The following is a 113,926-nucleotide window of genomic DNA, read 5'->3' as shown; positions in this document are numbered from 1 at the left end:
ACCCCTTCCTCCGTCCTGCCTCAGTTTCTCGTCCTGCTGACAGCACGGCCTGTGCTGGGGAACCGTCCCTCCAGTGTTTTCCAGGGCAGGGCTCTGCTGCTTGGTTCACTCCGTACCTGAGGTGACGATGGAGGGAGGGGCTGAAGGCCAACGAGCTGGTGGAGCTGAGGCGAGGGGTGGGGCTCCAGGCACCGGGAACAGCCCCGCCAGGGACGCAGGTCCAGGATGAGGCCTCTGGGCGTCTCCCCTTCGCACACAGGTTACACAGCAGCAGCCCTGAAACACGTGAACACAGCTGAAGGGACCAGATCCCTGGGCATCTCTGACGCCATCAGTCGGGACCAGCACTTCTGGTCAGCATCACAGCACACGCCGAGTGGTTCAGACCCAAGTCCCAGCCAAGACCCTGCCTGGACGCACGTGACCGTCACCGTGGAGCCACACTGGGGCACAGGCCGTGCTGGCCTGGGGCCCTGAGGGGCAGAGGGAACACCTCACGGAAACAACTCATCCTTTTATAAAATATTTATTCTAAAAAAATCACACTGTACAAATTCAGATAGAACATTCTCAAGGCTCATATTTATAAAAATGTGAACATAACAGACTGGAGTTAATGAACAAACCTTCGTTGCTTCTTTCTAAATTAAGAAGGAAAAAGTGTTCCTTTTTTCCAAGTACAGTGACAGCAAATGTCTAGAAGACATCCAAAGAGCCAGCCTGTAAAGTAAGGTTCACCGCCAGCTCTCCAGTTCTGTTTCCCCAGAGGAATCCGACTCCGAACGCAGGGGAAGTGGGCGGCCCTTGGGGCCCCGGGCCTCATCCATCCAGTCGGCTGCTCAGTGAGGCTCCCGAGGCTGGTTACGTACAGCGTAAAAGTTTGTGCTCAGAGAAAATCCAACACAGTTCGTTCGTAATTTCCTGTTCTCCAACTAAGTGGGTTTTCTGTACACTTGCTACGAAGTTCTGTACAAAAGCACGAAGCTCCTGGGAGGTGTAACTTCTGAAAGTTAAAAATGACGACACAGAAGCGTTTTCTACAGTTCAATCTGTACATTCACACGGAGGGAGGAACTCAGTAAAAAAGAATTCATAAATTCTGCACGAGGGAACCCTGGCATCTTTACTTGAAAAGCTGGGGGTAAGTCTCAGCTCCCCCCCTCGAACGGCCTCACCTTCCTGATGCTCGCCCCCCTCCAACTGTCAGGCGAGCAACCGCCCTCCCGGCCAGCCGCGGCCGTGCTCACAGCCAGGGGTGCCAGGCGGGGTCCATGCGGCACAGGTTGTCCAGGCTGTTGGCGGCGGCCACCAGGGTGTTCACTTTGCTCTCCCCGCCCTCGAACTGGGCAAGGTTGTGCAGGCGGGTCATGATGGCCGTGACGGCCTTCTGGACGAGGGAAACCAGCTGCTGGCTGTCCATGTTCTCGGGCTGCCCGGCGGCTGACAGAGGAGACGAGGTGTCCTCCTGTGTCTTTTTGTGCCAAGCGATGATCTCGTCCCGAAGCACGGTTTTCAGGATGCCGTCCACCTGGGTGGGGAGAGAACAGAACGGTCCGCGCTTAACCAACAACAGCCCCGAGGGTGGCTCCCCAAGTGAGGGGCTCAGCCATGGCGGCCGACGGGCCATCAGCCTCAGCACCCGGGGCCAGGTGCCACAGGCACGCTGGTGGGGCCACTGCAGCCAGACACGCGTGATGACACCCCGTGGATTCTAAGCTGAAGAAAGAGGGAGGGGGAGGGAGGGAGGGGCCAGCGGCTGCCGCTCCCCCTGGGGTCAGGGAACTGTGGGAACTGGGTCCACAGGGTGGGGAGGTGGTGGCTGCAGCAGGAAGGTGAGAAGCACCCGGGGGAGGGGACTGGAGGAGAAGGGCCGGGGACCCAGACCAGCGGTGGCACTGACATCACCGACAAGATGGCGTTCCCACGACGGACACACCGTGCACAGGTCCTCCTGAACCACAACATGGGACCTCAGCCCATCGTCACCATCAAAGGACGCGGGAGCTTCGTGAGGCACCGGGGCTGCTTTAAAGTAACTTCGACTGACATGCTGAGGGTTTTATTCTGTGTTACTTGGCCCCAACAGAATGTGTTTTTAAAGGAGATTCCCACATAGCACAGTCTCTATATTAGCCTAACGTAAAGGCAGTCACTACATTTGGGCCCAGAGTTTGGAGAAGGCCCAGTTCCCTCCCATCTATACCAGCTCAGACTGTGCAGAGTAACTCCCAGTGTTTTTCCAAGTCGTAACAGGTCTTTAATATATGGAGGGCCTTCTTCACTCTTTCTAAAGTTTTCAATTAAATGCCACTCTAAGAATTACCCTGATTGCATAGAAACAGTTGTTCTGGAAACAAACGAGAAGTTCATATTTCAAGCCTTAAGCCAAAGTGGATAAAAGTGCACTGCTATTCCCTGCATTAGAGCAGACTCCTTTCTCAAGAAGGAACCGTGGGCTCTTTGTTCTCACTCATGTTCATAACAGCTCATCACTGTATCCCCACAGCAGCACCCCGCACTGATGGGCATGTGCAACCGAAGATTAAAAAGAGCACGAAGTTCTGGTTCACAGTTAAGAGATTATCCCATAACGTAAAACCTGTTCTATGTAAGTGTTTTGTGAAAGCAGCTGGTGTCTGCAGCCTTCTCTAGACACAAACTGCTTATCTGGGAAAACAACAAACAAACCAATAGTAATACAGCTGGTCTCAGAAATTAAAAGAAAAAATAAATTGTGTTCCGTCCCCAACTGTGGAGAGACAGGATCAGGGTGAGAATGAACTGGATTTGAATCCCTGTCTGTCCTCCCTGAGCACAGTGCCAGGCGCAGAGTGTCACAGCCCTGGCGTGGCCAAGGGCATCTGCCACGTGGCATCTCATGGGGGTTCACTATTTGCCTCACGTGTCATGTCTGTTTAGGGCCCGTCACCGTAGCCCCAGTAAGACAGGAGCCATCCAACACGGACACACCTGCCCTCTTAAGCAGAAAGGTTTGCAAAATGAGAAACTGAAGGTAGCTATAAAATGGAGTAAACAAAACTGACACACAGAGGTAGTAGCTGGGGAAACTATCCGATAGAGGCTTCTAGATTGCTCTTTGTAAACTGGTCCAGCATCCTAAACACTCATGCACAGAGAACATTTTAACCCCTTTTCCCCAGTGAACGTGCTGTGAATGCTCTTCCCTCCTCCTGCCTTGTCTGCAGATCCGGGGCTCCTGTGAGCCCACCACGTGCAGAGTTACCCAGTCTGTGCTCCTCACAAGACGACCCCTTACCTACCTTGAAGTTGGGCTGGGCAAAGCACCGGGCGACGGCGATCATGGATGCGGTCAACGGGCCAGAGACACCGATGGTGGTCAGAAACTCAGATATGTTGGGTGTGAGGCGAAAAGGGACAGGACGGTTGGCATCTAAGTCTCCAGTTGCATCATTTATATCAAATCGAAAGTAGGCCACGTTCAGTTTGCCGGTGTCCTAAAGTTCAGAAGGAGACGCTTCAGAAACTTAAAACAGTAGGACGCAGATTCTACAGGAGGGCTGGCCGCTCACATCAGGTTACCTGAGCGATCTGCAGCATCTCGGGGTTGAGTCTATTGAGATGCAAGACGAACTCCGCAAAGCCGATGAGGGCAAGCTGGATGGTGAACATCTTCCGGAAGGTCCAGTAGTCGGTGGCGTTGGGGAAGGTGTGCAGAGCCCACTCCTTAAGCATGCTGCGTGGCACCATGTTGCTCTGAACTTCCTTGAGGATGTCTCGAAGGACCTGAAATGACACATCACTCCATGACTCTTCCATCTAATTCACTTATTTTTTTCCTTCAAAAAGAAAACTCTCATATTGTAATTTCTTTCTTGCTTAGCACCACTTGAGTGAACTTTGCTGACAAATACATATGCAGTGTCATTTGACTAATCATGGGGATGCACAAAATTGGTCAATTTCCCTCCAAGGTTCCATCCATGTCTTATGCCCGAAGCAACAATGGAGCTCTGTGAATAAAAGCCTCAGCTGCATGATGTGTAATGATCTGTTTCACCAAGAATTTAGGTAATTAGCTGAATACTATAACTCACCAACTACAGAATATACCAGGCCGATGAACAGAAGATCAAAAGAATAGTTGGATACTTCGTAACCAAGAATATTAAAGACAAAAGTTTTATAAACTGAAGGAGCTAGTCTTAAAATGAGATTAGATGTTACACAACACTTTAAACTGAATTCTACACTGGAAGACTCACAATATGTTGAGTTAAGCTGGCTCCTGTTAGACCAACTGGTAAAGGTATACAGGTCTCTTCTGGGCTAAGCCACACCCATGTGCTCTGGATAACCACTAGTATGCAGGCCGTGAGCAACCAAGAACCACGCAGACTTCCAATCACACGTTGTCTCTGTTCACTTCATCAGCAAAATGGAAAGAAGCCCTTCTGAGATAGCAGAGTGAGGACTTCCAAAATCTGCTGCTCCGTAAACGCAATGAGAACACTGGCAAAAACCATCAAAACAGACTTTTCCACAACTCTGGAAATTAAAGGCTTGCGACAATCTGAGCAACTTTTATTCAAGAAAAAGAAGGCTGAATCTTGGTGAGAACAGTGAGCTTCGTGGCAGTTTAATTGTCCTATTCCCATCCCTCCCTCCCCAGCTCCACAGTGGCCCTGAAAACCAACAGCCTTGTATCCTCGGCAGCTGTAAAAACAAGCAGGCTAACAGCCACTGGAGTGGGCAGAATCGGTGTGGTGACCCCAGAAAGGCCTGATCCCCAGAGGACGGTCACTGGTGACCTGTCGGCAGCCTCTGGAAAAAAAAACCCATTTACTGGGCTTGTCTGTTTGAACTCAGAGCACACAAGAGGGCGGCCAGACCAGGGACAAGCTGGGGAGTGAGACGACATGGGGGCTTTGAAAAGCTCCACCACATTCCTGGGAACCCTGAAGGCCAGCCTCATGCTCATGAGAAACCTCAGAAGGCCCACACTCTCACTTCTGGTTGACGGCGAGATTCTGCACAAGCAGGCGGTGAAGGCTACGGCAGGGCTGTGAGCTACCCCCATACACACACACACAGGGGCCCTCAAAAAAGGCCGAAAACTTATTGATTCAAGGCATTTAAGAAAATCTCTATATGTGATTGGTTCAAGATGGCGGAGTAGAAGGATGTGCTCTCACACCCTCTTGCGAGAGCAACGGAATCACAACTAGCTGCTGGACAGTCATCGACAGGAAGACACTGGAACTCACCAGAAAGATGCCCACATCCAGAGACAAAGGAGAAGCCACAGTGAGACGGTAGGAGGGGCGCAATCACAGTAAAATCAAATCCCATAACTGCCGGGTGGCTGACTCACAGACTGGAGAACACTTAGACCACAGAAGTGCACCCACTGGAGTGAAGGTTCTGAGCCCCACGGCAGGCTTCCCAACCTGGGGGTCTGACAACGGGAGGAAGAATTCCTAGAGAATCAGACTTTGAAGGCTAGCAGGATTTGATTGCAGGACTTCGACACGTCTGGGGGAAACAGAGACTCCATTCTTGGAGGGCACACACAAAGCAATGTGTGCACTGGGACCCAGGGGAAGGAGCAGTGACCCCATAGGAGACTGAACCAGACCTACCTGCTAGTGTTGGAGGGTCTCCTGCAGAGGTGGGGGGTGACTGTGTCTCACCTTGAGGACAAGAACACTGGCAGCAGGAGTTTTGGGAAGTACTCCTTGGCGTGAGTCCTCCCAGAGTCCGCCATTAGCCCCACTAAAGAGCCCAGGTAGGCTCCAGTACTGGGTCGCCTCAGGCCAAACAACCAACAGGGAGGGAACACAGCCCCACCCATCAGCAGACAAGGCAATTAAAGTTTTATTGAGCTCAGACCACCAGAGCAACAGCCAGCTCTACCCACCACCAGTCCCTCCCATCAGGAAACTTGCACAAGCCTCTTAGATAGCCTCATCCACCAGAGGTCAGACAGCAGAAGCAAGAAGAACTACAGTCCTGCAGCCTGTGGAACAAAAACCACATTCACAGAAAGATAAACAAGATGAAAAGGCAGAGGGCTATGTACCAGATGAAGGAACAAGATAAAACCCTAGAAAAACAACTAAATGAAGTGGAGATAGGCAATCTTCCAGAAAAAGAATTCAGAATAACGATAGTGAAGATGATCCAGGACCTCGGAAAAAGAATGGAGGCAAAGATCAAGAAGATGCAAGAAATGTATAAAAAAGACCTAGAAGAATTTAGAAGAAACAAACAGAGATGAACAATACAATAACTGAAATGAAAACTACACTAGAAGGAATCAATAATAGAATAACTGAGGCAGAAGAACGGATAAGTGACCTGGAAGACAGAATGGTGGAATTCACTGCTGTGGAACAGAATAAAGAAAAAAGAATGAAAAGAAATGAAGACAGCCTAAGAGACCTCTGGGACAACATTAAACCCAACAATATTCGCATTACAGGGGTCCCAGAAGAAGAAGAGAGAGATAAAGGACCTGAGAAAATATCTGAAGAGATTATAGTCGAAAACTTCCCTAACATTGGAAAGGAAATAGCTGCCCAAGTCCAGGAAGCACAGAGAGTTCCATACAGGATAAGCTCAAGGAGAAACGCACTGAGACACATAGTAATCAAACTGGCAAAAATTAAAGACAAAGAAAAATTATTGAAAGCAGCAAGGGAAAAACGACAAATAACATACAGGGGAACTCCCATAAGGTTAACAGCTGATTTCTCAGCAGAAACTCTACAAGCCAGAAGGGAGTGGTATGACATATTTAAAGTGATGAAAGGGAAGAACCTACAACCAAGATTACTCTACCCAGCAAGGATCTCATTCAGATTCGATGGAGACATCAAAAGCTTTACAGACAAGCAAAAGCTAAGAGAATTCAGCACCACCAAACCAGCTCTACAACAAATGCTAAAGGAACTTCTCTAAGTGGGAAACACAAGAGAAGAAAAGGACCTACAAAAGTAACCCAAAACAATTAAGAAAATGGTAACAGGAACATACATATCAATAATTACCTTAAATGTGAATGGATTAAATGCTCCAACCAAAAGACACAGGCTTGCTGAAAGGATACAAAAACAAGACCCATATATGCTGTCTACAAGAGACCCACTTCAGACCTAGGGACACATTCAGACTGAAAGTGAGAGGATGGAAAAAGATATTCCATGCAAATGGAAATCAAAAGAAAGCTGGAGTAGCAATAGTCATATCAGATAAAACAGACTTTAAAATAAAGAATGTTACAAGAGACAAGGAAGGACACTACATAATGATCAAGGGATCAATCCAAGAAGAAGATATAACAATTATAAATATATATGCACCCAACATAGGAGCACCTCAATACATAAGGCAACTGCTAACAGCTATAAAAGAGGAAATCGACAGTAACACAATAATAGTGGGGGACTTTAATACCTCACTTACACCAATGGACAGATCATCCAGACAGAAAATAAATAAGGAAACACAAGCTTCAAATGACACAATAGACCAGACAGATTTAATTGATATTTATAGGACATTCCATCCAAAAACAGATTACACTTTCTTCTCAAGTGCACATGGAACATTCTCCAGGATAGATCACATCTGGGGTCACAAATCAAGCCGCAGTAAATTTAAGAAAACTGAAATCATATCAAGCATCTTTTCTGACCACAACACTATGAGATTAGAAATGAATTACAAGGGAAAAAATGTAAAAAACACAAACACATGGAGGCTAAACAATACGTTACTAAATAACCAAGTGATCACTGAAGAAATCAAAAAATACCTACAGACAAATGACAATGAAAACACGATGATCCAACACCTATGGGATGCAGCAAAAGCAGCTCTAAGAGCGAAGTTTATAGCTATACAAGTCTACCTCAAGTAACAAGAAAAATCGCAAATAAACGATCTAACCTTACACCTGAAGAACTAGAGAAAGAACAAACAAAACCCAAAGTTAGCAGAAGGAAAGAAATCATAAAGATCAGAGCAGAAATAAATGAAATAGAAACAAAGAAAACATTAGCAAAGATCAATAAAACTAAAAGTTGGTTCTTTGAGAAGATAAACAAAATTGATAAACCATTAACCAGACTCATCAAGAAAAAGAGGGAGAGGACTCAAATCAATAAAATTGGAAATGAAAAGGAGAAGTTACAACAGACACCACAGAAATACAAAGCATCCTAAGAGACTACTACAAGCAACTCTATGCCAATAAAATGGACAACCTGGAAGAAATGGACAAATTCTTAGAAAGGTATAACCTTCCAAGACTGAACCAGGAAGAAACAGAAAATAGGAACAGACCAATCACAAGTAATGAAATTGAAACTGTGATTAAAAATCTTCCAACAAACAAAAGTCCAGGACCAGATGGCTTCACAGGTGAATTCTATCAAACATTTAGAGAAGAGCTAACACCCATCCTTCTCAAACTCTTCCAAAAAATTGCAGAGGAAGGAACACTCCCAAACTCAGTCTACGAGGCCACCATCCCCCTGATACCAAAACCAGACAAAGATACTACAAAAAAAGAAAATTGCAGACCAATATCACTGATGAATATAGATGCAAAAATCCTCAATAAAATACTAGCAAACAGAATCCAACAACACATTAAAAGGATCACACACCATGATCAAGTGGGATTTATCCCAGGGATGCAAGGATTCTTCAATTTACACAAATCAATCAATGTGATACAAGCCATATGATCATCTCAATAGATGCAGAAAAAGCTTTTGACAAAATTCAATACCCATTTATGAAAAAAACTCTCTAGAAAGTGGGCATAGAGGGAACCTACCTCAACATAATAAAGGCCATATACAACAAACCCACAGCAAACATCATTCTCAAAGGTGAAAAACTGAAAGCATTTCTGCTAAGATCAGGAACAAGACAAAGATGTCCACTCTCACCACTATTATTCAACATAGTTTTGGAGGTCCTAGCCACAGCAATCAGAGAAGAAAAAGAAATAAAAGGAAGACAAATTGGAAAAGAAGTAAAACTGTCACCGTTTGCAGATGACATGATACTATATACGTAGAGAATCCTAAAGATGCCACCAGAAAACTACCAGAGCTAATCAATGAATTTGGTAAAGTTGCAAGATACAAAATTAATGAACAGAAATCTCTTGCATTCCTATACACTAATGATGAAAAATGTGAAAGAGAAATTAAGGAAACACTCCCATTTACCATTGCAACAAAAAGAATAAAATACCCAGGAATAAACCTACCTAGGGAGACAAAAGGCCTATATGCAGAAAACTATAAGACACTGATGAAAGAAATTAAAGATGATACCAACAGATGGAGAGATATACCATGTTCTTGGGTTGGAAGAATCAATATTACAAAAATGACTATACTACCCAAAGCAATCTACAGGTTCAAAGCACTCCCTATCAAATTACCAATGGCAGTTTTTACAGAACTAGGACAAAAAAATCTTAAAATTTGTATGGAGACACAAAAGACCCCGAATAGCCAAAGCAGTCTTGAGGGAAAAAAGCGGAGCTGGAGGAATTAAGACTCCCTGACTTCAGACTATACTACAAAGCTACAGTAATCAAGACAATATGGAACTGGCACAAAAACAGAAATATAGATCAATGGAACAAGACAGAAAGCCCAGAGATAAACCCACGCACCTATGGTCAACTAATCTATGAGAAAGGAGGCAATGATATACAATGGAGAAAAGACAGCCTCTTCAATAAGTTGTGCTGGGAAAATTGGACAGCTACATGTAAAAGAATGAAATTAGAACACTCCCTAACGTCATACACAAAAATAAACTCAGAATGGATTACAGACCTAAATGTAATACCGGACACTATAAAACTCTTAGAGGAAAACATAGGACGAACACTCTTTGACATAAATCACAGCAAGATCTTTTTTGATCCACCTCCTAGAGTAATGGAAATAAAACCAAAAATAAACAAATGGGACCTAATGAAACTTAAAAGCTTTTGCACAGCAAAGGAAACCACAAACAAGACGAAAAGACAACCCTCAGAATGAGAGAGAATAGTTGCAAACAAATCAACGGACAAAGGATTAATCTCCAAAATATATAAACAGCTCACGCAGCTCAATATTAGAAAAAACAAACAACCCAATCCAAAAATGGGCAGAAGACCTAAATAGACATTTCTCCAAAGAAGACATACAGATGGCCAAGAAGCACATGAAAAGCTGCTCCACATCACTAATTATTAGAGAAATGCAAATCAAAACTACAATGAGGTATCGCCTCACACCAGTTAGAATGGGCATCATCAGAAAATCTACAAACAACAAATGCTGGAGAGGGTGTAGAGGAAAGGGAACCCTCTTGCACTTCTGGTGGGAATGTAAATTGATACAACCACTATGGAGAACAGTATGGACGTTCCTTAAAAAACTAAACATAGAATTACCATATGACCCAGCAATCCCACTACTGGGCATATACCCAAAGAAAACCATAATTCAAAAAGACACATGCACCCCAATGTTCACTGCAGCACTATTTACAATAGCCAGGTCATGGAAGCAACCTAAATGCCCATCGACAGATGAATGGATAAAGAAGATGTGGTACATACATACAATGGAATATTACTCAGCCATAAAAAGGAACGAAGTTAGGTCATTTGTAGAGATGTGGATGAATCTAGAGACTGTCATCCAGAGTGAAGTCAGAAAGAGAAAAACAAATATCGTATATTAATGCATATATGTGGAAAATAGAAAAATGGTACAGATGAACCGGTTTGCAGGGCAGAAACAGAGACACAGATGTAGAGAACAAACGTATGGACACCGAGGGTGGAGGTGTGATGAATTGGGAGATTGGGATTGACATATATACACTAATATATATATATATAATGGATAACTAATAAGAACCTGCTGTATAAAAAAATAAATAAAATTCAAAAATTCAAAAACAAAAACAATATCTCTGTAAATCACTGGCTGGCCGCTGGGCTAACTGAGGAGACACCTCAGTGGCTGCACTTGTGTGAGGAGTGGTCACGTCCTCTAAGGAGAGTTGATGAGTTTGGTTTTGGATATTCCTCAATGGCATCCTGGAGAGAATCAGCCCAGGAAAGTCACTAAAACAAACAAACAGCAACAACAACAAACCTTGGGGGGAAGGATGTGATTTCTAGAGTTGCCACATTATATTATCCAAAACATCAGTTTTCAATAGAAAGTTATGAGGCATGAAAAGAAGCAGGACAACATGGCCAATACACAGCCAAGAAGGTGATGTCACCTGTATCAAGTCACTTACACCCAGAACATATGAAGAATTCTTAGAATCAACAATAAAAAGACAAATCACCCAATTTAAAAACAAGCAAAGGACCTGAACAGACTTTTCTCCAAAGAAAATATGCAAACAGCCAATTAGCAAATGAAAAAATACTCAGCATCACTGGTTATCAACCAAAATGAGCTAGCACTTCACACCCACTAGGACGGCTATAATCAAAAAGACAAAAAGACAGACAATACTAAGCACTGTTAAGACTGTGGAGAAATTAGAACCCTCATATATTGTAGTCACTTTGGAAAACAGTTTGGCAGTTCATCAGAATGTTAAACGTAAGAGTTACCATATAACCCAGCAATTCTGCTCCTAGGTACATACCCAAGAGAAATGAAAACACAGGCCCGCACAAAAACACGCACACAAATGTTCACAGCAGCATTAATCATAACGGTATAAACAAGCTAAAGTCCATCAACTCATGAACAGATAAATTAAATGTGTTATATTTATACAAGGGAATAATCAGCAATAAAAAGAAACAAACTACTGACACATGCTACAACACAGATAACCTTGAGAACACGCTCAATGAAAGAAGCCAGACATTGAAGACCACATGTTGTATGATTCCGATCACATGATGCACCCAGAATAAGCAAATTCACAGAGACAGAAAGATCTGTGGTCACCAGGGGTGGGGACAGAGAAGAATAGGGAGTGACTAGGAACAGGTATGAAGTTTTTTTCGGGTGATGAAATGTTTTAAAGATAGACAGTGGTGATGACTAACTATGAATACTGAAAACATTAAATTGTACTTTTTTTTTTTTTTTTTTTTTTTGCGGTACGCGGGCGTCTCACTGCTGTGGCCTCTCCCGTTGCGGAGCACAGGCTCCGGACGCGCAGGCCCAGCGGCCACGGCTCACGGGCCCAGCCGCTCCGCGGCATGTGGGATCTTCCCGGACCGGGGCACGAACCCGTGTCCCCTGCATCGGCAGGCAGACTCTCAACCACTGCGCCACCAGGGAAGCCCCTAAATTGTACATCTTAAAGGGGAAATTTTATGGCATGTGAATAATATCCCAATTATAATACCCAAAGGTGTTATAAAAAACTGCAAAGGATGAAGCAGCAGAGTTAATAACAAAACAAACTAGGGGACAAAGACTAAGAAGAGGGAACCAAGCTGGGATTATTTGTATTGTCAGCATCTCCAGCTGGCCCAGCAGGACCCTAGCACTGTTTCTACACTGGACCAGTCATCAGCTCCATCTTTACAAAGCGATAGGGCATTCTGAGGTAGCCATGTATTTGCAGACAGGAGTTGATGGCTTCCACACTGTGAAAGGTACATGCAGCCTGAAGAATCCAATCCATTCATCTCCCACAAACACCCCAAAACTGCCCATGCTCCACAGAGGCCAAGCAGAACACAGGAATCCCACCTGCTTTACCGGCAAGAAGGTGGAGGCTTACACAAGACCCTGTGCCCTGAGCACTGCCGCAGTGGGTGAAACGAGCACCTGTGGGCTCCATCCTCCTAAACCAAGTCCTCTGGGACCCAGATTAATGTAGACCAGTCCCCGGGAGAACAGAGGCAAGTCACAGCTTCCAGCTCTGGGGTGTCTCTCCTAGAAACTGTGAGGCCCTCTCGGGAAACACAGGAAGGACGCCAGAGGCATCCAGAGAACGGCCCAAAGAGATGCCTTTTGGTGACGCAGACAATTCTGGATAAAACTTTCTCATCCAGGGGCCACCCCTGCCTTGCTATCCATCAAGGGCAGGAACCTGCAGATGGAGAGGGACCTTCGTCCACCTGACCGGTGCAGCCGAGAGTCGTCCAGGACTTGGCGGGGGGCACTGTGCTGCCACCCTAGGCGACAAAAGCAGCCGGCCCGACATGTTGCAGGGTTCCCCACTTTGTGTATTTTAGAACGTACATGTGGTACAGAGACTGTGTGGTACCTTAAGGCCCGGCAGCAAACCAGACAAACGTGAACACTACGTGGGGAGACAGCCTCCCATCACCTAGACCTGGTTTGTTGGCCAAATGAACCTGCCATGAAGTTACTCTTAAAATTCTGATATCTGGGCCTCTCTGCAAGTGCAGGTAAAGGACTATGAGGCTCTGCAAGGTTGAAACGTACCTCTCTGTCCTGTTACAACAAATGGTCTGCGGCAAATGCCCCTTCACCAAGGCCCACGGCCACTTCACCAGTCCAACTGGACCCCCTGCCCGGCCCCGGTGCCCCCGCACCTGGTGGCTGGCCTGCGTCCCGCGCGCCTGCACGGTGGCCAGGCGGTCATAGTAGCGGGAGATGGGGTTGTCGTGCTCGATGCCCTTCTTGGCACAGCGCTGCTTGTAGATCTCCACCAGGGAGAGTGAGGATGGGTTGTCCTCCACCAGGCGCATCTGCGGGGACACGGCCACCACGCGCGGGACTGAGGAGAGAGGGGAGAGACGGGCAGATGAGAGCAGGGCTCACAGGCCAGCACTGGGGCAGAGGCGCGGGCGAAGCCGGGAGAGCGCGGTCACACGGCGCGGTGGCCTCAGCCCACAGCCTGAGGCTCCGTCTAGCAGGGCCGGAGCCCAAGCCGCCCGTGACCTGCGTTTAAGGCACAGGTGACCAGGAAGGCCTCACTAGGCAACCTCACGAGAAGAACAAGGAGGCTGTGCCGCCAAGTGCTCTGGAGCTGAGCGGCGCAGCTCTGAGCCGAGTCTGCCAGCCTGCGGGGGGGCGGCGGGCACACGACGCCTCTGACTTCTAATCGAGAGTTGATTCAGTCTAACGCCAGTTAAAGCTTGGCTACTGGCCCGTTGCCATGGCTTCAACCCATGAAGAAATTCCTACAGGACTCCAGGGGACATACACGGACCACCACCTGGAGCTAACCAGGAGCTTGTTTCTTTGGAAGCAGCAAAGAACAACCAACTAGCACAGCTGGGACCAACACGGTAGATCACGTTACATTCATGTGAAAATGCACACAGCTTTCTATAGACCTGTTTTTTTTTTTTTTTTTTAAATGTACTTCTTATTTTGGGGATGTTGAACTTAAGGGCAAGAGATTTTAGGTCAGAATAGGCTGGATCACAACTTAGCTAGCAGAAGAAAGTTCCATACAGGACCAGATAATATGCGTTGCAATGGGCTCCTAAACTGGGGATTAATGCTGAAGTGTAACAATAGCTCCCTCCTCTGGGTGGGATTACAGGCAGCTCATCTACACCCCTTACTACAGACTCACAATTCAACCACGACAACTCGGTTCTGGGAAGACCTCACTCAACGTTGCTGGTTGCTGCCTGCCTGAGATTTCTGTGGCCTGCCCGGGGCTCCTTGACTCCCAGGCAGCACCTCAGGCGGTGCCCACACACTGCAGGCTGTGTCCCGGAGCAGATCCGAGACTGCACTTAAAAACTGCCACGTGCCGTGAGCACACGCCCAACAAGCCCTCTGCTCGGCCGGGCATCGCCAGAGCCTGGGAAGATTCCTGGGGAAGTGAGGAGGGCTGTGTGCACGGGCCCAGGGCCTCCTTCTCCAGACAAGTCCTCGTTGGGCGCCCGTCCTGCGGGGAGGAGCCTCAGGCCCCAGGGGTGGAGGTGTCCCCTCCCTCCAGGTGCAGGGCCCCTGCAGGCACCAGCCCTCAGCCTACCGCCTGCCCCCACCTGGCGGGGCTCAGAGACTCGCAGTTGCTGACACAGGCAGCACAGGCTGCCGGGTGTCGCTGTGCAGCCCCTGGGCCGTGCTGGTACCTGTGAAGAATAAGTGCCTCTTGGTGGTTTCCTTCCTCTTTTCCAAGCAGGGGTTGAGCAGGCGGAGCAGCTGCAGCACGCGCTCCTCCCTCCGCGACTCCGTCAGGCAGGCGTCGTTCATGACCAGGTATGGGTAGATCTTTCCGTTGTGCCCGCGGATGTACAGCCTCCTGGCTGCCGTGTTGTGCTTCTGCACAATCTCCACCCGGGGCATAAACCTGCCGGGAGGAGTGGACAATCAGACACCAACGCCCCGAGCCGCAACTTCCAAGCCTTTCCTTTGAGAAGAAAATGGAGCTCTGCAGAAGCGGCTGTCAGAACCGTCCTGGAAAACAGACTGTACGACAGTGGCGGTTTGTCATTTACACCCCACCTCACTGCGACAAGGTAGTCGTGCCACAGTATCGGAGGGAAAACGAGAGGAGGAAGAGAAGGCGAAGCTGGAAGTTTCAAACAGGCACGCCGAGGGTCCAGCCTCAGCAGCCAGAGACGGGCGCTAACCGGCCCAGAGGAGTCCAGCAGCCACGACGGCACGGGCCCCACTGGCTGGCGCTGGGGCAGAGGACCAGGTGCCCGAGAAGCGAACGTGGGCCGTGGGCCTAAGCACGCTGACGGCAGGAGGGGGAGGGGGCGGCCAGGACAGGTCAGGTTTGGAGGAAACACCTGACCGTTAAGGGTCGCCCCTTCACAGCTCACTTTACATTTTAAATGAGATGCAACTTGCTTCGCTCTGGTAAATTTGACCATCGTCTGATTCTTTTGAATCCTGTGCTTTGAGTTTACAGAAGACTGCGAAACTATACTTTGTCAAGTTCCATGGGGATTCAGAAAGGGTTCTTTTGAGAGCAAACACAAGCTTGACTCAAACAAGACACTGAACCCAGTGGTTAGACCAGACCCTTTAAAGGTACTCATATCCTAGAGCAACACTGTGTCCTCTCCCGTTTCGGGGGAAGGAGTGCAGAGAGGAGGGAACTACAGTGTGACCCGCTGGCTAGGTCTGCCTGGGGGGTCTGCTGGGGAAGGTTTTGGTGATCCCGGGCCAGGTCAGGCTCACTCACCGAGCGATCTTGATGTAGTAATGTGTCGGCTTTGGCATCAGAAATTCCCCAGGAATTTCTACCTCAGCTGTCTGTGCTGAGAAATTGCTCAAAAACCGGCACTTTTCTTCTATGAGGAAGAATTTTGGAAGTTGCTTGGTTTTAGCCTCCAGAATTTTGATCCATTTTTTCAGTTTAGAAATAAGATTATGAAGCTTCATGGAACCTGGAACACTGAAGTCAAAATCTGCAAAATAAAATATGATTAGAAACATTTTTAGTCATTTGGGCTATTTCTAATTCACTACAAAAACCACAGCTCAAGCACCTCCCAGGTAGGAAACAGACACATCTCACGTCGAGTCTGCAGCAAAGCACTGTAAGTCACGGGACGGATATAAATAGCATGGACCCTCAAGGATTAAGTTAAACAAGGTAGCACGCGTTAAGGCCCTCAGCACAGCACGCGGCTACTCCAGCAGTTCTAATCATCACGCCCACGCGTGACCTCAATTGTGTACAGGGTCATCAGTCTTATGAAAGTCAATGTACTTTTTTAAAAAAATTACATTATTTATTTATTTTTGGCTGCGTTGGGTCTTCGTTGCTGCACACAGGCTTTCTCTAGTTGCGGCAAGCGGGGGCTACTCTTCGTCGCAGTGCACGGGTTTCTCATTGCGGTGGCTTCTCTTGTGGTGGAGCATGGGCTCCAGACGCATGGGCTTCAGTAGTTGTGGCGCACGGGCTTAGTTGCTCCGCAGCATGTGGGATCTTCCTGGGCCAGGGCTCGAACCCGTGTCCCCTGCATTGGCAGGTGGATTCTTAACCACTGTGCCACCAGGGAAGCCCCTGAAAGTCAATGCACTTTTATTGTGTGGGGTTTTTTTCACAGCATTTCTCTGGTTTCCCTTTAACTCTAGCATGACTTCACACAAGTGGGTGGCTGGAGAGGTCCCCATGCACCAACACGAGGAGGCAGGTTTCCACCCAGGCTCCCCGGCAGGGGCCACCCAGCCAGGACGCAGGCAGCTGCACACAGGGGCTGCTCCTTCTCAGCTCTGGATCAGGAAGGTGTTACCAAGCTCAGGCCTGACATTCATGTAATGGATTTTTGTTTGTTACTTTTCGTTAACTTTTATTTTGAAATGAATATAGATTCACAGGAGTGCAAAGAAATGTACAGGGAGGGCCACACACCCCTTTCCGAAACCAAGGCATTGGCATAACCCCCAGGGCTGATTCAGATGTGTGTCCTGTGTGTGCGCGCGTGCACGTGTGTCTCCGCGAGATGCCGTGTAGGGAGCGCCAAACCAGCACCGTGACCAAGATGCTCACCGTCCATCACCAAGGACGCCCGAAGCCTCTCAGAGCCACAGCCACCTCCCCCCCGCATCCCTGATGCCTGGCTACCACTACTCTGGCCTCCATCTTGATTATTACGCTATCTCACGAGTGTCTCATAATTAAGCAGCGTGCAGCAGGAATCCTTTTGAGGCTGGCTTTCTGCATCCAGCGTAATGTCTTTGAGGTCCACCTAAGCTGCTGTTAACTCCTCTTTATGTGCTTTACATGAGTATGGAAATACCACACGTTGTGTATCCATTCTCCTTAGAGGGGCATTTGGGTGGACTTCAGTTTGGAGCTATTACAAATAAAGCGGCTATCAACACTTGGGTATAAGTTTTTGCTTGTAAATAAGTCTTCTCTGGGATAAATTTAATGTACTGTTTTGAACTCCCTTCTACCTCCTTAAAGACCTGGAGCTAGTAGCCAATGCATGCAGTGTTGCTGGAGATGGAGGAACAACTCTCCTCCACTTTCTAGCTCAGGACACAGTGCTAAAACCCAGAGACGGTCCTCCCTGGGGGCACATGACGAGAGGCATTGGACAGCTCTTGATTTAAGTATCTGAAACTCGCTACACGTTGTGGTTGGTCAGAGCCTCATAGCTGTCCTTCTTTCAAGTTTCAGTGTTTGTCATTTTTTTTCACGTCAGAATCCGGATGATTTGTTCCACTTCTAATTCTCTATTTCAGACCACATTTGATTTAATGATCTGGACATTTTAAAATAAAGATACACTAAATATCACTTCTTTTAAGTAATATATGATGGTTTCCATGAAACTTTCATCTCAGGCTCTTCCTTTTTCAGAGGATGACAGGCCACACAAGCACGAGCTCCAGGGGACGCAGCTGTGCCTGTGTGTACACTGGGGGGACGAGGGCCCCTACGACAGACGAGGATTTGGGCTGAGGGAGACTGGACCGTTCACCTCAGATCATGCAGAAAGAGGTGGGGCTCCTGTGGGTCTAGGGAAATGCATGAACCTGAACTGGGGACAGGATTAGAAACACAACCTCCTTATCATCTTGCCACCAGAATCCACTACAGGTCTGAACCTTACCTGTCACCTTGGGCCCTGCACCGTTGGGTCTTACTGCCTCACCTTACCCTGTTGCGTTTTCCCATGAAAACCAAGCAGAAGAAGGGACGGGGGAGCAGAAGCAGGTCTGTCCTAAAACCCTGTGTCTAACCTGACAGGGAGCCCGGTGCTCTGGCCCTGAAACCTTGACCTTTCACAGGAGGGAAGGACGTGCAGTCCCAGGCGGGGAATGTCAGTTTCCTTGTGATCCAGCCTGTATTTTAAACACAGTCTAACCAGCTCGCCTGGTACTGTGCTCATGAAAACGAACGGATGTGGTTAACTTAGATGCTAAGACAGAGGAAAAACGTTGAGTGGGAGCTCCCTTGGATCAGGACTCACCGGTTGTGAACTGGCCCTTCAGCTTCTGGAAGACAGGGTCCTGCGCGGTGGCCTGTGCACGCCGGGCCAGGGACTCGGAGGCCGCGCTGGAGAACATGGTCGAGACGTTGGACACGTTCTCCAGACCCACCCCGAACGTGCTCACCAGCTTCTTGACGAAGTTGAGAGTATGGGGCGTAATCTTGGCATCTGACACTGCTCCGCTTTTCTCAAATGCGACAGAATAGCACTTCGCCAGGCCCTGCTGGAGCTGCCTGAGAACCTGGGGGAAAGAGACCCGAGGCAGTTCGCACAACAGAGCTCTCCATTCAAGCAACCCACCCACCAACCAAAAAGCACCTGCCCCGCCCACCCGGCCCCACCACTGACAAAGCTCTTCTCGGCACCTGGCGCACAGCAGGCGTCAGCACCAGACTGTGCGGAACCAGGGGCCCGCCCAGACACTCATGCCATGAGCTGTGTTCTTAACAATGAGAAGCAACTGTCCTGAACATTTAAAGAAAAAAAAAAAAAAAAAAAAAGACCCAAGACCCCACTTTTTGCATCATACACATACCTTTCTGTTGAGCAACCAAGGAAAAAACCTATTTTCAGATCACTTCAGTGCACTCTGCACACACACAAAGCAACACGGTACTAACGAGGGGGCTTGTGGCCAGCCAGACAAGTACCTGGGCAACAAGGCCTGATTATTCTATCACCGCCCCTAAGGTTGTGGCCTGAGAACTAGCTCCCAGCTCCTGGAGACGAGCGGCTGGTGAGTGAGCCCTGCCCACACCACTGCTGCTCCTTGGTCAGTGGTGGCATTTCAGTGATTAAGCTCATACACGCGAACAAAATAAGCATTTTAAGGCCAGAAATGGCTTTCTCAATCTCATCTTCTTTTGAAGTCTTCTGCTTCCAATATTAAGGCAGCGCTAGCGTGCAGACGTGAAATATTTGCTGTTCCACCATTCAATCCAACAACAAACATACACACAACCAGGCAGGTAGTCTCAAGAGAACACGGCCATGAAAGCATTCCAAACGATCCATCCCCTCCGCAGGATGCCAGCACCCCCGAGACCACATCACATACCTCCTCGTGCCAGTTTTCCCGGAACCAGACCATCTGATCGACGATGCCTTCCAGGGAAGACAGCAGGGTCGGGTGCAGCTCCCGCTGCATGTGCATGATTCGGCTGCAGCGCCACATGGGGGCCGTGGCTCTTATGGGCCCTGGATCTGATGCAGAATGGGACTGGTTACCCACTGAACTTGGCTGCTGCTGTCCAGAATCTGAGAGCAACACACACAACGCCAATGTCAGCGCCAAACTGACCGATGGGAGAGTCGGTGCTCTAAGGACCCACCGGCCAAAGGAACGCTGGTTCCTGCCGGCGTGGGACACATTCCGGGGCGCTTCCCAGGGGCTGTGTGGGAGGCGCCCTGGCTCTAAGTAGAGGGCGCTGCGGAGAGCGCAGCCCCTACAACTGGGCTTCCAGTGGTTCCAGAAGGCGTATGTGTTGAGAGAGAAAGCAGGTATGGCAGCACATAACTGGTGGGTCTGGGTGAGGGTGTGCAGGCTTCACTGGACTCTCTAACTTCAGTGGAAGTTTGAACATTTTTTTAAATGTCTGGCAGAACATTTCAAAATTCATTCCTTGTATTACAGCTCAGAGAATCTAGAAGTAGTTAACAAGTCAGCCTACATGTTTTCATCTAGGTAAGCCAAACCACATGTATAAAATGCCATCTTTGAAAAATACAGTCACTCGGGCTTCCCTGGTGGCGCAGTGGTTGAAAGTCCGCCTGCTGATGCAGGGGACAGGGGTTCGTGCCCCGGTCCGGGAAGATCCCAAATGCTGCGGAGCGGCTGGGCCCGTGAGCCATGGCCGCTGAGCCTGTGCGTCCGGAGCCTGTGCTCCGCAGCGGGAGAGGCCACAACAGTGAGAGGCCCGTGTACCGCCAAAAAAAAAAAAAAAATACAGTCACTCACTATATAAGAAATATGTTGTAGGGACTTCCCTGGTGGTGCAGTGGTTAAGAATCCACCTGCCAATGCAGAGGACACGCGTTTGAGCCCTGGTCCGGGAAGATCCCACATGCTGCGGGAAGATCCCACATGCCACGGAGCCCGTGCGCCACAACTACTGAGCCTGTGCTCTAGAGACCGCGAGCCACAACTACTGAGCCTGTGTGCCACAACTACTGAAGCCCAAATGCCTAGAGCCCGTGTTCCTCAACAAGAGAAGCACTGCAATGAGAAGACTGCAAACTGCAAAGAAGAGTAGCCCCCACTCGCCGCAACTAGAGAAGGCCCACGCGTAGCAATGAAGACCCAAGGCAGCCAAAAATAAATAAATAAATAAATTTTTAAAAAAAGGAAAAAAGAAATACGTTGTCGAACCCCCTTTGCTCATTCTTTTAGCTTCAGCTCTCTTAGAATAAAAAAATCTTAACTTTCAAATGACCAAAACACGAATCTACCCAGGTACCCAGGAGGTTGGAGCTAGCACGCTGTGCAGTCCTCACCCACCCCGCGCAGGACCAGGAGATGCTGCCACTGTCCAGTGGACGGAGTCACCTTCCTAGCCAGACTCTGGCCTCGCAGCATAAATGTCTACATATTAAAAACGTGGTAAAGCAAGTAAACGTGGTGTTTACAAAGCACCATGCTTAGTGGGTAACTGAAACCATTAAATTATTTCTTTACGCACCAGAGCTATTCAATATAGATTAAAAACCTCTATTTCGAGTACGTTTTTACATTTGGTGAGATTGATTTCTATGCTGATTCCCTGACAGCTGAAGATATTCCTTATAACATCGTAACTGACATTTATAATGTTTACCAGGATGCATTTATAACTAATGAGGCAAGGTCAACTTTATAATTATCTATACCTGAAAATTTCATATATTTTTTTCTACTTAGGGATCGAATCATTCAGGTAGATGAACACCCTGTTACGCTGCGGCGAAGGAGAACCAGAAACTTCACTGGGAGATCAGGTTTTATCTTCCAGACCCACTGTCCTCTCAGGGACTAAACACAAGACCAGCCCACATGCTGGAAAGGAGCTGCAAGCAAGCATGTGTCCGCGGCAGTGGGGACCTGGCCACTGCACCCCCCGGAGACGTACCGCTCTTGTAGCGCTCCCGCTGCTCTATCTTCAGGGTCAGGTACAGGGTCCGGATGGGGAAGTAGACGGCTTGGGGATACACTCGTCCAACCTGCTCTGAGACAGTCAATCATGAGTAGGATGCTGGCCTGCACTTGGCCACACCACCGACCTAATACACACGAGGCCGGATTAAACAGCAAGTCAAACATCTAGTTTAGCTTTAAAATATCCAAGAAAGAGCAACATGGTGTATTTCATCAGTTCTGCCCCAGGACTACTGATGACAGAGGGAAACCACACTTTCATTTGACTCAGTTAATATGAGGATGACAAACACTCAAGTCCCTGGATCTCACTCGGGCAAATGACAGGAAAACACAAAATGACACCAGTCTTTATTCACCGGGAACTGTGAGCTGATTCTAACTGACAACAAGGCTCACTAGCGAGTGACTTTACTCTGCATAACTGCAGGAAGGAGGAGACTGAACTTTTTCTCTTTAAGGTAAGACATGCCGGTTTTACCAAATTGGGGTTATATGGCTCCTTCAAAAGGGCTGAGCAGACGTTACCCAGCTCTGCCACAGGGTGGCTGGCTAACGTACATTAAGAGATATTCAATGAATGACAATACCAAATAAAGGGAGTCTACACCTTGACAGATCAACTCCAAGCGAAATAACAGTCAGTACCCAGGAACATAGCTGCAAGCTCTCAAGGGAAAAATAAAACCACTTCTGGGTACCGTGCAGGTGATGCACCACATGTGAAGAACAGACAGAACGATGAACAAGTAGCATGTCCCCAAATGCTTGGTTACGACGCTGTTCACATGTGAAAATTATATATATAACTCTGTAATTTTATAAGCAGCAGCACAGTCAAAGGCACTCGATCTCAGACCGACTGTATCCAAATCTCTATTGTTCAGGCCCTTCCCCTCTCGGTCTTTTTGCAGGAGAGGGACAATCTGGAGCCACTCTCAAAATAAGGGTAATGAAAGCCCTTCTACAGGACCCCGGGCCCCAGTCTGTCCGACTCCCCAAGCCCACCCAGTGCACACAACTTGCAGCCTCGACAGCTGCGGCTGAACAACTAACTGTACAAAGGGCAATAAATACCACAACTGGGCTGAGTTTTCTTCCGAAGGGAAGCTCTGAAGAGCAACTAGCACACGATGGGATTTCAGCCATAAAGTATCAACCAGATACACACTCACTGTGAGTAACTCTGAGTACTCACTAGTGACCTTACACTTTAAGAGAATGTTTATTTTACGTGTATCTTATGTGGCAACACGTTCAAGGAAAGAAATGACCGTTTTAATACTGTAACTCTAGCAGATTATTCCACGCCGACCCTGATATACTCTTCAGTCACTTTCAATTGTGCTTTATATCAAGTGATATCTAATTGTGTACCTCTTCCCATCTCTCTTTGAGCATGCGCATTTCCTTTCTGGAAAAAAAAAAGGATGTGAAATGAAGACAATTTTTTTGTGATCAAAGATGCCTTGCTATTCCCACCTGGCTAATCAGGTTCAAAAGCAGCTTTCCCTCGGAGCCAACCAGACAGGTGAGCAGCTGTGGGATCCAGGCCAGCCACTGGATGGGTGGCACACCGATGCAGTACTTGTCGACGGCATCTGCCAAAGTATTTTTGTCATCATCAAAACTCAAGAGCCACAGCACCTAAGACAGAAGGGAAAATTCTAGAGTTGAATGAAAATTCTAAGGCTCTGATCAAGTGACCTTTCCTCCCACATTAAAATACCATATAGAGTAACTTCACTGGCATTGTGGGAAAACATCTATAAAAGGCCCAACAATATTGCTAAACCTAAACGTAAATCTTATAAATAAAACTGAAAATTTAAATATAGCTTTCATCCAGATTTAGCTTTAATGCCCACTAGTAACTGACCCAGTCGGCTGGCTAGTGGTGGCCAGTGTGACCCCAAGGGGTTTCAGCCTGCTACTCCACACTTGCAATCTCCCCAGAACAAAATGGGCTTCTGCTAAAGATCTCAGGTGACAACCATGCTAGTATCAGGTAGGCCCCGTGTTGGCAGCCTGGTGTCCAGGGACGTCTGAAACAATTAACATCTAAAAATAAGCAAACCTGGAGTCAAGACAGTGAGGTGGTTTCCTGGTGTGACTACAGTCAGTCTGTTTCTATAGTCGGCTTTAACTACTAGGTGCTGATGTTCAATCCAAATTTTGATGTTAAATCAAGGAATTCTAAAAACTCCTAGCCTTTAATGGATAAAACATAAAAGCAGAACTTATTCTTAAGTTTCTGCAAGAATGGAGTCTGGGTTGTACTGATGTGTTTCCCGAGAGGGCTGAGAAGGCTCAATACTGGGGAGGACACTTGGGCTCAAGCGGCCCCCCATTGGGCCCAGGTCAATACCAGCCTTGTGCCCGGCACTGTACTGGGGGCCCCGCGGATGACGCCGCAGGTGACTGAGACCTCACCCTGCAGTGTGTGCAGAAACCAGGGGATTCAACATCACCTGTGACTAGAGCTGACCGGCTCCGTGACTGTGTGCATGGTCCCTGCAGGTGAGAGATCAGAATCTAACAGGTGTCTAGCAGGTAAGCTCTCTGGGCAGACCCCTCAGCAGTCTGCAGGAATCTTTGTCCAATGTGAGGTCCCACAGCAAACACTGGACTTGAGTCCTAAGACCCAGACTCTAGGTTCAGTTTTGCTGCTTAGAAGTCCTTTGACTCCAAGTATGTCCAGGCCTCCATTTTTCAGCTTGAAGTAGAACTGTGGACTATACTTCAAAAGGTGAAGGGAAATGAGAGGTAAGGCATGAAGAAATGCCTCATGCCCAGCACAGATCAGTAAGTTGCTGAATTTTCATCTAAACTTAAAGGCTACCGGGTGGTCTTTGGTCAAAGCTAATTCTTTCAGTCTCACCTTGGCTAAGTATTTTCTTGATTTGCTCTCATTCTGATGCCGGCACGCATGCAGGTAACAGGTAATGGCAGACACTCCAAGATGCAGCTGCCGCTCCTTCACAAAGATGTTTTCCAGGTAATCGCCCCACATGGCCCAAGCTTTCACCAGCACATCGTGCATCTGCACAGCTGCAGAAAAGGCTTTGTTTGCTTCCTCAGACCTGTGAAGACACAAAATCAAAACAAATTTTTTTAGGTGAACATCATTTAGCATGAAATCAACCATTTTAAAGTGAATAGTTCCATGGCATTTGGTACCTTTAAAATGTTGTGCAACTGCCACCTCTATGTAGGCCACAAACATTTTCATCACCCCAGAAAACCCCGACCCATGAAGCAGTCACTCTCCATTCCCCCAACCTCCAGCCCTGGTGACCACTGACCTGCTTTCTGTCTCTATGGATTTATCTACTCTGCACATTTTTTATTAATGGAATCATACATTGTGATTTTTTTGTCTGGATTCTTTCAATCGGCATTGTGTTTCTGAGGTTCATCCACGCTATAGTACATGTTAACACTTCATTCCTCTTTATGCTGAATAATATTCCAATGTCTGTACACACCACATCTTGTTTATCCATTCACTTGAGTTGTTTCGATATTCTGACTATAGTAAACAGTGCTGCGGTGAACCTTCACGAACAACTACCCGCTTGAGTTCCTGTTTTCAACACTTTTGGGTAAATACCTAGGAGTGGAATTGCTGGGCCACGTGATAATTTTTTGTTTAGTTTTTTGAGGACCTGCCATACTGTTTTCCAGTTGACTGGCCCCTGCTCTAAAGCAAGAATCATCTCCATAAAAGCAATCAACTCTGGGGGCTTCCCCCGTGGCACAGTGGTTAGGAATCCGCCTGCCCATGCAGGGGACACGGGTTCGAGCCCTGGTCTAGGAGGATCCCACATGCCTGTGCGCCTAGAGCCTGTGCTGCGCAACAAGAGGCCACCACAATGAGAAGCCCACGCACCACAATGAAGAGTAGCCCCTGCTTTTCGCAAATAGAGAAAAACCCACACACAGCAACAAAGACCCAATGCAGACCAAAATAAATGAAATAAAATAAATTTATTAAAAAAAAAAAAAAAAAAAAGGAATCAACTCTGTTCCAAAATGGCATGCTGAGAAACTGGGGCAACGAATCCATGTAATCAGCAGTTCTCTGTTCAGGCAATTCATGTTTAAAAAGCTTTCTAAGTACTACACTCAAGCTGGCCCGTCAATTTGCTGCAAGTTATTACCTTCCTAGAGGTGCAATATTTGAAATATCATCCCTGACAACTGTCACTAAGTCATATCAATTTCTAGCTTGATCTTCACATTGGCTTCAAGTTATAAACAGCTATTTAAATAATCTGATGAGTCTTTCTCTTACCCTCCACCTATATAACATACATACTTGTTGATCTGAGCCAAGAACATTCCCTTCAGTGCATAAAATTCAGCCGTCATCTCTTTTGTGAAGTATTTTAAGTTTGTAGATTCAATAACTTCAAGGCCCTGTTTATTAAAAACAGAAAAAAAGTTCTTGAATTTTCTAGACAATAATATAAAAACCTCATTAAAATACTGATCTATGTAGCAACTCCGAAAGGTCATTGACAAATATACTTTAAATTGACAACAGGCTTGCCCACCATGAATATTTGCTGACTAACAAGTAGTATTTAAACTCAATCACTAAATGCAAATTCAGTTCTAGACACCGTAATGGTATTATTTTCTCCAAAGCTTTACCATATCTAGTCAGTTTCATTGTTTTTATTAATATTCCTCTGAACATAGCCCAAATCTACCATATACCCTCATAGTTCTGCAGTTTTTAATTTTCTTTCCTTAACTACATTAACCAAGTAGAATAGAGACCATCACATATAATTCATTCAAATACTCAAGCGGCTTCCTGTCCCTTTCTTGTTTTGGCAGGACTGTTCCCCAAGACCAGAGCTGTGTTTGTAAAGTTCTAGCCTCTTTCCCTGTTGTCGGAACCAGGCGTTTCCACATGGACCCTTCATTCCTCCCCAGACCTCCTGGGCGTGGGCGGGCAGGCACGGGGTCCGGCTGGCACTCTACCTGCATACACTCGTTCTTCCCCATGACGCCTGCCAGTTGCAGGTAGCATTTGACTTGCTGCCGAATCTTCTGGAAGCAATCCACGATAGGGACGGTTGGAATAGTATGAATACGACTTAATATATCCAGAGCTACGTTGACCAGTCCCTGTTTTCGGGCAATTTTTCCATACTGGATGATTGCTGAAGCCGATGCGTGAACCCCAAGCATAGCATTGTTTGAACTTGGATCATGCTGAGAACTATTCTCATAGGCAGTTACAATAGCTAGAGAGCAAAGAATTGAGTTTTCAGTCCATGTCAAACATTTTTCAAAGTGTTCCACAATGAGGCTTAAATAAAAAATGAAAAACAAACACACATGGCTTATGCAATGGGAAGCTCTGTGATAAACCCTCATTACTTTTCCTCGTATTCTGTATCAAAAGGAAGATCTAAGAAGCACTAACTTGAGTTGGGTGTTACCGTCTTGGCTGACTAAACCATGAAGGTCGCTGTGAACAAACAGATGCCTGGCAGGTTGAGGGGAAGAGCAGAGGGGACCAGGGAAGGTGAAAGAGGCTACACGCTGCCACCTGAGTGCAGCTTTTCCTCAGGGGGCTTCAAAACACAGAGGGCCACAACCCAGGCTGTGATCCCACTGGCCTGCGCCCCTGGTGCAACAGTGTCCAGCAGCACGTCTGTTTTAGCTGGAAAAAGGGAACAGGTAGGGGGAAATTCTTCCCATCTTTCACCACCTTCATCTTTACCCTGTCATAACAACCACCATCTACCATGCCAAAAAAGAGAAAATCCGGTAAAAGAAAAAAAAACAAAAAACAACAAAACATAACCAAGACATGAAACCAGAACAGTGGGGTGTCTGGAAAATTACATGATGAATGCATGCCGGACCAGGTAGGTTTACCCTGGTAATGATGCTGCCGCCACATGAAGACGCTGCTCCAGTGGGACAAATCGTCAGACACGATGGGCAGCCGGTTCCTCCAGGTCTTCACCACTGTCTTCATGTCATGCAGGCTGTTGTTCCTTCCCAGGTTGGTGGGCTGTAAGCCTGCGTTAATTTGAGCGGCTTCCTGAAGTTCAATGATTTGCTGGGCTGCCTAAAAGGGACCAGCATAAGAGATTCCACAGTGAGCAGTAAGATTGAAGGAGGATAACAAACCAGAGTCAGTCAGGAATCCTCTTTGTGAAGAGCTCATGATTCAATTACCAAAGGAAGCGCTGTGCCTCAGATGCCACGTTTAACTTACTCCATACGTCAAACGCTACTCTCGTGGTCCCTGTCCCCATCCCCCATTTTAACACCTTTGCTCTGTGGCTGCTGTGACACTGGGGCCTGGAGAACACCGACTCCCCCCGCCCCCCCATAACTATCCTTTTTCTGTTCCCTTTGCCACCAGCTAAGTGTGGCTCTTTGTCTACCGACGCCTAAGACCAGAACAGCCTGGTCCCCCTGCCCTCAAGCTTTACTTCCATGAACATTTGAAGCCCGGAGCCACGTCAAGCATCTCAGAACACGGTTCTAATGATCTCTTTGGGCTGATACATGCATTTTCATCACATCCCTATAAATCTGTCCAGGTCACTACCCTTTAAACCCTAGATGTGTTGCTGGCTCCAAATTTATGGTGCCCTCTCCTTACGGGGAGGCCTTGGCCACAATTCCGAGCCTATTCAAACTCTACCTGTCAAGCTTCACCTTCTGCTCTCCCACAGGGATCTTTCCCTTCTCTAAATCCTTGTATTTATTTTCTGTCCTACCACGTGGCACTGAATCACAGACTCCCTCTTAAAATTTTGCTTCTTATGGCTATGTCACCTCCCTCCAGCCTAATTCTCTTTTGAGGCAGAAAGTTTTAAATTGTTTGAATCCCCAAACACAGCACCAAGTTCAGTACTCAGTATCCTTCTGTTTCATCTTAATTTTAAAAATTTAGGAATTTATGCTTTCCATCTATACTTCATTACATTTAAGTTTAATTCATTACATTCCGGTTTCTGAAACCTTTATCTCATCCTTCCACCAAAAGCTTACCGAAAATAGAACAATGGGATATTTGTTTTATAACAGCTTTACTGAGGTATAATTGAAACATCATCGAAATCACCTTTTAAAGTGTACAGTTCAGTAGTTTTTAGGACAAATCTTCCTCAACTTACCATGGGGTTATGTTCCAATAAACTCATCCTAAGTGGAAAATACCTGAAGTTGAGAATGCATTTAACACACCCAACCTACCACACATCCTAGCTTAGCCCAGCCAACTTGAATGTGCTTTAAAACATTCACACTACCTAACCCAAAGTCTATTTAATAATAAAGTGTTGACTTTCTCTTATAATTTAGTAACAACTGTACTGAAAGTGAAAAACAGAATGGTTGTATGGGTTCAGAATAGCTGTAAGCGTGTGCTTGTTGACCCTCGTGACTGCATGGCCGACCAGGAGCTGAAGCTTGGTACCACTACCCAGCACCACGTGAGTATCATACCACATACGCTGGTCTGGTCAAAATTCAGTGTTCAAAGTATGGTTTCTACTGAATACAGATTGTATATATATATTTTTTCACGCCATCATAAAGTCAAAAAATTGTTTCACACCATCATAAAGTCAAAAAATTGTAACTCAGCGACCATGTATATTTTTCCTAGAGCTATATGACCATCAACCCTATCTAGTTACAGAAAGAAGCCCACAGGTAGCCTCTCTCCACTCTTCCTCCCCTAGAAGGTGACAACCACTAATCTACTGTTTATCTCTATGGACTTGTCTATTCTAGACATTTCATATAAATGGAATCATACAACATGTGGCCTTCTGTGTCTTGCTTCCTCACTTAGCATACTTTCAAGGTTTACCCCGCTGTAACACATACTGGTACTTCATTCCTTTCTACTGCCGAGTAATACTCCATTGCGTGAATATACCATTTTAATTTATTCATTCATCAGCTGATGGTCATTTGGAGTATTTCCACATTTTGACTATTATGACTATTAACACTGTAGACATTTGTGTGCGGGTTTTTGTGGACATAAGTTTTAATTTCTCTTGGATTTACACCTATGGGTGAAATTGTTGAGCCTATGGTAATTCCATGTTTAATATTTTGAGAAACTGTCAGACTGTTTCCAAAGAGCAAGCACTATTTTACCATCCTACAAGCAACATATGAGGATTCCATTTTTCTCCACATCCTCACCAATACTTGCTATTACCTTTTTCATTCTAGCTATGCTAATGTGTATAAAGTGGTATCTCATTGTGGTTATGATTTGCGTTTGCCTAATGACTAATGATGTTGAGCACTTTTTTCATGTGCTTATAGGTCAGATAAAACTTTTTCAAATATTCCTGAACTGGGCTTCCCTGGTGGTGCAGTGGTTGGGAGTCCGCCTGCCGATGCAGGGGACGCAGGTTCGTGCCCCGGTCCGGGAAGATTCCACATGCCGTGGAGCAGCTGGGCCCGTGAGCCATGGCCACTGAGCCTGCGCGTCCGCAGCCTGTGCTCCGCAACGGGAGAGGCCACAATAGTGAGAGGCCCACGTACAGAAAAAAAAAAAAAAAAAAAAAAAAATTCCTGAACTACTTCTATAAAGTCTGTAGAGTCTTTGTAGAATGTAACCACTAGAGTCTCTGCTCAGTTAGCTTACTGGTCAGCAAATGATTAGACAGAGATTTCCGTAAAGACCTGAAATGATAAGGCTCTGTGTGCCTTTTGCAGCATGCCCTCATCCCTCAGCCAGGCAATCTTCAATTCTGCCTCAGCCTTTACTTCCCACTTATACAGAGCCCCAAGGTCAGCCAGAGGTGAAAGCTTAGGATATCCTCAAGTCTCTCCTGAGCATGTGTGCACAGGATGTATGTGTATGTGGTCTTCTAGATTCCCAGGAATACGTTAAAGCTTTTCACAATATATAAAGACATCTCATTCTCTAATCTTCCCTTTCCCGGGACTGGTGTTGCTACCTCAGGCAGCTGTGATATTAAACAACTGCCAGGGACTATTTTTGACAAACGCTCTCACATATGACTTTCTCCACTGAGCGAGCTCTGAGTCAGGTCAAATAGAGACAAACCCTGTGAATAGGGTTTTTCTAGGAGCTGTAGTGCTGGTTAAACAGTGCCAGCATTCTGGGGCTGGGTTCTTTTTGGGGGGGTCTCTAAATCTGTACTGTCTTCCACTGGTGGCTGCTAGGCTGGTTTTCACAGCTACTATGGTTGGAAGCCGTTGGCTTTCAAGGCAGAGCTGGGGAGAGGGGTAATGGGAACAGGACAATTAAATGCCACAAACCTTGCTATTCTTACTGAAATACAGCTGTTTTTCCTTAAATGCTCCCTGGATTACTGCAAATCTTTAAATTTCAGAGTTGTGAAAGGTTGGTTTTAACAATTTCCCCCGTTGTGCCCATTGCTGCTATGAAGAAGTAAAACTTCAGAGGCCCTTATGCTGCTCTTCTGGACAACATGACAGCAGAGTCACTCCCTCTGCAACAGCGCTCAGACTCTGTGTTTCTTCCTGACTAGTGGCTGATCCAGGAGCCCAGTACTGATGTTTTCAGTAGGCCAAAGGGGTAAACGCACCATCTAAAATCCCTATCATAAGTCTGGGGTCCTAGAGTCAGTTAGACAGGAATGTTGCTGTGCAAAAGCACCAAAACTTTCCCCCTCAGTGATTTTTTTGAGGGGTGGTAGTTGAGGAGGAGGGGGGACAGACACAAGCTGTAGTTTGAAATACATTATTTTATAACTTATTAAAACATGATAAATATTTCAAAAAATTAGGCATTGTTTTAACGTTTATAGGTTTCGAAAAAAGGTACTTACATTTAATTTTTTTTAAATAAACACTTCTCTGAGCTCATCCTTTCTACCTCCTCAAACTCCTCAGACCCTAAAATTAATAGTTACTGAATGATCAAACTGAATCGTTTCCATAAAATCATTCTTATGTCTTTGTTTTCTATAAGATTTCTCAGCTATGCTGGTTGATAGTGCTACTTGGGGGAGGAAGTCATCTCTCTAAATGCAGTCAGCTTTATAACCAAACTAATCAACAAATAACTGAGTATCAACCGTGACCACAGCAGTGGAAGAGAAACTGCCTTTAATTTCACTTCCAAAATTCCTGAATCAGGATTGTCTGAAATACTGCATTTTATATTCTGTACTTTGAATATATAACCACACAATAATTTCTATTTATTCACAACTGTGTTATTCATAGTAATACTTAGTCATTCATCCATAATAATACTCAGTCATTCTCAATATTTCTTGCATTGACAACTTTTTCCTATGTTCATGCAATAACTTTTTTCCTAACAGCTACGACATGCAACCCATCTTTGCACTTTTAGAGGATGTGGAAGAAAAAGTCCACTTTAAATAAAGGCTTTAGAATATCTTAATAACCTAGATTAGAGATGTTATATACCTGCAAAATAACACTACCTTAGTGCACACCTTGAGAAAAAGCCAAAAATAATAGATACAAAGAGGAAAAATATCAAAACAAAGCGATTAATTGCTTCAATGAACTTCTGGTTCCCTATGACAATGACAAAATAATCTAAGTATATTAATAAATAACTATATCATTTAAAAAATCTATAAAAAACTACACTATAAAAATCAATATAGCAGTTTAATTCTCAAAACTACTCTTTCAAGAGGAAAAAAGTATGACCATTCTGCCTATAGTTTTACTCATTCAATAACACTGGGAGCTGCTCCATGCCAGGTGCCAGATAAAAGAAGCCAAGAGCTGACACAGCCCTTCGTGTGCGTGTGTGTGTGTGTGTGTGTGTGTGTGTATGCATTGGGGCTGGGAGGATGGGAAGAAGCATGTTCCATGGAGAAGGGCAGTGTGCACAAGGCGCCGTGGGGAGAGACCCTTTAGATCTGAGCCACTGAATGGTGGCTAGTGTGGCTGAACAAATTGTCAGAAATAGTGAAGACGATACACAAAGGAAGAAGCCAAGGCACAACCTATTTAACTGCAGTCTTAAGAGTCTCAAGAGGAGGAGAGACCTTTTCAGACTGAACAGTGGCATCACACTGATGGTGGTACAGTGGGCATTAAAGAATATTCCTAAAGCAAAAATGAAAATCATCAAGATCACTCCTGTGGGACGGCTTCTGTCACTTAAATCCCTTGGAAGCACCAAAAATGAGACGCAACATTTTAGTCCTCTCCGTTTTGACTCTGGCCTTCCTTTCACCGAGGATGAGTTTAAATGGGAAACGACACGTGGAAGGAGTTTCCTCTCCCGTCCAGCTCAGCTTATGGACCTAAGCCTGGACAGGAGGAGCTCTGCTATGAGGGACCCACCTGGAGAAGAGGTGTGTGCACGTGGGACACCACATGGGGCAGCCGCCGCCACTCGCGGATGGCCAAGCTGCTGGCCATTTCCACCAGGCGCTCGATGAAGCTGAGCTGCTGCTCCTCAGGGTGGCAGATAGCCAGGTATCCACGGTACATGTTGACCTTCCACGCCATCTCCTTTGGACAACTTACTTCTACCTGGTTATGGAAGAATATCACATAGGAAACAATGGGTATACTTCCTCTCAGTGGAAAGAGTCAGAAAGTAAAGTCAATTTTTTGGTAGCCAGTTTGCAAAGCAATAAACAGAAATTAAGCTATAAATAGATACTCATTTTCTTTAGAGACGTCATCATGCTTTAGATTTTTTCTGGACACTCTCCTTTGCCGAATACCAATGAGTGGCCAATCTCTCTATCTATGGAGGTGCCACAGACTCCTTGCTTTAAGGTCACTAGTAGTTCCAGAAAGGGGAAACTGATCAACACCATTATGACGGACCAGATGAATAACGTACAAAGTCAGCCAGTGAATTTTCAAAGGATTAAATATGTGCTCATCTCCTCTCTGATAAATATCAGTATAATTTTGAATTGTTTCCAATTCACACTGTTATCCTGGGAAATTAATCTAACTTGTTCCACATTATATAAGGAAGCTGAAGGCAGCGATTCAGGTTTATAAGAATATGAGTGAACATTCATAAATTTTACTGTCATTTAAAAGCCGCACTTTATTATCTACTATAAAGTTTCCCCCAGATTTCTCATATCTTGGTTATCAGTTCTGATGAAGTGGACAGAGCCCAGAGCCATCACGTTTCCTCCCACTGGCCCTAAGCCCAGGTAGAGGCTCCAGGTGTGCCCGGGAAAGCACCTGTGTTTGCCCACCACTTTCTAAAGAAGGCATTAGAACTCATTGCATTTTATCAGCCTTTTACAGAGCATTTTAAAAAATGTAAATTAAAAAATTAAACTCTTTTCAAAAATAATCTCTTTGTGTATAAAAAAATGAAATAATATAGAGATATTCTTAAAAGAATTTTATAGGACTTGCTGTAACAAGATCAATGAGACATTCATTGTGAAGCACCTTTGGGAAGTAACAATAGAAATTACACACGTCTTAGTCCCATGCTGCTCTCTGTACAAACGATGTAAGAGCAGTGATGGTAATAATAATGCGCTGACATAACACCTGGCCTTGTTTTCTGACATCTGACTTTTTCACAGCAGAGTCACATCGATGGCCCCTCTTAGTTCTCAGTAATCCAGTGATGAAGAAATTCAGGGAGACAACCTTGTAAACACATCTGCTTCCTACATGATCCTCTAAAATTACACCTAAAATCTTACATTTTCTGGACTTAAACACTATTTAAGACAGACTTTTGTCAATCACACCTGCCCTCTGTAACATTAAGAACAAAGGCCTGTCTTCTAATTTCTCCTCCACTGAAAAAAATTACCCCAATTATTAAATCAAACCAAGAAATGAACTACTACAAGCAGCCCCATAATCGCAAGACCCAGGAGGAAAAAGAAAGGTAATTTGCCTTTTTTTCTTTTAAATACTGGTAAATGAGTAAATAAGTTAGTACTATCAAGACCATTTGGAATTAATTTACTGCAGATTACCCAGAGTGCTTATTAATATACTTTGAGCTTTTTCTAACCAGTAAGTGCTTTAAAATTTTGGGAAAGTAATCAAGAATTTGTGAAAGAAGAAGATCATTTGTCAGACCTATGGATGGTATGATACTGCACATATCCTGCTAAGTGAAACCTTGGAAAGGAGAAAAAGAAACCATTAGAGTGAGCTATAAATACTTATTTATAATATAAATATTTTTACACTGAGATAAAATAAAGGAGAAAGTTTATCAGAATAAAGAACAATCAACTGTAAATGCAACCTGTCAGCAAAATATTTATTTCTGTTTACCTACATAAGTGATTGGTTATTTCTCAGAGTAACACCAGCTCCCTGCATCAGGTGAGCCATTTCCCAGGTCCCATCCTGAGAGCCCAGACCCTGGGCTCTGTAGCCACTCTGGAGTTAACAGCTTGTGACTACTTCAGTTCTTCGATCTTTTGCATTTTGTTTAAAAGCAGCAGAAGTAACAAAATAAGCATGGTATCCACAATACAAGTTAAAATTTTAGGTTAATCCTTTCAAACAAAGTGGCCTATAATCTCAATGTGCTTTTGAATCTCCATATTAAGGAAGGAGAATCATTGGTGTGACTGTAAATAAACCCTTACTAGGTAAAGGGGGAAGGTGAGAACAGGACAATAGTGTAAACCCCTAAACCCCATAACACTGGCACCACATAGAAAAGGTCAAAAACCGAGGAGCAGCAGCAAAGAAAAGGGGCCAAGGGAGAAAATCACAGAAGGGTACAGATGCAGGAAAAAATAAAGAGCAACAAGAATAGCTGCTTTCACAGACCACCCAAGGCTTTGATGATGGTGATGATGGTGGTGACTGATAGTGATGATGACGATGACGATGACGATGACGACGACGACGTGGGGTTCAGACAACACAGCTGCACTGTCTGACACCATAACTTCTGATGCCCTGACACAGGCTTCCCAGTGTGAGAAAGAAAACTGTACCTCTGTGCCTGCTCTCCCGTCATGCACTGAATTCCTCTGGATGGAGTTTAATTTTTGAAAATGTAGCGCTCAACCACGTTAATGGCTCAAGTTCAATTACACTGCACAATTACCACTTCCGTAATGCAAGACATGCTTTGAATGTGATACTGTTTTCATGTAACAAACTTACTAACAGCAGCTACTGTGCCAGGCCCTGGGCTTGTACAATCCACCTTTGCTGTACTCACTGCTGCAGAGCTTCTGCCAACCAAGTCCACCAGTACAATTGCCTCTGTTTTTCCAAATTTCTCCAGACATTACTGTTTTCTCAGAGAATCCAAGGTCTCCACCTGATACTTTTTACTGTAACTCAATAATGAACTAATACTTAAGTTATAATTTAACTCAAACTCAGGAAAGATGTTAGTGATAACCCAAAATAACTCTTGCTTTCCAAGCGCTCTCTTTCATCTGTCAAAATGCCCAGCTTGCTGTGAGTGAAGGGAAATCTCCAGAGACTCACAGCTTTGGCAACAGGGCCCCACTCAGCTGTGGAGACTGTGACCTGAGCATGGACTAGTCACGGGGTGGGCAGGGAGGGGTAGGGTCTCACCTGCACCAGCGCCTCCTTCATGGCGGTCCAGTTGGACACCCGCCAAGCACACTCCAGGACCAGGTAAGGGTTAATGTGACCTTTGGACTGGCCGTACTCCGTCAAGGCTTCCCACTGGTTCAGCTCCTTGGAGCACCTAGAGACCAGGGATCCAGGGCCAAAGCTCAGTGACCACACCCACAGATGGGATTTTAAGTCATTTCCATTCCACCGAAAGGAAAAAGTGTTTCCCCCAAACAGAGAAGGGTGGGCTTCTGCGGGATGCTGAGGTGCCCCAGGGCAGTAAACTATGCGCGCCCCTGGAGCAGCAAGAACCGCAGCCCCTGCAGCACAGAGCTCAGAGCTCCGGAGCCTGTGGAGAGCAGGAGTCATTCACTGTTTCTCCAACACACTCTCAATTACTCAAGACTTTAAAAGCTGTTTATAGGTTTTTGTTTGTTCTTTTCTTCACAGGGCCATAAAGAAAGCAGCAAAGTTCCCTCTTAAAAACACTCATTATGAGAAAATTTCAGAGATTCTCACTGGTTTCCTTAACTGATTCTTGAACACGTCACTGTTCAGCTTACCGAATCCAGTGGTCCTCCCAAAGCTGGTATTCTGGGAAAATAGCAGGGGAGGCATTACTCCTCTCATGTTCTTTCTTGGCTTTATCCATTGCCTTTTCATATGATTCTTGTGCCTAAAAAAGTTAAACTGCTTTCAAACTGCGGTTTAACTAGAAACTTTTACATGACCATTGCTCAATTATTTAGGGCAAGTTGCGTCACAGACCCAGGGGTGTCTCGCTGCTCTTCTCTAAGGTCACCCAACACCCAGAATTCTCCATTCAGAGAATAGAAGAGAGTGGAGGAGAAGGTGCATAATTCCCCACATACAACGGAAGGAGCGGGAGGGAGAGTGCCCAGACCCCGGGTTCATTTTTCCATCCGTCAGATATGAGAGCAGGGGCCACAGCCCGTGCCTCTGCCTCTGGAGTTTCTGTGGCTCAGTGTCCTACACGCGGCTGCGACCATACCTGCGACAGTGACCCACACTACAGTGAAAGGACAGGCACGAGGATTAAAATCTCACAATGATCACAATCTACCTACTACTTCCAACAGGATCAATGACTGTAGATAAGAAGCATCCACATTAGCAACTAGCAGTAAATGAGTCAGGACTGAGCTTTAAAAGTGTTCACGTCACATACGTATGTTTCTCTGAAATTGAGACTTTAATCTAAGAGTCTTTATGTGGATAAATAAATGCTTCAAAGAAAACAGTAAGTTTCTTATTTAGACACGAGCTGACTGGAGGACATACTGAAGAACCACTATAAACGCCTTTCACCACCCATGCGACCTGGACGTCCCGCCCGACGGCACTACCTGCTCGAAGAACCCGTGCTGCTCATAGGCGATGGCCGTCGCTGTCTCCGAGTACTTGCAACGCTTCTGCCACAAGCCCGCCCACATGTCTTCCTCTTGTAACAGAGAGTAAAGCTCAGCGAGGGAATCCAGAATCTCCTGAAACACAGGTCCCAGTTTCTGAGTGCTCATGACAACTGCCTTCCCCCTGCCCCAACAAAGCAACTTCACGGTACCTAATTTAAAATCACTGGGGAGATGTTTGCTGGGACCACGAAGTCACCAGCAAGGAAGACGTGACCAGCAAAGCAAGGCGGGGCCTCACCTGCTGAGGCGGAGTGATGCTCTCCTGCTCATAAAACTCGGTCGTTTGCTTGGGCTTAATCTGCAGGCTCAGCCCTTTCTCAAAGGCCTGGTGCTCGAGCATCAAGGTGGAGCGGAACCAGAGGTTGTGGGTCTTCCCCAGGTACTTGAGCACGCAGGGCCGGATGGGGATGGGAGGGACACACTGGGACATGGCCTCCACAAAGCAGTTGAGAGCGCTGGGCTGGCAGTCCCGCTGCACCTGGTGGCTGCCGCTGCACAGGAATGGGCTGATCTCGCCCGCCAGAGCCTGAAACCCAAGAGCAGGTTGACCTGGGTCTTGTGCAAAAATCAGCCCGTCTTTACTCTCTCACTCAGCATCTGGGATATTTTTGATAATTCACTCTTGGATAATACTAGTTTCCTCAGCCTTTGAAACTTAATCAAATACTTATCAAAAGCTAAAACTATATTTTTCAAAAGAGGACTTAAAAAACAGACTCACATGCTGCTGTCTGTCAGACAGGATTTTCCACAATCTGGGGAAAAGCTGGACCCACGTCTTTTCGGCCAGCGTGGTGGAGATGTGGCACAGCTGGACGAAAGCGCTGAGCAGGGCTCCAGTCTGCGGAGAGGAAAGACCGGTGTAGCGGGCAAGGGCTGGTGCTGAAACCCCTGCTATGCGGCTGCCCCATGCGTCTCGGGTCAGGAAACGTTACTGCCCCACCTCACCACACGCTCCTCCACTTCCAAACTTTCAAAGGCCTGAACAAACGTCATGTCACAGTGAGACACAGATTCTGAGCACCACAGACCCCCGGTGTGCTTAGCAGCTGAGCCAGGACCTGGGTAAGGGGCTCACCAGTGACACGCCTACATTTTTAACTTTCAAGCGCATTTCGTATTACTGATTCCACCAGGCCCGAGAAGTACGAACACAATGCTGATGCTGGAAGTGCAAACGAGAGGCACACAGGCGCCATCAAAGCAGAGGCTACTGAAGACATGAAGAGGAAACAGGAGAAGCATACACATACTAGCTAAGCTATTTGCCAACAGGTGTAATTCTGAAGAACAAATCAAGAACCATGAAAGTTCAGAGTCTCTGCAATTGACAGTGGGCAAGAGTTGGAGAGGTGCCTGGAACGCACAGGGCTGAACCGGAACACCCCACAAATGGGGTCGGAGTTGGAAACCAGGGGCCCAGAGGGTATATCAAATCCACAGATGCGTTTGATTTTGTCCACAGCTCCGTGGTTTTTGAAGTATGAATTTCTTATAAACAGCCACGTTTCTGGCTGCTTGAAGCCCAGCTCCCCACGTGGCATCAAGAAGCCGGCGCTGAGGGGCTCAGGCACACACTTCCCGTCCCTCCATGGGCCCTGCTGCCTAAGACGGAGACACACACGTAACAATCATGTTGTCCTTTTTACCCAACAACAGGTCAAGAAGGGAATTCACTCTCATACCCACATCTCTATTAAAAATGCAAAACCCAAGGATACAAATATTCCAAGGAAAATGGAAGAAAACATTTAAGTGGAAAATACTCCTACTTGCTACTCAGGCTGCCCAGTGAGGAAGGCCATGATGAAACGAGCCTGGCTGACCTCATGTGGCTGCTCCCCTCACCCCGGTCAGGGCGCCAGGTGCCTCCTTGCTCCAAGTCAGCGTGGCAGAGGCCAAAGTACTCAATGGCCACGAGTATCCACAGACCTGGCTATAGAAACGATCACCTCGAGCAGTGAATGGGGGAGTCCATGGGTTCATGGACTGTTCAAAATGTTCAGGGGCAGGGGGAGAACCACAACTATCCCCCCAAATTTGCACACACCTTCACTTCCCGGAGCGTATCAAGAAATTTGTCGTGTCTGTTGGTTAACATATGCAGCTGGTTTCCAATGTCCTTTTCCGAAAGTTCTTTGGTTTTGGGCGTGCTGGTCTGATCTCCAGGAGCTAGTTCAATATCTATCTCCACATCCTAAAAAACAGAAACAAACATGTAAAACCAAAAGGTCAACTGAAGAAAATCAACAATCACAACTCCTGTAAACTTCTTGTTACACTTTTGGTAAATAAAATTTTAGTTTCTTGGAAGTTTCTGATTAAATAATCTTGAATTCTAAAATAAAAAACAAGCAGATTAAACTAGACCAGACCTAGCTCTCTTTCTTACATGACACTATAAAAATGGCACCATTTTGCTTTCGTATGTGGATTATGGAAAGCAAAGTTAAAAAGAAATTACAGCTTTAGGGATTTCCCTGGTGGCACAGTGGTTAAGAATCCATCTGCCAATTCAGGGGACATGGGTTCGAGCCCTGGTCCGGGAAGATCCCACATGCCGCGGAGCAACTAAGCCCGTGCGCCACAACTACTGAGCCTGCGCTCTAGAGCCCACGAGCCACAACTACTGAAGCCCACACACCTAGAGCCTGTGCTCCACAGCAAGAGAAGCCACCGCAGTGAGAAGCCTGCACCCCGCAACAAAGAGTAGCCCCCACTCGCTGCAACTAGAGAAAGCCCGCGCGCAGCAACGAAGATCCAATGCAGCCAAAAATAAATAAATAAAATGCAACATAGCTGCCTGGCTGTCTTGCTCATTCAGATTAATAATACTGTCAGGCCAATGCACAGAACCTTGCTGGCATGGTGTTTTACACAACACATCCCCCAAAAAGAATGAACCTTATTTCCCTCTGAATTTTCTGAGAAGTCACAGTCAAAGTCCAATCATCGGACTAGGCTCTAAGTCACGCTAGTGGCCATTTGGTGCGTGCCCTGAAAATGCAGAAGAATCACTTCAAAGCTGGCAACTTATTTCACACGGGAGGACAACAGAAAGAGAAAACGATTCTATCACCAAATGACCTAGTGCTTAGCAACTAAGTGAAGAAAATTTTTATTTGTAAATAAAATAAGTGGATGTCTCACATACAGAAGAGGGTACCAACTACCCCTTTTAAAGCAAAGAGGGTACCCTCCTCCTTCAACACTGATTGGCTGTCTTCTAACACCCAACACTCCAGGCAGGCTGAGCTTCCAAGGGCCAACACCCTAAAGGAAACAGCTTACAGACCAACACCCTGTGTGGTGTCAGCCACTCCACACGGGGTACTGACAGTCAGCAGGACCAAGGCTCTGCCCTGCCAGTCGGGTCTGGGCTCCACAGCCGCCCCTGCCAGGACTGGGTAGAGACACAGGAGGTTCACAGTAGGTGGACCGCGGAGCCAGCTAGAGCCACAGTTCCTTCATGACAGCGTCACTTCCTGGAGCAGTGCTTTGTAATACAACACGGGCTACTCCTGACTTGGGGAGAACAATCACCAAAGAGTAAAACACCCTTTGCTCAGCAGCACAGCCCATGATAAAGTGATCTCTCTTAAAATTTAATGATGAGACAGGGTGCTTATCAATTCTGCCTTTAAAAACATCTAACTGAATGGAAATAACCAAGTGTCCATCAACAGATGCATGGATATTATTCAGTCATAAAAATGAATGAAACCCTGCCATTTGCGATAACATGGATAGGCCTTGAGGGCATTATGCTAACTGAAATCAATCATATGATTTCAATTTTATGTGTAGAATCTAAATACACACACACAAGCTCCTAAATACAGAGAACAGACTGGAGGTTGCCAAAGGCAGAGGGTGGCAGGCAGGTGGAATGGGTCAAGGAGTCAAAAGGTACAAACTTCCAGTTATAAGATAAAGAAGTCCTGGGGATGTAACGTACAGCATGGGGACTGCAGTTAACAATGCGGTGCTGCGTATTTGAAAGTTGCGCAGAGAGTAGGTCTTAAAAGTTCTCCTCACAAGGAAACACCTCTGTAACTATGTGTGCCGATGGATGTTGACCAGACTTACTGTGATGATCGTCTCGCAGTATATACAAATACCAAATCATTACACCGTACACCTGACACTAACAGGATGTATGTCAATTATACCTCCACATTAAAAAAAGGAAAATATAAGTATTGAACACAGTACCACGTTCAGAGCTTTCAGGCAGAGACAGGTTTTAACACATTGCTCTTGCCCTAAAAATATTCTAAGGCTGATACAAAATTCTCCAACAGGGATGGGAGCCCCGCGGTGGAACGGTGGCACTGTGCGCTGGGCGTTACCTCCTCCTTGGACTCGCTGTTCTCCCGCTCCCGGGGCTCCTGCTTGACGTGTGTGACCATGGCGAAGGCCGCGCGGTCGTGGCTATCGGCCAGGTTGATGACGTTGGTGATGGACGGGAGCATGGCGCCCTGGCAGCTGGTCCCGATGGGTGTGCTCTTCTCACATACAGCCAAGAGGAGCTGGAGGGGGTTTGCGGGAGAGAAGACAAACCTGGGATGCACGCCTGGTGCTCTGGCGTGTGGACCCCATTAACCCCGAGTTGCCTCGACCAGCACATGCTGATGACCCCAGTCCCCAGTTCGCTCTACACCCTCCAGCTTCGAAAGGAGTCTGGCCCTCTCTCCCAGCGTCCCCACTCAGGTACCCCTGACTCTGTGTCTAGGCGTAAACTGGGCATCTCTCTCCCTACCAGACAGGACTCCTCCCCTTTCCTCTCAGAGGCGTCTCCCAGGCAGGAGTGCAGCTGCTGTTGCTCCATCCGCCCATTTTCCCGTCTCTCTCGTCTCCCACCCACCTCACCGGGTCCTGCCGGTATCACCTCCTGAACAGCCAGGCAGCCGTCACCTCCTGCCCAGACACAGCTTCCTAACTCATCTCGACTTACTCTTCTCAAACTCATCTTATTCCACAAGCTGACCTCGGCACCCCCTCCCGACACCCCCAGGGGCTCCGCACAGTCCGCAGGGGATGGTGTGAGCTCCCTAGCGGGGCACCCATGAGGTAACAGTCCCCACGTGCACGCAACACCCCCGAGACTATTCCCCGAAGCCCCGACCCGGCTCACACCACCCCCAACCCAGCAACTCTTGCATTCTTACTGAACACCCACTATGTACTGTGTGAGGCCCTGGAGATTCGTTTGTCAACTTCACAGAGACAGTGCCCCCGCCCGGTGAGGCTGGAGTGTCAGAGGGAAGGACAAGACCAACATCAACACATAACACACACAAGCTCATCGTGATGATGCAGCCCAGGGAATGGGCAGGCGACAGAGGATACAAGGGCACCTGCTTCAGTTCAGCGTGGGTGTCAGGAACGTGGCATGTGTGAGAACCCGGGAAGCCAGTGAGGCTGGAGACTAACGAGTGGGGGCAGAGGGGCAGCACAGGGCTGGAGAGGGGCCAGCAAGACGGTATCCTGGAGGTGGGGTCTTGTGCTGGGTACAAAGGCAAGGAGCGACACAGTCTGCTTTACTCTATCAGAACAAGTTTGCAACAGTAAGAACTGTGGCGGGCAGGAGAGAAGGTGGGTGAACACTAAGGACACCATTCCTGTCATCTTCGTGAGCCAGAGAGGGGAGGGAGAAAAGCGAGTGGCCTTGAACTGGTAACACCTGGCAATGGACCAGACACACAGGACGAAGGAGGCAGGACAGCAGGTTCCTAGCTGCGCCCTTCAGCCTGCCCTGTCCTCTGCATGGTCCAATGTCTTTTTCGTCTTTGTCACTTCCTACCCCAGGGCTTGGCACCTAATAGCAATCGGTAAGTCTCGTGAAAGAATGAAGAATAAATCAGGGAACTTTGCCCACTGTGTTGCCATTTGTGAAGTTCCAGATACTGCTATTTACAGCACTAAGAAAACGTACACTCAGCACCAAAGGAAACATGCCAACAAGCTCTCACTGAAACCCAGTGCCACGATTCCCTTCTTTTCCCTCAAAGAGAATTTCACAACCTTGTCTCATTAGACAAAGTGGTCTGGTAACCTATTTGCACAGCATCGGTAACCTGCTTCGGAAAACCTAGGTGGCCTGATGCAGTATGTTTGTTGGTGATTAATCCAAAGAATGAAGCCAGAAGTTTGACTACAATCCCGTGAACAACATCAGAGACCATCTGAACTGCTGTCCACTGAAACAGCCTGACCGTTCAACGCAGAGCCTCATCTCCAGCACCCTGGCCTCTTGCACTAAGGGGTCAGAGCCCACAGCGTTGTCAGGCTGGTCTGGCCTGGCTGCTCTACCCTTCCTGCTTTAAGTCTTTTCCCTTCCTACTAGAGATTAAAGCGGTCTTATGGTAGAGATGTCTGATCTGTCTTTGTGTGTGTGGACACCCGGCCCCAGGCCCCCCACATGGACCATGAGCTGGGTCCGTCCTACCTCAATGCACTGCTTGATCCAGAAGTGGCTCCCCATGGCCTCCCAGTTCTGGGAGCAGGTCACGTAGAGCAGGCGCTCGTAGACGCGACGCTTCATAGAGTTGTCGAAAACCTCGAAAAACTTGGCCCTGATGAGTGGCTGGGCGCAGCGCAGCCCAGAGAGAAAGGCAGGCTCAAGTTTCGCAGTCAGCTCGCTGCCAGAAAGCGTCTCATCCCTGCAATCCAAGGAACGACACCGAGATAGCAGAGCTACGCAGGACGGGGGACCCTCAGGCCGTAAGCAAACGAGCAGTGAACAAGTGGACACCAGCTTTCCGAAAAGCCTCCATGAAGGCCAAGAGTGTGTTCCAAATCGTCCTGGGCTGATGCAGCATTTGAACAAAAAGGCTCATTAATGATGCCAAAGTATGTTATGTGATTTAAATGAACATTTAAAATTTAGATATAATGAGAAGATTAAAAAGTCACATTACTGGCTAGTCAGAGAGCAGGCCAGGGACTGACACGAGCAACATTTGATTAATTGCTGTGATTACCTGTAGACGTAGTTAACAAGGTCTAAAAACTGTGCATTTAGTTCAAGGTCTTCTGGAAAACGCTTTTCGATGTAGGTCATCATTTTCACAAGCAAAATGGACTTCTCCCGGAGTGTAGGTGTCTGTACAAATTTGTTTTTTAAAAGAAAAGGTCAATTATTTCTGTTTGAAAAAAGACATGCTCCCAAGTATTTCAGCCATATGCTCTACCAATTTTTAAGCTCTTACGATCTTTTCAGGTAAAATAAGACAAGGCTGTTTCTAAATGGTTCTTCGGATGCTTAAGATCAAGACAGGTGCCAACATAAAAGCAACTAAACTAAAAAACAAATCAGAAGTTTGAAAGCATCTTACTAGATCAAATAATAATCCCCCATCATTATTATTTTTGGCTTAACTTCACCACCATAGAAGACTAACAAGTAAGGTTCATTTAACATTTTAACAGAAGTAAAACCTTATAAGATAAGTGACCAGTTATTCCAAATTTCTGTTTACAATCTGTTAAGCACAGTGAGAAAAATCTACCATAAGGGAAGATTCGGTGAACGCAAACACTGGAGAAAAAAATGTTTTGTTTGAGAACTTGCAGAAGAGCTTAGAATGCGACGCCTGAATTCCCTTTTACACACACAGGAAGATCACCTGGCCAGAGCACAGCCCCTCTTCGCAGCTCACCTGATTGGCTGCCATCGGGGAATTATTTTTAACCCATTCTTCCACAATTTTAACCACGGCCCGGAGCATTTTGGCATCGGGGGATTTCTCAATGAGGGAGGTCAGGATGGCCTGGATGAAGTTCTTCCTCATCTCCATGCTCATCACAGCTAGGCGCGTCTTCACCAGCTCCAGACTCAGCATCACCAGCTCACTGGTTCCTGCTCAAGCGGAGAAAGAGCCCAACGATCTCTACCAACTTGCCTGAGCAGGCAACCAACCACCCGCACTGCAAGGCACTCTGGATTCTGCCCATTTCCTCCCCAAAATATCTTCTCCTGCAACTAGAGCTCTGGGATTTGAAGTGCCTCATGGCTTTCTGACTACTCCGCCTTGCCAGGGGGGGCCCTATAAGAGCCTCCTCACAGGGGAAGGGATGATGGAGCTGGTGGGACCACTGCAGGAAACCCCGCATACAGCCAAGCCCTGAAGTCACATGCATGGCACTGGTGCTCCGAGGGGCAACTGGCAGAGGGGCAACTGGCAGAGTGACAACCGCAGCTCCCTGCCGCACACCAACATATCGCCGATTCCTGAAGCTCACAGCTCAGGTCTGGAACCAGTGACTTAATTCTTCTTCAGAAATAATAGTTCTGATAATAGCAATCTCTGTTTTATAGCAAAATTGTTAGATAACTCTCATCTAGTGATGAATGTTGCTCAAATTTCTTCATTCTGACATTCACAATCTTTAAAAGCAGTTCATTTTAAAAGTGACTCTTTTTATGGTTGTAAATGAAATGCTCAGAACCTCTTTGTGAAGAGCAAATGATACTGAACTGCATAAAAACAACAGACATTCGTGTTGGCTTTAGAATCTAATCACAGCCGGCACGTTTAGGTGTTGAAGCCTCAGGGAAGAACACGGGGCCGAGCCTGTCACCTGAGGTTGCTTCCGTGCTGCCCGAGGCGGCCTGCGGGCTCAGGTGCTCTCGGACCATCTTCTGCAGGGAGCGCATGAAGACCGAGATCAGCCTGTCGATGTAGCTCGGGTTGTTGCTGCAGGCAGACTTGAGGATCATCAGGGTCCCTGAAAGGTAGAGAGTGACAGGTGTTTTTTGAGAAAGGTCTTAAAAAATTGAGTAATTCACAAAAACGTACTACTCAAAACATTAAAAAAATGTGCTAGACAAAAATGTGCCATTTCTGACAAAAGTACAGGTTAATCCCAAATGTCAACATTACAGGTGGCCCTTAAACCACACAGGTCTGAACTGCATGAGCCCACTTACGCATAGCTTTTTTTCACTAGTAAATACTACAGTGCTACACGAGCCGGGGTCAGCTGAATCTGTGTACAAGGGGCTGCGGACACGGAGGAACCATGTAAAATATACAGAGAGCCGACTGTAACTCATAAGAAGATTTTCGCCTGCAAGGGGTCAGCGCCCCTCGGCCCCAGAAGGAAAAGCTCATCCAGTGCACAGCTGGACCACGCTGGGAAAACCACGATGGACACACGCTCACCAAAGAGCTGGGAGGGGTTGGCGCTGGTGGCCTTCTCGTAGTTGGTGAGTCCCTCATAGATGACTTTGCCCACCGCCGCGTAGAGGCACTCCAGCTCCTCGTACTTGGAGGCCACGCTCGAAGTGCCTGAAACAGTAGTGGGAACCTGGGCTCTGGGGTCCGGCTCGCGGGCCCGGCCAGGCTCTGGGACGCTAACTCTCCTCAGGCTAGCATTGAGCTTGGCTGTCTGGGACCTGCAGTGACTGACACAGGCACCTCTCACCGCAGGACGCGTGGTTCCCAGTTTACAGAGCTCAGTAACCACCTTTCATGCCACCAAGCCTCGCCTGAATACCCTAAATACACTTACATATGAGAAGCCAAAATTCTATCTTGTAAGCTGTTCAACAACTGACAACATATTTTAACCTAGCTTCCTTTAAATACCATATGGAAATGGTATGTTCAGCTGATGAAGAAAACTGTATTTCCAAGGCAGACACAAAACTGCTAATGCAGACTGCTACCATGAAGTTTTTATGTCAACTTTTTTTTTTTTTTTTTTTTTTTTGCGGTATGTGGGCCTCTCACTGTTGCGGCCTCTCCTGCCGCGGAGCACAGGCTCCGGACACGCAGGCTCAGCGGCCATGGTTCACGGGCCCATCCACTCCGCGGCATGTGGGATCCTCCCGGACCGGGACACGAACCCGCGTCCCCTGCATCAGCAGGCGGACTCTCAGCCACTGCGCCACCAGGGAAGCCCTCAACTTCTTTTAAAGAAAGTTTAAAGGTACAAAGAAAAGCAGAATAATAAAATGCTCACTATAGTAACAGGAGGATGAGCATTCTCAGCTAACAAGCTCTGTGCCCACCCATCCACTTGGAAAGAAAGAAAGGTGCCAACAGCAAAGGTCACATACTTGGCTCCGTTGGGAAAATACTCATGAGGCGTGAAAGAAGGCTGTGGACGGCTCGTAACACTTTGGTGTTTCCGCACGTCATACAGGCTGCGATTCCACGCTGCAGGGGTTTGAAGCTGCTCAGGATGGCTGGGGACTGCAGCACTGTCAGCAAGAAGCTCAGCACTTCCAATCCTGTGCATATGTTTCCATAGTTCACTTGATTGGGCTGCTCCTGGAACGGAGAACACAGGCCACACACAGATGAGATAAACAGTACAGCGAATTACAGACAGAAACCAAGCGAAATTAAAACTACACGTGTCAATAAGTACTTGGAAATGAAATAAACAACCACTGAAGAATAAACACATTAGATATATAAATGACCACCATATTTTATTAACACAGTAGGATTTCATAATCTTCCTTTTAATAAATTTGCTTTAAATATTTAGTCAAACTTCCCTTAAGCTCATGAAAGATATTAATATTCAATATTTAGTACTAAAATTTTGAAAATCACTAAAATCTGGTTTAAAAAGGCAACTACTGCAATGAATTTTGCTTTTTTCTCATGTTTTTAGTTAAAATACATATATCCTTCCAAAAGGAAGTATCTTTGAAACTGTGTATCATGAAATCAATCGAAGAGATTGTCAGCATTAAAAAAGGAAGAAAGAAAAAAAACCCAAAAGAATAAAATAGAAAATAGAGTACAAGTTTTACAGTAAGGATTTAAGTTTGGCCTCACAACACGTGTCTGTGGCTGACGCACAGGGCTGATGCCCTGCAGGTGCACTGTGTGTGTGCACTGCTGTGAGGCAGATCATGGGGAAAGGCAGGAAGTCAGTGTGAGCAGACCCATCGCCCTCAGAAAACGTCAGCCTGTGAAGGGGCTGAGCTTGATTCAATGGTGACTACATTTGATAGGAAAATAATTTGACCTTTCAAAGAGAAAAAGAGGAAAGAAATCTGCAAATAAGTTAAGCAGCAAGCATGTACTGCAGACTCAGGGGGCCTATTACTCTGTTTCCATAACACAGGTTAACCTGTGTAACCTTTCAAAACACTTGAGCAATGATGCTAATCTTTGCAGCACAAAATAACAAATGCTTACAGTAGGTATGATCATCCTGAGACCAAAAGCTTTCAAATTTCACCACAGAACTAGATAAACTGAACTGTATCCTGGTAATGAAATGGATAAGGCAAGAGAACAGCTTCTGCAACCTCCAGAAAATTACAGAATCGTGGTTTTTACAGAAACAAAAACAACCAAAAAATCCAACGAATAATCAGCCATCTGGGGCTATCTCTAATTACCTGACTATACAGTGCTATGTCCATCATTCAATCTATTTTAAAAATTCAACTTAAATTAAAGGTGGTTGCATAAGTCAACTAAAAATGTTTATTCCATGCCAGCAGGTAGGTGGGTTTAAGAAATTAATCTGTGAAAGGCAAGAGAACTATTCTGTTTTCAAAACTCCCAACTCTCCCTGGGGTGGAGGTGAGAGCTGAAGATTTAGAGCCATTTTCAGCGAATGACACTCCCTCCTCATTAGCCAGTGGCCAGAGGAAGAGGCAAAAGGGGCCATGACCAGCCGCGGGCAAGGAGATTGGGGTTGGTGACCCGCCCGTGCCTGGGCCCTCGCACCTACCACGCTCATTAGCAGCTTGTCGAACCACTGGAGTTTGAGCTCCGACTTGGACCACATGTCTGGTCGCAAGGCTGTCTTCAGGAGAGTGACACACCGGCGGGACAGCACCTCCCCAGGAGACCCCGCAGTGCTGGTGTTGTCGTTAACCTGGAAGTTCACTCACGTTCAAGCCCGAGTTTCCCAGCACACGTGTTCACAGGCCTCTCGCCAGCTGCTGCCCCGCGCCCTCCCACCCCAGCGCTCCACCTCCTCTCCTGTCTGACTCAACCTTGCTTCAACCCAGCTGTCTCTGCTCCCCCTGGGGACACTCCCTCCTCCCTCACAGTGGGTCAGTGGTGATCTGCACTCATTTGTGCGATTAATCCATCAGCTGGGCCTCCCAGGCCGTGCCCAGCACGCTGCAGCACACAGGAAAGGATCAGTTGAAGAGTTTAGAAGACTGTCTTCAGTACTTGGAGATCCTCAATAGTGCTGCAAGATATACTATTTTTTAATAATTACAAAAACTACTTTGTAAGGGAAATTTCAGTTACAAGCTTTTTTGAAATATAAAAATGAAGTTTCAGGAATTGATTCCCAACAACTCCATGAAAATATTTTACTGATTTGAATGATAAATGCAAGTTATAAAGCAGCTGAATTACTAATGTTGTCCATAACTTATGTAGGTTGGGTCATCCCAACACCTTTATGACACAGATAACTCGAAAGTCAAGTGATCTGCCCAAGATCACTGAACTGCCATGTTTCCCCAACACCAAGATGCTATTATAAGCTATACCATTACTTCATCACCACTAAAAAAAGAAATGTTTTTTTAAATCGTATTATAAAACACAGGCAGATTTCAGATATTAGCAAGTCACAAAATAAATGGAATTTGGTATGAAAGGGACAAAACTAGCTCTCAGACCCTGGTTTGTCTATTTCTTTTTTGACCAAACCATCACAGACAATCAAACTCACTGGAGCCTATCAAGCAGCCTTTGTTCGGAAGGATCCCTAACCTGAGACACGCAGATACCACACCTGACAGGCCACGCGGATGAGGAAGTTCACCACGGTGTCCGTGTGCTGCTTGTCAATGGGCTTGGCAAGGAGGGAGTCCGCACCCGGCAGAGACTGGCTCCGCCCAAACACCTGGAGACAGCGGGAAGAGAGTTCTCAACAGCGCAGCCCACTAACTGCATGCGGCCCTCCTCCCCGGGGCAGACCCCATCCTGGACGTCAGGGACACCACTGGCGGGCATGGTCTCCGCAGAAGGACAAGCAAAGTAGCCGTGGAGAAAGTATGGGGTCACGTGCGTGAGACTGAAAGGGCCCAAGGTCCAGGGAGCCAGCAATGTGGGACATCGTGGGGTTTCTAGCTGTGGGCGCAGCCTTTCCCAGCTGTCCTGCTGGCATGGCGCCGGGCACTCGGCCCACATTCAAAGTTTGTTGGATAAATGAACCCGTAAAAGGCGGCGCTCGCAGCCTGTGCATGTGCTCTTACTGCGCTGATGGCTCCCGTCGCCGTCCTGAAGCGCTTCACTTCCTGTGCAGAGTCCACCGACAGGCCTCTTTTAATGGAAGATGAGACAGAGTTGACTCCTTCTCCACTTGTATTTGGGTCCATGTCTGCATCCGGCTTAAAGAAACACACACACACTTGACCTTCCTGACTGTTCTCCAGGGAGAGGCATAAAGAACAGTCAGGGAAGACTCGAGGGGCTGACGCCCTACCTGCTGGTCCTTGATCCTCTGCAGCTCCCACTTGATGACGACTTCGGACAGGTCCACGGCCAGCCGCCTCTGCTCGATGGTGACGCTGGGCGTAAAGCCCAGCCTCTGCATGGCGCTGACCATGTGCTGCACCAGGTGGTGCCGCACCGGGTAGTACACCTGCGGGCGCGGGCCAGGTCACGCCAGGGACACTGCGTGCCGCCCCGCACGCACGCCCACGTAACCCACCTCGGCCCCAACACACACAGCCCAACCTCCTGCCCAAGAATTCTGAACTGTAACTTTAGCAAAGAAATTCTCATCACCTTTTGTATGTGTGTTTGCCACTCCCCCTCCCCCCTACTGAGTGCCAACATAAGAGCGTGTTTCAGCCTTTTAGGACCATCTTTAAAAAATGCTGAACACCGAATTATCTTTAGGTAGGCAAGTCTAGTCACGTGTGTTAAACTTCAGACTTGATGTCATAAAAATTAGCCATGCCAAGAGGCAAATTCCCAACTCTAAAAGAGCTGGCTGTAGAAGAATTAGCTTTTAACTCAATCCTTTCTCCTTTACCCAAACATCTACAAGAAATATCTACATATAAATAAATCCAACAAAGGGGATGATCTGGTTATAGAGAAGGAGGTGCCAGCAACACCTTCAAGCCAAGTTACCAAAATCTAGAGTTAATGACAACTACCTCCCACCTTAGAGTAACAACTCATCTGTATTCGTGGACAACTGAGTACAGCTGACCCTTGAACAACACAGGGGTCAGTGGTGCCCGCCCCTGACAGAGTCACAAACGCAAGCATAAACTTTACAGTTGGCCCTCTCCATCCGTAGTCCCACATCTACGGATTCAACCAAGCGCAGAGCATGTAATACCGTAGTACGTTTATTGAAAAATATCTGCATGTAAGTAGACCCACACAGTTCAAACCCTTGTTGTTCGAAGGTCAACTGTACTTACAAGAAAAATGCCATCTTAGCAAAAAGCTTATACCAGGGACACATTCTCTAAACTACAGCAATTTCCATGTTGATAAGGCCATACACATACCCATACTAACCAATGGATCAGAATTACCTTTACTGAAAGATGTATGACCACCTTATTACTGCAGAAAACGAACACAGGTGAAACTTCAAAGCAAATGCCCGACAGGGTATTTGCTTTGAAGCAATCGCCATCAATCTGCAGTATTTCCTACACACCTTGAAGTGCTGCGCTATCAAATGCAAAATGTGAACCAGCTGGGGGACAGTGTGCCCCTCCTCCACGATGATCTTCCTCGTCCAGTGTGTCAGCATCTGGTGCCCGTCCTCCATTCGGGCAGGCACCGCTGGAGTCAAAATAGCCATCGCCTGCCTGACAATTGCTCGGGCTTCCATTGCATGGGCCTTGAGAAGACTGTGAAAGACCTAAGACAGGACAGAAATACTGATAGAATGAAGGTTTTAAAAAACAAGATAAAAACAATCACTTAGAACTAAGGCATGATATTTCTGCAAAACAATTTAAAGAAATTCCTTAGGGCTCTCTTATTAGGAAAAACCGCAGTAGTTATGTTCTCTTTTCATTTGGTTTTGATGAATATGCTTGCTCTAACATTTTCTGAGCACCTACTATGTGCCCGTGCTGAACTAGGGTGGAGCATACAAAGACGAGCAGGACCCAGCTCCTCTGGCGTAACCAGTGGGAAGTCGGTTGAGGGATACAGATCATTTTACTCCAGCCCCAGGGTAGAAAGTGGAGTGAAAGGGGCCACTCTCAGAGACAGTGCTGAATTAGTTCAAGTGAAGGTCGGATGGAAGTGAGGTCATGGGAACACAGACCAGCCGACTGGCACTGTGGGTGGAGGGGACAGGACGGGGGCTGGAAACAACAGAACTTGCTGAGCCTGCATGCCTGGGAGAATGACAGGGTGTCACAGATGCCCCTGGGGTCTCTGGTCCAGAGAAGTTCCCAAGAGGGAGTGGTCAGAGGAAACAATCAAGAGTGACTCACAGGACAGGACGAGAGCCAGCACTTACCAGGTGCTTAATGGGACAGACAGGCTGAGTGCTCAAGTGCATGATTACATTTAACTCTTACACAGGGACAGTGACGAACTCAGTCACAGTCACGGAACTCAGGAGTGGAAGAAACAAAACTCAAACTCAGCCTGCCTGACATCAAAGCCTAACCCACTGAGCAATGCAAGGAACAAGTGCTTCAGGTCATCAACCCGAAGAGGGGTTAGGAGACAAGGGTTCAAGAGCGCCTACTGTCTGTCTTTAGCTAAGGCGTGGGCCGGGGCCCTTGACTGACACATTTTCACGCAACAGGTAGAGAAGCATGAGGCGGACAAGGCAGACACTGTCTTATTTCAAAAGCAAGGCTGCAGAGGAAGGAGCGGGCAGAGCAGGAACAGGGAGGAAGGGTGAGAATGAATCGTCGTGGACGTTTCACAGTCACAAAAAGGCGGCAGAGAGGAGCATTTTTTTTTTTTTTTTTTTTTTGCGGTACGCGGGCCTCTCACTGTTGTGGCCTCTCCCGTTGCGGAGCACAGGCTCCGGACGCGCAGGCTCAGCGGCCATGGCTCACGGGCCCAGCCGCTCTGCGGCATGTAAGATCTTCCCGGACCGGGGCACGAACCCGTGTCCCCTGCATCGGCAGGCTGACTCTTAACCACTGCGCCACCAGGGAAGCCCAGAGAGGAGCATTTTTAAATGTACTGGGAAGGACAATAAATAGGGAAGCAGGCTGCGCTTGCGCTCATGCGCGGAAGCAGCATGTGCACATGGTGTCGGGTGGACGGGAGGGAGCCCGCTGAGTACCTGCAGGACTATCTTCTTGTGTATCGCGAACTTGGCGATGATGTGGGCCAGCAGCAAGTGCCCGCTGTACTTGCAGGCGGGGTCCACGCAGGCCTTGGAGAGCAGGCAGGGCCACGCGAAGGTCATGAGGCGGCGCAGCTTGCTGTTGCGGTTCTTGTTGTTGTCGTGGACGTGGTGGGGTGCGTGCTCCACCAGCAGCGTGGCAAACTGCAGCAGGTAGATGCGTAGCGAGTCCAGCATGTCCGCCTGCTTCTCCGGGTCCAGGACCTGCGAGAGCACGAGCACAGGATGCACTTCTGGTCTGCTACCTCTGAAGGGTCACTCGACAAGTCTAAGCCTTGAAACACACAAACACTCTCTCTCTCTCTCTCTCCACACAAAATATTAAGCTCTACCGTGATGGACTCAATGACGTCACATCAATTTTCCTTTATTACATACAGATGATAAACTCGATACATTTATTTTAATGCTGAAAAAAGGGGCAGGCTTAGAAGTCAGAATGCAGTGGGCAAAGGGGCTTGAGGTAGAAAAGGAATACTAGCTCTTCAATGTAAGGTGATTCAGGACTGAGTTTCTTAATTTCCAAGTAATTGAGAATTTTTTTCTAGTCAACCATTAATTACCTTGTCCTTATTTTTTAGTATTATCAGAAAATGTTACCTACCAAAAAATCTGTTTTTTAAAAAATTGTTATGCTTTCCTATGCAATCAAGTATCTGACAGATTTTTACATGTGTTTCATGAATATAAGAAGAAAATGCGCACTCTGAGGAACATGTTACACATCCCTAGTGAATCAAGCGTACTGACTGCACCATCCAGTAAGTACCCTAACCACCTTCTGCCTCTCAGAGGACCTGCCAGAATAAAGTCTTCCACAACAACTGTGTTTTCACCAGGGCCCCCTCTCCCCTGGATGCGCTGCCTCACGGCAGCCCCTCCCAGGGCACCAGCCTGCCCCGCACCATTTATCCCCATCGACGCTTGAGATCCCAGCTCCTCACTTGTGCCGAGTCGGCAGCGTCTGGCCCCAAGGACACAGCCTAGAGAAGGCAGTACACGGGAGGGGCCGAGTCCGGGTCACCATCTCCCCACAGCTGCCCAGAACAAGGCAAATATCAGTATGTGGACCAAAGATAATTCCTTGGGCTCAGCTCTCACTTCCACAGGAGGGTGGGCGTGGGGTCAAAACTGCAGGAAGGAGGGCCATCCTAAGGGACAAAGACTACAGGAGGCCCAGCGACCTGTCCATGTGAACAGCACTCCCTCTGCCTGGACCCCAGGACGGAGCAGTGAGGAAACCACTGTGTCCTCTCCGAGGGCAGTGACTCACCGGTGGCACGCTACAGGCGGGAATGCCCACGGCTCACAGCGCTCCACCACCAACCGTGCACAAACACTCAGTGCAACAACCTCAAGGCACACTCGGCATCTGCCGGTGAAGTTCAATAGCCTAATGGCAGAGGACAGCCGAGGCACCATGGGAAACACAGCACAGGCATTCCTCAAGCAGACACTTGATTCCAAAAGCCTCACTAGTGCAAACTGGAAACACTACTGTAAAAGTGCTGAGACCCAAGCTAACTTCAGACACCCTAGTGCCACAACGACGTTCATGAACTTGGCAGCAAAGGGGTACAGCGGCAACTGGATCCAGTCTAATATTCTCACTGGCTTCTAGGGGATTCTTTTGCAAAGCTAAAGATGTAAACAGATCTTGAAAACTCTACTGACCAGCAATAGAGGTTTCTACAAAACAAACATGACATCTGAATTTTTCACTGAGATATATTGTTTCTCACTGGAATCTATTAATGTGGAAAAGATAATTCATTCCAAATGGAGGCTGCCTTAATAAATTCACTAGTAAGAATTATAATGTTCTGCTATAAATTAACGCAATCATGAAAAATCAAAGCCTTAGGGAAATAAGCTTATTTCCTTGAACCTGTCACATCTCCCAAGTTACTTTTCAGGCCAATGCATGGTTAGTGATGTCACCTTGGTTATAAACACACTGGTGATGCTCTCCGGGTTATCGCCTTCTGGATTGGGAGGTCCTAAGAGCTGCTCTCCTTCCCCCTTCTCAAAGCTGTATAAGAAAGCAGGATTCAAGATATGCTGCAGAACCTACAAAAAAATTTTACAATGAAGGAGAAGGAAAACAAAGCCATGCTCTCTATCTCTTTCTCTAGGTGGCAGGACCACCAGCTTGGTTATGCTGCACCATCAAGTTAGACTTCAATCAAGGGAGCAGCTAATAATCCTGTCTTTTATTACAATGGCAACTGTAAAGGTAGGTTAAAAACTTGAGGGAAAGAGACACTGGCCTGGTTCACTCTTCTCACCTCAAACAAGTTGTTTTATAAAAACAAGGGAACTAACAAACTACTCGTCAACACTGGTTCACGGGCAGACCTGCCTTATGTTTCCCAACAATGAAATTTTCCTCATAAACGGCCCAGACGAGGAAAGGCACAGCAGAACACGAGTAGTGCCCTTGGCTCCCTAGAAAACGAGCTCAAACGCCGTGGCCTCTCCCGCAGTAACAGTGGGACCCACCTTGGCTTTCAGTTCATCTCCGAAGTTGGGGTCGTTGAAGTCCACAAAGCGAAAAAACAGGGCACGTTTTTGAGCAATGCTGTAATTTTTGGGAATCTCCTCCTCCGTATACTCTTTTAAGAACGTCATGTTGCAGAGGAAACGACCAGTGAAGGCCCGGAGCAGCTGGAACAGCAATTCTATGTCTCCGTAATTCCTTCTGAAGGGTCAAAATAAGAAGGCAGGTTAAATTATGGCAAATTTCATAACTATGTTTGATGTCCGACTTGCTTTTGAGCAGCTCAAAGTTACAGCCCGTCCTCTACAACAAATGCGATGACACACATGCAGTGAGCCAGCTATGCAGAGCTCAGGGAGGAGCAGCTCAGGGAGGAGGCTTATCGGGGAGAGCAGGCCACTTGGTGCAGAGCGCCCAGGTGCACCCACTTGCAGTAATTCAGCAGACAGTAGGCCAGCAGCTTGGGCTCCTTCCAGTTGGTGGCAGCCATGTTCTCCTTCCGGTGTCTTTCTTGGAAGGTTTCGCTGACCCACACACGTCTCAGCTGGCTCACCAGAGAGTGCTGATTGGCCAGCCAGGAGTCATCGTTTTTAACTATAATACTAATGATCTGTCAAAGAAGAGACAATGAGGATGCTGACAGGGTTCTCCCTGAGTCTTGACTAAACGTCTAAGACGTCGGGTGCCTGAGAGAGAGCCGTGCTACCTTGATGGCCTGGAACTGCAGGTCCAGGCGCAGGGTGCTGGTACTGGGTGAGCCAGGGCGCACGGCAGTCTGGGTGCCGCCGGGCAGCAGCAGCGTGATGAACCGGTTGGGGTTAGCCGCCAGCACGTCTCGAAGAGGTCTGGCATCTTTGTGCTTTAAAAAACTCTGAAAACAAAGCAAAATAAACAGCTGTTTTAAGTTAATCAAAACGCACAAAATGTTGAAATGATATAAACTCTAAGGTTCTTCCTAAATCTCTCAAGGCAGGCAAAAAAAAAAATAAAATCACTGTAAGCACCCTCTTTAAAAAGTGCTTTTTAGACAATAATCACACCCTGAGTTTCATAATCCTAGCAGCTCATCCGTTCGTTACCACCACCAAAATCCTACAGAGAGGGATTCCTGGACTTGGGCTTTTCACATACACAACAATGTTTCTAATACTCAAATACATTAGAGAAAAATAAAGCCAGGACACTGAACAGCGATATATAAATTCCAGACTGTCGAGCATGGTGGCAGGGACCCCGACCCCAGCCCCGGGCTCCCACCATGAACATCCTGCTCCACTGGGGGTCGTTCAGCGTGGCTTCCATCATGAACAGCTCCACCGTCTGCGAGGGATGGCGGGTCAGGAACTTGATCAGAGGCTCTCTGAACGGACTGCCGGCCTAGAAAACATGTGGTGAAAACTGGACCTTCTGGGGGTTTGAGGCTTTTCTGTTCTAGCAACCTCACACGGTTCCAATGTGCATTTCTCCCCCTTGTAACTGGAGTGCACCCACCGTAAGCAAATATTAACACCCAGTATCTTTATACTGTTAGATTAACCCATCTAAAATATGACAGCGAAAACATTACAAGCAACAGATGGAGGAAGAATTAGAATTAGCCCGTGTATGACCATTACCTCGATCAACATAGCACGTTCTGTTTTCATTACGACCTCTAACAAAGGCTTGACCAGAGTTTGAGGTGCAGCTGGGATCAGATGAAAAAGGTTTATGATTGCCGAACAAATTTTCATTTCCTAATGAGGAAGACCAGAAATTATAAAATAGGCCAATTAATTTTGCCAGCGAGAGATACCAACATCACTACAGACCCTGCTAGGCTCTAGCTACATTTGCAAGGTTAGCCAACAGAAGCAGAGTTAACATGTATCAATAGAAAGCCACAACTCACCAATCTCAGATTACAGCTGTGGCCTAAGGAAACTACCTGCCTTTGGCCTTCAGATTTCATCTGTCAGTGGAGGGGAGAGGGAGCTGACTGTGCACCTCGGTGATGGTGCTGTCTTTGCTTTCACGCACACTGACAAGTGTTGGAAGTGACCTTTCGGGCTGCCGAGGTGAGCCCAGCAGGGGCGGGGGGTCATGCCCGTGGCCATGAGCATTAGGATTCCCTCACGTTGCCACGACATCACGGGGTCTTCCCAATGCACTAAGTTCTGAGGGCACAGACTTCTTTTACCCTCAAAACTTAGCACAAAGTCCTCAAAAAAAATACTTGAAGTATTTACCCTGGAAATTAATTATCAGCGTAAATAAATGACTGACTGTGGTTCTAAAAATTTATCAACCAGGCCTGAAAATAAAGCTGACAAACTGCTTTACGGAATCATATGCAAAACGTGGGATGCCAAGAATTTTGCATTTTTTAACATGCTAACAGCTCAGCGGCCAATTACTGAGTGTCATGCCGACTTTCCATTCACAGTGTCAGTTCCCACGGTTTTGTGTCTGCCATTCAGGCCACAGGGAAGGGAAGACTCCCTGATGTCCCATCCTGGGTGGCGGGTAATAGGATACCCGTGACTCTAAACCAGTAAAATGGGGATGATAAACGTCAGTCAGGAGGGACCACGTCCCGGCAGCACTGGAGATACTTCTCAAAATGTCTCTTTAAGCCAAAAGGCAAAACAGTGCGACGGGTAAGAAATGAGAAAAATCAGCTCAGCGTTGCTCCCATGCCTCCCTCTAGAGTTCTCTTCTACAGTGTTTCCAAGTTTTCAGGCAGATTAAGTTCTATCCTGAAATTGGAATAACCTTCTAACAATGGTACTTTCATCTTAAGGGTTTTCGTTTTCAAAGCACTGTCATGAAATCACTTCTGGCCTTCACGTCACCACCGGAAGGCAGGAATGACAGGTATTACCATCCCCATTTTACAGAAGAGGGAAAGCTCAGGGCTAGGCTGTTCAAAGTCAGTGTCGTGACCACCACAGTGTGGTATGCGTGAGAGACATACACAGGGGCCTGGGTGCAGGGGGAGCAAGGAGGTTTCAGTTTGAGGCAGCTGGTCAGTCAGAGGAAATAGAACTCCTCCCTATTTCTAGCAGGTCTAATGTATTCTTTGTGGCATTTCCTCTCAAGAGGTTGTTAGATGCATGAGTTCATACAAACATTATGAGAGCAAAACCCGGCTGGATCAGAAATATTGAGATATTGCAATTCTAGCACGTAGAAAACCAAAGAGCTTAGAATCTTGCTTAAAGACGTCCTAATAGAAAACATGCGTGGCACCCGGACAGTTCACGGCAATGGTACTAATACAACTCCGCCACAGACAGACAGTACAGCTCACTGCACTCAAAGGCACGACACACTCTGTCCACCACAGAACCACAAGTCACAGCAAAACCAAGTACAACAACGACCCCTCCTGCACTTCCACTGAGATTCTCACCTCTACCCCTTCCACGGCAGGCTGAACCAAAACAAAAATTACAGCATGAAAAAAGGCAACGGAAAGGTAAAAAGAAAAGAAAAGAAAAGAAAAGAAAATATAAACTGTTCTTCACATTGCAAGTCATAAACTGACTTTTAATAGGTTGTTCTCACCTCAAACTGACAGAATGGAGACAAGGAACATCTCCCGCACTCTGAAATGCTTTCCTGAGGATGGGGAGGAAAATCATCTTTTTTTCTATTTATGTTATTTACACAGAACTTCCCATATACTCAATACACAGTAAGGATTATTGGGGTAAACAAGACAGTAAAGACACAATTATCAGAAAGCACATAATAATTAACAAATGCTCAACAGCAAAAAATACACCTTCCACCCTTCAGATGTCAAAACAGCCCTTCTGATGGTGTCACATGGAGTGTATTCTTCCCTAAATCAAATTTTTAAAAAAGGAGTTTTGGAATTCTTGTCTAGGAGGAGAAACTGTAAGACCCTGCTGTATGCAAATACATTAAAAAAAACTGTTTTGTTTAGAGTGAATAATTCAAGATTATACGTGAAGTGCTGATATTTAAAAAAACCTCTTTCCCAGCTGGAGTTGGAAGAGGACCGGGGGTTTAATCCCCATCAATTAGGCATGTTTGAGGCCAGAAGAACCCAGAGGCCGTGATGCCACTCACTGGATACTTAGGCTATCCTGAGAAGGGGGTGTGTGTGTCTGTACACGTAGTGTAACAGGTGGTCATGAGTTTTCCCCTGTAAGTTCAATGCCAAACAGGTAAACCTTCCTAAACGTGATGACAATGCAAAACTCTGATCATCAGGGGTACCCGATGTTATGGGGAGCTTTTATTTATTTTTATTCAACTTTTAACGTGTCATTGGTTATAGTTTCTCAACTGGGCAATGTTATTTGGGGATCTGACCAAATAAACTACTTTCCAAGACCCATTCCTAATCTGTGGAGCATTCATAAAAACTATCAGAGCTCAAGGGCAGAAAGGAGGCTTGGCCTTGAGCTGAGGTCATGAAGCTGTGGCCACACTGCCTTGGACCTCAAACACCATAGCCCCTGAGCTGAGAGCCGCGGCCTTCCTCAGCAGTGGGACGTTCCCAGGCTCTCGGGGTCATGCTCATATGTTGATCGACAGGCTTCGGCAGGAAGGGGCTCAGGGACCTCCCAGTGCCCACGGCCCCACCCCCTATGCAACTGACCCCCCCATCCCACATGAGCTGCAGTAAAAGTTTATCTTTTTGATCGAATGGAACTCATTCATCTACCCACTAGGGTTTAAATGTTTATTCTAGAACTGGCTATATGTTTCAGAGAATTAACAGCTAACTGTAAAAACAAATAATAAATTTAGAGCAAAAATACCTAACAGATGAGAGATGGGGAGGGAAAGTACAGAGGCACTTGCACCTACGCCCAGGAGCTTAGGCTTTTAAAATACACTCTGCTGTCCGCCATGAAGATTTCCTGGTTTTTTCCCTATATATAAAAATAACAAACCTTCAGAGAGGTCATGGATGGTTTAACACTCCTAAAAAAAGTTTAAGATCCTGTTTTAGTTTTGCTTGTTGGCTGTTTAGAAGCAGCAGGAAACAAGACTCACATAAACAAAACACCTTGACATAGAATGGTCAAAACAAAGCATAATAAAGCCAAAATAAATAAATAAAATACAAGATGGGATGAAACACAGCATCCAACAAATAGGCACAGGAGGACAAAAAGCCACATTAATTATGCCTCTGAAGAGCTCGAGGAATCCCCTCATTAGGTACTGCTGTACAATTTCACTGGGCGTAACAGGAGCTTGTGGAAAACACAATCCCACTGAGAGGACAGTCATCAAGTTAAAAAATATCTTAAAAGAATATTAACATATACAAATAAGATTAAAAACAGCAAGAACCATTCATTTTTAAGAGACAAAGTCTTTAGTGACCAACATCGGATACTGAAAAAGATTTAACTAAAGCGGTTTTCCCTCAAAACCGTAAAAAAATGTGTTTTGAAGTACTGGCCATTTGGACTTTCAGCAAACAACTGGGGTGGTGGATTTGGACCTAGAAAACATACATGCCAATATTTATGCGATGCTTTATTACATCCTCCTTAATGCTTTTATGAAGTCCTAAAACCTCTACTTGGTTTATGAGGCAATGATGACGGAAAGCAATGGAAAACAGCAGCTGAGGACTGTAGCCTGTGCAAACAAGAGCTGCCAGAACAGTCTAGAAAGTACACTTTACTCACTTTCAAGAAAAACTAATAAAATTGAAATACATTTCAAGCTTCCCAGAATTCTCATCAACAAAAACATCATGTTAAAGTGAACAAAAGGGCGATTTTAAATAAACATAAAAAGGAATGTTCAACAATTAAGAGAAATAAAAGCAAAATGTAATGCTAACAAAATATGTTTAACAATTTACATGGACCATAGTCACATAAAACTAGATTTCTGACCGGAATTTTAATTAAAAGCACCGCTCCGACATTAGCATTGGTAACGGCAGTGCACAGTGGGGCTGCCCTCCCAGAAACACACAAGTCACTCACGTTTCCGTCGCTCCTCTGGCCCCCTTTGTGGGTGAGGACCACCACCTCCATCCACTTTCGCAGATGTTGCTGTGAAAAAATACATCCTTAGCCATTTTTTCTTGACAACAGGAGCATCTCAACTTCAAAATGCAGTTCTTAGGTGAAAACTCGTATGTAATCATTACTTTCCATGCTATTTAATGTGAGAATGGCAGTGGTTCTATTACTGAAATAGCGCAGCCACCAAACCAGTGATGAGAGTAACTAGCATTTGTTTATGTTCTATAAATAGAAATTTACCCGAATTTACCCTGATAAAACAACAGAAAATGTCCTGCAACCCGGCCATTCCAATACCAGGACTTTTACTCCTGTTACTCTGTGCTTCCGGAAGTGCTGCCCTGAGCCAGCACCAAGCTAGCCGTCGGGGCAGAGGCATGAACAAGCAGGCATCATCCCTGTCCCTGTGGCGCTCCAGTGACAGCGGGGGAACAAGGTAAAACACAGGTGCCTGCTGTGTAACAGAAGAGCAGGAACCAGCTACAGATGAGGGCCGAGGAGTCTGGGAGGGCCCTGCAGAGGCAAGACAGGCCAGAAGCACAAGGAAGGGTACTCCAGGCAGAGAAAAGGAGGGAGGCCAGAAACGGAAAGGGTGGCCACTGTGGCCGAGGGTGAGTGGGCACAGGGGGAACCCCGGGGGAGGGGTTGGTGAGATGAGCACGGACCCCACAGTGCATGCGGGTAGCAATTCCCTTCCATGCGGAATGAGGGCCCTCGTTCTGTGAAAAGACTGTGCTGCTGCAGGAGCAGAAGAGCGATCCCCAGGCCACAGCAACTCAGGCTGACCCAGCCTGTGGCAGCCAGGCTCCCGCCCTCAACGGGGTCCAGCAAAACCCAGCGACAAGCGCTCAGAGCCCAAGCTAAACCACACAGGGGCATCCAAACAACAGCTTCATGATCCTACACTGTCCAAACCTGTTCTTCAAAACACTGCCCTGCAGGAAGTTAACAAGCTACTTTAAAAAGGACTCCTCAGTCACAAACAGGCTCGGGGACAGATGGTTCAAATACGTCCACTTTTCTCTGAGCCTTTAATGTCCACAGACCTTGTAAAACTTCAAGAGGGGAACACAGTTAAGTGGTGCTTCCCAAACTTACTTAGTTACTTACTGTTTTTCACAGAAACCCTGTATCTTCTAAAGCCAGTGTTCCAAGGAACACACATTGAGAAACATTAAAATAATATACATTTCTTCAAAGAAACTAAATACACTCACAAGATTTTACCAGTAAAATTCCTTGAAGGATACCATCAGAATATATATTCATAAAACCTCTATTTTACTAGAATAGCTATTTATGCCAAAGATATGAGAGTAACAAAATTAAAGGTACAGAAAACGGCCAGCTGCTTTCAGATTTCCCAAAGGAAAAAAATAACACTGATTGGTATATAAAGCTCACTTTTAGTTCAATAAGGAGATTTCCAAAACAACTAACCATATAAGAAACTTCAAGATCAAATGTCAAGCAGTTGAAATTATAAGAAAGGAAAATGTTCAGGGGTGTCTTTACGAATGCCCACCCTAGACAGTAAGGTGTCCTATCTCTTAAACTTATGCTGAAGGCTTGAGCTGTTCACCCCAAAAGTGTATCAAATGAGGGAAAACAGAGGCTGATGACTGAGCCCAGTTCTGAAGAACACGGCTCAGTAAGGACGAACGTGGCAGACCACAGGGTCCATGCGCAAGGCCAGCACCACAAACGCAGAAGCACCACAGCACAGGACCTGGCTGGACTTGGGCGAGATGGCTGGACAAACAGAAGCCTCAGTTATTCTGTATCCAAGTACATCAGCACTCTCTGCTTTCAGAGGCATTCAACCACTCAGAACGTGGCTAGAATGTCAGAGAAGGAAAAAGAAAAATCCCCTCAACAAACCAGAAACAAAAAACCCATGTACTTTAAGGAAGAAGACTCTTGGCCTTAGTCAGAAACTACAGATGTGATACAGTTCTGTTCTTTTTTTCTTTTTTTGGCCGTGCTGCACGTCTTGCAGGATCTTAGTTCCCCAACCAGGGATTGAATCCGTGCCCCCGGCAGTGAAAGTTCAGAGTCCTAACCACTGGACCACCAGGGAATTCCCTGTTTACTCCGTTCTAAAAAAATCTGGAGAACAATGTTTACTGAATGAATTCCCAGCTCACAGATCTAACGGGTTAGACTGGAGTGAAAAAAAAAAAACAACACACAAAAAGAAAGTTGTTTCAGGCAGGCATGCAAAGGCAGCAAGAAATGACAGCCTACAGAGGGTAGAGAGAGACCAGTTTTAAAAGGAGACAAACATAAAAACACTAGGAGATTAGAACACATGCACAGATCTCATACATGAAAGAACCAAAGGTCATAAGATGAGGTAAGATGTGTGTATTTGATGTGCTCTGACTGGGAAGTGATATAATATCATTTACTTTAACCATGATTATGAATGTTTGTATGCATGTAAATTGATAGGTATGTATGTGTATTACACATGGAAGCTTAAAGGGAAAGAGCCTTTCAATTTGGAAAATTACACTCTACTACTAGGGCATCACTTAAAAGTTTTAGGACCAATCATAATACTATCAATTCCCACTTAGGTATTTGGGCCATTGTTCATTTCTTAGGCGTCTGTAGATGAGAAGAAACCAGCATGTGAGGTTAAAAAGCTGCATAAAAAACACATGCACGTTTGCAGTAACGTACCATGAAATTAAGTTAATAAATTATTTACAAATGTTTATTTACAGAATGCAAAATAAAGTTAATACTTGAAACCCCCTTTCATCTGTTTACACCTCACGTTTAAACACTGTCAGATCTTTTCTTTGCATAATTATTTCCTTGATAACTGTAAAAACTCAAAGGACTTCTAATGCTCTTACAAGTTTTTCACTGCATCACTGTCTATAAAGGCCAAAGACTGGGAAAAAGCTAGATGTTCACCAAGTGGGGAATGATTCAGTACATTCTGGCATGTTCCCATCATGAAATATCATGTAGCCATAAGACAGAATGAAGAAACGCTTTACGTACTGATATGAAATGATGGGATGGTAAATGGAAAAAGTAAGATGTATGTATGTATTGCACTTCCCTTTGTGGGACCTAAGAGACATATGTCCCACTACAAATGGGAAACATCTCTAGAAGGACACACAGGAAACTTAACACTGGTGGTCCCCCAGAAGAGGAACTGGGTGGCTGGAGGACGGGGGTGGGAGGGAGGCTTTTCACAGACACCCTTTTACACCTTCTGAGTTATAAACCATGTAAATGCATTACTCATTTAAAAAAAATAATTTAATTTTTCAGGTTTATCATAGAATTTGTATGCATTTGGCTTACCATCATCTGATCACAAAATTTATCATTGAAGGAGTTTGGGAAGAGCCTGGTCACCGAGGTCAGACGATTCACGACGTTCAGTGTCAAGCTCCGATAATCCCCCAGCATCATCAACAAAGGTCTCATATGAGTATGGATTTGATCTACTTCTATGGTAGCACCTTCTAAAAACTATTTTAAAAAAAGGTTACAAAGGAAAACAGATATCAGAGTATACTTCATAACAGAATGGAACTCATATTCAACTCTAGCAGCAAGTTTTTGCTTTGCTTGGGAAAATGCAGTATGAAACCGTATATATTCCAGAAGTTTATGATGAAATGAGGAAGACTAGTCATTACTGTTTACTTTTTAAAGGGCTCAGGATGACTATGAAACAGATAGAGACACTATTACAATCTGGTATGTTATTAACCACAGGCCGACTCCCAGGATACAGACAAGGTCAACAGGAAGAACTCAATGCAGAACTCACACCCGCCCAGCCCTCGCTCACCTTTCTCATACAGGCTTCCCCGGCCTCCTGGAGCTCACTGTTGGTTGAATTAAGGGCTTTGAAGAGGGCAGCAATGATCTTCTCTCTGGACTGAGGAAGGTAATTGCAGGCAGCAAGCGCATCTTTAGGGAGAGAAATGAATATAATTTTCATCGTTAGCCTGAAAAACGTACAATTTCCTAGTCTAAAGGCTCTTACCAACCAACAAATATATGAGTCACTGAACTTCTTTCCTAGTATCTGGCCTCTTGAAAGACAAAAGCATGCACGGCCTTCTACTCACAGGCTCACTATTACCTAAGAGTGAACACTATTATCTAAGAAGGCAACAGCCTGCCAGAAAGTCCATGATAAATCTTACTGCCCAGATAAGATGAAGAAGGGCTGAAGGAGAGAAACAATGGGAAAACAAGGGCTGAAGGGGGTCCCCAATGCACCCATGCCCCCAAGACATCCTCACAGGTGAGAGCACGGCTGACCTGTGGGCGGACACATGCTGAATTAGCCGAGGGTAGAGCCTCAGACTCTGGTGATGAAGGAAATAGACACACACAGCCCAGCGTGTCTCCACTATCCAAGTCTAATCAGGTGGTCTCCTCCCAACTTGGGGGGTTAAAGGCTTTGAAAATGCAAATATCCTTAGGCAACACGACATGCCTCCAGCCTCTATGTTAAAGCTTAGTTAAGGGGTAACATTGTAGCAAGAGCAATGCCCATGCCGTCTGACACGAACGCCTGAGAGGCACCCACCAGGAAGTGTGAGAAGCTCCCAACGCCCCACCCACCCCAACTCTGGCTAGCTTGTCTTGAGCCCCATCCTCAAGCTCAAGTATTATGGTCTGCCTCTCAGCTCCTCTACCTCTAATTCAAGGAGGATTCTGGTAATATTTTATTAAGTGTATAAAAGTCAACAAGAGACAAAGTCAACTAAGCAACTTGTATTGGGTATTTATCAAAAAAGGGGGAAATGACTGTTTCTAAGCATGAGGGTGAGTACTGATCTAGTATACGTTCCTAAACTATGTACAATTCCTGTGCTAAACAATGATAACACATTCTTAATGAAAGCCTAGAGACAACAGGAGTCTCAAATGCTTCTGAATCATTAAAAAGTTTAAAAAGGTCTAAATACTCCAATTCAGATGAAAATGGCAAGATAGGAATGGTATGACAACTCTCTTAAACCAGAATATTAGAGCGATACATACTTTAGAGATATATATAGTTCCCATAAGACAGCTATAAAGAGCTTACTACAGAGTAAAATCCAGTTTATTAGAGTAAAAACAATTATTTAAATCCTAGCAATCTATATAATCCATTGACGTCTCACTATGTAGTTTGATAAATATACAAACACAATTTTTTTTTCCACCTTAAAAAGTCAGAAAAATTAGACAACAAAAAAACGCCACTGTCTCCCTTCACTTTTTTTTTTTCTTTTGGCGGTACGCGGGCCTCTCACTGCCGTGGCCTCTCCCGTTGCGGAGCACAGGCTCCGGACGCGCAGGCTCAGCGGCCATGGCTCACGGGCCCAGCTGCTCCGCGGCATGTGGGATCCTCCCGGACCGGGGCACGAACCCGCGTCCCCTGCATCGGCAGGCGGACTCTCAACCACTGCCCCACCAGGGAAGCCCTCCCTTCACTTTTGTACCCGTAACTTGTCTCATATTTACATGAACTTACTTAAGGCTGCAATTCGTAAAGGTACGAGTGACGGAAGGCTTTTATAACAGGGCAGTTTTGTTAAAGCTGAATCTTCAGCCTCGCACAAATTCAAGAGCTGCAAAAGATAGAACTTAATTTAGCCTGCTCTCACTGTGAAGACACAATAACCTTGCAAGTAACAGAACACAGCGATCTGCCACACACAACATGATTAACAAACTAAACCCAAATCCCAAAGCATTTAAGTATCGAAATGTGCTTGAGCTTCCTTATTCTAAAGCAAAACTCAGTCAACCTCTGTGACACTTTCTGACCCACTCTGATACCATAATGTTTTTTCTTTACACAGAGGATCACTTCATCTCAATGCAAATTCCAAGATGGCGGGTACAACTCCTCCTCGTTCAGAGCTGCTTCCCAATGCCTTGGGCCAGTGCCCAAGAAACATACATGTTATAATTCAAGAGTGAGCAGTAAGCCTTTTTTTTTTCTTTCTTTTCAAGTACAAAGTAGCATAAGCAGGAAGTATTTCGCTGGAAATACCACAACGCATACACTCCAGTGGCTAGCCTTCCAGACACTTTAACAGACCAGTACACATTTATATATCTAATATCTAAAATATTATATATGGTGTTCTATTACTACTTTCCCCTTCTGTTGACATCCTGGAAAATCGTACCGTTTTTTTCCCTTAAAGTTTCCTACCTAGTAAAATATTTAAAACAGTAGAGGAGGATGTATAGAGAAAAGCATTTCAACCACCCACCCTATTCCACTCCCCAGAGGAAACCTTCAGTAACACTCTCCTCATATATAACATATTTGTATACACACACATATATAGATCCCTCTATCTACATCTAGAGAGAGAGCATCAGAAACTAAATCAGAAAGCCAGACTTCCAAACGTGGCCACACCAGAATCACCTGGGAAGTTTTTAGGCAGTAGATTCCCAGGTCTGACCCCAAATCTACTGAACCTAAATCTTCGGGAAGAGGACTCAAGAGTTTCTATTTTCCGAAAGATCCTCACATGTTTTGATGCAGCTGGTATCCTGATGAACACTTTCAAAACCAGTTTAGATTCCTGAAATTTAAACACTCACTACCAGTTTCTGGTCTCCAGCTCCATGAGGAACTTTCCCCATAGGTTACAACACATCTGCCTCTGAAGCCCCCAAAGGAAGCTCCCCTCCCATTCTCCAGGGGCTCTCCTGGACCCTCCATCAAATCTTATGAGTGATGTTATACAAGGGATATAACAAGGTATAAATGATCTCAGCTAGAACACATGATCAATGACCTTATGTCCAAGCAAAAACATAGGACTTTAAGAATCAAGAGGTAAATTTTTCATAATCAGAAATTCAGACTTAGCGTGGATAAGGAAGAATTTGCTTCCTTACGACTTTTGCCTCAGTTCTCTGACAATGCCTCCAGAAGTATGATTCATGTCTCATAAAAATTTCAGATTGGGACTAATCAACAGCCCATTACAGAGTCTAAGAATTAATGCTTATAATTTGACTGTATTTTTAGTTTAATTTCTATTTATCACTGTCTAATTTCATCCCACACTGTAATATTTACAGTGACAAACACTTATAAAGTGCCACCCACCACCGCCTGTTACCTTGGGTCAAGGGGCAAGTCAAGTCCACTGAACAAGAACCCAGCAGGACAGCGGAATGATTAGAAACCAGGCTCTAAAACAACCGTGGTGGTTCCACCCTAAGCTCTCCAGCTCACCTGCTCTGTAGTTTTAGGTGTCTAACAAACCCTAAGGCTCAGATTCTGCATCTTCAAAATGAGAATCATCAGTATCTGTACTTCATGGGGTGCTGCCAGAACTAGGTAAGGGCACTCACGTGAAGTGAGTTCTCAACTGCAAACGGCACATTCAAGTGATTGATCAATTCAGTACACTGGGCACCTATTGATACGAGAGTGATTAAGGTAGATGCTACAGCCTCATCTCTAGAATACAAGCTCAAGGTCCTGAAGAGCAAGGCTCCCTGTGCAGGGCTAAGAGAGCTCGACAGACTCAGAAACCCCCCACATTCTACCGGACATCTCTAGTCACCATGCCTACCTCCCCGCCAATCCCGGACGTAACATACCTGTGCCGGGGCCTGAGCCAGGCGATGGCCGGTTACCATGGTCACCACCCATGCCTTCTGAGTGCTGCCTGACCAGTCTTCGTGCACAAAGACAGGTTACCAGACACACGTCATCACCATCCACACCACGCCGTACCACCACCCCCCTACCTCTGTGTAGAACACCTTATGCTCCACCACGTTAAGGTCCATTGTGAAGAGCCTGGGCTGCAACGTGGTACAGAACGTGTTCCCCTCCATCAGGCCAATCTGCGCGTTGGCAGGCTGGTGTCGGAGCAAATGCTTCTTAGGTGGGACCATATCCTGGAGAACCTGGGAGAGGCAGGGAGGAAGCATCACTGACCAGCCGCCCCTCAGAAAGCAAACACCTCTCATCACAATGTTCTAAGCCAATTAGCAATCTGAAAACCATAAATGAGATCAAAAGTTACCACAGACGTCCTTTAGTTAGGAAAGGGAGGCTCTGTTTCATATGCTGACACTGGGTCATGGAAAGATGCACGTCAGCTACGTTTAATTCCTACGGGTCCAGAGTAACCTCTCTCACAACCACCACCACCAAAACAAGAACAGGACCATCAGGTTGTGCTCTACAGGCCCAGGAAACCAGCACTCTACTCCCTTGACACTCACAATTACTGATACAGACATAAACATAAGCATGTTGCTGTCTGCATGCTCTCAAAAAGAGCATATGTAATAGCACTCTGTTTACTGGACACAAAATTACAAATTCCATATCATCTACAAGTTTAATTTGAAGGAACAAAAAGTCTTCAAAGGTTTCAAGCTAGGTTTCAAACTTCAAACCAGGTTCCAATAACCCTAGTTTGGTGACAGACGTCTCACCTCCTTATGAGGTTCCATTATCACGGTCACGCTTTTCCCGGTGACCTGGGCCAGCACCTGCAGGGAGTGCATAGCCTGCTTCCTCACGGTTGAGTTTGGAGACGTGACTTCCCGAACCAGGTCATGGGTCACGTGGTGGAAGGACTTCTCCTGGGCCGCCATGATCTCCTCAGCCCTCTCCTCGTCCTTCAGGGGCGTCGCACACCTCATCAGAAGCTGCTCCAGGGTGGTCTTGGCCATGGCGACTGCCCCATTGGAAACCTGCAGGCCAGGGACTCCTTAGCACGAAAGGGGGCGATGCTGCCCACAGCACCCACGTCTCCTGCACACACTACCCCCAACAAACGCTGTCACTGGGGGCGCACGCCCCTCACGCCAGCTAATTTATCAAGTCTGCTTCATTAACGTCTGCAAGGTATTCCGGTAGCTAACTCTCCTGCTCATAGGTAATTTCTGTCTGTCATTCAGAAAAGAAAATGCGGATCTAGACTTGATCCTTGTGTTTACCGAATGGATTTAAGCAGGCAATGCCCACCATCTTCTATTTGTTTGTGTTATATCTGCACAGAGGTTCATAAAGAACGCGACTCCTATAGAAACTTCTGGCCAGTTAAGTACTCTGGCCAGGGGCTGTTCATCAAGATAGACAAGTATTTAGATCCCCAAAGAAAGAGAACCTGAGGGCTCTGATCTGTCCTTTCATTAAAGATGCTGTAATGTTTTCTAAGCTTCTAGGAGAGCATATTTGCAGAACTGTCTGAAACCAACTGTGCTCCAGGCAAAGCATCATCTTGAACCAGGATGGTTAGGTCTGGGGTCACCCATCACCTACCTCTCCAGTCAAGTCCATCATGACAAAGAGAAGAGCTTTGAGGAAGGTTTGCTGGTTCTGCAGGACCCAAGTGAGAGGCAGCCGCTCCATGAGGAACTTAATGGACACCACACCCCCCAGCTTTGCGTACCAGGCCTGCTCGTAGCAGCACGCGCACAAGCGTTCCACAATATAAGAGAAGAGGGGCAGCTGGCACGCCTGGAGAAAAACGCACACAACCCGTACGGTGTTACTCAGTTCTTACCCTGTGAGTGATTTCCAGAACGACCACCCTCAAGCACAAACACGCCCACACAGACCTCAGTCCTTCCTTACCCTCTCCTTTGAGCCCAGGATGATACTCGCAACATCAAATATCACAGCAAGGGCCACCTCCCCGATCTTGCAAAGTTCCTTTTCTTCATACGCCATACAAATAGCTATCGCATCAATGAGGACCAAGGGGTCCATTCCTTTCGACCCGTTCTCTTCACTGTGAAACATGGCGGTGCTGGGTTGGCTGCCCACCTGGTAGCAGGGGAGCAAGAAGGGACCTGAAAGGAGATGCAGAGGGCACGAGGGAAAGTCGAGTTTAGCTCCACATTCTCGTCCCTCAAATTGCAAAACTACCTCGTGTTTTTCCTTGAGGTTAGGAATTTAATAAAAGCCCAACCCTGGTACTCCAGACCAACTGCTGGTAAACTGCAGTTATTTATAAACTAAGTGATTTGACTTGCACTAAGGCTATTTTTCTGAATGTTTTCCATTACACGCTGATATCTTCACCCTTTCTCAATCCCAATTCAAAGATGTATTAGTTTAAAATGAGAACCACAATCAGGTATCTTCTTTAAAAAAATCATCAGCGAGGCCAAGAGGTACAATATGGGAATGACCGTGGGTTATGCTCTGGACACTCCTGACATACAAGTAACAGTAAAAAGCAACAACATCCACCTGCAAAACCTAACCCCCACAGAGAACAGTCTGCCAGCAACCGTTCATTCATACCTGGCAGGCGCCCAGCATGAGGCAAGATGGGAGTTACTGAGAAGCATACAGGTCTGCTGGAAACACTGAGAAACAACCTAAGTGTTAAACTGTACAGCACTGACTGTCCAGGCAGGAAGAGTTAAAAAAAAAGGAGGGGAAGTTCTGTGTTCTGCAGTGTCTGGATAAAACTACTTGTCGATCGAGGGTGAGGGGCTCCAAGGACCCAAAGTGCTACTCAAGTGTGCGTGCCCACTGACCAGCACTGAGATTAAGATGAGATTAAGTGTTCAGAAACTTAGCAATTGGCGGTGTGGTGACATTTTTACCGTCTTTTCCAAAATCACCAGTCTGCAGTGGCTTAGAAACACAGAGACAAACAAAATGGGTCCTTCACCACCCAGAGCCTGAGAACCCGGAGCAGAGGTGAGGAGCGCCCAGGCAGGACGACGCCAGGGGCCCCAGGAGCAGAGCCTGGAGACCGAGGAGCGGCCAGCGGGTGACGCGGCAGAGTGGAGGTTGAGCCTTGGAAACACTGCCAAGGACAGCGGACCAGCAAGGGGTGCGACCACAAACTGTCCCTGTTCTACACACAGAGGGTCCAAAAGTACTCAGCCCCCAGGATGAAAAACAAAGGGCCAAAATGTTAAACTCGGTGTATTTTATAGGTAAAACTTGGTGACAATTTTCAAGTGAATACAGCACCCACCGCGGATATACCAACTATCTCTGTCAATAGAATGAGTGGAAAACTATGAAACAAAAGCCAAAAACCAATCAGCCAAACTCAGCTTCTCTGAAACACAGCGTCTGACCGAGTTTTTGAAGCTCCCCGAAGGCCTCAACCCACCACTTCTCTGTCCCACTCACCGCACTGCTGGGCAACTGCCACCATTGTGTAGTGGCGAATCAAGCTGGCTACAAAGGGCAGGGCACTGGGCCGGAGGTCTTTAATGACAGCGGACATGAACGCCCCGGTCAGAGCCTGCTCAAACGTCTTCCGAGCTGGAGTGTCTTGAGCTTTGTAGCGATGTGATATGATGACATTGGGTATGGTCTTTTCTGTAAAGCTGCAAGACAACAATTAAATCCATCATCACGACACTCAAGTCCTGAGCCAATGATTCCACTACAACTTACTTATTTTCAACCTGCCCACTTTCCTCTCGTGCAGATAGGCCTGAGTGAATTCTCTGCTCTAATTTCAGCAACACTTTGGAATCAAACATGATGAATTTCATGAGGAATGTTTATAGCCAATGGTTCAAGAGACACCAAATACGTTCTACCTAATATGAGCACAGGTAATGAATCAGAGGTAAATTACAAAAGGAGAGCACATTCAATATTTTTGTAATTATTTTCTATTTTAAGAAATTTGATGTTTGATGTTAATCTTTTACAATTAAATAAGCCAAATTGTAAGAAGTATCAATGATCAAAGAGAGATGAAAAAAAGCTATTACTTAAAGGCAACTATATACCTTTTATATGTTGAAAAGTCACACCACTAGGTACAGAATCAAATGGGGCTATGGGTCTAAATGGATAAAGGATTTACTGCCAATTATATGAGATTAACTAAAACCCAAGAAAGCAGAGTCAGGGAAGCACACATCAAACACAAGGATAAGAAATGGTCATCAATATTTAAAAAATTTTTAGTTTCTTCCAACCGTGAACTGGTCCAAGTAACAAATTTCTTTCTGTGACCAGAGTCTGCCTCTAATATTTGCCCACTCACTCTCTGGTTCTTCCCCCAAAACTAATAAAATACACAGGCCCTCATTTCCACGTGCAACGCCTTCAAACAGAGGCAAGAGTGGTGGTCACACTCCCCACCCCACACCTGAACGTCTCCTCAGCTCGTTTCCAGATTGTCATCATGCTCTTTAAAAGGCCACTGGGTCCAACTAACCCAAACAGACATCTGAGTCCCACCATCCCCCCGGCCTGCTCTTCCACACTGTTCCTGACACCCCAGTACATGGCTCCTCTGGCTTAAGCCAAGACAACCTGCGGTCAGCCAGAGTAAGTCATAGCCTTTCATCCACTTCCTGTGAAACACAGGGCGAAATCTAAAGTCTTCTTGGTGTTCCCCTGAGGCCCTACCTCAGCCCCATCCCACCCCACACTCCCTCCCGCCCAGCGCACTACTTAGCCTGCGATGCACAGTAGCACTTATCACTAGCTGAAATACTATGCATTTGTTTCTTCCTGCTGTTGTCCGTCTACCCCACTAGAATATAAATTCCTTGAAGGCAAGAATGCAGTCTTCCACACAAACCTTGAACAGAGCCTGGTTCTAGAAGGTACTCAATCTGTGAATGCAGAGATGGAGAACAAACAGTCTTTATAAATAAGTGGGTCCTGAATATCCAAAGGGCAAAATATAAACATGGACCCCTACTCCACTCCATTCACAAAAGTTAATTCTAGAGGATAAAGATCAAACTGCAAAGGACAGAACTACAGAGCTTTTAGAAGATAATACAAGAGTATCTTCACGATGAGGATGCAGAAAATGATTTCTTACAAACAATATAATAAAAAGCATAAAACAAAAGGAAAAATTTATCGCCTTGACCACAGTAATATCATGAACTTCTGCTTACCAAAAAATTAGGCTGAAAGGCTTAGAAACAATGAGCACACCTAGCAGAGAGGCCTTGGTCTGTGTCCATTTCTTCAGGAGCCCTCATTCCTTTGAAAGGGAATGGTGACTCCAGGGCTGGGGGAGAGAGGGCACGAGGTGAGCCAGAAACATCCTGCTGAGCTACAAAGGATGCTCAGAAACTGATGGGGACACGACACAGGAATACAGGAGCCAGCCAGGAGGGGCTCTCAGTGACTCAATCTAGACAATCTGGTCACCAAATTAATGGACTGTCACCCTTTAAATAAATTAAGAATCCATGAGTCCATACTACTATAAACAAATATGAAAGGAGACAGAAAAAGCTCTTCCTTTGTAAAAAAAAGAGCACATGGAGGTAGAAAATCACCATTTTATATCCATACAAGAGAATATGATTCGGCAATGAAAAGGAGCAAACTACAAATTTTGCATCATGGATGAGTTTCAAAAGCATATGGGACTTCCCTGGTGGCACAGTGGTTAAGAATCCACCTGCCAATGCAGGGGACACAGGTTCAATCCCTGGGCCGGGAATATCCCACATGCCGCAGAGAAACTAAGCCCATGTGCCACAACTACTGAGCCTGTGCTCTAGAGCCCACGAGCCTCAACTACTGAGCCTGCGTGCTGCAACTGCTGAAGCCTGTGCCCCTAGAGCCGGTGCTCCGCAACAAGAGAAGCCACTTCAACGAGAAGCCCGCACACCGCAATGAAGAGTAGCCTCTGCTCACCGCAACTAGAGAGAAAAGCCCGCACGCAGCAACAAAGACCCAACGCAGCCAAAAAATAAAAATTTTTCTTTCAAAATTATATTAGAAAAAAGGAACCGTACAATATGCAGCCCTGGGTTTGGCTTCTTTCCCTTAGCCTGGTGTTGGAAATGATCATCTTGGAACACGAGTCAGTAGTTAATTCCTTGTTACTGCTGAGATTTCGTTGTATCCACACACCACGGATGACAGACATCTGGACTGTTTCCAGTCTATTATGATTCTTAAGGCTACAAGTTTCCCTCAAAATATAGCCTTAGTCGTACCCCAATTACATCTGACCACATATTGCCCTTTTCTTTGCTCTTCATTCCTGTGGGACTTCAAGCAACTATGCCACTTCACACTATTCTACATGTCTGTTAATTCTTTTTAAAATTTTTCATCTTTTTCTCTCTCTGCACACATTCTGGATAATTTCTTTTGACTTATCTCTTACCTAAAGATTCTCTTTCTCCTTTCTCTTCTTTAATCTGCTTGGGCAATTTTTATAAGGTTTGTAATTTCTTGGAATGTTTTCAAGTTTGCCTTTCATTTATTTTAAACACAGCAGAAGCATAGTTATAACCTAGCTGTGGAGATCCTCATATCTTCAGTCTGAGCAGATCTCTTTCTGCTGATTCTGTGGGCTCTTATTCGTGCTGCCTTATTTCCTTGTGCACTTGGCTATTTCTCACCGCTCTCTCTCCAATGCTCTTTCAACAACTGAGCACCTACTATATATCTGGCATCATCTTTGATGCCGTGAGAAACGTAAAAATACAAAGAAAAAACCTCTTCCCTGAAACCTATAACACAGAAAGATGACAAACATACATTACCACAAAAGATCATTATATAAAGGTCACAGCCTTAAGTGATATGAGCGAAATAAAAATGTCACACAAAAGGATCACTCTGGATTGGAAAAGCAAAAGATGCCCTGAACACCTATCATGTGCAGGTGCTGCAAATGTAACAGTGAGCCGAAGGGAGAGAGGACTGACCCTTGATTCCTGAAGCTTGCGCCCTAGTGGAGGAGGCAATACTAAAGGAGGATTACGACTGAGAGAAATTCTAACTCGCAAGCGCCCAAGGTTCTTCCCGTTTTCTCTAAAAAGCAAGAGAAGCATTGCTGAGCAAACAACATGTCATTTTCCTGAACTGAAGAAACATACTTAAAACACTAAGAGATCTGGGAGGTCCTCTCCATCCCTAATTTTCTGAAACAAATTATGTCCCAGCACAGAGAATTAAATCATCAGCATACTTAGGGTGTGCCAGGAGCTGGTAGAGTGCGTGTTTATTGTCCTCCAGACTCATCATTGCCACCAGGAAGCACCTGATCACTTCCCACGCCTGTCTCCGGTAGTAGGGCTCTGTGTTGGCGCTCTTCAGGCAGTCCAGAGCCGTTTCAATGGCCTACAGCAAAGAAACGCAAAAACTGTAGTCTGTGCTGAAATGACGTGACTCTGAGAAGCTTGCACGGAAAGCACGTGCACCACGCAGGAGAACCTGAATGCCTGCTTGCTCCTGAAGAGAGCACAGGGGGCCTGCAGACAGGCTAGCAGGTGTTCTCCAAATGAAACCTCCAGAGAAGGTGACAGAAATATTATGACATCAAGAGCTGCCATGGTTCAAACTGAAATGGGACGTGGAGTTCACTAATTTCATGCTTAAGTAGCCAATGGGAGATTCCAGAAATTAAGTGAGCTCAGAAGGCCTCTTGTGGCAGATTTGCTGGATCAAACTACCATCTGAGTCGTCTCAGTTCAAAACTAAAAGATGGCTTTCCTAAGCTTTTACTAAACTCTCTCTTTAAAAGAGGGTTTACTTCATTTTTTCAGAAAACCTACAATAGCTACATATACATTTTAGCCTTTTCATTAGGTTGACCAGGAAGGCAGGGAAGGAACAATCACACACAAAAAAACACTTGGAGTCTTTAACAGCTAAGATATTAATGTTAAAGATACTTATATGCCTAGAAATCAAAGCCCCAATCTGTGTTGAAGATTAAAGATTTATCCTGGCCACGTGTGAGGAACCAGAGCTGACACGGACAGGGGCCCCACCCTCCAGACGCAGCCAGGCGACACAGCACAGAGGGTGACAAGGGCCCCTCACTGCATCACTCCCAGCTTGCGTGTCCGAGCTCTTCTGGGGCACCACAGAAGTGCCCTTTCTCCTGCTGCCTCTGACCTGCTCAGGGTTATGTAATAAATCATGCAAGGACAGTCTGAGAAGTGTTATTTTTAAGAATCAACATAACCTACGAGCCAATTACCTGTCCCTTCCCTGCCAAAAAAGGGATTGTAAAGTATGCCAAAAGCAGAACTGCTGTCATGTAAATACACTGGCACTTGCCCTGCTGGTCATCCCCTTCCCTGCTGGTTCCTTCAGCCCTGCAGGGTGTGCCACGGCCCTCAGGATGCTACCTGCTGGGAAAAGGGCTCCGAGAGCACCACAGAGTCCCTGGGAGGGTCCAGGAGGGCCATGGAAGCTTGTCTTCAAAACCTGATTTCTTCCATGCTTTAGATGCTTTGGGGAAGAACTACTTCTACAGGGATTTTCTTGCTCTGCTTAATCTATGCAGAGGTCAAGTAAAAGTCAGATGTCTTAGTTTTCATTCTAATACCAACCCTGCCACTGATGGGGCTAAAGCAAATAGAATCCTAACTTAAGGAAACGACCTAAAACGTGGCAACGGGCTAGATTCACAGTATGTTCACTGTGGTAATTTTCAAGGTAAAGACAGAATTTTAGTTGTATTTTCTTACAGGGAAACTAGTGTTTATTTGGCAAGTATTTAGATAAAGGTTTTGATGAGAAGCTAAGATTGGAAAGCGACACCGTTCTATAGGGTGGGGCTGGGAGAGGGGTGGACACAATTTGTGTGCTTGAGAAACTTGGGGGGAAAAGGTGTGTGTGTGTAGGGGGACAGGTGGACTGAGAGACGACAACAGGAAACGACTCCAGACTGACATTACCCATGATGGGTACCCTTCCTCACAAATGTTCAGTAAAGTCTGGCTTAAAAAAAAGAATTACAGAAATCACTACTGTGTGTAAACTCCTTATACAGAAAGGTAAACAAGCTGAGTTCTACAATACAATGCATCAGGACAGAATAGAGTGCGCCTGAGCAAAAGGAGGGCTTTGAGCGGTTCCAGGCCACAGGGTGCTGTTAAGACCAGGCCTGCGAGGAGTTCAAGAATCCCAGCCAGCGTCTGGCTCACTGAAATGGCTGAGTCACTCAGATACACGTGAAAGGCTTCTATAAAACCCTTTCCAAAAATGCACATTATATTAACGGCTAGATAAGTGTTCTGAAAAGACATGGTAACAATAGCTGTAACGCAGGCGGGAAGGCTGGTCATATAATAAAAAGGGGAAAGTCGAATGTGACAACGTAGATTGTAATAAATACAACCTTAGCTGTGTGACAAAGGACCAGGAGGGGTCAGTAAGGTGAAGGGGCGGTGTTCAGTAAGGATCATGCAGAAGCAGCTGAGTGCTCTACAACACGCTGGGGACAGTCTGCTGATTTTTATACAAGGGCAGAGGCGTTCTAAAGGGCACACAGAGAGAAACCAAAGAGCTGTCCGTGGTGGGCTAAGGAGCCATGTCTGGATAGAGACTGGGAGAGAAGCAGGTACTCAGGAGTGACGGGAATGAGACAGGAACGGGACTCACCTGGGTTCTAAATGACACAATGTAAAACCTATTGGACATCAAAACAGACTAAGTGCAAGGGTGGGGTGGGCTGGGCGACACCTCCTGGTCCATCAAGAAGGACAGTCCTGCCCAAGGGTCCAACGTCCTCAGGGGCAACAACACCCACTGGCCTCCTGGAATGATGGAAGCTCCAACCGACCAAGCTGGGCCCCAATAAATCTTCATCTCCTTTGAGTTAGAAATTCCCACCCCAAAAGTATATGTTCTATTTCCATGTTTTCAAATAGAAATTAAATGTCTTAAAATGAAACTTACAGTATCTTTAAGAAACTCCCAGAGACTCCAAAATTTACCTTCTCCATCGGGAGCTGAAGAGATGCTTTACAGTCAGAAAACTCCACTGTGATACTGGGGCCTTGAACTTCAGTCACGACGTAGTGCAGCTTCTGGGACTCCTTCAACATCTTCCTGTTACTGCCACCAAATTTACCAAGGACACGATAGGCCACGTGCGAAATGCTGTCTGCAGGGTTGCGTAAAGTGCGCCACAAAGCCTGAAAGTCAGTACGCTTTCATTAACCCTCCGAGGCGATGCAGTCCCACGGTCCCCCAATCCCAACTCAAAAGTTATGAAAGACTACACGGCAAAAACTCCTCCTCCCACCTCCGTCCCCCAAACACACAGTTCCCTTCTGGAAACCAACGATGTTAGTCAGGTGTGTCCTTCCAGAGAAATCGTATGACTTTACAGAAAATGCACATATAAATATAAATGTTCTTCCATGCTCCTGCAGTACAAATGGTAGCATGTCATAAACAGTGCAGAGCTCAAAGGCGAGAAAACTGAACAACACATTGTTTGGGCAGATATACAAAATGGGATGGGGGAGCAGAGAGGAAAACACGATTTGCTGCCACAGTTCTTGGCCTTGGGCTAGACGGTGCCTTCTCAGGTTTTTACTTCTATTACTAGGCTTTATAACTTACAAACATGATACACAAACTACCTTTTACATTTCAAATCTGATATTACAAAGGACAGTGAAGAGGGAAAACAGTGATCATAAAGGGACCTGCATTATGGGAAAAGTGAGTTACTGTGTACCTTGTACTCACAATTAGTATAAGGAACAGAGACGTACTCAATTGTTCCAAAACACTCTGTCAGTTTTCCCACACCTTTTCACCTAAATTATCATAAGCCCTGAAAATCACCATAGCTCACTATTTAAACCTATTTTCTTAGACCACCTTCTGTAACAATGCCAGGTATTAGTGTCCAATGACAGTCAACATAAAATCTTGGAACTCTTCTTAAAAGCAAAATTCCAATTTCTCTTACATTCCTGTAGGTCCAAAGAGGCTTCCCTTCATGACTGTCGAGAGATGTAGTCTAAGACTCCTTACCCTCCACCTGGCCCACCCAAAGCTCAGGTATCCTCAGGAGAGGGGTCTTCTGCTTACCTCCCCAGGAGGGGGTGGCACTGGGAACGGGAGGGTCCAATCTCCCAGCACTCGCACAGGTTCGTAGCGGGTTGACGGTACTCTGCCAGTTGTCCAGCAGGTAGGGTAACTGTGCCTCCGAAAGCAAGAAGCAGCCCTGACCCAATTCTCCCTGGGGCTGTCTGCCTCACAGAAGGGCAAGAGGCCCAAGAACCCATCCTTGCTTCCTCTTCCCACAGGAAGCTCACCCAGCCTTGGGTCGGGCCCACGGCCTGCCTTCCAGAACCAACGGTCCTGTTCTCCGCTCAGGCTTGAGAGTCAGTCAAGCCTCCAAATGACTGGACTTGGACCTGGAGGCTCCAACCCAACCTCTAGGCCATGCTCTCCTGCCTAGATGGAGCCCAAGATCTAAATTTCAGGACTGGCAAGCGAGTCCTGGTTGCACCTCCAACCTACTGTCCAGAGACTCCTGTACTTGAGTTACTGCCCATCACAGAAAGCTGGCATTTGGACTACCTACTTGGGGCCAAATACTCTACACCAAAGGGGCAGGTGAGTAAGCAACAGGCAGCCTGAATCTTGAACAATTACCAACCACATTACAAATCATTACCATCAGCAAAACATGAAGGAATAACCTGATATCTGACACTGAGCTCTAATGACCAAAAATATAAAATGGCTTCAAAACTGCCTCCTTTCTTATCTGCTCTGTTTCCTTTGGGGGTGGCCAGACAGCTCTACTTCCTTTACAAGTTTGCATCTCTACTGTGCAACTCAACATCTCTCCTGGATAAAGAGAGGATCTCCCTGGAAGAAACAGCAGCCATTTAACACCTGCCTTCCCAAGTCATCAACTTCACGAGAACATGACACTGTGTAAGCCCTCCGAAAGGGGATCAATACTGCAAAACAAATATTCACTCAATACCTGCAATATTTCTTGACATTGTTTCATAAGCCAGAAGACTCACACAGCAAGTTGAAGGCTACACCAGTAGCCCACCAGAGAGCAGGGAGCCCACCACTCCGCACGGCGACCTCAACAGTGGCCAGTCACTTCTGAAACTGACAGCCTAAAATCCTCAGTGAGAACTAGATACGTAAGTCCTGGCGCCCTCTGCTGGCGGCACGGAAACGCAGACTTACCTGCATGAGCTCTGCGCGCACCGGCTGGATGTGGTCATAGAGGAAGTCGGGCTGCAGGTTGTCCACACACAACTCCAGAGTCCTCAGGCCTTGGCTGACCAACGTCTGCGACCCGTTGAGAGCCGACACCAAGGGGTCCATCAACATGGGCAGATAGGGCAGGAGCGAGCTCAGCCGCACGGGCACCGTGAGACACAACTCCACGAAGAGGTCCTTCATGTGCTGCTTGTGGAGGCCACTCTGCAGCATGTTCAGCCCTAAACACAGGGTGTGAGGCCGTCAGGGGGAAGTTACTTCCCAGACACATGCCCAAGTTAACTGTACAGAGTAAGTGACCCGCCTTTTCACATAAACATCAACTCGATAATAGGAAGGCTTTTTACGCCTTATAATTTCTGTATTAGCTAAATCTGTTCTGTAACTGTACCCTGTGACCTCTTCCGTCTACCTTATTCGTGGTGACAACAGCAGGCTGCACATAGTTTCAGTTACAATTAATACTATTTAATATTGATTAAATTAATATTAAGGACTAATAAATATTATACATCAAACTTTTAAAAATCATGTCATGCTATGAATAAGCCCAGTCTAAAGTAACAGACTCCAATATGACGTGTCCATATCAAGCTTGATGTTTATAACCTTACGTGTTTTTTCAGATTTCCAGTAAACCACAGTTGATGTCTATGCTCTAAAATAAACATTAAAAAAAAAATCCACTTTCGGTTTTTATAAATGGGAGGAGCTTCCTGCTCATAAACACAACCCCCCAACTTTTCACGAGGGTAACCAAGTATTTACTGAGCCCCTTCCTAAGACATATCAGATCAGCACCTGCCCACAGAACCTTAAAGACAAGTGGAAAGAGAAAAGCAAGTAACAGTGGCCGCAAAGGCACGTCCCAGGCAGCTGAGGCTGAAGAAAGAGGAGCTATCAGGGAAGGCCAAGGCATCACACAGCAGCCACACCAGATTCAGAATCCAAAGGAGAAGGTGGGTGAGGAGAGGGCACAGCTAAGTTCCCAAGGAGGGGATGTACTTGAACAAAACCAGGTGGGGAGAAGTAAGGCTGGGAAGAGCGCAGGAGGGAAAATCAGACTGATCAGAGCAGAGGGCGCAGGCTGGGGAAGACTGGGGACGGGGTCAAACACAGACGACAGAGCCTGACTATGGGCCTCTTTAAGCACCTGGCCTGGGGGACGTAGGGCCATGTTACATTCATCATTTTCAAGGATTTCCCAGTTGTGAAGATTCAATCCCTTGCCAAGCGCTCACCCTTACAAAAAAAAAAAAAAAAATTCCTAGGATAGTGTTTCTAGTCAGTTCATACCTGTAAACATTCACTGGACCCAATATCCCTTTTAGTTATATATACCTAGAAAGCATTCCTAACACACAGGAATAAAAGAATTCTGTCTATGCAAGTTAGCAACTAGATAAAAATATAAACATATTTTTATGTATTTTATATAAAGCTTATATCAGCTTTGTAACTTGTTTTTTTCCCTTCTTGTTCTGATTCTCTTTCAATCTAGGGATCCCTGACCTTACTAAACCACTTTCTAGAACTGCTTATCAAACGCTACAAAAATGTAACAAAGTCCTAACCAGGGTAACTAAGACCTTCCAACTCCCATTCAACTCTGAGCAGGGAGAAAAACCCATCCCTTTAAAGATGCACTGCCTTTAAAGAGAGGACACAGGGATGGACACACACATACACACACTGCAGGGGACATGTACATACATCCCCTCACCATGACCTTCACCAGGTGCAGAGCAGGAACCCCAGCAACCAAGGGAAGCAAGACCCACGCACGCACACAAGACTAAAAGGCAACCAACATCACTGCGCTGACCTTGCAGTAGGTTTGGAAGGAGAGGCAAAAATTCCTGATACAGGAGATCATGGCTACCTCCCCCGATGGAGCGGAACAAGGCTCGAAGCAGCAGGAAGTAGTTATAGGGTTCTTTGGCAGTCTGGGCGAGCTCCATTGAGCTATTCACGATCTTGTGCAGGTGAGGCTGCAGGATGGAGAAAAGGCAGGTTAACAAGCTCTAAACGAGGAGGGTTCACTGCAAAAAGATAGGAATGGAAGGTAATTTTGATGAATTTATTCTAAAAGGAAAAACAAAACAAAAATTTTCCAACTGTTATTTACTCAAATTAATTTCTTTTAAAACATATGTACGCTTCCACCAGTTTGGCTGTGAAAGAAGCATTTACTAGGTTCCCATCTTACTATGTAGGTACATGATGCTGAGCAGACACTTTGCAACAGGAACTGGAGGGCCTGTGAGCTCTGCTGTTCTTGTGAACAGTCCTTCATGAGACCAAATAATCAAACAAGATGAGGGACTTCCCTGGTAGCACAGTAGTTAAGAATCCGCCTGCCAATGCAGGGGACACGGGTTCAATCCCTGGTCCGGGAAGGTCCCACATGCTACGGAGCAACTAAGCCCATGAACCACAACTACTGAGCCTGAGCTCTAGAGCCCACGAGCCACAACTACTGAGCCCGTGTGCCACAACTGCTGAAGCCCGTGCACCTAGAGCCCGCGCTCTGCAACAAGAGAAGCCACCGCAATGAGAAGCCCACGCACCACAACGAAGACTAGCCCCCGCTCGCCGCAACTAGAGTAAGCCCGCACGTTGCAATGAAGACCTAATGTAGCCAAAAATAAATAAATAAATTTATAAAATAAAATAAACTTTAAAAAAAAATCAAACAAAATGAAAGAAGCCTGTTCCTTAACTATCAGAATGCAAAATGCAACCTAAAGGAACTGAAACTTCACTACCAAATACCATACATGCAAAGTTTGGAAGAACCTCAAAAGACATTTGAGATGGTAACGTTTTAGAAGACTTAATCGAAAAACGTGTTCATGAGCATTTTATTAGCTTATAGTAAGTTTAATCAACATTTTAAGACAGATTAGTTTTTTATCTTGTACTTCAAATCCTAGTTTTGACATGTGACAGGTTAAGTTTGATGTGAATTTTTTTGCAGGTGTATTTAAAGTGAACTGTGAACTGTAAACTACCTGTATAGTCAGTGATACAATTACAAGTCTGTTACTGTATATGGCAAGATATATTTCTTTTATGGATAAGTCACATATATTAGTCTCATGACAAAACGTTCTATGAAATTATTCTTTGAACATCTTTCTTGAATATTCCAAAACCCCATCATTAGACTTGTCTAATCTACTAGATTTTATTCTCTTTTTTGTTGGTTGTTGTTCTACATAGTTGTCCCAGATATAGGCAAAAATGCAATTATTTGAAGATACCAAATTATGTGGACAAAGACTATTAAACGTTTTATATCTTTCTAAAAATTTGAATATTTTCTTTTTATACTAACACAGAAGTAATGTCAAGGTTGTTGACAACTGATTACTATATAACTGAAAAAATGGAGGAAACTGTCACATAAAAGCACAAATTCCTGGTGCTTTATATCACCACCTATATATTTACTTCAGAAAAAAACAGATCTTTTCCCCTATGGGAAAACATCTCTCTTCAGACAGAACTGATGATAATATTCAACCTTCTACAGAAATTAAGTGGAAGAGAATTTTGATAAGGTTTTTGTTCCATCTGCTGCCTTTAGTGGATGATGTAACCATGCATTGGTTTCTGCCATTTGCTAGAATCAAATAACTGATGAGATAAAATTACACGTATAGGATTAGTCATCTATAAAAATGTGTTATGAGACACATCCCTCCCAGATGGTCTTAATAAAGGACACAAATTGGCTAGAGCTCTTGATTCAGAGGGGAAAAATGAACAAATAGTCCTGAAATGGGATGTTTATGTGCTGCCACAGAAAATATGAACACAGAGAAGATGTGCTGTGGAAGATGGGTATGTGATGAGAACTGTTACACAGCCAACCATTTCCCATTGGATCTGAGAGGTAAGATGTTTTTTCCTCTTATAGTCTTCTGCGTCACTCAATTTAAAAAAAAAAAAAAAGCACAGTGTGCTCCTACACTACTTGTGTGGTCCACAAAGAAATGAGTTTAAAAAAGAAAATCAGGGTGCCAAGACTAATGACAACCCCTGCCTACCACGAAAGCTCTGAAGTGTTCATTTTGGATTAGGAGACAAATAGATTAAGCTCTGCTTTAGAAACACATGAAATGTTTTCTACACTTGGCCCTGATTCGTTGTAAACATTTATTTATTCAATATTACAATATTTATAAATATAAAGAGCAACGCCAGTTTCTGTTCAAAATGAAGAAAATTAAAAAGCAACAACAAAAAAACCCAAACACAATGCACAGCTTGGATCTGAGTTTACCTTCAGCATTTGTTCGTTTTCAGCTGCAAAGAGGGAGACGGAGCCAAAGACCAACTTGAACAGCTTGAGGTACAGGTTGGAGAGTTCCACATTGGAGCCCATTTCTGGCAGGCGGTCCAGGAGATATTCCACCAGAATTGTAGCAAACAGAGCAGAGGTAGTAGGATTTGCCAAGAAGGAATTGGCAACAATCTGTCAAAACAAGAAACACATGTGACAAAAATCATTACTTCCAAAAAAAAATCCCACAAGGACTCAGGGGCAAAAAATATACAAATCAATTTTCACTGCAAAGTAAAGGAGCTGTTACAGTGGAGGATTCCTGGACTGAATGTCAATATTACAACATAGTGTGAGTGTGTTTCGTGTTTGGTAACTGCAGTCATTGTTGCTTTTGTTGTGGTCATCCATTTACAATGCTTGGTGTCAGTCTATTTATCTCTTGTAAAAATAGAATACAGCGTGTGTGTGTGAGTTGTGAAAAAAAAAAAAGAAAAGAAAGAAAAGAAAACTACCATATGGCAATTGTATCAGTTACCTATTACTTTGTAACAAATTACCCCAAAGTGCAATGGCTTAAAACAACACACATTATTTCACAGTTAAAAAAAAAAAAAATCATTACTTCCCCAAAGCAGATTCAAGAAAAAATAATGAACTTTCCAAAATTACAAAATCAAATCTGTATCAGACACTTCAAGAAATGAATTATCCACCAAAAGAAAAACAACAAAACTGATTTGAGCACTGAGTGGAGTTCACTTAAGTACTTAATCTGTCATTTTACTGTCACCATCAAGGACCAAGAGCCTACAGCTAACACGTATTTAATTTCTACTATGAAAGGAAGTGGTCCAAAGCATCTTAAACTTTTGAAATTTTTTTTTTTTACTACAGCCTAATAGTTCTCTAAATTTTGCTCTACAGCACTATCCTTAGGCATATCACTTACAAAATAAAAGGAATACCAAGTACTCGACACATGCTGAAAGAACATAAGAAAAGAGTGTCATACCTGAAGAGCGTAATTTTTTGAGATTCTTTCCACCATATAAGGGACTGTAGTCTGAAAGATTTCTTTAAATGTTAATGGGTTCATCATCGTGAAGACGCCGGCGAAGTGCTCCAATACCTCCTTCTCTTCCTTCATTCTAACAGTTTGGCAGTTTGCTACTCGAATGTATGTCTGTCCATTTCCTGCTATCTGGACCTAGCATGGGAAAAAAAACACACGGGAATTAAAACTGAATATCTCTGAATATATTCCAATACACAATCAGATCAACTGAATACTTAAAACAGGGTATTTGAATTAGATAACAAATCTCCGCCACCTCCCCCCTCCCAAATCTTTTAAATTCTCTATTTTCACCTTAAATTTGCAGGGGGAAAAAAAAAAGACGTCAGAAAACAAAAACCTTCATTAGGTGTTTAAAACAGTAAGAAATTTAGTAAAATTAAATATCGTTTCTATTGCATTCCCTTCACACCATCTGCCCCTCAAAATACAATGACACAGGAATTCTCACCATAAATGCAACCCTATGCTACAGAACAAAAGCAAACCTCGGTATATGAATACTCTAGACCATCCAAATAGTAACAGATTTCTGAGACCCCTTCCATCACTAGCACCTCTAATTCTAAGAGGCATTTTCCACACTCAGGAGCCTGGTTTGAGGGCACTCACTGCCTTACCTGATAAATATCTAAAGCTTGCATTGCATATTTTACAAGTTTTATGTAAATCTGAGTCTCTTTGGGCTGCAACTGCTTGTTGGGAATGAACTGAGCTTCTGGAAAAGAGAGCACAATAAGTTAGTGTGAATAAAACCCACTCTATGAAAAACATCATTTGTCGAAGTGATTCAAGAGCACAATTACCACCAGGCGCTTTGCACGACGTTATGCCCCACGTGATTGTCTTGACGCCACAGACCAAGGTTTTTACCAAACTCCGGCAATCCGTGACTTGGAATGTCTGCTTGTCTTCCTTGTCCTTTTCTCCTTGCTTCTCAAAGGGAGGCACGGGGGCTGGCGTCACAGGGGTGGCAGGGGTGGGGGGCGGGGGCGGGGCCGGGGCTGGGGTGGGAACGGGGGCTGGGGAAGGGGCAGGGCCGGGAGCTGCGGGGGCCGCGGGCACCCCCGGCAGAGCTGCTTCCACGGCTCCGAGTTCCGACTGAGGCTTGCACTTCTTAAAAATGGCAGAGAGCTGGTACCTCGCAATGGTGTGGAATTTGAGAACAAAAACCTGTCAGGAAGAGAAAGTAGAGGGGAGACAAAAATCATTCCCCTTCAATAGGCCAACAACCCTTCCAGAAGACAGAAAAAAACTCTCTCTGAAACCACCTGCTGAAGTTGGTGCTTTTCCCCCACAGGTACTACAGCAAGTGTCACCATCTCCACTTCACCCGTGGAGAAGCAGCTCAGGAGAGCTGGGTGACTGGCCTGATGAGCAGGGCCTGGATGCGACCAGGGACTGCTCCGGGATCCACACTATCTACCCCTGACCCAGGCACCCTGGGTATCCCTCCAGAGAAGTTCACAGATAAGGTAGCACTTGGCTAGGCGGTGTCCCAGAAAACACCTCTCCTGATTACTCGCCAGGAACTATGCTAAGAGCTCACGCGCTGCCCTACTCATCTCAAACAACCCTAGGAAGCAGACACTGTGACTGTCCCTGGTTAGAAGACAGGCAGACCAGCAACTGGCAGGTCAAGCATCTCGCCCAAGGATCCTTGGCTAGTTGATGGGGTGGTGGGGGTTTGAACCCAGGTGGTCTAAACACCCAGGACCAAGCTGGCAACTGGGCGGCCCGTGAACTGCCAGCAAAGGCTCATGTGAGTGGAGCGCCGTGCGGTGACGACGCGGAGGGAACCGGTACCTCCAGCATCCGCATCAGCACGTCCCGCCCATTGCCGCTCTCCTGCTCGCTCTTGGAGCGGATGCAGTCCACCAGGTTGAGCAGGAGCTTGCAGGACATGGTCTGGATGCTGCTGGGCAGGGACTCGTCATCAATATTCTTGGCGAAGAGCTGGACGGCGAGGGAGAGGTCACTGAGGGGCAGGTGCTGACGGACGTGGTGCACAAGGTCGGCCAGCGTGCTGTAGGCAAGGGGCCTGCGGGCAGAGACCTCTGCTAGTTTGCATCTCAGCGGCCCCACCCGCCTCGGCTGTGGGCCACCATCTCCACCACTACCTGCGCCCCAGGAACACCCCCAGTGGGATGGCTCATCTGGGTCACGCTTTATAGGGTCCCAGTTTCCCCCTTGTTACTTCCTCCCAGCTACATGATTAGAAGGCTCAGGCCTTGTCTTTTTGCTTAAATCTTTACTTTCTAAATTAAAAAGGTTAACTTTGTGCGCATCATGTTTATACCAGCACATCTAGTTAATCTGAGCAGAAGTAACTACCAGCTTGATTGTGCACTAAATGGGTTCTGCTGCTCAAAGCTGAACAGCCTCTGTCAAATAACACCTTATATACCATATATTTTATTGAGCCGCAATGGTAGTGTTCAGGCCACCCAGCACTTTCACTCACTGAACGTCTGGACACCTGCCATGTGCCAGACACTGCGCCCAGCACCAGGGATGCCAGTGACCCCAGTAAATAGAGCTCCTGTCCTCAGGAAGCTTATTTCCGGGGCGGGGGGGAACACACGAGTAAAGAAATCAACTGTGCAAGTTGCTAAGTGCTGCAGGAGATGTGAAAAGGCACCAGGAGAAAAACTGGTGGGGGCCAGAGAAAGCCCCTCCGAGGTGACATCGGCTCTGTGACCTCAGCCAGGGACATTTCCATCTGGAGGAAACTGGCAGGTCAAGGCCCTGATTGGGAACTGCCTGGGGGAGCCGAGGAGCCGCAGAGGCCCGCGTGGCCGCAGCAGGTCAGGCAGAGAGAGCAGAGTCAAACCCCGCGGGGGCCGCATGCCATGGTCAAGAGTCTGGGTTTTGTCTAAGGGCAACCGACAGAAACCACTGGAGGGTTTCAATCTAACATCCATTCAGGCGGGTTCAACCCCAAGTTATAAAGAATGTCTTACTCGATATTTTACAACAGTGTTTTATACAGAAAACACAGTGAACCGTCTACACCATATTCAGAATATTCTGCATATTTTTCATACGATCAATCACACCTCCCTTGTTAGAACCAAAAAATGACTAATGTTGATCCATTTTACATTGTGAAAGATGATTAAATGTTAATTCTTTCCTTTAGAAATAATAAGCATGATCACAACTATATTTATTTTATAAAATGCATGAGAAATAAAGACTAGGAGGAAACAGTTCAAAATATTAGCCACGTTAGTTGATCTCCTTATGGAGAACCAAAGTTTTCTCTCCTTTCTTCGTAGTAGGTTATCAAATACTCTTTTTTTAATAAAAAGGTGCATTTACTACTTAGAAAGCAAAACAACTAACACTAGTCAGATAGTTCTACCTACAATTTAAATCAAGACAACTACTCTGATTAAGCCAAGGCACTAGAAGCAAACTAAGGCGTTTCCGAAACTTCCCGCAATTCTAAATCCAATGGGAGAGGAAAAGGCCCAACAGTCCACGCTCGTTGAAATGCTAAGGAAGTGTCAGGATCCACGGTCCCTGGCACTGAATAGACCAGATATCACGGGTTCAACATCATACCTGAGAGTCTCTCGAGCAGTATATCCTGAGCCAATTAGTATGGATTCATCAAACAGCTTGTCCATGCAAGGAATGAACTCTGGAACACAAACATCCATTGCATACATCACCAACCAAACCAGGTGTGTGTAAGTCACTTAATAGTACTTTCACAGGAGCCAGCCTGTACCAACGAGCAATGCAGATGTGGGGCAGCGTGGGGAACATGAAGGCACACGAGCTACTTTAGTCTAAGACGCTGGCTGTGCTGGGCCACACCAGCCACGTGTCACAGAGACACAGTCAGGATCACATTCAGTGTCAGAGAATAAACTAAGAAACCGTGAGTCTCGTATCGCTGGAGGGGAACTCGCCCCCAGTGCTTCAAGGGAGGTGCTGTCCACTGTCCTTAAAAGCTGGCATGATCCACCCAAGGGGACAGTACTCCCTAAAGGCCCCTTTATTCACTGCCCTGAAGTCATCCTTCTTCAAGACTGTAAGGTTAGTCATTACGGAGAAATAAGGATACTTCTCCATAGGAATTACAAAGGTCTAGGACATCCTAGAGTTCTCACAGGCATGGGTCCCAAGTTAGGGGTCCCAGGCAGAGCCACCACCAAACCTCCCCCCGCTCCTCTGCAGGCTGAGGCCCTCTCGGGGTGGAACAGCTGGTCCCCACTCAGGGACAACCGGCGTTTCTGAGGTTGCGCACACAGGGTGGCAAACAGTAGAGCAAACAGTACATTCTTTGCCAGCAAATAGCTACTGAGGATCAAAGATACAAGACACATGCACACTGGAGAGATGCCTCCTACAGCCAGGCAGCACAGGAAGAAAAATGAGAGAAGCCACAAGTAGTCCCTGAGGTCGGAGGAGGGGACGTGCCCCGCTACCCACGGCGAGGTGGCCAGGAGGAAGGAGGCACAAAGGAAAGATGCAAAGGGCTGAGACCCCACATGCCGGAGGGCCGGCTGCGGGGATGAGTGATGCGTGCAGAGAAGAAATTAAGTTGCACGGCACTGGCTTCCAGATCACATTCAAGACCCAGAATCAGGGGCTTCCTTGGTGGCGCAGTGGTTGAGGGTCCGCCTGCCGATGCAGGGGACGCGGGTTTGTGACCCGGTCCGGGGGGATCCCACATGCCGCGGAGCGGCTGGGCCTGTGAGCCGTGGCCGCTCAGCCTGCACGTCCGGAGCCTGTGCTCCGCAACAGGAGAGGCCACAACAGTGAGAGGCCCGCGCAAAAAAAAAAAAAAAAAAAAGACCCAGAATCAGATTTTCTAGGGAAACAGGTAAATCTGTTAAACAGTCAGGTTTTCCCAAACTACTGCTCCTCAGGATTAGCACAAATGGGTGACCGTCTGATATCATTTTGGATGCCAACAAAGGAATGTTTTCACTAACATTTGGTAGTGGATGTGTAAATTTTAAATATATGCATGCATGTTTTGTATTTATAATATGGCTAACATTTAACATGATTCTTTATAGGTTTCTTTCAATGAAAACTTCTTGAGATGTCATGATGTTACCTGTTTAAGTCTGGGAACCACTACGGGCTTCAAAATAAAGCATCTTGTTTAAAAAAAAAAAAGCAACAGCAGCCTTTAAAAGCTGAATTCAACCAGCCTAACACGATCTAACCTTGGAGAGTAGCATCTTGGATATCTGTCAGTCTTTGTAGCGTTAACAAGACTGAAACCAAGCTTTATGGTCTCAAAAGAGGGCCTGGTCGTGTGTGACGGATCAGAGGTTATCTGATAACCATGAGAAGGGTTTTTAATCTGTCAGCACTTCAACAAGGAGAAACCTCCTGCTCCGCGGCTCCCCAATGCACCTCCAAAGTCCTTATTATTCCAATGGCAGGAATACCGAAAATTAATCTGACAATGGTGCTCCAGACACAACTCAGTCACTTCAGTAAATAGATTTTAAAACATCCCATTTAAAACTCTTCCATCATTTTCACAACATGGAGAAAGAAAACACTGTTTTCTTCTCACCTTTTAAAGATTGCTGGCTGTGAGTCAGAAAGCAAATGGCTATTTGCAATGTCAAAAGACAGGCAGTCAGAAGGCAGAGAAGTACTAAGAGATACCCAGACCATAAACTGTGCTAAGGAAATTATCACATTAATTATGAAACTGTTGAGAAGACAAAGGGAGAACCCTGGTGGCAGGCAAAAAAGATGGGGAGAGAGGGAGAGGGAGGGAGAGGGAGGGAGAGGGAGAGAGAGAGAGAGAGAGAGAGAGAGAGAGAGAGAGAGAGAGAGAGAGAAGGAAGGAAGGATGGGCAGGCAGAGAGAGGGGGAGGTAGAGAGGCACATAAAGGAGAAAAAATACACCTAAAATAGCAATAAAGAAAGGACACACAGAGCCAAAATACTGAGCAAGCTGCAGGCTCAGCACACAATGGACCACCAGCAGGCCCACATTCACAGACAGGCGAGTGGCCAGAGGCAAGACAGACGTACGGTTTCGCAGCTCGGTAGTGAGGATGTGCTTCGCGGCAATCAGAAGCTCCTTTCTGAGGTGCGCAGTTTCTGCTGGACAATTTGAAAGTAGCTGTAACATTCCTTTTACCATTTGCTGAGAGTACTTAGTCACCAACTCCTGTAAAAGAAAAAGGAAAACAACACAGTTATACTGATAGGCGGTTGTTAAGAAAAACCCAAGTTTTATAAACTTTTAAAAAATTCAGTGAGAGTAAGCTTGGCTCAAAGGACCCTCAGAAAGTAATAGGCCTAACACACAAGTACTATCCGAAAAGTCTTAGCAGTTTGTGTGCACAATGCCACCCTGGAAGAAGGGGCAGCCACATGGAGCAGTTTCTTTTACATCATGGGATCATGGAGGCCTTCCTGTATTTTCTGTATTTTCCCAACTTTCAACAGTGAATATGTATTGCTTCCCTGTTAGAGGGAAGGAGGAAGAAATAAATATTGAAGTTAAAAAACAAAACTATTTACTGAGTCATCCCATTGATGTAAGTTGTGAATGACACCAAAGACACCCTTAATCAGCTCAGAATGAGCTCCAGTCACAACTGCCTTTTGAGGTGTTTCAGGAAGTTATTCACAATAACTCAAGCTGACTAAAATATCAAGGGGTATCTAATTCAGGTTTTTTTTTTTTTTTTTTTTTACAAATGTTCCATTTTCTTAGTGTAAGTTATCATTATCGAGATAAACACATTAAAAAGGGAGGGGGGAGAAGGCTACAAATGTTTTCAAAGGTAGTTTAGAATAAAAACAATTTGACACACACATTTTCATTTTTACTTTCCTGAAATAAAATCTTTAAAAAAATGATCAATTATAATACAATTCCATTGCTCTAGAATATATCAGGACTAAATTTATTCCATACTTTAGAATAACCACCTCTATACAAGAGTTTTATTCAAACAAACTGTAAGACTAATGAGAGATAAGGTATCAATTTTTTCCTTCAAGTTCTTATGATTTAAGTAAGAAGAGACCACAGCTCCAAGTGGGAAAAACAAAAACAAAAATAAAACTACTCTACATGTTCCTCAAAAAAGCCTCCAAAACCTCTTTATCAGTTTTACTTGATAATGCCATTTTTTGAAGTTCCAATCTCTCCCACATAATTTGCTATAACACACAACTTCCAATAACAGCAAAAGTCAATAAACCTCATACATCCGCATAAAAATCTGTGTGCAAATATTTATATGGCTTTATTAAGCCAAAAATGAAACAGGCAAGTCTATAAAGACAGGAAATACTTTAGTGGTTGCCAGGGGCTGGTGGGTCAGAGAAGAATGGAAGTCACTGCTCATTGGTACGGATTTCTTTTTCGGGAGAAAAAACTGTTCTAAAATTGAATAGTGATTATGGTTGTACAAATCTGAATAAACTAAAAACCATTGAACTGTACACTTTAAAAGGGTGAATTTTATGGTATATGAATTATATCTTGATAAAATGCTTTAAAAAAAATTGGAAACGACGCAAATGTTCATCAGCTGATGGATGGATGGACACCATGATTACACCCGTACAACAGGATACACCACTACGGCCTGAACTGCGCACCCCCAGATTTCATATGTTGAAGCCCTTACTCCCATTGTGACTGTATCTGAAGATAAGAGCCTTTAGGAGGTAATTCAGGTTGAATGAGATCATAGGTGGGGCTCTCGTCCAGTAGGACTGTGGCCTTATAAAAGAAGAGAAGGAGATCTCTCTGTCCCCCTCACCACCATGGGAGGACACAGCAAGAAGGTGGCCACCTTCAACCCAGGAAGAAAGGCCTCCCCAGAAACCAAACCCTGCTGGAACCTTGATCTTGGATTTTCCAGGCTCCAGAACTGTGAGAAAATAAATTTTGGCTGTTTACACCTAGTCTATGGTATTTTGTTATGGCAGCCTGAGCAGACTAAGACAACTAACCACGAATAAAAAGTAACAAGTCACCAATAAAATATAACAAGGATGAATCTCAGCATTACTGCTAAGTGAAAGAAGCCAGACTCAAAAGGTTACAAATACTGTCCACCAAGTGATTAATCTCTATGACATTCTGGAAAAGGCAAAACTATGGAGACAGAAAACAAACCAGTGCTTGCCAGGGACTGAAGGTGGGAGGAGGAAATTGACTACAAACGTATAAAAGGAATTTTTTGGATGATGGAAATGTTCTGTATTTTGATGTACTGGTGGTTAGGTATGCATTTGTACTGTACACATTTGTCAGTCAGCGAACTGTACACCTACAAAAGGTGAGTTTTACTGCATGTAAATTATATCTCAGTAAACCTGACTTAAAACAAAAGTCAATGAGCTTACCTGGTAAATTCTGATGATATAAGCTAAAAATGACAACGTTTTGATCTGAGCAGCAATGAAATCAGCATATAACTCCTTGTTGTAAAGCTTATGTTGCCTAATGATATGAACAAAATTAACAATATTAGCTCTCAACTCTTTCAGTGATGTTACTATTAATTAAAAGCCTATAGTAATTACTAAGCCCAAAAGGTTGATTTCTACACAGCAGCAACAGTAAACGCGCCTACACTTTTATGCAGTTCCGACTAACTTAAAGGCCTTAAAGGCATGAAGCAGGCAGATCTCCAGGCCGCCGGGCAGCAGCCACAATCTGAATCCCCACAGCCAAGGCGAGACTGACCTGCTTCCCCAGAAGACAGCACGAGGGCACCTGTCTGACCAGTGGAAGACCCCTGCTGTGGCCACAGAGGCTGTTAGGGCTGATTCACCCTCAGCTCTTGCTCTCAAGTGACTTAGAGACAGATAGGCCGCAAGTCAAGAGAGCAAGTGACAAAGATCTTAGGAGGAATGCTGTGAGGCTGGAGAAAAAGCTTCACTGGGAGGCTTCAAGGATGAACGAGTCAGTGATTAAGGGTGATGGGTGAGGAAGAACGAAGCGGGTAAAGAGCTTCCTAGCCCTCGTGCTGAGAGGAACAGCAAGAACAAAGGCTTGAAGGTGAGAGAGCCTGGAATATCCCAAAGCTGTAATTGAGGACAGTAATGCCTAATGATAGTTCTAAATTTACAAGACACCAAAGACTGAGACATGTCACCCATCATCGAAATACAACTTCAGAAAGCCAAAAATACATATAAGTTTAACCAAAATTTTATCACTCAAAATTTTCTTGTCTTACAAATGACGACAGCAAGTACATTTTTACTTGGATTAAAGAACTATGGTAGTCAGCTACATCACTGACCAAAGAAATCTCACCTGGCTTGTGCAGATACCTGAATTGCAATGGTATTCATGATCAAGGGCACAAATTCAGCAACAACATTGTGGATATTCAGTTTGTAGAGCTAAAAGCAAACATATCAGATTGTCATGCTTTGACACTCTGCTTATAGCAAAATAATTTGGCATACCAAAGAAACTGTGATGAGATTCATTAGTTAGCACATGTGTATCATACGCATCTATCTGCCACAGAAAATTAGGTGTAAACTTTGCTGTAAAATAGGAAGCCCAAAACCCAAGAAGCTACTAAGCAATATGCATACCTGATACATTAAAACAACAATAATGGGCAATTCTGCCAACACTTTCAAAGAAAGAGATCCTCTTGGAATGATGGAATGCTGCAAGAGAGGAACAGAAGGACTGAGGTTATCCCCGTGGCACTTAGAATAGCCCTAATCAGTGTGCCACTACTGCACATCACCCCACTGAAATAAAGGCAAGGGAAAATACTGACACGTCTTCATAATTATCTGTGGTGAAATAAACTATTTTGAAAACAAAGTACATAGAACTGTTATTTAATATAAAGGTTTTCATATTTTACAATGTCATACCTGTAGTAAAAACCTCAGGAAAATTTGTCAAAACTTAAGAGATTCAAATCACAGAAGAAATTAAAAAAAATTTTTTAATCTATTATCTTGCTTACTTGCAAGAAAAACAGCAAGAAGTACAAGTTTACCTAGTTTTATTCATAGGTATTTATAAACAAGAAAAATGCTTACAATAAATATAAGAAAAAAATAGTCTTAATATATAAAAACTCAAACAGGTAAGGAAAATGTCAGACTCAAAATACAAATGGGTGATAAATGGATAGGAACAGACAAGCAAAAAAAGAAACACAAAGACTGATAAACAGAAAACAAGTTTCTAATTCAGGAAGAACAAAGGAATGAAAGCTTCATTCAAAATGTAATTTCCTGTTTATCCTAGCTCAAAGTGAAACATTCTGCAAAACCATTTCAGTAAAACAAATCCAGATGATAGTCTTGATTCAATCATAAAAATACAGTCATAGTAAATGCTCATACATGTTCCCTATGTGGCAAATACTACAAATCTAATGCATTAGCTGCAGACAGTACCAGCGTTACCTTCACAAAACTCCACGAGACTGATTTTTCAGATGAGAGGGAAAATAAGGTCAGAACAACGGTTCATGAACTTTCCTACAGTCAAAAAATGCAAGTGGTAGAGCTGTAACATCATCCCAGAACTTCTGTCCACAGAGCCCACACCGTCAGGCACTGAACTACAAATTTATATGTAGCTTAAAGGGACTTCACTAATGTTGAAGCTAAGGACAGAACGGAGGCCCCCTTGCCGGGTCAGCTGCTCTTTCTGGTTCTGGATTCCACCACGATGCTATCTTTGTATATTTGGTGAGCAACAGCTCACATGCATACCTGCAGAGCACAATCAGCGACACTCTCTCACACGCGCACACACATTTGTTTGCTTATTCTAAATCCCTCCATGTGTGTAAGAAAAAGACAAAAAACTTAAGTGGTCTAAAAAGTCAATACCTCATTTTTCCTCTACCAAGGGCAGGAGACGTGGATAAAAGCAAAGCAAAAAGCAAAACAACCGAAACACTTACTGTTCTCGTCTCACTGTCCTCACGCTCAGGATTGACTTTCACAGCAATCGTTGTGATCATTCCAACCATTTCTGGGGGGGGGACTGTGTTCTCGGGGATCACCTGAGGGTTCTCAAAGTAGCGGTTCTACAGAAAAAAAAAAAAAAAACAGAAGTCATTTACACCTGACATGTGGTGAAGAAATCGAATGTCCTACCCTTTTATACTGCACCAACCCCACAGTACTTGGTGTTCTTTTTTTCCAGGACTATGAAGATAACATGACAGACACACCCGCCACCTCCAACAACAGAAAACAAACTTGCCTGCTGTATTTTCTACTATTTTTTCCTGGCTGATAAAAGATGAAATGTATGTCATGTTATATTACCACCTCAGTGAGGCGGGGAGGATGTAACCCATCTCTCCAGTGATAAGAAACTAGGAGCTGATCCCTACTGAATTAACTTTCCACATAGTCTCCTAAATAGAGGTCAAGTATGGAACAAAGTACAGAAAATATTTTAAAAGGCCAGGACCTCACTGGCATCCTTAGTTCTCAATGAAATTTGGGCTTCATGTTAAAAAAGACAGCTTCGTATGAAAAGCAGCTCTTCTTTGATCAAAATGGTAGTTGACACAATGATAACTTGATAATTCAGAACGCAACTTAAGTTTTATGCACTATTAGCAGGTTAAAATCCTTAAAAAACCAAGAAGTCAATTTTACCATGTGTTAATTTAAAAAAAAATTTAAGCTTAAAAAAAAATTGAAAATAGAAACTCTGAAACATAAACACATTTATGCACAATGATTTTTACCAAAGCGTTATTTGTGACAGTAATGAATTGAAAATGGGGGAAACCAGCAATAGGGAGATGGTCAAGGTACATGCATATGACAGAAAATTATCGGTCGCTAAAAATTATGACTGCCACAGACGAGTCTTGAAGGACGTTCCCTTCTGTAACAGTGATTCCTTCCAGTAAATGAGAGCATGGTAGGGAGGAGCCTTTCCTCCTCCACTCCACACACTTTTATATGGGTGGCACTGCTTGGAAACAGTTTTTTCAATACAGGAAAAAATTTTCAAGATACAGAAAAATGCTGAAAGTATACACCACTCCCCCAAAAAGCTTCAAGAATATGAGGGCAACCATCTCTACAAAGCACAAAGTTAAACTCAAAACAAAACACCAACGTCAATGGTTGCTTATAAGTGAAAGAATAATTATGGATGATTTTCCTTTTTTGCAAAATTTCTACAATAAGAATATATTGCTTTTACGTCAAAAATACAGTATTTAATCTAAACAATGAAACGAAAAGAACTCTTTTTTTCTAAGGGCTAATTTATCAACCTAGATTTTAACCATCACTAAATATTCCCCATTGTAAAATTAGCATCCCTCCAATTATTCCTTCAACCCTTTGGAATGAGGAAGTAATAAATAAATATAAACAGTAAATTCAAATAATATTAAAAACAGCATACCACTACTTTTGGAAGCTCCTTGTAAATCTGTTTCACAAAATCCAAAAAATGATGAATCTAAAAAAAAACAGACAGTATTAGGAAGATATTTATAAACAGAAAATGCTTACAATAAATAAGAAAAACATCAATAGTTTCCATATGTAAGAACTCACAAAACAGGCAAGAAAAATGTCAGACTCAAGATACAAATAGGCAATGAATGTGAACACACACACAAAAAAAGACTGATAAACAGAAAACAAGTGTTCTAATTCAGGAAGAGCAATGGAATGAAAATGATAATAAATGTCACTTTTTGCCTTTCAAAAAGTAATAGCACACCATGTTGGAGGGAGTGCAAATAAGGAGACACCCCCCCCAACCATACTATACTATACTACTAAGGGAAGCTTAAACTGCTGAAGCCTTTCTGGAAACCAATGTAACAATATGTATCAGAAGCATTAAACATTAACACCTTTGATCTGGTAATTCTACTTCTATAAACCCAGTCTACAAAATAATTTGAATTGTAAACAGATATTCAGTTTTAGTCATTAAAAAAAAAATTTTGAAATACCCTAAATATCCAAGAATATGAAAGAATATTATATATCCATTAAAAATTAAGTTTACAAAACATTTTTTATCATTGGGAAAACGCTTACATATAATGTGAAGGGAAACAATCAGGATATGAAATGTCATCCACAGTAGTATTGTGATTATGTAAACATACAAATACATAAGGTGGGAAAAAGGAAAAGAAATCACCAAGACATTAAATATTGTTTTCAAGATGGAAGGAATTCTATTTCGTCTTTCAATTTCCAAATAATCTACAACAGGCATTTACCAAGGTTATCATCAGAAAAGACAGTATCTTAATTATGGCTAACAGACTGTTTAATGCTGACTCTGCAGATGCCAATCACTGTGCTAAGAACTTTTTTTTTTTTTTTTTTTTTTTGCGGTACGCAGGCCTCTCACTGCTGTGGCCTCTCCCATTGCAGAGCACAGGCTCCGGACGTGCAGGCTCAGCGGCCATGGCTCACGGGCCCAGCCGCTCCGCGGCATGTGGGATCTTCCCGGACCGGGGCACGAACCCATGTCCCCTGCATCGGCAGGCGGACTCTCAACCACTGAGCCACCAGGGAAGCCCAAGAACTTTAACTTTTATATTTAATTCTCTAAGCAATCTTTGAGGATATACTGTGATTGTCCCCATTTTACAGAAAAGGCTCCAAAAGGCTCAGAGCTTACCCACTGTCACACAGCTACTCAACTGCACACTGAGATTCAAACCCAGCTCTGACTTCAGAACCCACATCTGAACCCTTGTGTAAAAGCCATTGAAGCCTTGGGGCATCTCAGACTTGTAAGTACCAGAACCACCCAAAGAGCCCTGCCAGTTTGGTTGGTTAACACATTTCAAATACTGAACAAATCCAGCAAAATATTCATGTACACATTCAGAAAAAAGTCACTGTTTAACCCACAAAGAATTTCCCCCAACTTAGGCGATATTTTTTATGACTGAAAGCAGCATATGTTCTGTCAACTCTAAAAGAGGGTAAAAAATTCACACAGAAGCAATTTGTCAGCACAGTTTATAAATGCTATCAAGATAAACACTTACTTCTTGGGTGATGGGTGGCCTGAACTGTTTGTGTAGTTCAATAATTATTCTTAGACAAATAAGAACATTCTCTTCATTTTCCGTCTTAAAAAAAAAAAAAGCATTTAAAAAGAGTTATACTTCTGAAAACTTATTTTAATCTAAAGACTATTTTCTAAGCATTTTCTGCATATACACCCTCCATCAACCAACTTAGATTTGGTTTGTAGAAAATTCATAAACCCACAGAACACAGCTGTCCCAGAGAGGAAGCTTTCGCAGTCTTTGGTGGACTGTCTGAAGTATAGCCCACCAGTAGGTCCTGTGAGAGTAACACTCAGACAAATGAGTAACTGGCAATTAAGGCAAGTCACACTACGAAGCAAGGTCTTAACGGCCCAGCAGACACGTTTCATTGTTTGAAAATATTGCCAAAAGAGCAATGAGTGAGCAGCCACCATGCACTGGGCCCTGTGCTAACACTTTACACTGTCTGCATGGGGGTGCCTTCCACATCTTACTATGAGGAAGCGAAGGCTTGGGGCAGGAAAGAATGGGGCTGACATGACAGAGCTAATACATGGCAGAGCCAGGATCTGAACTCAACTCAGTCCCCCTACAGAGCTCATCTTTCCAAGGGGCCCAGAAACATGACAGAATTCTAAACACACCAAGACTAAGGACAACAAGAAAACAATTTCAGAGGTTAGCTTAACAGGTACCAAATGGATTAACCCCAAGAATTTGAGCAACTCTTTGACTACTATGCATCTACTGCGCCTGACACACAAACATAGAGGCACAAAGCCAATGACCCCTGTACTTGGAGTCTGTTGACCACCACCCACTTTCAGATTCCCACTATGTCTAGTCAATCCCTCAGTGACTCAAAAAAAAAAGATTTTCATTTAATAATCTTTCTTAGTAATCTGGTTGGCAAAGTGGAAGAAAATGGACATTAAAAAAATTTCTACTCATGTGAATCAGAACTTTAGTGAAAAAGTTGTATAATGCAGGATTTTACAGTAAGAAAATCATTAAAAGTTTTGAATGTGGCTAAATAAAAATTCTCAAAAGTTACCTCCAGAAAGCGAAACATAACAGACAAAACATTTTTTGTATGAGGACGAAGATGTTCATTGGTTGGTATTCTATGAATTATTTCAAGAACGAGCTTCCGCAGTTGCTGTTGAAGAGAAACAAAAATGTAAATATGAAATCCTTCCAAGAGTTCCAAGGTAATTCTTTGGCATCCTGCAAGTGTCACACAGCTGTACCCAGCACTGGTAACCACCATACGATAAGATGGAGCCCATTTTAGAAATGGTTCTGTAAATTATTTAAATGTAATCCAAAGCATGTACTGCAAACCAGTATTTTCAGTATTTCTACAACTGTGTACCAAATCAAGTAAGCCAAATTTTCCTCTTTTACACCTTATCGGTATTGCCAGGAGGAGGACACTAATGTGTGCATGTGGGGTGAATTTAAGATGAAAAGAGCAAAACACCAAGTGAACTTCATTAGCAGTCTCCCTTCATAAGCTCTGTTTAGCTCCTCTGACGTACTCTCCAATTATCTTGGGCCTAAGGACTAATTACATCATAAGCTGTGCTAAGCTTTCATGATTTTGTCTATAGAACTGACAACTAAAAAAGTAGGTCAAATAGGTAGATCTTGAACTGGTACCACATAAAAGTGCTTTATTTAGCAATTAACTTTCACTAGTACTATGGTAATTTTTAAAGTTATTTTTAAGGGATACATGCTGAAATATTTATGGAAAAAAGTTATGATGGGACTGTTTTAAAATAATCAAGGCGAAGAGGGGGGAGGCAAAGAGTGGGTGGGGGCATAGATAAAACAAAACTGGCCAGAGTTACAAGAACTGAAAATAGTAAGATCAGAGCTGGGCAACAGGTATGGGAAGGGTCATGAAACTGTTGCTCCCTCCTATATATACACATGAATTTGGCTATAATACATAGCATATGCACACGTCACTGGTCAGCAAATGTGAAGAATTTAAATTGTGAAAGAGATGGCTATGAGGAAATAAAACCAAGATATTTAGCTGAGGAGGCAATGGCCTTGGACAAAGTTATCCTTATATGACAAAATTTCTTTTGTTTTTAAGGGGAGCCATAAGTTTTTTGAGTTGTTTTCATTCTTAAGTGCTTGCACTCCTACAGCAGGACATTTTTTTTCTCATTATATTTTTGAACAGGTTTACCTGGGCTGGTTTCTCCTGAAGGAACTGAACTTCTCCATCTTGAAGAAATGTAAGAAATCGAGGGATGATGTGCTCCAGGAACGTAGAATATTGAGGAGATGAAGTGACATTCTAATTATGCAAAAATAAAAGAAAACCCCATAAAGGTTTGTGTACATATTCAAATTCACATATTATAATAACCCCAAAAGGAAAAAATTGTAGCAGAGCTGATAGTAATTTTTAATACTTTCAGATGCTTTAGTGATAACATAGTTTTAAAGAAGTTAAGATGATTGCTGCTTCTGATATCCAATTGGAGAGAACTAAACACTAAAATTTACTGGTAAACCTAGAAACACTCGCACTGTGGAGAATGTTCACCTAACTAAGGGAACTGAACGATGGGGCATGACTGACTGGATGGAACCAATGGCAGAGACCACCTTCCCGAAGAAGTGATGCTGACACTAAAACCTAAAAGGCCAGCAGGAGTTAACCACGGGAGAAAGTGGGAAAGGTTCTAAGGAAAGCACATGCAAAGGCACAAAATGACGAGAAAGGCTGAGTGTAAAAGGTACATATTGAACTTTTTCTAGTTCAATATGGCAGGGATGGGAGTATAAGAGGAAGGAATTTAAACTTTTATTATCATGAGTCTGAGAAGCTGGTGAGTCAAGGCATCTGGGCAGCTAAATGTGTCTGGAGCTCCAGACACTGATCTGGGAGGAAGATAAAGACATGGGGTTGTCTATTACCTGAGCAGTCTATAAAGAAGGAAATACAGGCAAAAACCAGAAAAGAGTGCGCTGCCACAGGAGAAAAGAAAGAACCGCCATTCTTGGGATGCACACCTGAGCACTGGTCTCCCACGGCCAACCCAGAGCTCAATTCCAGGGGCCCCGTGCCCACAGCACGCTGTGTGTCAAGAGGCACCCCTAGGAGCCAGACAGCACCTCACCAGCCCCTCCCCAAGCAGACTGCGAATCCACTGGGCACAAGAACTGTATTTGTCACCTTTCAACCCCAAAGTGTAAGACTTTTTACGAAACACCCACATTCAAGGATTGAAGGAAAAGAGGGGTAAGAGTCATGATGGAACATTATCAAGGTTATCAAGAAATCAAGCTCATCTGCACGTCAGCCCATACCATCCAGATTCCACAGCCTTCAAACATCTAAGTTTCAAATTTCTCCCACAGGAAAGATTCAACAAGGTGCCCAGTTATTCTGCCAGTATTTCAACTTAGCCCCTGGCTTTTTGATCCATACGAATGCTTCCTGTGACTTCTAACTTCAACATTTCTTTATTTTCTGCCCTGGGAAATGGCCCATGTGATATTTACTTAGCCTGGAATCTTATCCCTAAGTGGTTAATGAAATGAATTTCTAAGATTCCTTAAACCACTGGGAATTCTTAATTCCACTTAAATATTTTGTTTTGGGATAACAGTGGTGGTAATTTAGAATTACCTACTGGTGGTCATTCTAGTATTTCATTCTTCGAAGGACTCAGTCATCTGAATTTCATTTAAGGTAAATGCCTATCAGATTTCAAAAGGCACTATTTGGAAAAGCCCCAAGTGTTATTACTTTGCTAACTTTTAATTCTGTTAATTTAATCAATGCATCTGAGACCAAAGCCAGGAACTAACTTGCTAACTGCCAGACCCTAAACAGGAGAGAAAGGGTTGAGACACTTAATTGAAAGAGCCCCACGCCCACACTCGGAGGATCACAGGCAGCTCCACAATTTCAGCCTCTCAAATAAACTTTAAGGGCTGTGGCTCTCTCCTAGCAGTTCTTCCAATAAAATGCAGAATGCAGGCCTTTCCTGTTCTACCGCCCACCTCTTTTTTTTAGCTTTATTTATTTATTTTTTAACAATTTGCACTAACAGCTTGGGTGGACGAGAAAGCTCTTTAGCTCAATCTCTAAATATCTCAGGATTTTTTCCCACCTCAGTTCAAGGCAACAAATCCTGGAAAACATCTATTTAAATCAAAACAAAAAAAAACAAAAAATTCCCTCAGCAAACAAAAATACCATCCATTACTATAGAGAGTAGGGTATCTAATTCGATCCCACGAACATTTATTTAATGTTTAGTGATTCAAATGACCATGACAGAGGCTAGGAAACATTTTATCTATTGTTCTTTTTTTTTTTTTTTTTTTTTTTTTGCGGTACACGGGCCTCTCACTGTTGTGGCCCCTCCCGTTGCGGAGCACAGGCTCCAGACGCGCAGGCTCAGCGGCCATGGCTCACGGGCCCAGCCGCTCCGCGGCATGTGGGATCTTCCGGGACCGGGGCACGAACCTGTGTTCCCTGCATCGGCAGGCAGACTCCCAACCACTGCGCCGCCAGGGAAGCCCTATCTATTGTTCTTAATCATATTAACTCTGAGAAAGGTTTTATCATAGCCACATTAAAAGAAAAGCGAGTTTCTCTTCGGCTTTTGAGACTAACTGGCACCAGGCTAACCATAAAGTAGGACAAAATATGAGAGAACAGTTTCAGGTGCTGGACCAGAGGCAGTGCAAGACCATGATCTCTAGAAGAAGGGGAACTCACCAACTGTGCCCCACCTCGGCTCTCTGCCTGGGTACGGTTTCCCAACCAGGCTCAGCAGGCTGGAGCCCAAGGAAAGCATGATGGTCCTGCTGAGCTGAGGTGCAAATACCAGAGTTTGCAACAGCTGAAGTGGCCGGAATCTGCACGGCAAAGCCCCAGAGAAAAAGGAACTACAGAAGGGGGTGTGGATGGTCTCCTGTGAGTCCTTGACTGAGGACTGGGCTGTACTTATGGGTGAGGGAAGGTAAGACTATCTGAGGCTTACCAGGGAGTGGGCACTTGAGGACTGAGAAATGAAGAAAGACATCAGAGGTTTAGCAATGTCAGAGGATGTTGGGGGTCCAGCCTCGACACAGTGCAAAGACCTTAACACCTTGATAGCACCTCATACGTTCAGCTGAGGAAGGACCATGCCCCAGAGTAAGGCCTAGTTTAGCCCCAGCCCCAAAAAATCTAAAATCAACCTCTGATGAGATCCACAGAAAGATGGGGTTTGGAGGTTGAATCCTACAAAGTCAGAGGGACTTGGGAAACCCCCTGGGATTCCCAGAGATCCTCTCTACCATGGCATAAAACCAAGCCTACACAAGTTCAGTGAGATCAGCCAGCACCTGAACTGCTGACTATAGTGAAAATATCAACACTCTTCCAAGGGAGATAACAGAATCCAGGGTCCTTACATGTCACACACAATGTCTGGTGTACAATCAAAAACTACCAGACATGCAAGGAAGCCAGAAAACGTGACCTGTAGTCAATAAAAATCCACCTTTATAGAGGACTGTATTTAGCAAAGACTTCAAAGCAGTTATTATAAATACGTTCAAAGAATAAAAGGAAAACATGGTCTCAATAAATGAAGATGGGGAATCTCTACAGAGAAGTGGCATCTAAAGAAGAACCCAATGGAAATTCTAGAACTGAAAGTACAATAACCAAAATTTTAAAACAAAAATACAAATAAACTGAAATTTAAAAATAACATCCCAGCAGATGTGGAGATGACAGAAAAACAGTGAATCTGAAGGCAGATCAGAGAACAAAGAGAAAAAAGACTGAAGAAAAATGAACAGAATCTGAGGGACCTATGGGTCAATATAAAATTGTAGAATGTAAGAGCCAGAAGAGAGAAACTGTTTGATCAAAGTTGCAGAAGTTATAAACAGGAGAGCCAAAACTGCCAGCCAGCTCTCATTCCCATACCATCCATTACCTAACATAACAAATCCACAACAAAAGTTTGAGTGTATCCTGAAAGCATATGCCTAAAAGGGCTACCATAGTTGAAAATGAAAAAAATGTCAAGGGGATCCCCTGGTGGCACAGTGGTTAAGGATCCACCTGCCAATGCAGGGGACATGGGTTCCAGCCCTGGTCCAGGAAGATCACACATGTCGCAGAGCAGCTAAGCCCACGCGTAACAACTCCTGAGCCTGCGCTCTAGAGCCCGCGAGCCACAGCTACTGAAGCCCGTGCACCTAGAGCCCATGCTCCGCAACGAGAAGCCACTGCAACGAGAAGCCTGCGCACCGCAATAAAGAGTAGCCCCTGCTCGCCACAACTAGAGAAAGCCTGCGTGCAGCAATGAAGACCCAACGCAGCCAAAAATAAATAAATTAAAATAAATAAATTAAAAAAGAAAAGAAAAGAGAAAAAGGTCAAATAACCAAAACAAAAGCAATATTCCTCAACACTGTTCGGGAGTCACTATCACCAGTGTGAAGAAACTGGAGAACACTGTACAAATTTCAATTTTGAAATACAACAAATTACATTAACAAAGATAATTTTTAAGTTACTAGTAAAAAGACTGACAGGGAAGCTGTAGGAAAGCACATGTGAATACTTATCTCAAAATGAAAAGCTCATATCTCAAAATTTAAAGCTTTATAAAATATAATATAAAATAAAATATAAAGCTCATACCTCAAAATTTTCACTAACTTCTTGCATCATTTTTAACTTTGTTTCATCAGCTGTAAATGGCAAAACAAACCATCAGATTGAGAAATTGTTAAGAATGTTCCTAAAATTACTGGATTTAATAATTTAAGAGAAGCAATCAGATCTTATCAGTTTGACTGTCATGGTCTAGAAGCAGGCACATAACTAGTTCCCTACAACCAGTCACACTCACTCGTACTCCCAAACATACACGTGCATGCACAGACAAGGACACAGATACACACATACGCGCACCCACATGCGTGCCTCTTTGGGGCTCCAGCCAGAAATGCTCATCACTTTGCTTCTCCACGAGGTAGAGAAAAGGGAAATTAAGATAAAAGTTAATGTGACTACTTATCTCAATGTGCACATCATTTGAACTGAGATGAAGGAGTCACATCAACACGTTTCTTAATGACGAAAAGCATCAACTCACGTGTATTTACATCCGTGAGAGCTGCCACAAACTGAAGGTATTTTTTCATCAGAGTGGTTTGGTCAACCACCGTGGCCCCTTGTGTTGCAACAAACGCCATTTTTCTTTTGAGCTAGTTTGTTTCTCAAGAGAAAAGTGTCATAACCACGAGTTTGCCCAGCCTACAAAAAGAAGCATATGATTAACCAACTTACTGAGGGCACAGGTTCCTGATCGCTAGGAAAATCTTACCTAAGTGCCTGTGTTAATCTAAATAGTTTTCCATCAATTCAGAAAACAACACTGCTCCCTCTACTTTTTTGAAAATAAAAGTTACTTAAGTCCATACTGTCTATTAATTTCTAAACAAGATTTTTATACACAGATGCTTTTCTTTCCTATGGTATGTCCATCTTTCCCTAGGCTAGGGGCCAGCAAACTCTCTGTAAAGAGCCAGAGAGTAAATATTTCAGGCTCTGTGGTCTGTCCCAACTCCTGAGCTCTGCTGGAGGCACAAAATAGCCACAGACAACTTGTAAGCGAACGACCATGGCTGTAATCCATAAATCTTTACTTACAGACACTGAAATGTGAATTTCATTTGAGTTGTATCATGAAACATTATTCCTCTTTTGATTTTTTTTCCCCCAACCGTTAAAAAAATGTAAAAACCATTCTTAGTTTTCGTGCTGTATAAAAACAGCCACCTGGCTGGATTTGGTCTGCTGACTGTAGTTGGACCACCTGTGCATTAGGTGAGGGGTTCTCAAACTTCACTGTGCACTAAAACCAGGAGCCAAAGGTGGACTCCCAAGCACCATCCAGAGACCTCGGTTCAGGGAGGCGTCCAGGAAGCTGTAAATTTTGCTTGCGTCTGACATACAATAGGCTAAATGCTTCAAAAAGCACCTCAGTGAGTTGGAAACAGGTGTGGATGACCACACTTTGAGAACTGCAGCTCCAGGCTGAAAAACAGGAGACTTGGTCTCTATTTTAAGAGCCCTCTTAAGAGAACCTAGTGAAATTGCTCTTACCCATCCTCCCCGCGAATGTAACAGTCACATTTCACTCTACATTAAGGAGCAGTTTCATGACTTGCTTTTCTTCTTTCTTCAACAAACACACCATTAACTCTTCTGCAGGCCTTTCAACGGCCCTGCCTACCAGATACGCTCCCTTGCAGCTCACACTCCTGCCCCAAGCAATGGGGACACCCTGACGCCACAGATCCTCTTCCGCCCGCCCTCTCGAGACACCAAAAGCAGAGAGGGTGCCTGCCGCTGTTCCCGCGCAGCCCGCCGGCTCCGGGGGCAGGAAAAGTCACTAATGAAACCAACCGTAGGGATTCTGGCAGCCCCGCTGGATGACCCGACTTCTGCTTCCTCTTCACCTCCCATCACCGAGACCCAAGACTCAGGGTCACGGCCACTCCCTACCTAAGAAACTTCGGGTGGGTCGTGCCCAAACTTTTTAAAGGCTTGGATCCACTTCTTCACCGAAGGCGTCAACCCCCCATTTTCCGAGACCCCGAGAGGCCAGGCTCCGCTATCCGCTGGGCCGGGGGGTTGGGGGCCCCGAGGGAAGACGTCCCATCCCGCCTCCAAGCTGGAGAGAAGCTCCAAGACCCCAGGAGCCAAGGGCCCGGGCCTGGCTTCGGTGCCGCCCCCGCGTCCCGGCCCAGGTTGTGCGGGCCGGAGCCGGTGCCCCGCCCGCTCCCGGCAAACGGCGCCGCCGCGCCGCCCCGCCCCGCCGCGCCAGGCCTGAGGCGGCGGCGCCGGGCCAGAGGGGGCGCTGTCGACGCCGGTACCTTCACTCTGCGCGCCGGGCCAGGCGAGCCAGGTGCCTGCGTGGAGGCCGAGAGGGGCCAGCGCAACAGGGGGCGCCTCCGGGGGGAAGGGGCCCCAACCCCACACTCTATCTCCCCGGCCTCAAACAGCCCTCGGCTTCCCTCCTTTTGTCACCCTCTCCGGACACCCAACGCCCGCCTCCTGGGCCGGGCTACGGCGGGCGCCGAGGGTCAATTCCCGCGCCACTAGCCTTCCGCCTCCCGGCGATCCCCGGCCAGCCCAGGCAGCAGTGGCAGCGGTTTGAGAGCCGCCCTCGGCCCCCGCCACCCGGACTGGGCCCCGATGGGGGGCGGAGGGACCCCGGGTTGCTCGGAGCCTCTCTCCATCGCTATGCGCCTCCCTCCATCGCTCCGCTGACCGCGGCGCCGCAGAGGCCTCCCCACGCCCGGGCCCCGCCGCACCCGTTGGGGCCGCATCGCGCGCCTCCCGAGGCCGTTCCGCCGCCGTACCGCGCCTGCCCACACTTACCCCGACATCGGCGGCCGGCTTCCTGCAGCCCCAGCCCGCGACCCCACCTAAGCCCTCTCAGCCGCCGCCGCTGTCGCGCCGCAGCACGCAGTCCCGCCCCCGCTTAAAGCGGCCGCGCCCGCCGCCGGAGGAATAGGCCCCGGCGCACCGCCTCCAAGTGGGTGCGGCCTGGGCGGGCGGCGGGAGTGGAGAGAGGCGTCACGCCCGGGTGCGCCTGCCTGGCCCTTTAAACCTCTGTCCGCGTGGGCGGGGCCGTAGGCCGGGAGGGAGGGGCAGGCAGTGACAAGCGTCTTTGGTTCGGCTCTTTCTGCCCTAAGTATCCTCGCAGAAGCCAGGAGGCTGGAGAGGGACGCTTGGGGGCTGCTGCGGGGCGGTGGGCACCCGCGGGGCTTCCTTAGCAGACGGCGGACGGGCCCGGGAAGAGGCCACCCCTGAACTGAACGTGGCATGCTGGGCGGGGTTTTCTCCCCAGCTTGAGCCCTGGGGTCCTTCTTAGCCCGGGGAGGGGGAGGAGGTAAGGAGGGTCTTTGGGAAGGCGAAGGCTGCAGACAGACGGAGACCCTGTAAGCAAAGGAGAGCTCAGGTGTTCTGCCTGGAAGAGGCCGGCCTGGTCATTTGTTGCAGCTGCATCACTCCGAGGCTAGACCGCAGTGGACCGCTTTTCAGCGCCTACGCGACGGGGCAGGTGCCTTGGCTCAGAGCAATGATGAGAGGGAGGGGAAAGTGGGGCCCGGATGCCCAAATGAGGTGATGGCTGGACCAGGAGGCCCTCTCAGGCCTCACCTGCAGACTCCATCTATGAGACTGGTTGAATGATGAGCTGTTCCTGGAAACACGTGGTAATCATGGTAAATGGACAGAGCATGAAAGTGATAACCTGACCTACCTCCAGCCCCTCCAGGACCTGGCTCCACCTCCTGCCCCTTCCTGACAGTACTTCCCCATTGCTTGCCCCGCACCGCCCCACCGCCACCCCATCATCACTAACTCACCAGAATCTTTGTTTTCCCTTCTCAGACAGATATATTTCACACCTGGTAATAAATAGAGCTTGCAATTCCTACAAGATACGTTCAGAGACATGCTCCTTGCTTTTGTTTAATGTTGCCACTCAAGAACAAGCCTCAGCTGAAGCGCTGAGATTGTAAGTGGATATATATAGTGCCACTTATTTCTGCCGCAGGAGAAATATAGTGGGTCAGAACACTCCTTCCCCCATGGAAGAAGTTGCCCACCTGCAAGCAAAATCCTCTTTGCTCCTACCACCACCAACCCCAAAATTTAGGAGGTCCAAAACTGGGTAAAGTTGAAAAATCTAAGGGCTGGAACCAATGTGCCATCCGAGGGTATTTAATATTGTTGGGGGAGGGGTCGAGAAAAAAAGCAGCAGTACACAAATCCTTTGATAAGTTTCCATTTAATTGCATGTGATAAAGACCTACAGCTGGGGGGGCGGGGAGGGTAACATTGGTGAAATTCACATGCTTTCCCATGGCCTTAGCTTCTCCTACGAAAGTACCCATCATGCTGCTATGATTTTTGCCTGTTTTCTTGTCTATCTCCTGAATTAGATGTTAGGGACAGTGTCAGCTTCATCTCTATCAGATAAATGAGATCATGCACCTCCTCCGCTTAAAACCCTCCAAAGACTTTTCAACTTATCCTCAATCCCTGGGCCTGTGCACCTCCCAGCCTCATTTTTCATGTTCCAGCCACAATGGCCTTGCTGTGCCTCCTGCCCACCTAGGACCTTTGTAGCTAATTCTCCTGTCTGGAATGTTCTTCCCTGAGAGGCACAAAGCTGGCTCCTTGTCATCCTTGATGAGCTCAAATGTCACCTCCTCAGAGAGGCCTTTTAAAGGCCCAATATAAGAAAACCATTGCCTGCCCCCCCCCACTAGCTCTCATAATACTGGAATTTTCCTTAGAATCAGAAATTATATTTACTCATTTATCATCTTTTTTCCCTCCTAGACAGAAAGCTCCTTTTCTTTCTTTTTTTTTTTTTAATATTTATTTATTTGGCTGTGCTGGGTCTTAGTTGCAGCACGCTGTATCTTCGTTGCCGCGTGCAGGATCTTTAGTTGCAGCATGCAGGATCTAGGTCCCTGACCAGGGATTGAACCCGGGCCCCCTGCATTGGGAATGCAGAGTCTTAACCACTGGACCACCAGGGCAGTCCCTCTGTCTTTCTTTACCAATGTATTCCTTTTGCCCATTGGGCGTTGTCTTAGTCTGCTAAAGCTGCCATTATAAAGTACCACAGCCTGGGTGGCTTACCCAACAGAAATTTATTTCTCATAGTTTTGGAGACTGGGAAGTTCAAGATCAAGGTGC

The 113,926-nt window shown here is 45.4% G+C and overlaps 1 protein-coding gene and 1 non-coding gene across 20 annotated transcripts; both read right to left on the bottom strand.

The window, feature by feature from the left end:
- Nucleotides 1-510: 510 nt before the first annotated feature.
- On the bottom strand, nt 511-111,707 carry TRRAP (transformation/transcription domain associated protein). 19 transcript variants are annotated; one of them, XM_089895656.1, is made up of 72 exons: nt 111,590-111,707; nt 109,296-109,456; nt 108,839-108,888; nt 104,360-104,470; nt 103,208-103,312; nt 102,148-102,231; nt 100,527-100,583; nt 99,052-99,177; nt 97,709-97,786; nt 97,419-97,507; nt 96,500-96,596; nt 94,160-94,298; nt 91,709-91,787; nt 89,945-90,179; nt 88,945-89,311; nt 88,759-88,856; nt 88,076-88,270; nt 87,061-87,252; nt 84,595-84,760; nt 82,734-82,990; nt 80,495-80,695; nt 77,734-77,885; nt 73,947-74,146; nt 72,423-72,640; nt 72,108-72,305; nt 71,276-71,536; nt 70,577-70,738; nt 68,322-68,418; nt 66,636-66,757; nt 66,140-66,310; nt 62,768-62,836; nt 60,348-60,401; nt 58,415-58,534; nt 58,056-58,175; nt 57,505-57,669; nt 57,227-57,408; nt 56,801-56,999; nt 56,240-56,368; nt 54,236-54,502; nt 52,631-52,837; nt 51,431-51,589; nt 51,201-51,335; nt 50,738-50,848; nt 49,709-49,855; nt 48,066-48,279; nt 47,167-47,292; nt 46,583-46,729; nt 45,661-45,860; nt 44,983-45,104; nt 44,448-44,661; nt 42,349-42,528; nt 40,047-40,193; nt 38,718-38,837; nt 38,235-38,522; nt 37,931-38,068; nt 37,127-37,239; nt 36,561-36,696; nt 33,351-33,542; nt 27,885-28,113; nt 27,012-27,277; nt 26,338-26,438; nt 24,898-25,099; nt 23,499-23,663; nt 21,991-22,081; nt 19,944-20,143; nt 18,866-19,127; nt 16,120-16,345; nt 15,059-15,276; nt 13,559-13,743; nt 3,562-3,765; nt 3,282-3,476; nt 511-1,528 (listed from the first exon to the last, which is right to left on the bottom strand). In XM_089895656.1, the coding sequence occupies exons 2-72, from the start codon at nt 109,393-109,395 to the stop codon at nt 1,244-1,246; spliced, it is 11,637 nt and encodes a 3,878-aa protein (XP_089751782.1). In that variant the 5' UTR covers nt 109,396-109,456; nt 111,590-111,707; the 3' UTR covers nt 511-1,243. The 19 variants fall into 19 exon arrangements, 18 of the variants coding, with proteins under 18 accessions (XP_089751782.1, XP_089751784.1, XP_030619578.1 ...); XM_089895658.1 differs by lacking the exon at nt 111,590-111,707 and adding an exon at nt 111,082-111,533; XM_030763718.2 differs by lacking the exon at nt 111,590-111,707 and adding an exon at nt 110,309-111,029.
- On the bottom strand, nt 108,968-109,167 carry LOC149747373 (small nucleolar RNA ZL1). Its single transcript, XR_016387979.1, has one exon. It is a non-coding gene; the product is annotated as a small nucleolar RNA ZL1 (small nucleolar RNA).
- Nucleotides 111,708-113,926: the final 2,219 nt, after the last annotated feature.

The sequence above is a fragment of the Delphinapterus leucas genome, chromosome 15 (assembly GCF_059928025.1).
Source record: "Delphinapterus leucas isolate spDelLeu-1000000601 "Yukka" chromosome 15, BTC_Dleu_Yukka2, whole genome shotgun sequence".
In the NCBI taxonomy this organism is placed as follows: domain Eukaryota; kingdom Metazoa; phylum Chordata; class Mammalia; order Artiodactyla; family Monodontidae; genus Delphinapterus; species Delphinapterus leucas.
The sequence above is the reverse complement of the archived record's forward strand: the minus strand, read 5'-3'. Positions and strand labels throughout refer to the sequence as shown.

Excerpts from the sequence above, each read along its gene's own strand:
- TRRAP (XM_089895670.1), bottom strand. The coding sequence starts at position 109,395 with ATGGCGTTTGTTGCAACACAAGGGGCCACGGTGGTTGACCAAACCACT. Across the intron at positions 88,857-88,944 it reads GTCGTGCAAAGCGCCTGGTG|AAGCTCAGTTCATTCCCAAC; the intron begins GTAATTGTGCTC and ends TCTCTTTTCCAG. Across the intron at positions 13,744-15,058 it reads GAGGCACTTATTCTTCACAG|TCCCGCGCGTGGTGGCCGTG; the intron begins GTACCAGCACGG and ends CTCTCTCCTCAG.